The sequence below is a fragment of the Salvelinus namaycush genome, chromosome 6, assembly GCF_016432855.1.
Source record: "Salvelinus namaycush isolate Seneca chromosome 6, SaNama_1.0, whole genome shotgun sequence".
Classification (NCBI taxonomy): Eukaryota; Metazoa; Chordata; class Actinopteri; order Salmoniformes; family Salmonidae; genus Salvelinus; species Salvelinus namaycush.
In genome coordinates, this window is record NC_052312.1 from 18,860,069 (window position 1) to 18,979,557 (window position 119,489).

General features: G+C 42.1%; 7 protein-coding genes and 1 long non-coding RNA gene across 10 annotated transcripts; 2 read left to right on the forward strand and 6 right to left on the reverse strand.

The window, feature by feature from the left end:
• Window positions 1-9,242: 9,242 nt before the first annotated feature.
• Window positions 9,243-11,307, reverse strand: LOC120049712 (ubiquitin carboxyl-terminal hydrolase 47-like). The gene is made up of 8 exons (XM_038996065.1): window positions 11,208-11,307; window positions 10,933-11,003; window positions 10,722-10,847; window positions 10,246-10,341; window positions 9,983-10,111; window positions 9,624-9,752; window positions 9,479-9,516; window positions 9,243-9,367 (listed from the first exon to the last, which is right to left on the reverse strand). Exons 3-8 carry the CDS (start codon window positions 10,746-10,748, stop codon window positions 9,250-9,252), a joined length of 537 nt encoding a protein of 178 aa, XP_038851993.1. The 5' UTR covers window positions 10,749-10,847; window positions 10,933-11,003; window positions 11,208-11,307; the 3' UTR covers window positions 9,243-9,249.
• Window positions 11,308-11,607: 300 nt separating this feature from the next.
• On the reverse strand, window positions 11,608-19,533 carry LOC120049527. Its single transcript, XR_005477112.1, has 3 exons — window positions 19,451-19,533; window positions 19,091-19,182; window positions 11,608-11,715 (listed from the first exon to the last, which is right to left on the reverse strand). It is a non-coding gene; the product is annotated as an uncharacterized LOC120049527 (long non-coding RNA).
• Window positions 19,534-27,844: 8,311 nt separating this feature from the next.
• si:ch211-212k18.15 (probable E3 ubiquitin-protein ligase RNF144A-A) lies at window positions 27,845-38,509 on the reverse strand. Of its 2 annotated transcripts, none has more exons than XM_038995504.1 (4): window positions 38,345-38,509; window positions 37,319-37,419; window positions 32,750-32,923; window positions 27,845-28,617 (listed from the first exon to the last, which is right to left on the reverse strand). In XM_038995504.1, exons 2-4 carry the CDS (start codon window positions 37,382-37,384, stop codon window positions 28,162-28,164), a joined length of 696 nt encoding a protein of 231 aa, XP_038851432.1. In that variant the 5' UTR covers window positions 37,385-37,419; window positions 38,345-38,509; the 3' UTR covers window positions 27,845-28,161. The 2 variants fall into 2 exon arrangements, with proteins under 2 accessions (XP_038851432.1, XP_038851431.1); XM_038995503.1 differs by having other exon boundaries at window positions 38,201-38,505.
• A 1,617-nt stretch (window positions 38,510-40,126) lies between these two features.
• Window positions 40,127-47,657, forward strand: LOC120049259 (ubiquitin carboxyl-terminal hydrolase 13-like). The gene is made up of 11 exons (XM_038995505.1): window positions 40,127-40,219; window positions 40,479-40,600; window positions 40,693-40,789; window positions 41,005-41,123; window positions 41,274-41,344; window positions 41,901-41,996; window positions 42,448-42,576; window positions 42,794-42,922; window positions 46,151-46,176; window positions 46,314-46,348; window positions 46,446-47,657. Exons 2-11 carry the CDS (start codon window positions 40,498-40,500, stop codon window positions 47,246-47,248), a joined length of 1,608 nt encoding a protein of 535 aa, XP_038851433.1. The 5' UTR covers window positions 40,127-40,219; window positions 40,479-40,497; the 3' UTR covers window positions 47,249-47,657.
• Window positions 47,658-69,342: 21,685 nt separating this feature from the next.
• On the reverse strand, window positions 69,343-79,451 carry LOC120049260 (ubiquitin carboxyl-terminal hydrolase 13-like). Its single transcript, XM_038995507.1, has 11 exons — window positions 79,359-79,451; window positions 78,978-79,099; window positions 78,789-78,885; window positions 78,455-78,573; window positions 78,235-78,305; window positions 77,581-77,676; window positions 77,001-77,129; window positions 76,655-76,783; window positions 70,795-70,820; window positions 70,623-70,657; window positions 69,343-70,525 (listed from the first exon to the last, which is right to left on the reverse strand). The coding sequence occupies exons 2-11, from the start codon at window positions 79,078-79,080 to the stop codon at window positions 69,723-69,725; spliced, it is 1,608 nt and encodes a 535-aa protein (XP_038851435.1). The 5' UTR covers window positions 79,081-79,099; window positions 79,359-79,451; the 3' UTR covers window positions 69,343-69,722.
• A 1,138-nt stretch (window positions 79,452-80,589) lies between these two features.
• On the reverse strand, window positions 80,590-81,243 carry zgc:194655 (uncharacterized protein LOC794380 homolog). The gene is made up of 2 exons (XM_038995508.1): window positions 81,056-81,243; window positions 80,590-80,871 (listed from the first exon to the last, which is right to left on the reverse strand). Exons 1-2 carry the CDS (start codon window positions 81,198-81,200, stop codon window positions 80,735-80,737), a joined length of 282 nt encoding a protein of 93 aa, XP_038851436.1. The 5' UTR covers window positions 81,201-81,243; the 3' UTR covers window positions 80,590-80,734.
• A 361-nt stretch (window positions 81,244-81,604) lies between these two features.
• LOC120049262 (probable E3 ubiquitin-protein ligase ARI8) lies at window positions 81,605-92,158 on the forward strand. 2 transcript variants are annotated; one of them, XM_038995509.1, is made up of 4 exons: window positions 81,605-81,885; window positions 82,667-82,767; window positions 87,743-87,916; window positions 91,382-92,158. In XM_038995509.1, the coding sequence occupies exons 1-4, from the start codon at window positions 81,798-81,800 to the stop codon at window positions 91,835-91,837; spliced, it is 819 nt and encodes a 272-aa protein (XP_038851437.1). In that variant the 5' UTR covers window positions 81,605-81,797; the 3' UTR covers window positions 91,838-92,158. The 2 variants fall into 2 exon arrangements, with proteins under 2 accessions (XP_038851437.1, XP_038851438.1); XM_038995510.1 differs by having other exon boundaries at window positions 81,605-81,741.
• Window positions 92,159-109,766: 17,608 nt separating this feature from the next.
• Window positions 109,767-113,494, reverse strand: LOC120048992 (leishmanolysin-like peptidase 2). The gene is made up of 10 exons (XM_038995252.1): window positions 113,330-113,494; window positions 113,172-113,253; window positions 112,201-112,400; window positions 111,724-111,907; window positions 111,469-111,538; window positions 111,243-111,333; window positions 110,978-111,082; window positions 110,734-110,865; window positions 110,511-110,644; window positions 109,767-110,338 (listed from the first exon to the last, which is right to left on the reverse strand). Exons 1-10 carry the CDS (start codon window positions 113,492-113,494, stop codon window positions 110,080-110,082), a joined length of 1,422 nt encoding a protein of 473 aa, XP_038851180.1. The 3' UTR covers window positions 109,767-110,079.
• Between the last annotated feature and the right edge of the window lie 5,995 nt (window positions 113,495-119,489).

Here is a 119,489-nt window from a genome sequence, read left to right on the forward strand (position 1 = left end):
TGTTGTTTGTTTCTATGTTTTAGCCGGGTATGGTTCTCAATCAGGGACAGCTGTCTATCGTTGTCTCTGATTGGGAATCATACTTAGGCAGCCTTTTTTCCTTTTGGTAGTTGTGGGTAGTTGTCTTCGTTTGTGCATGTATAGCCTTATGGAGCTTCACGTTCGTTTTTGTTGTATTATTGCTTTGTTGGCGACATTTGCAAATAAAGGAAAATGTACGCTTACCACGCTGCACCTTGGTCCATTCCATACGACGATCGTGACAATTCCCCACCCCCATGAACCCCACAATGCACCAACAACCAAGAGAATGAACTAAAGAGAAAAAAGGAAAAGACAGAAGAAAACGGCAAACAACAATGCAAAAAAATAAAACAAAATAATGCATTTAAAACAAAGGACATCAAGGACAACTGAAATCATAACAGCAGTGCCAGCTTTATATGTTTGTGTGCATGTCTGGCACTATTACATGTATGTGTGTGTTCTTGTATGTGTTTATTTGAATGAGAGTGTGTGTATATGCATGTGTACAAACACCTGCACGGCATCAGCCTCAGGCAAACCGGCATTAGTTGTAAAAACACTGCCACTTAGTGTCATTCAAATGTACTTTTATTATGTTATATTTTGACTTTTTTTCCCCTTTATCTTTTGACCATCATTCTCTCTCTCACACAGCAACTCCACTCCCACTTGTCTCCAATTCCACATACCAACCCTCAGTTTCCCTCAGCCCATCCCATCTATCTCTGCTGGCCACCCACTTCGTGTTTCTACGCAACACATATCTTGCAACTATGCTATGATGTTTAACATACAATTTCAATCTATCTAATCGAATAGAATCTACAGACTGCGTGTTGAAGATAAATACTTTTACTGAGAGTATTAGTATATTAGTAATTGACTGACCCGGTCTCTCCATATCTCCTAACCGTACTATTTCTAGGGTCAATTTTAGATCAATGCTATGCATTTTCAGCGATTTTTTTCCAATTTAATTTTATTTATTTATTTCACCTTTATTTAACCAGGTAGGCAAGTTGAGAACAAGTTCTCATTTACAATTGCGACCTGGCCAAGATAAAGCAAAGCAGTTCGACACATACAACAACACAGAGTTACACATGGAGTAAAACAAACATACAGTCAATAATACAGTAGAAAAATAAGTCTATATACAATGTAAGCAAGTGAGGTGAGATAAGGGAGGTGAAGGCAAATAAAAAATAAAAAAAAGGCCAAGGTGGCGAAGTAAATACAATATAGCAAGTAAAACACTGGAATTGTTGAATTGCAGTGGACGAATGTGCAAAGTAGAGATAGAAATAATGGGGTGCAAAGGAGCAAAATAAATAAATACAGTAGGGAAAGAAGTAGTTGTTTGGGCTAAATTATTATAGATGGGCTATATACAGGTGCAGTAATCTGTGAGCTGCTCTGACAGCTGGTGCTTAAAGCTAGTGAGGGAGATAAGTGTTTCCAGTTTCAGGGATTTTTGTAGTTCGTTCCAGTCATTGGCAGCAGAGAACTGGAAGGAGAGGCGGCCAAAGGAAGAATTGGTTTTGGGGGTGACCAGAGAGATATACCTGCTGGAGCGCGTGCTACAGGTGGATGCTGCTATGGTCACCATCGAGCTGAGATAAGGGGGGACTTTACCTAGCAGGGTCTTGTAGATGACCTGGAGCCAGTGGGTTTGGCGACGAGTATGAAGCGAGGGCCAGCCAACGAGAGTGTACAGGTCGCAGTGGTGGGTAGTATATGGGGCTTTGGTGACAAAACGGATGGCACTGGGATAGACTGCATCCAATTTATTGAGTAGGGTATTGGAGGCTATTTTGTAAATTACATCACCGAAGTCGAGGATTGGTAGGATGGTCAGTTTTACAAGGGTATGTTTGGCAGCATGAGTGAAGGATGCTTTGTTGCGGAATAGGAAGCCAATTCTAGATTTAACTTTGGATTGGAGATGTTTGATGTGAGTCTGGAAGGAGAGTTTACAGTCTAACCAGACACCTAGGTATTTGTAGTTGTCCACATATTCTAAGTCAGAGCCGTCCAGAGTAGTGATGTTGGACAGGCGGGCAGGTGCAGGCAGCGATTGGTTGAAGAGCATGCATTTAGTTTTACTTGTATTTAAGAGCAATTGGAGGCCACGGAAGGAGAGTTGTATGGCATTGAAGCTCGCCTGGAGGGTTGTTAACACAGTGTCCAAAGAAGGGCCAGAAGTATACAGAATGGTGTCGTCTGCGTAGAGGTGGATCAGAGACTCACCAGCAGCAAGAGCGACATCATTGATGTATACAGAGAAGAGAGTCGGTCCAAGAATTGAACCCTGTGGCACCCCCATAGAGACTGCCAGAGGCCCGGACAACAGACCCTCCGATTTGACACACTGAACTCTATCAGAGAAGTAGTTGGTGAACCAGGCAAGGCAATCATTTGAGAAACCAAGGCTGTCGAGTCTGCCGATAAGGATGTGGTGATTGACAGAGTCGAAAGCCTTGGCCAGGTCAATGAATACGGCTGCACAGTAATGTTTCTTATCGATGGCGATTAAGATATCGTTTAGGACCTTGAGCGCGGCTGAGGTGCACCCATGACCAGCTCTGAAACCAGATTGCATAGCGGAGAAGGTATGGTGGGATTCGAAATGGTTGGTAATCTGTTTGTTGACTTGGCTTTCAAAGACCTTAGAAAGGCAGGGTAGGATAGATATAGGTCTGTAGCACTTTGGGTCAAGAGTGTCCCCTCCTTTGAAGAGTGGAATGACAGCAGCTGCTTTCCAATCTTTGGGAATCTCAGACGACACGAAAGAGAGGTTGAACAGGCTAGTAATAGGGGTGGCAACAATTTCGGCAGATAATTTTAGAAAGAAAGGGTCCAGATTATCTAGCCCGGCTGATTTGTAGGGGTCCAGATTTTGCAGCTCTTTCCGAACATCAGCTGACTGGATTTGGGAGAAGGAGAAATGAGGAAGGCTTGGGCGAGTAGCTGTGGGGGGTGCAGTGCTGTTGACCGGGGTAGGGGTAGCCAGGTGGAAAGCATGGCCAGCCGTAGAAAAATGCTTATTGAAATTCTCAATTATTGTGGATTTATCAGTGGTGACAGTGTTTCCTATCTCCAGTGCAGTGGGCAGCTGGGAGGAGATGTTCTTATTCTCCATGGACTTTACAATGTCCCAGAACATTTTTGAGTTTGTGTTGCAGGAAGCAAATTTCTGCTTGAAAAAGCTAGCCTTGGCTTTTCTAACTGCCTGTGTATATTGGTTTCTAGCTTCCCTGAAAAGTTGCATATCACGGGGGCTGTTCGATGCTAATGCAGAACGCCATAGGATGTTTTTGTGTTGGTTAAGGGCAGTCAGGTCTGGAGAGAACCATGGGCTATATCTGTTCCTGGTTCTAAATTTCTTGAATGGGGCATGCTTATTTAAGATGGTAAGGAAGGCATTAAAAAAAATAACCAGGCATCCTCTACTGACGGGATGAGATCAATATCCTTCCAGGATACCCTGGCCAGGTCGATTAGAAAGGCCTGCTCGCTGAAGTGTTTCAGGGAGCGTTTGACAGTGATGAGTGGAGGTTGTTTGACCGCTGACCCATTACGGATGCAGGCAATGAGGCAGTGATCGCTGAGATCTTGGTTGAAAACAGCAGAGGTGTATTTAGAGGGCAAGTTGGTTAGGATGATATCTATGAGGGTGCCAGTGTTTATGGCTTTGGGTGGTACCTGGTAGGTTCATTGATAATTTGTGTGAGATTGAGGGCATCAAGCTTAGATTGTAGGATGGCTGGGGTGTTAAGCATGTTCCAGTTTAGGTCGCCTAGCAGCATGAGCTCTGAAGATAGATGGGGGGCAATCAGTTCACATATGGTGTCCAGAGCACAGCTGGGGGCAGAGGGTGGTCTATAGCAGGCGGCAACGGTGAGAGACTTGTTTTTAGAGAGGTGGATTTTTAAAAGTAGAAGTTCAAATTGTTTGGGTACAAACCTGGATAGTAGGACAGAACTCTGCAGGCTATCTTTGCAGTAGATTGCAACACCGCCCCCTTTGGCCGTTCTATCTTGTCTGAAAATCTTGTAGTTAGGGATGAAAATGTCCGAATTTTTGGTGGTCTTCCTAATTCAGACACGGCTAGAACATCCGGGTTGGCAGAGTGTGCTAAAGCAGTGAATAAAACAAACTTAGGGACGAGGCTTCTAATGTTAACATGCATGAAACCAAGGCTATTACGGTTACAGAAGTCATCAAAAGAGAGTGCCTGGGGAATAGGAGTGGAGCTAGGCACTGCAGGGCCTGGATTCACCTCTACATCACCAGAGGAACAGAGGAGGAGTAGGATAAGGGTAAAAAATAAAAAAAGCTATGAGAATTGGTCGTCTAGAACGTCTAGAACAGAGAGTAAAAGGAAGTTTCTCGGGGCGATAAAATAGCTTCAAGGAATAATTTACAGACAAAGGTATGGTAGGATGTGAATACAGTGGAGGTAAACCTAGGTATTGAGTGATGATGAGAGAGATATTGTCACTAGAAACATCATTGAAACCAGGTGATGTCATAGCATGTGTGGGTGGTGGAACTGAAAGGTTGGATGTGGTATAGTGAGCAGGGCTAGAGGCTCTACAGTGAAATAAGCCAATAAACACTAACCAGAACAGCAATGGACAAGGCATATTGACATTAAGGAGTGGCATGCTTAATCGAGTGATCATAAGGGTCCAGTGAGTAGAGGTTGGTTGGGGTCACGGCGATTCAGACAGCTACCCGGGCCATCGGTAGCAAGCTAGCATAGGATGGAGGTCTGTTTTTAGCCACCTCGTGCGTTTCCGACGGTAGATTAGTGGGGTTCCGTGTGGTAGAGGGGATCAATCCAATTGGCAAAATAGATATAGTTATAGTGACCCAAGAAAAATTGTCCGATAGACTTATTCAGATAGCAGCCGATAAGACAGCTAACGATTAGCGGGCCGCAGATGGGCGTTCAGGTAACATCGCGACGGAGGTGCCAGTTGGATAACTCCCTCGGGCAGATAACGTCGGTAGTCCAGTCGTGAAGGCCCGGTGGGGCTCCGCATTGGCAGTAAAACGGGTCCGGATAGGTGATTGTAGCCCAGGAGTGGCTGATGGAACTCTTCAGCTGGCTAGCTCCGGAATAATTTATGTTTGCTCCGGGATCGACGTAAGCCAATAGTCACACGGGTAGCAGCTAGCTAGCTGCAAAATCCAGGTGTAAATGTCCAGAGCTTGCGGTTGAAATCCGGGGATATGGAGAAAAATATGTCTGGTATGTTCTGGTCTGAGTCGCCTTGTACAAAAGTGGCGATAGATTTTCGAGCTAAAGGAATAGCTGAAGACCACAAACCGTGGTTAGCTGAAATACTAACGTTAGCCAGTAAACTGGCTAGCTTCTGGGTAGCTTCTGGTTAGCTTCTGGGTAGCTTCTGGTTAGCTTCTGGGTAGCTTCTGGCTAGCTTCTGGTTAGCTTCTGGCTAGCTTCTGGTTAGCTTCTATTGTGGATTTTCAGATTTGAGGTAAATTATACTTTTTTTTTAATTGGTGAGGCGGGTTGCAGGAAAGTGATTTGAAGTTGAGTTTTTGGAAAAGAAAATATATAAAAGATATGCGAAGAAAGGTGTAAATATATACATATATACGGGACACGACAAGACGAGGACAAAGGACGTCTGACTACTATGCCATCTTGGATACTGTGATTGCTGAACCTGAGACCAGAAACAGGCTACCTGAGGGCAATACCAAAATAAATGGTCTATTGATTCTTTATCCTCACAACAAAATCTGCAGAGCTTCGATGATTTTATGTCCCAAATATTCAACATTTTGTTGGTAGCAAGAATTCTATATAATAATTTTAGCTGAAAAGCACGAAGTCTTGAATCTTGCGTTGTTTTATAAATCAGCTCATACACCCTGTACCATGGAATCGGTACATCAAAAATCTCTTCCCAACTATTTTGCAATCTGTATGGCACAGTAAATAGTATTGTTTGTTATTGGTGTGGCAACTTGGAGACCAGATAATGAGCACTACTTCTCTTTGATGTATTTTAATGTGTGTGTCTGTGTGTGTGTGTGTGTTTGTACCATATTATAAATGAGAGGACAAAAGAGGTAGGATGGAAAGTTAAAATAGGTCAACTCATAGGGAAGAGAACATGCGCCAACCAGGGACATTCCAGTTACACCTGTATATGGCAGGATTCAGGTGTAGTTAATGTCATGAGAATTATGTTATCGATGTTCATAAACCAATTAAGTTAAACTACTCAGTCTGCTAATCAGAATTTGTAAGATGCTGATTGAAATGAAACAGACGGAGGCCCAGCTAAAATAGTCAATAAGGTTTATTCACGGGCGCGCTGGTTAGTTGTACAAAACCATTAATTTTATACTAGCTCCTTACGCACATACTCTTGCACACAAAAATAATTCATATGCACATACATTTGCACACAAACAGTAGGTATCTTACGCCCACACTGTCCTGCTACCCAGCCGACAAAGATTAGGGACCGTGAGAACACCGTGAGAATCACTCCCTGTCCTTTCCCCAATCTCTCAGTGGCCCCTAGCCAAGGTCGGCACCGAATCTTGCTCAGACAGTCTGTGTTCAAGATACTATAATAGACATATTGTTTTACTCACTAAAACTACACACATCATTAATTATAACTTTATGATTCTAGTCAATTTCTACAATTATATGGTTTCAGAGTGGAGTATTCTAATCATTCATTTAAAACTATAAATTCCATCAACAGTTAATCACATGATCAGAAATGACCTGTCTCTGTTTTTATATGTTCCCGTTTTGTGACCTATTGCCATGGTGATAGTCAAAGGAATGAGGTCCCAGGTCAGTGTACCTTGGTCTGTGCACTCTGGGATTATAAACATATAGTCAGCCTGAGAGAATGTGATAAAGGGGCATAAAATAATCCACCACTTCAATAAAAGTATAATGTTTTTGAGTTCCAATCATATCTTTGCAGGCAACAGTGATTGTGATGAATCTGTATCAGAGATGTTCAAGGATCAATGGCATGAACAGAATTGGTGAACTGAACCGTGACATCAAGCATATGTTATGGAAAGATGGAAAGTGAAAGGTTCTAGGATGTGGGTTGAATTTGAGCAGGTAGTGTGAAGCAGGGGGAGACAAAAAGGGTCATTTGAATCCAGTTTTAATTCTATTAAATGTATGAATTACAAAAATGATTCCTTACATTATTCAGATCCGAAGTTAATGCCATTACCATTATTTCATTATCAAAACCGGTGCACACTATAGCTCTGTTTGAATCTATATACACAAGCACAATGCCAAGTCATGTCAGTTTGGCAAAATTAGAAGAGCAATTTATCACAGCTGTCTCACTAATGTTGTTGTTTGGTTCAATTGAGAATATCATCAAAGTTCATTACTTAGTTTTAGATGGAACCATTCTCATGATTTTCATTTAATTCTATTTCTATTTCTATTTCTATTCTATTATTAGTATCAATTTAAACTTCAAGGTAACCTTTTCTCTTTCCCACTGGGTTCTTCTTTACCTCCTTTATTCTCTCTATGAGCTTTTCTTTATTTCCTCATCTCTTTTCAATTGTTTCTTTCTATTTGCCTTTTCCTTCTTTTTCTCTTTTCTACTCTGTCCTCCTAACATACTCTTCTTTTCACCTTCTCTGCTCATCTCCAATTCCATTTTCTTCCTTTTGTCATGTTCACTGATCTTTTCCCCTCCCTTTCTTTTTCTCTTGAAGCAAAAACATGTTGTTGTTTCCTCTGGGGTGGCTGTCAGTCTGTTCTGAAATGTACTAACGGAACTGGGATATTTACTGTGGTTAGTTTGACTCATCGTTGTCACATCACAATCCTCTCCTAACTTTGCCACTTCAACCTGTATTGTCTTTAGCTCACCACCATTTATTTCTGCTGTTCTATCATCCCCAGTGTCATCTATTATTCTACCTGGCTTTGTCTTTGCTGAACCATCTCTATTCCTCTTTCTCTCATTATTATCTCCATCTCTGTCCGTCACAACCACATCCTTTCTATTCATCACATCACCCTCTGTTCCATTTTCCAAGACGTTATCTACATCCACAACAATATCCTCCCGTTTCCTTGCCTTATCTCTTTGATTCTGTCCACCTTCATCCACAACATCCACAACAATATCCTCCCTTTTCTTTGCCTTATCTCTTTGATTTTGTCCAGCTTCATCCACAACATCCACAACAATATCCTCCCTTTTCTTTGCCTTATCTCTTTGATTCTGTCCAGCTTCATCCACAACATCCACAACAATATCCTCCCTTTTCTTTGCCTTATCTCTTTGATTCTGTCCAGCTTCATCCACAACATGCACAACAATATCCTCCCTTTTCCTTGCCTTATCTCTTTGATTCTGTCCAGCTTCATCCACAACATCCACAACAATATCCTCCCTTTTCTTTGCCTTATCTCTTTGATTCTGTCCAGCTTCATCCACAACATGCACAACAATATCCTCCCTTTTCCTTGCCTTATCTCTTTGATTCTGTCCAGCTTCATCCACAACATGCAAAACAATATCCTCTCTTTTCCTTGCCTTATCTCTTTGATTCTGTCCAGCTTCATCCACAACAATATCCTCCCTTTTCCTTGCCTTATCTCTTTGATTCTGTCCAGCTTCATCCACAACATCCTCTTCCAGTTCTCCTTTTACACCATGATACTTTCCTGTCATACCATGACCCTCTTCCCTGCTCCGTTCATCATTCATTTGCACCTCAACATTGGCCACTTCCCCTTCATGTTCTTTTTGTCCAACAACATCATCCCCTACTTTCTGTTCTTTCTCTCCATTCAAATAATTCTCTTTATCATCAGCAGCAGCAACGTTATCCTCTCCACTCCTATCTTTTATGTTCATCTGTCTTATCATATCAACAACCTTTCCATCATCTTTCTGTCTTTCCTCTGGGACAACTTCTGTTCTCCCTACCAAGTCAACTGGATTGATAGATTGATTTGATTGAACTTTTCTCTCTTCTTCTTCGCTTGTTCCGCTGGCTCCCGTCTCAAAGGAACAGGAAGGAGTAGATTGTTGAGAGTCACTGAGTGAACATTTGTGATCGGTTTCATGGTTCATCTGACGATCTGGAGAATCCACTTAGAAACGGAGGGAAATTAACAGTGACAGAAGTAACACTGTGATTTATCAAATAGAGGAATGTTTGACCTTATGGAGAAGTAGAATCACATGAATGACATGGATAAAATATACCACATAGATAAAAAAGACAATTCACATTTGTTAACTTACATTTCCTGTACATAAGCAGGTACGCACTCTGGGACCTACAGTAATGGAATAATAATTAGTTACTTCAAGGCTTTTCTAATTTGACAATTACACTTAATTAAATGGACACAAGTTTGCAAATAAAGCGCACCCACATCTATATTTACCTAAAACTCTCATCTTGTTCAAATGGTTTTGAATTGAGCTGTAAGAGAGGAGCAGCAGTGTTCAACTATAACTAGGGATGGGATGCATGTTGAGGAAATAGCAGGGTGATTTATACTTGATTTAAAAAAGGTAAGTATCCCTTACCTGTGTGACGTAGCTGTCATCGAACACATACCAGTTGTGATTCTGATAGGACTTGATTCTAGCAGTGTAATGTCCACCTCTTAGACCTCCCACATGGTCCACAACTGCATAGAGTTCATAGTCACAGTCCTGTTCAGAGACATGGAGTAAATCAAAAGGTCTGAGCTTTTTCAGATCGGTCCAAAAGTAGGGAAAGGTACAGAGAGGAGGAGGGCTATAAAGTAACACACTGAAAACACATATTTACAATCCTACTCTATTTTTAAAGGCAATTAACATTACTACCTAAGTTATACAACCTAATAAAAAAGTGTTTTATAACACAATAACCTGTTCAAGGAAAAACGTTTTATAGTTACCTTTGTCTGTAACGTGTGAGGCACCTCCACACAGCTCTCAATTTTGACATATGACATTCTGTGGTAGTCAAACTGAAACCTCTTGAGGAGCAGAGTCAGAATCTCTGGGGGATGTTCCATCTCACATGCCTGGAGACACAAAACATACTATTATCACACCTCTAGAAGAAGACCCAGTAACATAGCATTTTTCACAGTGTTACCTTTGATACAAGTATCGATGTAGCATATTGATTGAGTATTGATTGTATACCATTACTCACAAGGATTGCGTCTGTTTTCCCATCGCAGTAGTCACAGTACATCTGATTGTCACCACTGACAGTTGAAGACTTGAAAAAATCCTCAAAACCATCTCTCTGAAAAAACAAACAAAATTGTATCTTGCACCTCCAACTTCAGCAGCCCAACGGTACAGTGTTATTTGCCTCAACCAATTTGTCACAAAATATCAAATGTTGGCATTATTATCATACAATAAGCCTAAATGTAATTCATTTGCTTTTTCCCTCAAATTCCAACATACAGTAAAATACATTCTCACTGAACGAATATGCTGTTAATTAAAAACATTTAACTAGATGTATATATTTTTTTACAATACAAAATTTGCACATACCAACTACAATTAAAAATCATTAAGACACATTCCATACCACATGGCATTTGAAGTATCAGGTAGCCCTGTATGTAGAACATGTTAGAGTTGCTATAATAGGTGAATTAGGCGTTTCCCTACCACACTGTAGTAGTTGTTATCTTCCATTGAGAGTGGCACAGTCCAAAATGGACCAACTTCATCACTGTTCACATGACGGTCAGATATAGAACAGGTGGCAGTGTGCTTCAAATGTCCTTGAAATATCTAAAAAAAAAAAAAAATGTCAGTCTTGTAATTTCATAACTTCTATACATTGAATTGCACCTACATTTGTTGAGCGAAGCAGTACCTTAGACACATCGGGATTGACCTTGTTTAAAATCTTCTCAAAATATTCAGCAGCATCACCTTGCTCGAACACTGCATTGGAAGCAATAGAAACAATTAATGGTACACCCAATGATTTAATGAATGGTAGGCCTACACTCATTCAGGCAATAGGTTATAGAGTCAAATAATACTCTTTTCAATTGTATCATCAAATGCTATTAAAGTGCCTGTACACCTATGCTGATACAAAAAATGCAGATTACTTCTCAGCTCTGATACTTTTGCTTGACTTACCCTTTTCAATGCCCAGTTTTGATGTGACATCTTTAGTGTGAGCTTGTTTTTTCTTTAAAGTCTCAAACAAACATTTCAGCTGAAGATCAAACGTGTTCTGTTCAACATTAACCTGCTCTTGGCTGTAAGGAGACATTTAAGAACTATAAATTGTCATATTTATTAGCAACATCTCTTAATAACTTATTGACAGTTAAGATTCATATTATTATTGTCAATAGTCAATAAATGTACTCTTACAGCCACTAGGGATAGAGGCTACTTGGTTACTGTATATCTCCAAAAGTGCATAGCTTGTTATCAATTTTGAAAAGCTTTTGACAATTGACAGTAAATAGCCTGGCTTTTTTTGTATTCCCAACAGAAAATGTGACAGAAGAGTAGGAGTACCCAAACCTTTCCACAGCCTCTCTGAAGCCCTTAGTCATGAAGAGGACCTGCAGCACACTGTTCAAATAACAGGTTGCCCCTTGATTGTGCAAACCATAATAGAGTATGGTTTTATTGTCTAAAATAAGGACAGAATATTAATAATTAGTGGCATGATGACTGACAGAGAGGCAGCTCATACAGTAGCTATATTGTGTTGTGTCGTCTAGGCTAAGCTAAATACTGTATATGTCGTTATGCAATGTTTTGTGTGTGTTGGCCAGTGGTGGGAAAAGTATCCAATTGTCATACTTGAGTAAAAGTAAAGATACCTTAATATAAAATACCTTAAGTAAAAGTGAAAGTCACCCAGTAAAATACTACTTGAGAAAAAGTCAAAAAGTATTTGGTTTTAAATATACTTAAGTACCAAAAGTAAATGTAATTGCTAAAATATACTTAAGTATAAATTAGACGAGGTACGATCACAAATATCCTACCAAAGGGACATCAAAAACTGTAATATCCTATGTTTCACGGAATCGTGGCTGAAGGACGACATGGATATTCAGCTAGCGGGATATACGCTGCACCGGCAGGATAGAACAGCACAATCCGGTAAAATGAGGGGGGGCGGTCTGTGCATATTTGTAAACAACAGCTGGTGCACGAAATCTAAGGAAGTCTCTAGATTTTGCTCACCTGAAGTAGAGTATATTGTGAGAAATTGCAGGCCACTACTTGCCTAGAGAGTTCTCAGCTATACTTTTCGTGGCTGTTTATTTACCACCACAAACAGATGCTGGCACAAAGACCGCACTCAGTCAGCTGTATAAGAAAAATAAGCAAACAGGAAACCACTCACCCAGAGGAGGCGCTCCTAGTGGCCGGAGACTTTAATGTAGGGAAACTTAAATCAGTTCTACCAAATCTCTATCAACATGTTAAATGTGCAACCAGAGGGAAAAAAATTCTAGATCACCTGTACTCTACACACAGAGACGCATACAAAGCTCTCCCTCGCCATTTGGTAAATCCGACCACAACTCTATCCTCCTGATTCCTGCTTACAAGCAAAAATTAAAGCAGGAAGCACCAGTGACTCGGTCTATAAAAAAGTGGTCAGATGAAGCAGATGCTCAACTACAGGACTGTTTTGCTATCACAGACTGGAACATGTTCCAGGATTCTTCCGATGACATTGAGGAATACACCAAATCAGTCACTGGCTTTATCAATAAGTGCATTGAGGACGTCGTCCCCACAGTGACTGTACGTACATACCCCAATCAGAAGCCATGGATTACAGGCAACATCTGCACTGAGCTAAAGGCTAGAGCTGCCGCTTTCAAGGTGCGGGACTCTAACCTGGAAGCTTACAAGAAATCCCGCTATGCCCTGCGATGAACCATCAAACAGACAAAGCGTCAATACAGGGCTAAGATTGAATCATACTACACCGGCTCCGACGCTCGTCGGATGTGGCAGGGCTTTTACAAACTATTACAGACTACAAAGGGAAGCACAGCCGCGAGCTGCCCAGTGACACGAGCCTACCAGATGAGCTAAATTACTTCTATGCTCGCTTCGAGACAAACAACGCTGAGGCATGCATGAGAGCATCAGCTGTTCCGGACGACTGTGTGATCACGCTCTCCGTAGCCGACATGAGTAAGTCCTTAAAACAGGTCAACATGGGCCTCCCGGGTGGTGCAGTGGTCTAGGGCACTGCATCGCAGAGCTAGCTGTGCCACCAGAGACTCTGGGTTCGCGCCCAGGCTCTGTCGCAGCCGGCCGCGACCGGGAGGTCCGTGGGGCGACGCACAATTGGCCTAGCGTCGTCCGGGTTAGGGAGGGTTTGGCCGGTAGGGATATCCTTGTCTCATCGCATCCATGGCGACTCCTGTGGCGGGCCGAGCGCAGTGCACGCTAACCAAGGTCGCCAGGTGCACGGTGTTTTGGTGCGCACATTGGTGGGGCTGGCTTCCGGGTTGGATGCGCGCTGTGTTAAGAAGCAGTGCGGCTTGGTTGGGTTGTGTTTCGGAGGACGCATGGCTTTCGACATTCGTACGGGAGTTGTAGCGATGAGACAAGATAGTAACTACTAACAATTGGATACCACAAAATTGGGGAGAAAAAGTTTTTTTTTTTTTTTTTTTTACACAAAAAAACCAGGTCAACATACACAAGGCTGCAGGGCCAGACGGATTACCAGGACGTGTGCTCCGGGCATGTGCTGACCAACTGGCAGGTGTCTTCACTGACATTTTCAACATGTACCTGATTGAGTCTGTAATACCAACATGTTTCAAGCAGACCACCATAGTCCCTGTGCCCAAGAACACAAAGGCAACCTGCCTAAATGACTACAGACCCGTAGCACTCACGTCCGTAGCCATGAAGTGCTTTGAAAGGCTGGTAATGGCTCACATCAACACCATTATCCCAGAAACCCTAGACCCACTCCAATTTGCATACCGCCCAAACAGATCCACAGATGATCTCTATTGCACTCCACACTGCCCTTTCCCACATGGACAAAAGGAACACCTATGTCAGAGTGCTGTTCATTGACTACAGCTCAGCGTTCAACACCATAGTACCCTAAAAGCTCATCACTAAGCTAAGGAACCTGGGACTAAACACCTCCCTCTGCAACTGGATCCTGGACTTCCTGACGGGCCGCCCCCAGGTGGTGAGGGTAGGTAGCAACACATCTGCCACGCTGATCCTCAACATTGGAGCTCCCCAGGGGTGCATGCTCAGTCCCCTCCTGTACTCTATGTTCACCCACGACTGCATGGCCAGGCACGACTCCAACACCATCATTAAGTTTGCAGACGACACAACAGTGGTAGGCCTGATCACCGACAACAACGAGACAGCCTATAGGGAGGAGGTCAGAGACCTGGCCGGGTGGTGCCAGAATAACAACCTATCCCTCAACGTAACCAAGACAAAGGAGATGATTGTGGACTACAGGAAAAGGAGCACCGAGCACGCCCCCATTCTCATCGACCGGGCTGCAGTGGAGCAGGTTGAGAGCTTCAAGTTCCTTGGTGTCCACATCACCAACAAACTAACATGGTCCAAACACACCAAGACAGTCGTGAAGAGGGCACGACAAAGCCTATTCCCCCTCAGGAAACTAAAAAGATTTGGCATGGGTCCTGAGATCCTCAAAAGGTTCTACAGCTGCAACATCAAGAGCATCCTGACCGGTTGCATCACTGCCTGGTACGGCAATTGCTCGGCCTCCGACCACAAGACACTTCAGAGGGTAGTGCGTACGGCCCAGTACATCACGGGGGCAAAGCTGTCTGTCATCCAGGACCTCTATACCAAGCGGTGTCAGAGGAAGGCCCTAAAAATTGCCAAAGACCCCAGCCACCCCAGTCATAGACTGTTCTCTCTACTACCGCATGGCAAGCGGTACCGGAGTGCCATGTCTAGGACAAAAAGGCTTCTCAACAGTTTTTACACCCAAGCCATAAGACTCCTGAACAGGTAACCAAATGGTTACCCGGACTATTTGCATTGTGTGCCCCCCCCCCCAACCCCTCTTTTACACTGCTGATACTCTCTGTTTATCTTATATGCATAGTCACTTTAACTATACATTCATGTACATACTACCTCAATTGGCCCGACCAACCAGTGCTCCCGCACATTGGCTAACCGGGCTATCTGCATTGTGTCCCACTACCCGCCAACCCCTCTTTTTATGCTACTGCTACCCTCTGTTCATCATATATGCATAAAAAACTGGCCAGCCTCCCCAGCCTGGTAGGTCCTGTGGCAGCGCCACGCACCAGGCTGTCTCTCCGTCTCCTCCCTCCAGGTTCTCTCTCCGTCCTGAGCTGCCAGAGCCGCCCGTCTGTCCTGAGCTGCCAGAGCCGCCCGTCTGTTCTGAGCTACCGGAGCCGCCCGTCAGTCAGGAGCTGCCGGAGCCGCCCGTCAGTCAGGAGCTGCCGGAGCCGCCCGTCAGTCAGGAGCTGCCGGAGCCGCCCGTCAGTCAGGAGCTGTCGGAGCCGTCCGTCATTCAGGAGCTGCCGGAGCCGTCCGTCAGTCAGGAGCTGCCGGAGCAGTCCGTCACGCCGGCGCTGCCGGAGCCGCCCTTCACGCCGGCGCTGCCGGAGCCGCCCTTCACGCCGGCGCTGCCAGAGCCGCCCTTCACGCCGGCGCTGCCAGAGCCGCCCTTCACTCTGGCACTGCCGGAGTCTCCCGCCTGTCCGGCGCTGCCGGAGTCTCCCGTCTATTCGGGGCCCGCTGCAAGGGTTCCCAGTCCGAGGTCAGCGGCAAGGGTCGCCGCTCCAAAGGCGCCACTTAAGCGGGCAAAGACTATGGTGGAGTGGGGTCCACGTCCCGCGCCAGAGCCGCCACCGCGGACAGACGCCCACCCAGACCCTCCCCTATAGGTTCAGGTTTTGCGGCCGGAGTCCGCACCTTTGGGGAAGGGGGGGGAGGGGTACTGTCACGTTCTGACCTTAGTTTATTTGTATGTCTTTGTGTTAGGTTGGTCAGGGCGTGAGTTGGGGTGGGTAGTCTATGTTCTGTTTTCTATGTTGTTGTATTTCTATGTCTGGCCTGATATGGTTCTCAATCAGAGGCAGCTGTCGTTCGTTGTCTCTGATTGAGAATTATATTTAGGTAGCCTGTTTTCCCCATTTTGGTTGTGGGTGTTTGTTTTCTGTTTAGTGTATGTTCACCTGGCAGAACTGTTTCATTTTCGTTTTTCCTCGTTGTTGTTTTGTGTAGTGTTCAGTTTTAATTAAATATGACGAAAACTTACCACGCTGCATTTTGGTCCTCCTCTCCTTCCACCAACGAGAATCGTTACAGTGTGCAAAATGCATGAGGAGGTAAGGCAATAAATAGGCCATAGTAGCAAAGTAATTACAATTTAGCAGATTAAGACTGAGTGATAGATGAGCAGATGATGATGAGCAGATGATGGTGTGTAAGTAGTGATACCGGTGTGCAAAAGAGCAGCAAAGTAAATAAAAACAATATGGGGATGAGGTAGGTAGATTGGGTGGGCTATTTACAGATGGACTATGTACAGTGAGGGAAATGTAAGTCTCCAGCTTCATCGATTTTTGCAATTCGTTCCAGTCACTGGCAGCAGAGAACTGGAAGGAAAGGCGGCCAAAGGAGGTGTTGGCTTTGGGGATGACCAGTGAAATATACCTGCTGGAGCGCGTGCTACGGGTGGGTGTTGTTATCGTGACCAGTGAGCTGAGATAAGGCGGAGCTTTACCTAGCATAGACTTATAGATGACCTGGAGCCAGTGGGTCTGGCAACGAATATGTAGCGAGGGCCAGCCGACTAGAGCATACGGGTCGCAGTGGTGGGTGGTATAAGGCGCTTTGGTAACAAAACGGATGGCACTGTGATAGACTACATCCAATTTACTGTGTAGAGTATTGGAAGCTATTTTGTAGATGACATCGCCAAAGTCGAGGATTAGTAGGATAGTCAGTTTTACTAGGGTAAGTTTGGCGGCGTGAGTGAAGGAGGCTTTGTTGCAAAATAGAAAGACGATTCTAGATTTGATTTTGGATTGGAGATGTTTGATATGAGTCTGGAAGGAGAGTTTACAGTCTAGCAGACACCTAGGTATTTGTAGTTGTCCACGTATTTTAGGTCAGAACCGTCCAGAGTATTGATGCGGGGAGGGTGCGGGCAGCGAACGGTTGATAAGCAAACATTTGGTTTTGCTAGCATTTAAGAGCAGTTGGAGGCCACGGAAGGAATGTTGAATGGCATTGAAGCTCGTTTGAAGGTTAGTTAACACAGTGTTCAAAGAAGGGCCAGATGTATACAGAATGGTGTCGTCTGCATAGAGGTGGATCAGGGAATCGCCCGCAGCAAGAGTGACATCGTTGACATATACGGAGAAAAGAGTCGGCACGAGAATTGAACCCTGTGGTACCCCCATAGAGACTGCCAGAGGTCCGGACAACAGGCCCTCCGATTTGACACACTGAACTCTGTCTGCGAAGTAGTTGGTGAACCAGGCGAGGCAGTCATTTGAGAAATCAAAGCTATTGAGTCTGCCGATAAGAATACGGTGATTGACAGAGTCGAAAGCCTTGGGCAGGTCGATGAAGACGGCTGCACAGTACTGTCTTTCATTGATGGCGGTTATGATATCGTTTAGTACCTTGAGCGTGGATGAGGTGCACCCATGACCAGCTCGGAAACCGGATTGCACAGCGGAGAAGGTACGGTGGGATTCGAAATGGTCAGTGATCTGTTTATTAATAGAAAGACATGGCAGGATGAATATAGGTCTATAACAGTTTGGGTCTAGAGTGTCACCCCCTTTGAAGAGGGGGATGACCGCGGCAGCTTTCCAATCTTTAGGGATCTCGGACAATATGAAAGAGAGGTTGAACAGACTGGTAATAGGGGTTGCAACAGTGGCGGAAGATAATTTTAGAAAGAGAGGTTCCAGATTGTCTAGACCAGCTGATTTGTATGGGTCCAGGTTTTGCAGCTCTTTCAGAACATCTGCGATCTGGATTTGGGTGAAGGAGAAGCTGGGGAGGCTCGGGCAAGTAGCTGCGGGGGGTGCGGAGCTGTTGGCCGGGGTTGGGGTAGCCAGGAGGAAAGCATGGCCAGCCGTAGAGAAATGCTTATTGAAATGTTATATTATCATGGATTTATCAGTGGTGACCGTGTTGCCTAGCCTCAGTGCAGTGGGCAGCTGGGAGGAGGTGCTCTTGTTCTCCATGGACTTTAAAGTGTCACAAAACTTTTGGGAGTTAGAGCTATAGGCAGTGGTGTAAAGTACTTAGGGTAAAATACTTTAAAGTACTACTTAAGTCGTTTTTTGGAGTATCTGTACATTACCTTATTATTTATATTTTTAAAAACTTTCACTTTTACTTCACTACATTCCCAACGAAAATAATTAACTTTTCCTCCATACATTTTCCCTGACACCCAAAAGTACTCTTTACATTGTGAGTGTTTAGCAGGGCAGGAAAATGGTCCAATTCACACACTTATCAAGAGAACACGTGGTCATCCCTGCTTCCTCTGATCTGGCAGAGTCACTAAACACAAATTCATCATTTGTAAATTATGTGTTGGAGTGTTGGTGTGCCCCATTTATAAAACAAGAAAATGGCGCCACCTGCTTTGCTTAAAATATTATTATTATTATTTATACTTTAACTTTTGATACTTAAGTATATTTTAGCAATTACATTTACTTTTGATACTTAAGTATATTTAGAACCAAATACTTTTAGATTTTTAATCAAGTAAGATTTTACAGGGTGACTTTCACTTTTACTTGAGTAACTTTCTATTGAGGTATTTATACTTTTACGCAAGTATGACAATTGGGTACTCTTTCCACCACTGGATAAAGGTAGCCTACATGTCTCTCAAACCTCAATATTTGTATGTGTATGTAAATGTATATTATTTCAGTTGTATGACTGCGATTTGGAACTAATAAAGTAGTTCTATGTCGAGTTCAACTGTATAACAGGCCTACCTGTGTTCACTTTCTCATTTGGATAATAGTGTTGGGGGATCCAAAAGGGATCCATCATGTCTAAATAATCCATACCCTCATCCACGTATGATCTGTTGAACGGAAAACATGGGACTTTGTTAAATTGTTTGATTACATTCGTACTTCGAATTCACATCTTGAAGGTTTACACCGACGATAGGAGAAACGAGTCTACTACTATTTGATCAATAAATAAACGGACTCAAGTTAAACAGCTGTCATTGGAAAGAAGGAACATTTTGATTTGAGATTGATCTGTTCCGCGTTCTGAGTGTTTCTTTGACCATTTTTACATTGCAAGGTAGCGGAATAGTTTAGTGAAATTGACTTAAAACTTACCAGTATCCTTGAATAGAAACAGCGGCTTTGAATAGATGTTGTTGGTGCGCTTGGTCTATGGTTATTTGTTGTCAGCTTCGAAGAAAACGAAAGCTATTATAGTGCAACTGTCATCTCTCCGAGTCCTAAAACATCAGTTTCAATTTCAGCTACTCCTTCCTGTCAATCAACTGAACGATATAATCTGAAGGTGTAGCCTATTCTGCAATATTTACCGCTGTTCATTGGCCATTTCAATTAATTATATCGGCCTATCCATTGATATAACTGATAAATGCGTCATTATGTTCAAGCTACAACTGTATTATCCATCATCACATGAATAGGCATCAGTTTGTTTGTCTATTTATTTGATTTAACCTTTATTTAACTAGGTACGTCAGTTAAGAACAAATTCTTGTTTACAATGACAACTGCTGTGCAAATGCTGAAGAGATAGTCGGTCAATCTAGCTGTTTTATCATTGTTTCGATACTTAGTCATAGTTTGAACTTGGCAATCATTCATATCGCACCATGCAAGTCCCTGTTTTGAAAACAGAATGTATTTTCTGTTGCTATAGCCTACTACTTAATTTAAAATGAAAACAGTGGTGAAAGGTATGAAAGTTCAAGTTTCATAAACTGTATATGTTTGCTCAGATGTGCTGGCCTAGTTTTTTGGTATGCCCCAGTCATTTTGCATATAATGGAATGTTTGTCAATTATCAATTGATATCTACACAGGATAGGGACTGTTGGGGGCTCATACAGTAAACATTATGTCACTGGGACTTTTTTCTGGTACCAAGATTTATCAGAAAAAAAAAAAAAAAAAAATTTTTTTTCAAAAATATTGTACTCAGACAATAAGAGATTTATTGGACTAAAAAGGTTGGCATACAATGTTCCATTATTATGGACTACAAAAGAACAAACACGTTGAAGTCAAATCAAATCAAATCAAATTGTATTATTCACATGCGCCAAATACAACAGGTGTAGACTTTATAGTGAAATGCTTACTTATGAGCCCCTAGCCAACAATGCAGTTTAAAAAAATACGGACAAGAATAAGAAATAAAAGTAACAAGTAATTAAAGGGCAGCAGTAAAATACCAATAGCGAGACTATATACAGGGGGGTACCGTACAGAGTCTATGTGCGGGGGCACCGGTAAGTTGAGGTAATATGTACATGTAGGTAGAGTTATTCAAGTGACTATGCATAGATGATAACAACAGAGAGTAGCAGCGGTGTAAAAGAGGGGGGGGTGGGCAATGCAAATAGTCTGGGTAGCCATTTGATTAGCTGTTCAGGAGTCTTATGACTTGGGGGTAGAAGCTGTTTAGAAGCCTCTTTGAATTAGACTTGGCGCTCCGGTACCGCTTGCCATGCTATAGCAAAGAGAACAGTCTATGGCTAGGGTGGCTGGAGTCTTTGACAATTTTTAAGGCCTTCCTCTGACACCGCCTGGTATGGAGGTCCTGGATGGCAGGTAGCTTGGCCCCAGTGATGTACTGGGCCGTTCGCACTACCCTCTGTTGTGCCTTGCGGTCGGAGGCCAAGCAGTGATACAACCAGTCAGGATGCTCTCGATGGTGCAGCTGTAGAACCTTTTGAGGATCTGAGGACCCATGCCAAATCTTTTCAGTCTCCTGAGGGGGAATAGGTTTTGTTGTGCCCTCTTCACGACTGTCTTGGTGTGCTTGGACCATGCTAGTTTGTTGGTGATGTGGACACCAAGGAACTTGAAGCTCTCAACCTGCTTCACTGCAGCCCGGAGAATGGGGGCGTGCTCGGTCCTCTTTTTACTGTAGTCCACAATCATCTCCTTTGTCTTCATCACGTTGAGGGGGAGGTTGTTGTCCGGTCCTGTCCTGGCACCACATGGCCAGGTCTCTGACCTCCTCCCTATAGGCTGTCTCGTTGTTGTCAGTGATCAGGCCTACCACTGTTGTGTCATCTGTAAACTTAATGATGGTGTTGGAGTTGTGCCTGGCAGTGCAGTCATGAGTGAACAGGGGGTACAGGAGGGGACTGAGTACGCACCACTGAGGGGTTCCTGTGTTGAGGATCAGCGTGGCAGATGTGTTGCTACCTACCCTCACCAACTGGGGGCGGCCCATCAGGAAGTCCAGGATCCAGTTGCAGAGGGAGGTGTTTAGTCCCAGTGTCCTTAGCTTATTGATGAGCTTTGAGGGCACTAGGGTGTTGAACGCTGAGCTGTAGTCAGTGAATAGCATTCTCACATAAGTGTTCCTTCTATCCATGTGGGAAAGGGCAGTGTCGAGTGCAATAGAGATGGCATCCTCTGTGGATCTGTTGGGGCGGTATGCAAATTGGAGTGGGTTTAGGGTTTCTGGGATAATGATGTTGATGTGAGCCATTACCAGCCTTTCGAAGCACTTCATGGCTACAGACGTGAGTGCTACGGATCGGTAGTCGTTTAGGCAGGTTACCTTCATATTCTTGGGCAAAAGCACTATGGTGGTCTGCTTAAAACATGCAGACTCGGACAGAGAGAGGTTGAAAATGTCAGTGAAGACACTTGCCAGTTGGTCAGCGCATGCTCGCAGTACACATCGTGGTAATCCGTCTGGCCCAGCTGCCTTGTGAATGTTGACCTGTTTAAAGGTCTTACTCGCATCGGCTGCGGAGAACGTGATCACACAGTCTTCTAGAACAGCTGGTGCTCTCATGCATGTTTCAGTGTTATTTGCCTCGAAGCGAGCATAGAAGTAGTTAAGCTCATCTGGTACGCTCGCGTCACTGGGCAGCTCTCGGCTGTGTTTCCCTTTGTAGTCTGTAATGGTTTGCAAGCCCCGCCACATCCGACGAGCATCGGAGCCGTTGTAGTACGATTCGATCTTAGTCCTGTATTGACGCTTTGCCTGTTTGATGGTTCGTCAGAGGGCATAGTGGGATTTCTTATAAGCTTTCTGGTTAGAGTCCCACTTCATGAAAGTGGCAGCTCTAGCATTTAGCTCAGTGCGGATGTTGCCTGTAATCCATGGCTTCTGGTTGGTGTATGTACATACCCCAAGTGTTAGTATAGTTTTGTGAGTATAGTTTATTAATGAAGAAGCACAGAAACAACACAATATTATTGAGATTACAAACATATATTTGATTAATTATTGATATTGATGACATACAGTACAATAATATTGATATGCAAAGGGGTGAAGGTTTGGTTGTTCACAAATTCATGAGCACAACGATTGCTATAGAATCACATCATTCTCCATTTTGGCTCAATATGATCAGAGCAAGGGTGATTTGTAGAGTGTTCGTAAATAGTATTGTTTGTTATTGGTGTGGCAACTTGCAACACATGATAAATGAGAGGACAAAAGAGGTAGGGTGGAAAGTTAAACTAGGTCAACTCATAGGGAAGAGAACATGAGCCAACCAGGGACATTCCAGTTACACCTGTATATGGCAGGTATCAGGTGTAGTCAATCACATGATCAGAAATTACCTGTTTCAGAGACTGTTGTACAATCAGTAATTGTTTTCTCTGTAGATTGCCCTTCAGGTTTGATCATGTATTTATATATTTTCCACAAAACAGTTATTAATTTAGTTGTAATGTTTGTTTGTGTTCCTATTTTGTGATATATTGCCAAAGTGATAGTCAAAGGAATGAGATCCCAGGTCAGTGTTATTTGCATAGAATTAGAAATTAGAAAAGTAGGCTAGTTTAATAGGATCTCTATGGTTATTTGTTGTCAGCTTCGAATAAAACATCAATAAAACAATTTACTGTAAAGGTGTAGCCTAATCTGCAATATTTTCTGCTGTTCATTGATCATTTCAATTGACGATATAGGCTCACCTACTGTATTGATTCTTGAGGAATAGAATTTAAGAACTTATACATTTATCATTATAATCAAGCTAACTGTATTATCCATCATCATATGAATAGCTTACCTGTGCAACTGCTGAAGAGAGTCAGTCCTGTGATATTGAAGGTAGCAGTTTTGTCACTGTTTTGACATGTGGCCAATGTTCCCGCATTAGCGGAGACCGCATTCACGGTAAACGCTGCATATGTCGGCTCAGTCGGAAATTACCTATACATTTCTGAAGCACAATCTGTAATGCTTCAGCGATAAAGATTTAATAGAGCCCTTACAGAGGCGTCATGCCCATAGGGGGCACAGATGCACGTGCCCTCTCAGATTTGTCCTGTTGTTGTTTCTCTGTAATACTACTAGCCACCTAGCAATTTTATTAAGTTGGCTTTAGCTATCCCAGATAGGTTCCTATTCTTCCGACCTCATAACACGCTACCAAGAAGCCATTTCAGGCTATCAATCGAGTTAGAAGTTGTATTTTACTTAGAATAAGCATAATGATTATGGCTCGAGATCAGTGGTTCCCAATCTTTTTTTTTGTCCCGTACCCCTTCAAACATTCAACCTCCAGCTGCGTACCCCCTCTAGCACCAGGGTCAGCGCACTCTCAAATGTTGTTTTTTGCCATCTTTGTAAGCCTGCCACACACACACAATACGATACATTTATTAAACATAACAATGAGTGTGAGTTTTTGTTACAACCCGGCTCGTGTGTCACGACTTCCGCCGAAGTCGGCCCTTCTCCTTGTTCGGGTGGTGTTCGGCGGTCGACGTCACCGGCTTTCTAGTCACCACCGATCCATGTTTCAGTTTTGTTTTGTCTGTATTACACACACCTGGTTTCAATTCCCCTATCATGTTCCCTATTTAACCCTCTCTATTGCGCTCTATTACAGCTCCCTGCATTGGCCGGGCTAGAGTGGGCATCCAGCCAGGACGGATGGTGCCGGCTCAGCGCTCCTGGCCTCCAGTACGCCTCCTTGGACCAGGATATCCTGCGCCGGCTCTGCGCACTGTGTCTCCGGTGCGTCTGAACAGCCCAGTGCGTCCTGTGCCAGCGCCCCGCATTTGCAGGGCGAAAATAAACATCCAGCCAGGATGGGTTGTGCCAGCTCTACGCTCCAGACCTCCAGTGCGCCTCCACAGTCCAGTACGTCCTGTGCCTCCTCCTCGCACTCGCCCTGAGGTGCGTGTCTTCAGCCTGGTGCCACCTGTGCCGGTCCCACGCATCAGGCATCCAGTGCACCTCCACAGTCCACTACATCCTGTGCCTCCTCCCCGCACTCGCCCTGAGGTGCGTGTCTTCAGCCCGGTGCCACCTGTGCCGGTTCCATGCATCAGGCCTCCAGTGCGCCTCCACAGTCCAGTACGTCCTGTGCCTCCTCCCCGCACTAGCCCTGAGGGGCGTGTCTTCAGCCCGGTGCCACCTGTACCGGTCCCACGCATCAGGCCTCCAGTGCGCCTCCACAGGCCAGAGCTTCCGGCGACGGTTCCCAGTCCGGAGCTTCCGGCGACGGTACCCAGTCCGGAGCTTCCGGCGACGGTACCCAGTCCGGAGCTTCCGGCGACGGTTCCCAGTCCGGAGCTTCCGGCGACGGTTCCCAGTCCGGAGCTTCCGGCGACGGTTCCCAGTCCGGAGCTTCCGGCGACGGTACCCAGTCCGGAGCTTCCGGCGACGGTACCCAGTCCGGAGCTTCCGGCGACGGTTCCCAGTCCGGAGCTTCCGGCGACGGTTCCCAGTCCGGAGCTTCCGGCGACGGTTCCCAGTCCGGAGCTTCCGGGATGGTTCCCAGTCCGGAACCTCCAACGACGGGCCACAGTCCGGAACCTCCAACGACGGGCCACACTCCGGAGGCTCCAACGACGGGCCACACTCCGGAGGCTCCAGCGACGGTCCCCAGTCCGGAGGCTCCAGCGACGGTCCCCAGTCCGGAGCCGGTCCCCAGTCCGGAGCCTCCGGCGACGGTCCCCAGTCCGGAGCCTCCGGCGACGTTCCCCAGTCCGGAGCCTCCGGCGATGATCAGTGGTCTGGTTCCTCCGGCAATGATCTGCGTCCCGGTTCCTCCAGTGAAGGTCCATGCACCAGGGCCGCCACCAAAGCGGAGGGATCTGCGGGCAGAGGGGCATCTACGTCCCACACCAGAGCCGCCGCCGTGAAGGGATGCCCACCTCGTACCCTCCCCTTTAGAGTCATGCGGCCGGAGTCCGCACCTTTGGGGGGAGGTACTTGGGGTCATTATGACCAAAGAGATCTATTTTAGTTTCATCAGACCAAAGGACATTTCTCCAAAAAGTACAATCTTTGTCCCCATGTGCAGTTGCAAACCGTAGTCTGGCATTTTTATGGCGGTTTTGGAGCAGTGGCTTCTTCCTTGCTGCGCGGCCTTTCAGGTTATGTCTATATAGGACTTGTTTTACTGTGGATATAGATACTTTTGTACCTGTTTCCTCCAGCATCTTCACAAGGTCCTTTGCTGTTGTTCTGGGATTGATTTGCACTGTTCACACCAAAGTAGGTTCATCTCTAGGAGACAGAACGCTTCTCCTTCCTGAGCGATATGACGGCTGCGTGGTCCCATGGTGTTTATACTTGCGTACTATTGTTTGTACAGATGAACGTGGTACCTTCAGGTGTTTGGAAATTTCTTCCAAGGATGAACCAGACTTGTGGAGGTCTACAATTTTCTGAGGTCTTGTCTGATTTCTTTTGATTTTCCCATGATGTCAAGCAAAGAGGCACTGAGTTTGAAGGTAGGCCTTGAAATACATCCACAGGTACACCTCCAGTTGACTCAAATGATGTCAATTAGCCTATCAGAAGCTTCTAAAACCATGACATCATTTTCTGGAGTTTTACAAGCAGGTTTAAAGGCACAGTCAACTTAGTGTATGTAAACTTCTGACCCACTGGAATTGTGCTGCAATGAATTATAAGTGAAATAATCTGTCTGTAAACAATTGTTTCAAAAATGTACTTGTGTCATGCACAAAGTAGATGTCCTAACCGACTTGCCCAAACAATAGTTTGTTATTAAGAAATTTGTGGAGTTGTTGAAAAACAAGTTTTAATAACTCCAACCTAAGTGTATGTAAACTTCCGACTTCAACTGTACATCATAACCCAAGGGGGGTCTAAATTGTTGTTCATTTGTTGCATATACATTTTTTTAGTACCTAGATATTGTGTTATATGTTAAAATGTCTAATAAACAACTATATTGTATACATTAATAATATTGTTTTGTCAGAAATATATAAATATAATAATAGTGAAGTTTTACCTGTACCTATATGCAGACGATACAGTTGTGTACTCTATCTGAACAACAGTATGCTTTCATTATTTTGCAGAAAAAATGTATTGACCTTAAATTATGTGTACAAAAAGTGTACAAAAATATTCTAATGATTGAAGTGTATTTACGTACCTAGTATGGTGTATCAGTATAGCCGTTAAGTTGTCTTTTTAAAACATCGTACACCTGCCTACCGTCTCAGCGTGCATTGCGCCGGTCTGCCACAGGAGTCGCTAGAGCGTGATGGGACAAGAACATCCCTGCAGGCCAAACCCTCCCCTAAACCGAACAACGCTGGGCCAATTGTGGATAACTTCAAGGCACGCTTTGATGACTTCACTGTTGGAAGAGAACTGCTGCTGCTCATCCAGAACCCCTTCTTGGTCACAAATGTGAGAAAGTTGTCAGGAGAAGCAAAACAGATCTTCAGATGGGTAGATGTTGCGTCACGGAAATTTAGTATAACATGTTTCCTAAGTCGTAGACGACTATGTTTGTTACTATGCTGTACCACAGCGCAGATAAAGGATGATATCCATCCGGACCTTTGCCTCCTAGGAAATTTGTGTCACTGGACCTTCTCAATTAGTAGTTGAGTACCCCTGCACTACACTGTCTGTCCCTGCATGTCTGATAACCTATCCAGTGTATAGCCTACAGATCTCACTGTCAGACTGTTCTTGATATTTGTCTCAGAAGAGTATACATCTTTTAAATATTCGTCCATGCACATTTATGTCCATGAATTTGCCCTTTGATATTACAATGTCCTTGAATTTGTTCGTATTCTAATATTTTATTAATGTTGTTGCATTTTTGTTGCATTGTCAAGGATTGTTTAGTGGCACATAATGAACACAGTTATTACTGTCACTGTTTTAAAACAAAGCATTTCTCCACTTCTATACCACTTAGATTTACTGTATATTGAAAGATACGTGTTACTGATGCTTAAAAGCTCATCTTTCATGCATTATGTGTTAGCCTAGCCCTTTTACATATAATGGAATGTTTGATAAGATATCAGTTAAGATCTGCACAGGCTCGGTATAAAGGGACTTTTGAGTTTAAGGGTTTTGTTTTACGAGTAAAATACTGTATTATTGTGTAGATGTTTGCTACTGGTATAAGCAATTTCTTTTATTATTCTGATCTCATAAATCTGTGTCCCGAAATGAAGACGTCAGTTTGATTTCCATTGTTGTTATGGAGTACAAAAACATCAATAACAAACAGATGAAGTTTGTTACTTTTGTCAGTAGTTTATTAGATTACATGATGATGCACATAAGCAACATGATAATAATGATAAGATGATATAGAAATCATAATTAACATAAATGACTGAGTCTACACACTATGAAACTTGCTTTGTATAATATCTAAGATTTTAATATAAGATGGTAAAAGAAAACATTATGCTTCACATGAAGCACTGCACACAAACTCTCATTGTACAATATATGGAGAAGAAATGTTTATGTGGAGCAACATTTCTACCTACGTGTTCTGTTGGAGACAATGTAAGCAGAGTTTACAGTATGCAGTGAATAAGAGGTATCTTATTTTTCAGTTTCTATTCCAGGTGGGTATAGAGGTCTGCCGAGGAGCCACTCCAGCAGAGCAGGCTGTGAAATATGAGCTGGTCTGCAAGCACTCCTCCGTGAGCTTAAGACACACAAAGCAGAACTCTTTATTGCACCTTGGACAGAGAATATTCTTACAACCAGTCTTGTCGTGTTCCACCCGTTGGCCACAGGTGGGACAGGCGCGAATGGAGGGGCAGTTGGTGACTCCTGCCACCTGAGGGAGAGACGTGGTTTCGCAGTTCTTCAGCAGTTCCAGGTCCTGGTTGACACAGCCATCGTTGTCACAGCGGTCAGAGCGTGGCGCGGGACCTTTCCACTGCTTCAGGCACTGCCAGCAGAACTCATACCTCTGACCTTTGTCTGCAGTGCACACTGTGCAGAGGACACTGAGGTTGGTGAGGTCCCCTCTCTCTACGAAGGTTTCGCAGACAGGGCACTGTTATAAAAGAGGGTAGGGTAAGCGGGGGAGATTAGTAAATCCCTATTATTGTCTGCATGCAGAGATTCATAATGATATAACTGAATAAAACATGTGCAATTACTCGTTTTGGATAACACAGTAAAGAATGTCTGACCAAAGCTATGTACTGTAGTTAAGAGGTGATCTGTCCCCACCCACCTGTTCATAGCGCTGTAGTTTTATGTATATTATGCCTTATTATTACTGACACTTCATTAAAGCCGTTAGATGCAGTTTATCACAGCGCACTGCGCTTTATTACAGGCAACAATTTTAGTACTCATCACTGCGTTCTCTACCAGAAAGTTTGTTGGCCCTCTGATGTCACCTAGGTTGATACATTGCTATGTTTTCATTTATAAAGCCTTTTTACAAAAAGTTCCAATGTACCTAACATCTTTACTAAACTTTAGACAAACGAGTTACCACACCCGGTCTCAGGGATGGTTAATGCTGTAAATTCCTTTGGTCTCAACTGAATTAGGTCAATCAGCCTTTAGTTTTCTTCCACCATATTTGTGGAACAATTTTCTAAATGTCCTTACATTTTATGTTTTGGTGACTCTAGGGCAGGCCTGAGCAAAGGTCGGCCCGGGGGCCGTATGGGGCCCACGACCTGATTCAATACGGCCCGCGGAATCATGTTCAGATCACATAAAGAATTTGCGATAGTAAAGTTTTGAAAAATGTATTTGCTATTCAAATTAAAAGCCCAATGAATACTATCCTTTGTGTAATGATTTAACTCCCACCGCTTGTGGGACATTTATTTTGAAGGCACGTATAAATAACAACTGCACGAGGACAGACAGTGACTGACAGGCTGCCACACGTCACAGTTACAAATAGTAGCTAGCTAGAAATTGCGCAAAAATGAGTTTTTCAAAGATTTCAAAGAAAAGGAAGGTATACAATGAATGTAGGGTGTTCCAGCAAGAGTGGACATCGAAATATTTCTTTATTGAGGTATCAGTGAAAGCTGTGTGCTTATTGTGCAAAGAGAGCATCGCTGTCTTGAAAGACTACAACTTATCCCGACACTTCCAGACGAAGAATGCAGAGAAATACAGTAATATGTAGTGCATCAAAAGTGCATCAAAAGAGTTGCTTTCTCAGTTGCAAAAGCAGCAAGGACTTTTCACAGAACTGCATTCAGCAAACAACAGAATTGCGAGAGCTAGCTATGTTCTGTCCCACAAAATTGCTAAACATAGCAAGCCATTCGCTGTGGGCGAATTCATTAAAACCTTTTCTCAATAGGGGGGCGCTATTTTCACTTTGTAAAAAATCGTTCCCAAATTAAACTGCCTCGTACTCAATTCTTGCTCGTACAATATGCATATTATTATTACTATTGGATAGAAAACACTCTCTAGTTTCTAAAACCGTTTGAATTATATCTGTGAGTAAAACAAAACTCATTTTGCAGCAAACTTCCTGTCAGGAACTGAAAAATGTGAAATCGGTGGCTCTGTTCCAGGGCCATCCTATTAATTTGCATGAAATCTATGGGTCTACATGCACTGCATACGCCTTCCACTAGATGTCAATAGGCAGTGAGAGGTGGAATGGGGTGTATAGCTTTATCTGAGGCCGAACGACGCGACCACTCTTTCCTTTATTCAGCATGGCGCGAAAGGGACCCCTGGATTGCGTTCTGAAAAGCTTTCGTTATAGACGTTAGATATCTCCGGCTCTGATTTTATTTGATATATGTGTTAAAAACATCATAAAGTAGTTATTTTAAACCGAGTTATATCAGTTTATATCAGTTTATTGCGATTTTCTGCATTTTCTTTGTTTTGCGTTATGGTGATTTTGGACACTCCTGCGCCACATGGCTAGCTTTGGCTGCTAATTCGTCAGATGAAGAGGGCATTCTACAACCAAACAACGATTATTCTGGACAAAGGACCCCTTGTACAAGATTCTGATGGAAGATCATCAAAAGTAGGAACCATTTATGATGTTATTTCGTATTTCTGTCGAAAATGTGTCGTCGTATTTTCCCCCCTGATTTTGGGCGCTGTCTCGCTATAACGTAAGCTGTATGTCGTACTAAAGTTATTTTTAAAAATCTAACACAGCGGTTGCATTAAGGAATGTTTAATTGACTCTGCAGCAATACTTTTCCCCGACAAGAAAGACAGGTTTGAAAATGTTTCCGTGTCAAGACGAACAGTGACACGGCGTGTTAAGGACATTGCAGATAATATGGAACAACAGTTGAAAGACAAGGTTAAGGATTTCACCAATTTCTCCTTAGCCTTGGATGAGAGCAGTGATGCACGTGACACGGCATAGTTGTTGATATTCTTACGAGGCATAACCCCAGACTTTGAAATTACAGAGGAGCTTGCTTCGGTGCAGTCAACGAAGAGCACAAACACAGTGAAATGTTTATTGGAGGAGGTTAATAAGTGTGTGGCAAAGCTGGGACTGAGTTTTGAAAAGTTATCCAGTGTGACCACTGATGGGTGCCCAAACTTGAGGAAAAAACGTTGACTTTTTGAAAAGGATACAAGATTAAGTAGCTGTGCTGAACCAAGATCAGCAAATTATTTTCCTGCATTGCATTAGTCATCAGGAGGTGCTCTGTAAATGTGTTCTGAAAATGAGCCATGTTGTGGATACAGTCACTAAAGTGGTCAACTTCATAAGAGTAAAATCTTTAAACCACAGGCAGTTTGTCTCACTGTTGGAAGAGACAGAGTCGGGTCATGCAGATCTCCCCTACCACACAAACGTGAGATGGCTGAGTTTGGGGAAGGTGCTTTCAAATGGTGTGGAACCTGAAGTCAGAGATTGCTGAGTTTTGAAAAATGAAAGGAAAATATGTGGATTTCCCTCAACTGCAAGATAAAGAATGGTTGGCTGATTTTGCCTTCACCGTGGACATCATGACCCTCACGAATGAACTGAATTCCAAATTACAAGGGAAGGGCCTTTTTGCACATCAGATGTACAGCCTTGTCAAATCCTTCAAGGGAAAATTACTCCTCCTGACCCGTCAAGTAGAAGCCAACAATCTCACAGACTTTCCGACCCTACTAGTCTGTTCCTAATCAGATGACAACGGGAGAAGGTATACATCGCTGCTGCGTGCTTTGAACGGTGAGTTATCTCGTCATTTTGAGGATTTCAAAAGTGTTGGAAAATGACATGCTGTTGGTTTCATCTCCTTTCACCTTCAATGTGGATAACGCTCCCACTGACCTGCAACTAGAGCTTATCGATCTTCAATCTGGTGCAGTGATTGGAGAAATATTCAAAAGAATGTCACTGACGAGGTTCTATGCATCTCTCGATGAAGAAAACTTTCCAAAGATTAGGAGTCATGCTCAGATGATGTTTGTTCAGTGATGAATATAACAAGTCAAGGCACAGATCGTCTCTTACTGACTCTCATCTCTCAGCAATCCTGCACATAGCGACGTCAGAAACTATACCTGACTTCACTGCTCTAGTCAATGCCCATCAGAGATGTCACTCCTCACACTTGAGTTGTTTAAATGTCATGTTGAGCTCTCTCTCTTTCTAGTGTTTCTGTGCATACCCGTTAACAAGAGTTCTGTCCGTGGTGCTGAATGCACAGTGTACTTTTCCCTCCGTGTAGTTCATTGCATGTTTAATAATGAAAATATCTACCAAAAGGAGAACATGGAGGTGGTTTATTTCTGTGCATGTTAAAATTGTAAAATAAGTAGCATATCTGGATGTGGTTTACCGTAGATATATCTGTCAACACAGTCATACACATGATGTATAATCCTGTAATATGATTCTGGCCCGCAATGGCAAAAATATATTCTAATGTGGCCCTCCATGGAAAAGAATTGCCCAGGCCTGCTCTAGGTTAATTCAGAAAGCTGATTGAGGACCTTATTACTGATGAATGTGTTTCTTTCTTTCTGCTTGCATTTTGTATTTATATTGTTGTGTGTATTTTCTGTAATTTATGTAATTCAGGGCTTATCTGCAAAGGAGACCTTGGTCTCAGTATGACTCCCTGATAAAATATAGGTTTAATAAATAAAATATTAATAATATTCTATACAGTAGTAAAAACAACCTTGCAAAGAATTTGAACAATGAGACATGCACTCACTGATTTGTATTCACAGTATGTGGCAGCAGCCAAAGCTGCCATGGTCTTCTCAAAGTGCTCCATCTCCTCAGTGGTCAGAACAGCCAGCCTACGTACCTCCTGGTAAGACCACTCAGCACCACACTTCACAAAGGTGCCATCCTCATGTGCAGGGCACAAAAACTTGAACTGATTCTGGGAGGACAAAGAAGAAAAGTTTTCAAGGACAATGGATGGACATTGGATATCAAAATAGTGCAATATATTTAATATGCATGATGTAATTCATATTAAAATATATCATTTGTTCGATTAATATGGTATAGTTTGGCTCTATGTCAACCTATTTAATATTAATTTATGATAAATGATAGGCCCTATATACCCACTGATTCTTAAAGGGGCAGTGCATGTATTTTTTATTATTATATTTCCATACTATGAGGTCATAAGGACACTTATGCTACTTATCTTAAGTAGCTACTTATCTAAACAATGGAAGGTGCACAATTCATGGCTACAAAGCTAGCTGGCTAGTTAGCTGTAGCTACTTTGTAAGCTAGCTTGACGTACTAGAAAGTAATATGAACAAGTTAAGGCAAAAGGTAACTACATGAAACATGGTTTATTATGTTCTGAAGCAATTTGGCTATCTTGTCTTGATTATAGAAAATTAAGATGTTTTATGCAACGGGGCCCTGACATGGAAAGTTTGAAGAGGGGGAGAGAGACAGCTATAGTATTACTAGAGACGTTGGTTACGTAGTTATTTTCCAAACATGTGCCTTATTCCAGAGGAAGATTTGCATGGGATTCATTTTTCCAGACTGCCCCCTGTAATTCTTTTTTTTTTATTCAATTGAGTCTATGATGGAAACCTGGTGGTTTTTATTCTAGGCGTGAAGATATTTTAACATCATGTCTAGACGATAAAAGGCTACCATGATCACTCATGCTTGGCTGCCAAATGTATAGGTGTCTCCATAGGTCTAATATTTAAATTGAGGAAATGTGATCATAATCATTATTTTACCTATCCATGTCAGACGTCCCACCTATTGAAAAGGCCCCACATCTTGCTGATGTGAACTGCTGGGCAGCGCACTTGCACTTGGTATGCGTTTATGAGTGAGAAAGTGAACTTCCATTTCCAAAAATGAGAATGTTCAACTTCAATTAATTAGCACAAAACGTGCGTCAGACAAGAGTATTTATGCATTGCACAGGTGGTGGTCGCCTAAATTCACTGTAGTAGGTTTGGCCTAATATATACTGAGTATCCAAAACATTAAGGACACATGCTATTTCCATGACATAGAGTACGTTTACATGCACAGAAGTGGCGGTCGGTGCCGTTTAAGATGAGGGGGGATGATAAAATGTTTTATGAGCATGGAATTATTTATATTACAGCATATTGGATGACTGTCATTTATATTCCATTCACCCAGCTCAATGTTACATCGACAGGTTAAGGCTACTACCTGATACTCAGAATGTTCCCTATACCCAGCATGAGGTTGCTACAACCTAGCCAATTGAATGAAAGTTTACAACATAGGTGTCAGGTCGAGAGAAATTTGACATTAGCCCTATTCGGACGGGATAACTTTTACTGGGGGAGCTCAGGTAATGTAATTATGTGCACGAGCACAAATTACCACATTTGTAATTTTAGTCCCATCTGAATCTGCCATGTCAGTCATCCCTGTGTTTTGAGGGATATTACAGAGTTTAACAGGTGCTGCACCCAGTTGGGGTAGGAACATGGGACCAAATTGATGCTTAAAACAAAGTGCTATGCACGTAGCCTACAGATGAATGATCTGTTTTGCTACATATCAACTTTCCTAGTGCCGTACTTCTCTTTAAAAAAATGAAGTGGACGATATTGTGCCAATGAACTGATAAATTGCGAAATATGTCAGTTAAATAAATGTCTGCATAGATTACAATTCATGATTCTTATTGATATGCAATTTTATTTTGACTTTCTCAAATGAATGCCATTAGGCCAATATTAGGCTATCCCTAGACACTTGAAATACCTTCACGCCTAGAAGAGCCTCCAGGCTTCCTTTTGCCTGCATCTAGCTGATCTAGGGTGTAATCATTAGTCCAAAAGTTGCAAATTAGAGTTTCTATTGGACAAATTCAGGTATGTTTATCCCTGTTTCGTTCCGTTTGCTTCCATTTAAGAAATGTTTTTCAACAGAATCGGCAGAGTGAATACATCCCTGATCACAAGCAAACACAGTTCACTTTCATAGTAACCATATACAAACAGCATGATCATTTTGCTCGTTGTATAATTCCTTCTTGCACCTACGCACTCCTCCTCTCACCTTTCCCTTCACTTGTGGACTTCAGTGCACAACACATGGTCTGTGACCAGGCAAAAAAAACTTTCCAAGCTAAACCTTCATATCATAACCGCTAACCGCTACACACAGCCTACATTGTTGTCACCATATTAGCTAACGTCAAGTCACCATAGCTACTAGAACTAACGCGTTAGTAAACATGCTGCAATCATGTAGTACAGTGTACAGTTAGCAAGCAGTTTAGCAGTTACACCGGCGGGCCCCAGTGGCAATAAATTAATGAAACGAAAAGCTTTCGAATGATTAGGACACTCGAACACCTTAATTGGCATACCAGCGGTGTATTTGATCTGCGCATGTGGTAGTGCCAGCCGAGCAAGCCTCCCACTTTAGTGCGAGTAAAGGGAATTCAGAACAACTGAATGTATGTGTGTCTTAGAAGTAGTTTTCACATACAAACTTTATATGTTCGAACTCAGAATCAAATTTGCTTCCCAAAAATAACATGGTAGCTGTGGTAGAATGTTTATTTGATTGCTGATTTTCTGCGTTTATTAGTGCCATCAGGCAGCTCGATTTATGATGTGTCTTTGTAAACAGGATTATTAGGGAAACCGTTCTTCTTGCAAAGCATGTAAACGTTGTAATCTAACTATTATATCAATCTGACTATCCATAATAATCGCATTATTGTGTGTATTTACATTTTAGTCATTTAGCAGACGCTCTTATCCAGAGCGACTTACAGTAGAGTGCATACATTTACATACTGAGACAAGGATATCCCTACCGGCCAAACCCTCCCTAACCCGGACGACACTATGTCAATTGTGCGTCGCCCCACGGACCTCCCGGTTGCGGCCGGCTGCGACAGAGCCTGGGCGTGAACCCAGAGACTCTGGTGGCGCAGCTAGCACTGCGATGCAGTGCCCTAGACCACTGCGCCACCCGGGAGGTGTATGTAACCATACTCATAGACTGACCAGATGAATCCAGGTGAAAGCTATGATCCCTTATTGAAGTCACTTATTAAATCCTCTTTAATCAGTGTAGATGAAGGGGAGGTGACAGGTTAAATACAGATTTTTAAGCCTTGAGATTGTGTATGTGTGCCAAGACAAAACATTTAAGTGGCTTTGAACAGGGTATGGTAGTAGGTGCCAGGCACACCGGTTTGTGTCAAGAACTGCAATGCTGCTGGGTTTTTCATGCTTAATCGTTTCCCGTATGTATCAAGAATGGTCCACCACCCAAAGGACATCCAGCCAACTTTACACAACCATGGGAAGCATTGGAGCCAGCATCCCTGTGGAACACTTTTGACACCTTGTAGAGTCCATGTCTCAAAGAATTGAGGCTGCTCTGAGGGAAAAGGGGGTACAACTCAATATTAGGAAGGTGTTCCTAATGTTTTGTACACTCAGTATATGAGCTTAGTTCAACTGTCATACCCAATGCTGATGCTATGCTTGGGCCATTGAGAGGCTTTGAAGCCACCGGTTGGGCATATTGCCACTCCCAAGTAGGAGCAGTCCTCAATAGGAATTAATGGAATATTATGTGAGCTTAACAAAAAAAAGAAAAAATATATAAGAACATTTTGCTTAAAGTATATATTTGTGGTACTAATGTTACTGGAAAAAAATACGTATATACATGTAATTTGTCCTACAGTATTTCAATGAAATGCTGTAGGACAAATTACATGTATATAAGTATTTACATGTATACCCCCTTTTCCCTCAGAGCAGCCTCAATTCTTTGAGGCATGGACTCTACAAGGTGTAGAGCTCACATAATATAATTTAACAGTATGCATTAAGGTGTCTGTAATAAAATAAATGTGTCAAAAACAAATGTAAACAATAATAAATGCATTTCTATAGGTTCCTAAATATTTTTTTACAATTGAGGAGGAGTACCAAGATGGCTGCAAGGTGGCTTCAACACAGTGCCCCCTGTCAGTCATCCAGGGTTTATACACATCATTGGTCATACCCCATCAGAACCCCAAATTTACGCTTGTTTTACTCTGTTTGTAAACAAAGTAAATGTAAATAAACACTGTACAGCCTCAGAACATGGTTAAAACTATAATTCTGATATCATGGTCAGTCCTTGCATCCATAGCTCTGTTTATGAATTGGAGAGAGGTTACATTTCTCCAGCCCAAACCCTCAGCTTTTTACCAAAACAGTGCAGGGTGCCTGCTTTGTTATTATTTCAAATGCAGATTGCACCTTTAAGGAATAGCGAGTAGGCCTACCTGGTCCAGTAGGCTGCGACACCATCCGGTCAGCGACTCTGGGGTTACCGCATGACCACAAGACATCTCTGCCTTCAGAGTCTCAGTGTCATCATCTAGGGCTGAGAACAAAACGAGGAAATGTAATAATTGAAAACTCTGGAAAACATGTTCAGTGGTAGAAAAAGTACCCAATTGTCATACTTGAGTAAAAGTAAAGATACCTTAATAGAAAATGACTTGAGTAAAAGTGAGTCACCCAGTAAAATACAATTTGAGTAAAAGTCAAAAAGTATTTGGTTTTAAATATACTTAAGTATCAAAAGTAAATGTAATTGCTCAAATATACTTAAGTATCAAACGTTAAAGTATAAATCATTTCAAATTCCTTATATTAAGCAAACCAGATGGCACGATTTACTTGTGGCACACGCCAACACTCAGACATAATTTACAAACGAAACATTTGTGTTTAGTGAGTCCGCCAGATCAGAGGCTAGTGAGTCCGCCAGATCAGAGGCAGTGGGGATGACCAGGGATGTTATCTTCATAGGTGCGTGAATTGGACCATTATCCTGTCCTGCTAAGCATTCAAAATGCAAAGAGTAGCTACTTCTGGGTGTCAGGGAAAACGTATGGAGTAAAAAGTACATTATCTTTAAGAATGTAGTGGAGTAAAAGTAAAAGATGTAAAAAAATATAGTCAAGTAAAGTACAGATACCACAAACTACTTAAGTAGTACTTTAAAGTATTTTTACCTACGCACATTACACCACTGACTATGTTCCTCCAGGAACGAAGAGGACATTGACTAGTTGGGGCTAAGTAATAATGAATACCACATTTTTCTTATTTTATTTTACCTGGATAATGTTGGTTTATTGATTAAATGGATTGCTTACGATCTAAATCGTCCTGTCGGTTGACGAACTTGAGCGTGGTGTCTCCGGGGTCATATCGCTTTTCTTCCTCCTGCTGTTGGGTTGTCATCGTGTTGCTCTCTATCTTCACTGTCTTGTACAGTAATCCTACTTCTTCACACTCACCTGTGGGACGATGATATGACCACCGGAGGCAGGTGTGCTCTCCCTTGAATGCTGTGCCGGGACCGCGTTCGCGGGATAAAATGTTCCGCTGTGAGTCCCGCTAAGCCCTTGTATATCCCTTGGACTTGTTATTCAACATCAGAAGCTTTCACTTTCAAGTTTCAAGAAGACACGTGATATACGGTAAATTATGTTGACTGCATTCACTTGAGGATGTTCTCATAACATTTTCAATTGCAGCGTTGTAATGCAGATAAACCTGTATCAGCTGGCGGATCTCAGTCACCAAATGTATTGAGTCAAACTTGTTTATTGTTCATTTATTTGAGTGTGATGGTATTCCCCTGAGATCCCAAGTCACTGTACCTACTTTCAGTTTAATTTCTGTACTCAAAAGTTAGGTCTGTTTATTATATGTCATGTGATAAGGTAGACAAATTGTTATTGCTTCTGAGAAGGAGGAGCGTTTTGCTTTCCTCATTCTCTCACATACATACTGTTACATCAATTGACAGAATAACTCGGACACCTGAGCAGCTCACGCACATATTCGGAACCATGGGAAAGATCTACCAGGTCACAGTGATTGGATTCAGAGGGGAGAAAATGGTAATAGACGTGAGCAATACGGAAGAACAAATGAACAGTACGACAGTACTGCAACTGAAAAATAAAATTTCTGAAAGACTCCCGGGGAACTCAGGTAGAGAGATATTCATTCCACAGTGGAATCATTAATCATCACTCATTATGAGAGTTTCATTAAATGTAATTCGATGATTAACTAAATTAAGTATTTTATTTAATTGCGGGGCAATGGTTGAGCAGTGATTAAGGAAATTCTATTAGTTGTCAACTGTATTGACTAAAACATCTGACCTTTTTAGGGGACAATCTGGAGACCCTGCGACTGATCTTCACAAACAAGCAGCTGGAGGACTCATCCGTGCTCTCCTCATATGGGATCCAGAACCAGTCTGTCATTCAGCTAGTGATGAGGGTGCCTGGGGGATGGAGACATTGACGAATGGACAGAAGAGAGAATCTTTGTCTGCATTTTGGTGTCTTTTTAATACTGTAGTCTTGTGATATTAATCTCACTGCCAATCTCATTGCCAAAGCACACGAAGGAACTGATGTTGATAAATGTATGGGCTCTTTTTTTAAACAAAATATAAACAAAATGTGGCCAGAAAGCATTTGGTTTATTCTCTGAACCTGTACCAGAACTTCTCAATTCTGTGACTTTATCTTTTATCTGTGACTTTACTGTATGGAAGTCTTCAACAACAACAATATTCAACAATAAATTAATGTTCTCCCAATTCTGAACTCTCTCTCTGACTCATTCATTTGGAAAAATAACAGTTACAGTATCCATATTTAAATATTTTGGTTGACTATTTATTCATTTATTTTCGTCCATGCAGAGAATTAATGCAGAAACATAAAGGTGTCAGTGTGTCCAAGTGTGATTAGAAATACTAGGGGGCCGCCTGAAACCTTACTATAATAATTCAATATAGGATTAAAACATTGTATTATCTGATCAACTCATGCATTTAAAGTTATATTCTTCAAGAATCATAGAGCCAAGCCTATATATCTTAAATTAAGTCCAAAAATGTAGAGTTTCGTTTGATGTGATTGGAAAACAATTCAACGTTTAATTATTTTCTGAGTGTGCCTTCACAAAGACAACTTTGCTAAAAAGGAACATTTAAAAAAGGCGTTCATATTTGTTCTATTGGAGCGGTGTGATACTGACAGGAATAGCCGAAATCGAAAGTGAAGCTGGTTCATCGTCGTTGTTTTTCCTTAGAGGTGACAACTCGAAGGGACGCTTTTCGGCTACAAGAATACACGAATAAATCAGTAAATTTGGATTGAATAATATGTATAGTCTAGCCTACATTCGATTTTCTTGTATTGCTCTATTGACTAAACAAACTAGAAACACTTTTGGATAACTCAACTGACAAATAGAAATATTGCATTTGATTTGATAATCCCATTGTATTCTTTCATTAGCCTATCAATGCAAGTGGAAACATTCTGATGTTGGAAATCTTGAGTATGTGAATTCCATATAACCTGAAGAGCAATTCATTTTGATCAAATCTTACATTTCCAGGTCATTAAGTGGGTGTTCTATGGCGTTTATTTGGACTGTGAAAACTACTGTAAACAATGGAGCTGAACATTTCAACAAGACACTACCGAGGCTCAAAAGCATACTTCCCACTCCAGGACCAGGTATGTGATGTACTGTATGTACAGTACAACACAATGCAGCTATATCTGTATCTTATCATTTATCCACTAATTGATAAATCTATTCCTTTTAGAACACCATGGCCTGTATAATCAAGGGGCAACGTGTTATTTGAACAGTGTGCTGCAGGTCCTCTTCATGACTAAGGACTTCAGAGAGGCCGTGGAAAGGTTTTTCATTCTTACACTGTGTGCCAATGATACTGTATCTCCGTGAAAGTATTAGAAATGGATTGAGTCATACCAGAGCCATGTATCTAACTAAATACATGTCTCATGTCTCTACTATTGAAACATTATCATTACACAGTACACTGAGAATAGTACTAAACATCTCGTATACTGTATATCTTAACAAAATCAGTCATCTTTTTTTTTTTTTACAGTGATAGGCCTCCTCAAGAAGAAGACACTGTTGATCTACAGCTGAGAAAGTTGTTTACAACTTTACGTGAAATTGAAACTAACACAAAGGGCATCTCATCAATACTAGGCATTGATGATGGTGAGTTGAGCTTTCATAGCTGCTAAATAATACATTTAAAAATTCAGCAACTTTGTTAGATGTACAGCTTGAGATGTTATGTAGCATGAAGTATAGTATTTCTGGTTATTTGTAGGAGAAGACCCTTCATTGTTTTTTTTGCTCCCCCAGTATACAAGCAATGTGATGCGGCTGAGTATTTTGAGAAGATTTTAGGCATGGTCAATCCTGAAGTGTCAAAGGTAGGCTACTGCATTACTTACCTCATCTTGGACAAAACCTGTTAGCTAACCATGCAATGTTTATAAGTTATGATATGACAAGACTGACAAGAGTTTGTCTCCAGATCTTCAAAGGACAATTGAGGCACATCACTACCTGTTTAGGAAAACATGTGATGAGTGATGGATTTGGTCCATTTTGGACACTGCCCCTCTCAATAGCAGATCCATCTGACTCTTACAAAACCTACAGTGTGGTAGGAAAAATATAACTTAACCTGAAGCAAAAAACATTGTTTTATGATGGCAAATATCATATGATCATGACAAGGCTAACCAACACTTAAAATACCATAGCCTATATTATTGTTATTCAATACTAGCATAATCGTCCAGTGGGAATGTATTATGTCGTAATTTGGCATGTGTGTAGGCTTACTCTACTATTTGTCTCAGTTTTCATGATCATGGTATTGTAGTTAATATTATACTTGATATAATATGACAATAAAACAAATTCAGGAAAATATATCAGTATGTTGGAGGAAGATAACATTTTGTGTTTCTGTGTTTTCAGAAAGATGGCTTTAAGGAGTTCTTCAAGTCTTCAACTGTCAATGGGGAAAACCAAATGTACTGTGATGAATGTGAAAAGAAATCAGATGCAACCATTGTGAGTAGTGATATTTAGAATTCTCATTTAGTATACCAAATGAAAGAGAATTATATATATATATGTCATTCTCATTGAAAGCATATCTAAGAAGCGGTAGTTCTGTGGGCTATTAATATGCTTCCCGTTCTTAAGTTTAGTTTTCGTGTTTTTTACTTTCAGTTGTGTACACCAGCTTCAAACAGCTGAAAATACAATATTTTTGGTTATGGAAAAGATACAGTATTTCACAGCAGTTTAGATGGTACAATTATTCTCTACGCTATACGTGCTTATTTTGACACATAAACTGAAATTAGGCGAACTATAACCATTTCAGCAACCAGGAAATGGCAGAGCATTTCTGCTTAGTGCAGCTGTAGTTATTGTACCAGAAGCCTCTCAAAAATGGATATCAAGCTTTTCACTGTAGAAGGTATTGTATTACAATGCCTCCCTCTGTCACCTATAGGAATGCAAGATGGAATATCACCCAGAAATTCTTACTCTGCTCCTCAAGCGGTTTGAATTTGACTACTACAGCATGTCATATGTCAAAATCAACTGCTGCGTGGATGTGCCTCACACACTACAGACAGAGGTAGACTACTTACAAAACCTTTATTCAACAGGTTTTGTTCTCATACAAGTCTACATTTAGGGCTTCGCAATGTAGCTATACTAAATTAAACAGATCATTATGTCGTACTGTATATCGCCTTCACTTTATTGCCCATCAGAAAAATAACATATTTAGTGATGTCTGTTTTTACATCTGTAGTTCAGTTAATGGCATGTCTTCTGATTTATCTGAACAGAAATGTGAATATGAACTCTATGCGATTGTGGACCATTTCGGAAGTCTTAGAGGTGGACATTACACTGCTAAGATCAAATCCTTTGAAGATCACAACTGGTATGAGTTCAATGACTCACATGTCACAAAGGTATGCAAGATTATTTTATTTATTTAATTCAATACAGCCTATACCATCATTTTTCTAATATCATACATTTTATTTGCCATTTTATTTGGGTCTGTGAGTGAATCAGTGGCGACTCGTGTTCAGGGCAGGTGGCATTAATACGTGTCAGATGTCAGTTTGCAAAAAATGTAAAAACAAAAAATCCTTGAGTTAATAAAACCACATACAAACATGGTCTATTTTTTTCTTTCTTGAGGAAGGCAGCTCCAAAATGCAGGTGTTTCAGCCTAGCTAAGTGATTTCTATGGTGGTGGGGCAGCCAGCGGAAAATACGGAGTGTAGGGGTTGGTAATGTTCTCTAGTTGTGCCGTGATTGGCTCAGTGTTCTGTCACTCAAGGGGACAATATGTCAAATCAAGTTTCAAATCAAGTTTATTTTATATAGCCCTTCGTACATCAGCTAATATCTCGAAGTGCTGTACAAAAACCCAGCCTAAAACCCCAAACAGGTGTAGAAGCACGGTGGCTAGGAAAAACTCCCTAGAAAGGCCAGAACCTAGGAAGAAACCTAGAGAGGAACCAGGCTATGAGGGGTGGCCAGTCCTCTTCTGGCTGTGCCGGGTGGAGATTATAACAGAACATGGCCAAGATGTTCAAATGTTCATAAATGACCAGCATGGTCAAATAATAATCAGGAGTAAATGTCAGTTGGCTTTTCATAGCCGATCATTAAGAGTATCTCTACTGCTCCTGCGGTCTCTAGAGAGTTGAAAACAGCAGGTCTGGGACAGGTAGCACGTCCGGTGGACAGGTCAGGGTTCCATAGCCGCAGGCAGAACAGTTGAAACTGGAACAGTAGCAAGGCCAGGTGGACTGGGGACAGCAAGGAGTCATCATGCCCGGTAGTCCTGACGCATGGTCCTAGGGCTCAGGTCCTCCGAGAGAGAGAAAGAAAGAGAGAAGGAGAGAATTAGAGAGAGCATACTTAAATTCACACAGGACACCGGATAAGACAGGAGAAGTACTCCAGATATAACCAACTGACCCTAGCCCCCCGACACATAAACTACTGCAGCATAAATACTGGAGGCTGAGACAGGATGTGTCACTGCAAATTCTACAGGGACAGCTAGAAAAGTCAAGCCCCTTGGGTGCTGCCATAGAGTTACATAAGAACTGCCCATCCAAGAAGGCTCAAGGTCATTGGCCACTGATAAAAGGACGTCAAATCATGTTTTATCTACCGTAGCTTTGATTAGACTGATTATGTCAACATCATATTTTCAAAATCTTAGCTCGCAAGATTGACAAGCAGTCATCATTATGAATCACGTTGACAATCTACTGGCACATCCTTTTCAATCCTTGTCATTTGAAGAGAAATTAAGGATAAAACGTCTTTGGACATAAACATTTCACAACAAGTCGGAAATCGTAAATTCAACAATGAATGGTTTGGCATCTCAAAGCAATCCCTATTTTACCTCCCCTGCCTGCTATTCAGTGGGGAGGGTATGTGGTCCAAGTCTGGGTTCAAGGATTTAAAACATCTGTCTCTCTCAAAACATGAGAATTGTGCATCACATATAGACAATGCTGTTAAACTCGGGTTGCTGGGGAAATCAAACGTTGTGGCTCAGCTAGACACCGCATATAGATGAGCTATCAACCTTCACAACCAACAACAGGAGAATAGGTATGTGCTTGCCAGAATTATAGCATGCATTAAATTGTGTGGCAATTGTGAGGCAGCACTGCAGGGCCTGTTTGTACAACTGTTCTGCCTTAGTGGTGCACATGTAGCCTATGGCCTGTTTTAGAGAAATGTCATCATCGGATATTGTAACAGCTTTCATTGTCTGCTTACGTGCCCCCATTGTAAGAGTTTTAATTGTCTTCTTATGTGCCCCCGTTAATTTAGCCTACTGTTGGGACTTGGTGTACAGGGAGAATACTGTAAGAACGGCCCATGTTCTGAATTATGTCGCAGTCCATTTCAAAAGTGCTGAACGAATAGGCGGCATATAGACTACATCCATCTCAGCTCGCTCATGACTTAATCGAAATTACAGCTTGCCTCTTAATAACCACTTATCGTTCTATACGCCATAGTTTGTACATCTGCATTGTTATATTGGTTACATTAGGTCTATCTCAGTATCTTATTCATAATTTTAGGCAATGTTAGAATTATGCATTTAATTGTTTTGCTTACTTTGTGTGTTATAATTAGCTCAGGTGCTTTTCTCCACGAGGAGGGGATAGTATATAATGTTGTTGGGTCTGTAAGTTACAGACGTAACCATGTTTGCCAGTGACAGTCTCTTCCCATTCAAATACTTTTGTTCAACAAAAAGTTCAGTAATAGACCCATGTAACTCCAGTTGATATTGTGAGGGTTGTTTTGTTTGCGCAATGCACTGTTTAGTGCGTCTGTATATTGTCTATAAAAGTGGATCCTTGTAATTGAATTGTCCTTCCTTTTTAGACCACGTAGGCCTAATAAAATACTTCAAATGGTAGGCTAACCGTTGAGTCTGTGTTTCTCTCTCTCTTTCTTTTTCCGTTGTGACTTAAAGAAGAGTAAAGTTAAGGCCTCAACATCTCACTGAATTTATCTGAACTAACATCTATCTGAACTTCTGTCGCTGTCCATTTTGAAAGTGCTGAATGAATAGGCCTACCTTGTTGCAGCTCGTTTGCTTGCACTTGCTTATACTTAGAGCTAAGTGTTGATTATAAAAGACCAAACATCATGAATTTACTGAACGTAAATGTAATAATGTTGGCGTATGGTTCAAAAGTCTAAACTCATGTTGACATTCATTATTATTGAAGGAGAATGCGGTTCTTATCCAGTTACACAAATCCACAAGGAGTCAGAAGAAACCATATTGCAAGTCAGCCATAAGCTCCACTGTTGGGACAGCTTGATGTAGACCCTAACAGTTTGTGGTCACCGTTATAGTGCATTTTATGTATTTTTTAGAGTTGTGTAGTGGCTTCGCTGGCATGCATCTAAACAAATTGGTTGTTTTGCCTACCAAGATTGACATGATAAAATCGCCGCTGGAGTGAGTCAGACAAGGGTTATCACTTCAAGAACAGATATGATTATAGTTAATTTTTGCATTGATTTAGTGGGGAATCATCACAAATACCATGCTACTCCGTCAGAATCTTATCTAAGGCCATTGGCAATGTATTCTATTTATTTAATGTTGACGCATTGCTGCTCCTCCCTTACAGCTCCAACCAGCTCCACTGATTGAAAGGTACGTTTTTCTTTTCACGTGTGTTTGTGTTTCCAGTTATGTATCCAAAGTTTATTGCCAAATGTATGAACCAGAACATTAACAGGCATTCCAATTAGTAATTAAATACGTAAGATAACAAATTATTCTCTCTCTAGTTCTTGGAGTGCTTATCTACTGGTGTACAGGAAATGTAAGTTCATTTATGAAGTATTTACGAACTGTGCTCTTTTTATCAATTGCCTTGAAACTGTATCACTGATGTCTTTCATTTTCCTTCCCTCGCAAAGCACATGCATCAGATCGTGAGAACCATGGAACCAACCGAGTTCACGGTTCACTCCGAGAGGATGGGGTTACAGAGGTTGGAGAGCATGTTCAAATAAAGACAAGTGGAGATGATGATCACGGTGTTGATGGAAATAAAGGACATGGACAACATGTTGCAGTCAGAAGAAAGGAAAATGTAGGAAAGGCAGATACAGGAAGAGATGATGATGATTTGATAGAGAGAAGAAAGGAGGATGCTGCACACAGGAGAGAGGATGTGGATGAAACAAGACGATATGATGTGGTTTTGATAACAGAGAAACAGCAGACTCCAGAGATATGTCGGAAATTAGGCAGAATCCGTGTGTTTCATCATGACTATATTTTGCCCATCAGGTATTCATCATTGAAAGAAGAGGATAATGTTGTGGAGAGAATAGAACAGGATGATGTAGTGAGAAGGGTAGATAAGGACAGAGAGGGTGTCGTGGTAAAGGGAGAAACGCATCTCGGTGAGACAAAGACAAGTCTGACCAAGTACGGAGAGTCTTCCAGCTTTACAAACAGGTGTGAGACCATCTCATCACATTCTTCTCACATCCACCAAGAGTTAAATGAACTCTTGATGGAAAAGGACGAAAAGGATGCCAATTACAGCCAGGTACTTGCTAAAGTTCAGGACAACAAGCTGAGAGAGGTTCGTGAGAGGCAGAAGAAGAACAAGGCTCACTGTGGTTTCAGGCGCTTCTGGGGTGTCCGTGGCAAGCACACCAAGACCATCGGTCGCGGTGGTCGCACCGTTGGTATGTCTAAGAAGAAGTAAACTATGTCCCGACTCCCCGTGTGTCTATAAATGCCACAGTTCACACACACACACACACACACACACATAAAAAATAACGATGCAAGAAGAATGAAAAGAGAAGTGTAGAAGAGATGGAGCTTTTGGGTAAAGACAAGAAAAGAAGAAAGAGGAACTTCAGGGAAGGAGAGGAGGGAATGGAAAAGAAGTGAGATGGATACATATGAAGTTTCTGTTTTGTCCAATTTGAAAACTGAAAGAAGAATGTATGGAATATGGAATATATTCTGATTTTGGGAACAATTCTGTCTTTAACCCTGTCTTATCTTTTTATATACTGTATGTTTAACAACTAACTTTAACTGAAGTCCTGTTATTAGCCTCTTTTATGTTCAACATCGTTCATCACTTTACTCAGATTACTTTCTTGTCCAAGTGTTTACAAAGTACTGTATATTAAAGATGCTTTTTATGTCGAAAATAACTTAGTCCTCATTTTAATTCTTGAAATACTTCACTAGAGGTTTAGAGATCATCCTCGGTCTGACATTTTAAAACACAAAATATTATTCTTACATTTTAGTAGACACTTAATTTCTTCACCCCCTTTTTTGCTCCCAATTTCAATTAAGAACTTGTCTCATCGCTGCAACGCCCCAACGGGCTCGGGAAAGGCGAAGGTGAAGTCATGCATCCTCCGAAATATGACCCGCCTAACCGCACTTTTTAACACCAGTCAGCTTAACCTGGAGCCAGCCGCACCAATGTGTGGGAGGAAACACCGTTCAACTTGCGACCGGGGATAAGTAAAGCCCCCCCGGCCAAACCCACCTCTAACCCGGACGACGCTGGGCCAATTGTGCGCTGTCCTATGGAACTCCCGTCCACAGCCGGTTGTGTCACATGAACCCGAGTCTGTAATAACGTCTCTAGTACTGCGAAGCAGTGCCTTAGACCGCTGCGACACTCAGGAGGCCCTTTTAGTAGACACTTTGATCCGGTGCAATTAGGGTTAAGTGCTTGCGACCTTTCGGTAACTGACCCAACACTAGTCTAACTGACACCATACATCTTTAAATATGCATATAGAAACTGTACTTTTGCATGTTGTCAAATCACAGCCTCACAGCTCAGGTTTAAAGACAGATAATTTTTAGGTATCATTAATAGTCTCCCTCGGCAGACGGGTTGCGTCCCACATTAACAATGTTGCGTCATAAACTAGTGCTGTTGCCTAGGTCTGTTTTTTTAGAGACTATATCATTGATAACAACTTTAATACTTTAGTACTGGGTGGAGTACTAAGTACAGAGCCAAAGTAGACTGACCTGGGATATCAGGTGAATTCCAGTAAATATCGCTATGGCAATGGATCACAAAATGGCAATACAAACAAACAAATTAATCAAAAATATAGTTGTCATTTTGTCTGGCTGTAAAGGTAAAATCTCAAAAGGAAAAGCCATAGAGAAACATAAAATGTATTAAAGTATCATAAATGGAAATTGCTGACAAGTACCACCTTAAAAGGGGCAATCTGCAGTTCCTACATGCATTTTTGGAGATATAAATAAATGATATGTACCCATTGATTCTTGAAGAATATAACTCATAAATGTCTCATGAACTTAGTTCAACTGTCATACCCCATCAGCACCATAAAACATATGCTTGTTTTACTCCAATGTTTGTGAACAGTGTAAATGTAAACAAAAATTGCATAGCCTCAAAACATGGTTAAAGCTATCGTTTTGATATCATGGTTGATCAGACCTTGCATCCATAGCTCTATCTATGAATTTGAGAGTGGTTACATTTCTCCAGCCCCATAACTCAGCTTTTTACCGAAACAGTGGCGGGGACAACACTTTGTTATTGTTTCAACTGCGGATTGACCCTTTAACTACACATGATACTGATGAGACTGATACTGTACTTGCCGGTGAAAATACAATTCATTATATCTCTAATGAGAAATAATGAATACAGAATGAAAATGTGTTCTCTTTAGTCGGTATGGCTATCTAGGCTACAGCAGCTGCCTGATTCATAATTTTATGCTTTTGCTTTCTTGTCATCAACATTCACGATTGGAATTTATCCAGTAACCCCAGGCAGAGATAGCAAGAGTGGATGATGTTGCCGTTCCTGTTGTTCATGGTCGGGGTGCTGGTCATTCTCTTAAAACAAGACCTGACATTTTTTTTAATGAGGGAGGATTTCTTCTTCTAAATAGACTGTTCCAAAGTTAAAATGTGTATGCTAAAAATATTGTCTCATCTCCAAGCTTATCAAACTAACTTCAATGGTGCCTCCTACTGGAGATTCCTCAGAAAAGTTATTTTGGTCAACTGCCGGATACATAAAAAACAAAGAAATAAAACCTATTTCCACAAAAACTATGATGCTAACACAGTAGTATTTTAGGTGACTCAAATTGGGGTCTGATCTGCTGATAATCTGTTTAATCTTGCATTTCCGTCTTGCGCCTCCATCAACAGTTTGTTGACACCTGGGAGATTAACTCTATAAAACTGTCTAAGAGACTGGGTGAAGGTTCATTTGGAACGGTCTATCAAGTGCATTGGAATGGTCTATCAAGGCAAGTGCATTCACCCAATTGCTTAGACCTATCAGGTTGTTTCATCTACGTAAGTGCCTAGGGAGGAGGGGTTATGGTTTTGTTTGGACAGGGACTAACTATACTGAACCAATAAGTACATGCACTTGCAAGACAGTGGTTAGTGTGTTTATCCTTGGCGTTTATGGGTTGGGTTCGAGAACCACTATGGGAGTCACCCTATGCTCATGTTCTTAGCAATATAAGGTAATGCAATTATTTGGCAACAGTTACAACACACCTATCTGATTATTTCAAATGAGTTTGTCAATGACACGTTTGTTCGGTCTAGATTTTGATAGAGTTCTCTTTCAGATGCTCAGCTATATGGAATGAATAAATACTGATAATGTTTGAGGTAGTGGAAATGTGGTCATAATTCATGCTCAAGGGGAAGTCCTACAGACTCCCATCTACAGTTGAAGTCGGAAGTTTACATTCACCTTAGTTAAAAACATTTAAACTCAGTTTTTCACAATACCTGACATTTAATGCTAGTAGAAATTCCCTGTCTTAGGTCAGGTAGGATCACCACTTTATTTTAAGAATGTGAAATGTCAGAATAATAGTAGAGAGAATTATTTATTTCAGCTTTTGTTTCTATCATAACATTCCCAGTGGGTCAGAAGTTTACATACACTCAATTAGTATTTGGTAGCATTGCCTTTAAATTGTTTAACTTGGGTCAATCGTTTCGGGTAGCCTTCCACAAGCTTCCCACAATAAGTTGGGTGAATTTTGGCCCATTCCTCCTGACAGAGCTGGTGTAACTGAGTCAGGTTTGTAGGCCTCCTTGCTCGCACATGCTTTTTCAGTTCTGCCCACAAATTTTCTATAGGATTGAGTTCAGGGCTTTGTGATGGCCACTCCGATACCTTGACTTTGTTGCCCTTAAGCCATTTGCCACAACTTTGGAAGTATGCTTGGGGTCATTGTCCATTTTTATGGCGGTTTTGGAGCAGTGGCTTCTTCCTTGCTGAGCGGCCTTTCAGGTTATGTCAATGTAGGACTTTTTACTGTGGATATAGATACTTTTGTACCTGTTTCCTCCAATATCTTCACAAGGTCCTTTGCTGTTGTTCTGGGATTGATTAGCACTTTTCGCACCAAAGTACATTCATCTCTAGGAGACAGAGCGCGTCTCCTTCCTGAACGGTATGACGGCTGCGTGGTCCCATGGTGTTTATCAGAGATGTGGACTCTAGTCACATGACTTGAACTTGAGTCAGACTCGAGTCACAAATATGATGACTTGCAACTCGACTTTGACTTTAACACCAATGACTCGTGACTTAACTTGGACTTGAGCCTTTTGACTCGAACTGACTTGATACCCTCCCCAAGCCCAAATATAAAAAATGATGCCATTAAAAAAAGTGTGCAGCGCGTCAACTCTTCATTTAACGGATTACAGTTTGATTCGGACAGCAGCCAATCAAATTGTGCCAGTGGAGAAAGCAGCTGCCTTGGATCCGGCTTTTTGTCTGATGTGGGTGGAGCAAATCAAAATCAAATCAAATCAAATGTATTTATAAAGCCCTTCTTACATCAGCTGATGTCACAAAGTGCTGTACAGAAACCCAGCCTAAAACCCCAAAACAGCAAGCAATGCAGGTGTAGAAGCACAGTGGCTAGGAAAAACTCCCTAGAAAGGCCAGAACCTAGGAAGAAACCTAGAGAGGAACCAGGCTATGAGGGGTGGCAAGTCCTCTTCTGGCTGTGCCGGGTGGAGATTATAACAGAACATGGCCAAGATGTTCAAATGTTCACAGATGACCAACAGGGTCAAATAATAATAATCGAGGGATCACGTGACCCCTGAACGAGATGGCCGCATGAACTAGGAGCTCCGCACAAGTAGTTTCCAATTCCTAATCTTACCTCCACTTCAAGTTTAAACTCATTTAGCTTTAGTCAAAAAGTCATGGCGGCTACAAAAGGCGACACTACAGGTGACATTTTTACCCGGACTCGAGCACTAGCGACGGAAAAAGCCTCCAAGAAGCAGCTAGCTTCAGAAAAAGCTAGAGCCATTAGCCAGGAGCAAGAGGACCCGTTCCCCCCCGAGGCTCAACGAATGCCAACCTCGCACTCTGTCGAAGACATCTTTTCTGAGCTGAGATCCCAACGTACAGAACTCAACACTAAACTAGATGCCATTAACGCTCAGCTCAGTGCGATAGGGGGCAAGGTGACAATCCTGGAAAATGCTTTGCCTGACATAAACAACAAGATAACCATAGTCGCGGGGCGCCTGGACGAGGCAGAGGGGCGAATCCTATCCACGGAAAACTTATTGACAGACGCCATGGAAACAATAGCATATGCAAAAAAATAAATAGAGCAGCTGGAAGAGAAAACAGGACCTGGAAAACAGGGGGCGAAGGAATAATTGTGTTCTATTAAATCTGGGCGAAAAAGAAGAGGGAAACATGCCACTGATCCGCTACCTGCAAGACAAACTTCCCGAGTGGCTCCACCTGTCCACCGACAGGCCCATAGAACTCGAGAGAGCTCACCGAGCACTGAGGCCCCCACCAGCAGCCAGACAACCACCGCGCCCAATCACCATACGTTTCCTGAGATTCACCGACAAGGAACGAGTCCTACAGGCGGCGAAAACCAACACCATTACAGTGGGAAACGCCAAACTCACCTTACTCCAGGACCTGTCAGCTGGAATACGCCGAGAGTTTGACGAGGTGAAGAAATGCTCCATTGACCGAGGCATCTTTAGGGGATTCAAATACCCAAATGAGCTCAGGATTCTTCACCAAGGAGCCCTGCGACACTTCAAAACTCCCGAAGAGGCAAAACGTTTTTTGAAAGACAACCCCGGGTCAATGAGAAATGGACCATTGACTAAATGCGATTACTGTTATTACTAAAGGAGGTAAGACAACATATAGCCGATATCCAAAGACCCACCCGCCCTGCTAAATGTCATTATTGCCGTCTAATCTATATTTATGTTCCTTTAGCTGAGAGGGATAGGCCCCATATTATAACCTAGGCCTACTATATGTAGGCTGGGCTATTGATTTTATTTTCTCCCTTTTTTAATGTGGTCTGGACGGGGGCTACGTTGTCATTTACTCAATGCGGGGCGGAGAGGATGAGGCATTTCTTTGGTGGGGAGGGGGAGACGTTGTGCATTGCTAACTGTTCCCGTTTTTTTTTTGTTAGAACACAGAATTGTGACTGAGCGGGGGGGTAATAGATCCAACGGGATATGTCGAGTTGTTTGGGAACTCGGCTGGGGTGTTCAGAGATTGTTATTTTATGTAAACCATTTATTTTCCTTTTATGTGAACACAGCTGTAACTACTATCCACCTTTACCCAGAGATGACTTGCACTAAAGTTCGATTACTGTTCGATGACGATGACTAGTACCTTAAATCTATTGACATGGAACTGCCATGGTCTAGGCCATGCAATAAAACGGAAAAAGATACCATGTGCTCTAAAAAAGGAGACATCGCGCTATTGCAAGAGACACACCTCTGTGATGCTGAACATGCCAAACTCCGCAGAGCTTGGGTGGGACAGGTGTATTTCTCATCTTTCAAATCCAACAGTAGAGGTACAGCAATACTTATCCATAAGAATGTTCCATTCATAATTGACAAAAACATATCTGATCCGGAGGGGAGATTTATTTTGATAACTGGGTCACTGTATGGGCAACCAATTACTATCTTAAACATATACGCCCCTAACACAGATACTCCTGCTTTTATGTCGAAAATGATAACCCTGTTCAATGAGCATTGTGTTTCCTTTGGAGTGTTGGCCGGAGATTTTAATTGTACCCTGAACCCAACCCTAGACAAATCATCTCAAGTCCCCACCACAAATCCTAGATCTGCAAAGATGTTGAACTCTCTTACTAAAGAGATGGTACTGATAGATATCTGGAGAGAGACTAATAGCTCATCTATGGACTATACATACTACTCTAATGTCCATAACACCTACTCCCGTATAGATTACATTTTTATCCCAAAGAGTTTCATAAATTCAGTCACGTGTACAATCGGACCCATAGCGCTTTCGGATCACGCCTTTGTCCACCTCCGCTTTGACCTCTGCAAAAACATCCCGAGGTCAAAGAGCTGGAAATTCAACACCTCCATGCTATCAAACGAAGCATTCCATACATTGGTAACTACATGGATAGACAACTACACACAAGACAACAAAGATTCTCCTGTTTCTCCGGCCACAATGTGGGACGCTGCTAAAGCCACACTAAGAGGTCATCTAATTGCATATGCTTCCTCTAAGAAAAAAGCAATGGAAGCACACAGGCTAGATCTGGAGAGGGAGATGGAACGCTGTGAAAAAGTACATAAACAATCCCCAGACAGCACCTCCTGGAGTCAACTTAAAGCAGCCAAAGCCAAACTGAATTTGGACTATACTCGGGAGATTTAAAAAAAAGTTTTCTTTACTAAACAGAAATACCATGAGTATAGCAATAGGCCTAGTAGATTGCTTGCTTATCAATTAAAAAAAGAGCAGTCAGAGTGTACAATTATGGCTATCCGAACAGCAGAGGATGAGGTCACATATGACCCAAAAAAGATCAATTTAACTTTTCATGATTTTTACTGCAAACTATATACCTCTGAGAGAAAACACACGGAGGCAGAACTCCACTCCTTCCTAGAGGGAATCTCGCTACCTAAACTATCAGAGACCGACCAAGAAGATCTCAACTCCCCCTTCACTCCTGAGGAGATCCTGGAGGCAATTACCTCCATGCCACCTAACAAGTCCCCAGGCCCAGATGGATTCCCCTCTACAAAGCTTTTTGGCCCCAGCTTAGCCCTATTTCCATGCCAATGCTGGAGGATTTTTGCAAAAACTGAGTTCTCCCAGACTCAATGCACACAGCTCGCATTACAGTGTTGCTCAAAAAAGACAAGGACCCCCTATCCTGCTCCTCCTTCCGGCCCATAAGCTTGTTGGATTTCGACTACAAAATAATTACCAAATTGCTCGCCAAAAGACTAAACACTCTTCTTCCCAAAATAATAAAAGCGGACCAAACTGGATTTATTAGAGACAGATACTCTTCTGATAACATTCGCCGTCTTTTTGATATTATTGATCAAGTAAACGCACAGAAGACCCCTATCCTGCTGGCTTCACTGGATGCTGAGAAGGCATTCGACAGGATGGAGTGGAGCTTTCTGTTCTCAGTCTTAGAAAAGTTCAATATGGGCCCAAACTTTATTAAATGGATCAAATCACTATACTCTCATCCAAATGCCATGGTGACTACTAACGGACTGAACTCTGACAGATTCCCTTTGGGACGGGGCACAAGACAAGGGTGCTCGCTGTCCCCCCTGCTCTACTTGTTGGGGGCGGAGCCTCTGGCAGAGTTGATAAGGAGCAATCCAAGTATTATAGGTGTTCCTGCAGGCTGCCTGCAGCACAAGATTTCGCTTTACGCGGATGATGTCTTGCTCTACATATCCAACCCTGAGAAATCCCTTCCTCCCATTTTAGACACAATTGCTCAGTATGGCACGTTTTCAGGTTATAAGATTAATTTTAACAAATCCACTCTCTGCCCTCTCAATATTACACTCACCAGTTCTATGAAGACACTATGCCCATTCCAATGGAAGACACAGGGGTTTCAATACCTTGGGATATTCATAACACCAGATCTGAATAGGCTTTTCAAGGAGAATTATCTTCCACTCCTGGATCGAATCAAGAAAAACCTCCAAACCTGGATCTCCCTCCCAATTAGTTTAGTAGGAAGAATTATTGTAATCCGTATGAACATCCTCCCTAGACTGAACTATTTATTTCAGATGCTCCCATGCTATCTCCCAGCTTCCTTTTTCAAAACAATTAACCAAAGCATCACCAAATTTATATGGGGCAATAAAAAACCTAGGATCAAGCTCTCCACTCTATCGAAACCTGAATCTAAGGGTGGTCTTGCCCTTCCCTCCCTTCAATTGTACTACTGGTCTGCCCAAATCCGCAACATGCTAACATGGATCACAAACAGACAAGAGTCAACGTGGATCCAGATAGAAGCCCAATCCTGTGGTTCATTGCCACTAAGCTCAACTATATTCATTAATAACTTTAGTGAAGTGGGCAACATAGCCAAAACATTTGTGATTTACAGCACCCTACTAGCGTGGAGGGACTGTAAGAAATACCTGGGCATCTCCTCCCAAATATGTTCTCACTCGCCTATAGTAGGCAACCCAGACTTGTCAAAAGCCCTGAGGGATGCCAACTTTAATCTTTGGCATACTCTAGGAATCAGGACCTTTTCAGACCTATTTCATCAGAAGACCACTACACTGAAATCCTTTCAAGAGCTCTGCAGTGAATTCATTGTGCCAAGATCCCATTTTTTTTAAATATCTTCAAATTAGACATGTCATCTCCTCATTTACTTCCAAGAGGAGGTTTAGAACTCAGTTGAATGAAGTTGAAACCCTTCTTGTCACAGCACAATCCATTAAAGGCAAAATATCCTATATCTATAGACTCCTTTCTGAGAAAGGAGGATCCTCCTTTACTCCTTTGAAAATAATATGGGAAAAGGACCTTGGTCTGACTATCAGTGATGAGTTATGGGCGGAGGTTTGCGACAGGGTATACTGCTCCTCTACTAATGTAAAAATGAAAGAATCTAATTACAAATTTTTGTACAAATTTTATTACACTCCCTTGAGACTCCATAAAATGAAAACAGACATTTCTCCTAACTGTAAAAGATGTACCTCTGAAAGTGGAACCTATATGCATGTATTTTGGAGCTGTAGAGAGATTGCCAGATTTTGGCAATCTATACATACTGCTGCACAGAAAATACTAGATGTACAGTTTGATATGACCCCGTGTCTCTATCTTCTTAATGCCCAGCAGGACTTTGTTCTTGATCCTGACAGAGAAAATTTGCTCATGACCATTACATACTTTGCTAAGAAATGTATTCTTCTATTGTGGGCCTCTAATACTTCTCCTACATTTAAAATGTGGATTGACCAGATTGTTGACTTTCTCCCTCTTGAAAAGCTCACTTATGACCTCCACAAGAGACAGCCCAAGTTTGATAGACTCTGGTCTCCACTACTCAACTATATTTCAAATTGGACAGAGTGAATGGGGGGATCAGGGAGATGAGCAGATGCGTGTTGTGTAAGGTGCTGTAAAATCTAAAAAACTAATTATTGGCTCGTCATCTCAGCTAAGGCTGGAAATAGCTAATAAGAACCTTGATAGTGCTGCTGCAAGTTCTATATTTTAAATTTTGTTATAATTATTATTTGTGTGTATGTGTGTGTATGTATGTGTATATATATATATGTATGTATGTATGTATGTATGTATGTATGTATGTATGTATGTATGTGTATATATATATATATATAAAACAATTTTTTATTATTATTATTATTTTTTTTTTTAAGTCTGTCACATCTGTGAATGTGGAATGTGTTTGGTTGGTTGATTGAAAACTTAATAAAACTTTAAATTGAAAAAAATAAATAAAAATAATAATAATAATCACAGTGGTTGTCGAGGGTACAACAGGTCAGCACCTCAGGAGTAAATGCAAGTTGGCTTTTCAGAGCCGATCATTCAGAGTATCTCTACCGTTTCTGCTGTCTCTAGAGAGTTGAAAACAGCAGGTCTGGGACAGGTAGCACGTCCGGTGAACAGGTCAGGGTTCCATAGCCGCAGGCAGAACAGTTGAAACTGGAGCAGCAGGATGACCAGGTGGACTGGGGACAGCAAGCAGTCATCAGGCCAGGTAGTCCTGAGGCATGGTCCTAGGGCTCAGGTCCTCCGAGAGAGAGAAAGAAAGAAAGCGAGAAAGAGAGAAAAAGAGAGAGAGAATTAGAGAGAGCATACTTAAATGTACACAGGACACTGGATAAGACAGGAGAAATACTCCAGATATAACAGACTGACCCTAGCCCCCCGACACATAAACTACTGCAGCATAAATACTGGAGGCTGAGACAGGAGGGGTTGGGAGACACTGTGGCTCCGTCCGACGATACCTCCGGACAGGGCCAAACAGGCAGGATATAACCCCACCCACTTTGCCAAAGCACAGCCCCCACACCACTAGAGGGATATCTTCAACCACCAACTTACCATCCTGAGACAAGGCCGAGTATAGCCCACAAAGATCTCCCCCACGGCACAACCTAAGGGGGGGCGCCAACCCGGACAGGAAGATCATGTCAGTGACTCAACCCACTCAAGTGACGCACCCCTCCTAGGGACGGCATGGAAGAGCACCAGTAAGCCAGTTACTCAGCCCCTGTAATAGGGTTGGAGGCAGAGAATCCCAGTGGAGAGAGGAGAACCGGCCAGGCAGAGACAGCAAGGGTGGTTCGTTGCTCCAGTGCCTTTCCGTTCACCTTCACACTTCTGGGCCAGACTACACTCAATCATAGGACCTACTGAAGAGATGAGTCTTCAATAAAGACTTAAAGGTCGAGACCGAGTCTGCGTCTCTCACATGGATAGGCAGACCATTCCATAAAAAATGGAGCTCTATAGGAGAAAGCCCTGCCTCCAGCTGTTTGCTTATAAATTCTAGGGACAATTAGGAGGCCTGCGTCTTGTGACTGTATGTAACAGTTTAACTTTAGTCCGTCCCCTCGCCCCGACCCAGGGACCCTCTGCACACATCAACAACAGTCACCCACGAAGCATCGTTACCCATCGCTCCACAAAGGCCGCGGCCCTTGCAGAGCAAGGGGAACCACTACTTCAAGGTCTCAAAGCGAGTGACGTCACCAATTGAAACACTATTAGCGCGCACCACCGCTAACTAGCTAGCCATTTCACATCGGTTACACTCACCCCCCTTTCGACCTCCTCCTTTTCCGCAGCAACCAGTGATCCGGGTCACTGCACCAATGTAACAGTTTAACTTTAGTCCGTCCCCTCGCCCCGACCCGGGCGCAAACCAGGGACCCTCTGCACACATCAACAACAGTCACCCACGAAGCATCGTTACCCATCGCTCCACAAAAGCTGCGGGGAACCACTACTTCAAGGTAGTAAGGTAGCAAGGTAGCAAGGGGAACCACTACTTCAAGGTCTCAAAGCGAGTGACGTCACTGATTGAAACGCTATTAGCGCGCACCACCGCTAACTAGCTAGCCATTTCACATCGGTTACACGTAGCATACGTGTAGGTACGTACGGCAGGACCGAATCGGAAAGATAGGTAGGAGCAAGCCCATGTAATGCTTTGTAGGTTAGCAGTAAAACCTTGAAATCAGCCCTTACCTTAACAGGAAGCCAGTGTAGGGAGGCTAGCACTGGAGTAATATGATCTAGCAGCCGTGTTTAGCACTAACTGAAGTTTATTTAGTGCCGGAAAGTAGAGCATTGCAGTAGTCTAACCTAGAAGTGACAAAAGCATGGATAAACTTTCTGCATCATTTTTGGACAGAAAGTTTAGATTTTTGCAATGTTACGTAGATGGAAAAAAGCTGTCCTTGAAACAGTCTTGATATGTACGTCAAAAGAGAGATCAGGTTCCAGAGTAACGCTGATTTCCTTCACAGTTTTATTTGAGACGATTGTACAACCATCAAGATTAATGGTCAGATTCAACAGAAGATTTCTTTGTTTCTTGGGACCTAGAACAAGCATCCCTTTTTTGTCCGAGTTTAAAAGTAGAACATTTGCCGCCATCCACTTCCTTATGTCTGAAACACAGGCTTCCAGGGAGGGCAATTTTGGGGCTTCAGCATGTTTCATTGAAATGTACAGCTGTGTGTCATCCGCATAGCAGTGAAAGTTAACATTATGTTTCCGAATGACATCACCAAGAGGTCAAATATATAGTGAAAACAATAGTGGTCCTAAAATGGAGCCTTGAGGAACACCAACATTTACAGTTGATTTGTCAGAGGACAAACCATCCACAAAGACAAACTGATGTCTTTCCGACAGATAAGATCTAAACCAGGCCAGAACTTGTTCGTGTAGACCAATTTGGTTTTCCAATCTCTCCAAAAGAATGTGGTGATCGATGGTATCAAAAGCAGCACTAAGGTCTAGGTGCACGGGGACAGATGCAGAGCCTCGGTCTGATGCCATTAAAAGGTAATTTACCTTCACAAGTGCATTCTCAGTGCTATGATGGGGTCTAAAACCAGACTGAAGCGTTTTGTATACATTGTTTGTCCTCAGGAAGGCAGTGAGTTGCTTTGCAACAGCTTTTTCAACATTTTCTGAGAGGAATGGGAGATTCGATATTGGCCGATAGTTTCTTATATTTTCTGGGTCAAGGTTTGGCTTTTTCAAGAGAGGCTTTATTACTGCCACTTTTAGTGAGTTTGGTACACATCCGGTGGATAGAGAGCTGTTTATTATGTTCAACATAGGAGGGCCAAGCACAGGAAGCAGCTCTTTCAGTAGTTTAGTTGGAATAGGGTCCAGTATGCAGCTTGAAGGTTTAGAGGCCATGATTATTTTCATCAATGTGTCAAGAGACGTAGTACTAAAAAACTTGAGTGTCTCCATTGATCCTAGGTCCTGGCAGAGTTGTGCAGACTCAGGACAACTGAGCATTGGAGGAATACGCAGATTTAAAGAGGAGTCCGTAATTTGCTTTCTAATGATCATAATCTTTTCCTCAAAGAAGTTCATGAATTTATCACTGCTGAAGTGAAAGCCATCCTCTCTTGGGGAATGCTGATTTTTTGTTAGCTTTGCGACAGTATTAAAAATACATTTTGGATTGTACTTATTTTCCTCAATTAAGTTGGAAAAATAGGATGATCGAGCAGCAGTGAGGGCTCTTCGATACTGTACGGTACTGTCTTTCCAAGCTAGTCGGAAGACTTCCAGTTTGGTGTAGCACCATTTCTGTTCCAATTTTCTGGAAGATTCTAGATGATTCTGTGCTAGTTTGGGGAAGGCCCTTTCCTGTTTCAGCATGACAATGCCCCCATGCACAAAGAGAGGTCCATACAGAAATGGTTTGTCGAGATCGGCGTGGAAGAACTTGACTGGCCTGCTCAGAGCCCTGACCTCAACCCCATCGAACACCTTTGGGATGAACTGAACACCGACTGAGAGCCAGGCCTAATCATCCAACATGAGTGCCCTACCTCACTAATGCTCTTGTGGCTGAATGGAATCAAGTCACCACAGCAATGTTCCAACATCTAGTGGGGGGGACTTCATATTAATGCCCATGATTTTGGAATGAGATGTTTGACGAGCAGGTGTCCACATACTTTTGGTTTTTTTAAAGCTTGAATAACAAAAAACACAACCTGCCAGAAAACAACATGTACAGGAGAAACATGTAGGCCGATAACAACAACATTTGAGCAGTAGCCTAGGCTGGCTACTCAGCTATAATACATTGAGTGTACCATACAACAAGGCTGCATTCAACTGCACCGGTGATCCATGCAGTGCAAAAAATGTAAATGTTACAATAAACCTATAGCTATGATTTTGTTATTTGGAGTTATTAAATACTTTTTGATTAGGTTTGCAGTGTATTATGCACATCTGCAAGCACAGCAGCAAAGAATTGACAAATACTATTTCTCTCTTTTGTTTTAATGTGTTAAAATTGTAATTACAGCATCCTATGTAAATAAGTGGACATTATAAAGGGCCATATTTTTTCACAGGTGCATGTTTTTTTGTAAAAACAAAAAATATGGTATGTCTAGCCCACGATTTCGTTGTGTTTTTTTTCAATATGTGCACTAATTGAGTTCGACACCCCTGGGCTATCGTATCTATTTATGTAACTATCTATTTAACATTAATTGGCATGATAAAAAAACTGAGCCTAACATTAGCTAGCTAGCTTCTGGGAGGATGTCATTGGGGGCTCCCAACTGGCGCAGTGGTCTAAGGCACTGCATCTCAGTGCAAGGGGCAACACTACAGTCCCTAGTTAAAATCCAGGCTGAATCACATCCGGCTGTGATTGGGAATCCCATAGGGTGGCGCACAATTTGCCCAGCGTCATCCGGGGTAGGCCGTCATTGTAAATAAGAATTGATTCTTAACTGACTTGCCTGGTTAAATAAAAATAAAAAATTGGATGAGTTAACTGACTTTTTCCCCTCATTGTTTTTCGGTGGCTACAGCTACACTGTTATCCACAGTTAGCGTATCTCTTAGTTGTCAATGAAATGTATTTTGGCCTCGATCAAATGTGCTGGCAGGCAGGCAAGTTCTCATTCAGTTGTCAAAAGCATGCCTGCAGAAGGATGAGCAGGGTACTCCCCATGGGCAACCTCCTTGTACTTTACTTGTTTTTGTTTTTGGAACAGATTCCTTTTGGAACGGTCCACAAATTACAGCACCCCTCTCCATCATTTCAGTGCAATTTTGACGGCCAACTAACTACCTTACGTTTGAGAGGATTAGATTTTAGCCTATCTTGCTCTGGCTTGCAGTTGTTAGTTGTTAGTTGTTGATCGAGTTGATGTGCATAGGCAACTGAGAGAGATCCTACCTTTTCATGGTTGTTTGGTCAATAGGACTGTGAAGTTCCCAAATGTAAGAGGACGCCCATGGTATTCAGGTGTAGCTTTTGGCGAATGCGTTGTAATGATCTAAAGTTGCGATGTTGCTACTGCTTGTGAACACACAGTCCAGTTCAAATTGAACGATGGCAGGCCCATGTGGCAAGTGGTTTATTTGCATATATTCCTACAGTAGCTCTGATTGGCTTACCAGTCTGAGTAGATTTCTTCTTCTTCTTCTTCTTCATCTTCTTCTACGATATTATGGCGGTCCGCAAACAAACGTTCAAGGTGCGCTAACTGTGGAAAACAGTCTACTGTGCTGGAGTGTGTGATCAATCATAGTCTGCCTAATTCTGTACTGCTGTGAGGATGTTGTTCATTGGCAGGGACTGGGAAACTGGTCAGAATTGAAGGAATGATGGATGGCGCAAAATACAGGGAAATTCTTGAGGGAAACCTGTTTCAGTCTTCCAGAGATTTGAGACTGGGACGGAGATTCACCTTCCAGCAGGACAATGACACTAAGCATACTGCTAAAGCAACACTTGAGTGGTTTAAGGGAACATTTAAATATCTTGGAATGGCCTAGTCAAAGCCCAGACCTCAATTCAATTGAGAATCTCTGTACACCAGTGGAACCCATCTAACTTGAAGGAGCTGTAGCAGTTTTGCCTTGAAGAATGGGCAGTGGCAATCCTAGTGGCTAGATGTGCCAAGCTTATAGAGACATACCCCAAGAGACTTGCAGCTGTAATTGCTGCAAAAGGTGGCTCTACAAAGTATTGACTTTGGGGGGGGTGAATAGTTATGCACACTCAAGTATTCCGTTTTTTTGTCTGATTTGTTTGTTTCACAATAGAAAATATTTTGCATCTTCAAAGTGGTAGGCACATTATGTAAATCAAATGATACAAACCCCCCAAAAATCTATTTTAATTCCAGGTTGTAAGGCAACAAAATAGGAAAATTGCCAAGGGGGGTAAATCATTTCGCAAACTACTGTACGTTTTCAGACCCTTTGCTATGAGACTTGAAATTGAGCTCAGGTGCATCCTGTTTCCATTGATCATCCTTGAGATGTTTCTACAACTTGAGTGGCCAGACGGAAGCCTCATAAGAAGACACATCACAGCTCGCTTGGAGTTTGCCAAAGGGTACCTCAAGACTCTCAGACCATGAGAAACCAGATTATCTGGTGTGATGAAACACCAAGCGTCAATTCTGGAGGAAACCTGGCACCATCCCTATGGGGAAGCATGGTGATGGCAGCATCATGATGTGGGGATGTTTTTCAGCAGTAGGGACTGGGAGACTAGTCAGGATCCAGGCAAAGAGGAACAGAGCAAAGTACAGAGAGATCCTTGATGAAAGCCTGCTCCAGAGCGCTCAGGACATCAGACTGGGCCGAAGGTTCACCTTCCAACAGGACAACAACCCTAAGCACATAGCCAAGACAACGCAGGAGTGGCTTCGAGACAAGTCTCTCAATGTCCTTGAGTGGTCCAGCCAGAGCCTGAACATGAACCATAGGCGGAAATCCCAGGGGGGACGGGGGGGACACGACCCCCCCCATCCTGGGAAAAATATGATTTGTCCCCCCCAATATATCACTGTAAACATAACTATGTAATTTCAATAATACTAATAATACGCAGTGAAAGCACGTATGCTGATTATAGACACTTAATAGCGCGTTTTTAAGTTTCAAAAGATTGCGACCCCGCCCTTTTCCTCACAATGGTTTGATCCACTGCCAGTTCCTTAGCTGGCAAGGTAAAAGAGGGTTCGTATCTACTGTGTGAAAGGCACTCAATGCACGTAACTGACGTGAGGTTTATCTAGTCAATCGGCCATAGCAATGTTTTTTTTATGTTGGCAGGGTTCACACACACACACACACTAGCTGAATTTGCAGTGCTAGCACGTAACTAAAGCAAACGTTAACCATCAAGCTAGCTAGTACCTATTCCATTTATGTGGCGTCGTCAAAGATGGAATCTTTGCTATCGTCAGTTTATTCCAAGATCAGCATGCAGCTGTAGTGCTTCAAAGTCCCTGTGATAAGGTTAGCGATAAACTGAAGTCCAAACTGAACAGAACAGAACTACACTCTCTTCTACCATTGTCTTAAATATATTTAATGGTCTTGTTGCAAAAGCTAAATTGTCGCTAGTGAACTTTTTTATTTTTATTTTATTTCACCTTTATTTAACCAGGTAGCAAAGATTATAGCAAACACCACAGAAACGGAATTGGTGCTCGCTAACTTTGCAAATTCAGCTATTGTTGGAAGCCAGCCAATATAAAACAAACTATATTAAAATTACGAAAGGTTGCAGCATATGTTGTGTAAATGGTGAACTCATACAGCTGTCAACTCTTGTCACTGCAATCCGTTTCACATTTGCTAGCTACCTTTTAGATCGAAGCACATATAGAATGATAGAAGCGCGTCTCCTACTGTAAATAACCTGTGTGTGTGTGTAGCCAGCCAGGCAGGTAGAAAAATGGCAGAAAAAAGACGGACATCAGAGTATTTTTCAGTACACCAAAACGCAAAGTAAGAACCCTAGTAGCCTAATATCTCAAAGACTAGTTGATAAAATGTTCATAAGAAAGAAGTGAAATGCTAATGGAAATGTTTCATAATGATGTCATTAGGCAGAGCAGGCAACAGATGGCACACAGACAGCAGAGTTGGGGACAGATATGCAGGGACAGACTGGCAGAGACAGGGAGTCTCAGGTAAGTTTGTTGAGTCTTTGTTTGGCAACATTATGAAAGGTTCTCCATTTTTTTGTTGTAAATAGGGACATAATTGGAAATTGCCATGGATACCCCCCCTCTCAACTTAAACTGGTGACTGAACTAAGATTTGTTTAAGGCAATGGTATTGCTGTTGTGATTGTGTTTTGGGTACCGCTAGTTATGAGTACGGCAAACACCTTATTTCTTTTCTAGGAGACAGACTGTGAGTCATTGAGGGTGGTGAAAGGGAAAGAGCCAGGGAGAGAGACTTCAGAGAACAATGTCACAGCCACGGCAGGACCAGGTGTCACCATTGTTGCCAGCAGCACCAGTATAGGGGACAGTGGCACAGCATTGTCCAGTTACCTCACTGATGGCACAAAACTATATCAGCCACACCCACAATTTATAGAACCGCAAACTCTTGCCAACAGAGTGTTGACGTTTCAAGAGAGATAGTTTCGCGATTTCCCCTGGCTACATTATAATCCATCAATAAAAGGAGTGTTGTGTTTTCACTGTAGCCAAGGGTTTTCAAGCCAGCCATCTTTTGGCCAAAGAGCAGATGCTGCCTTCATTAGTGCAGGATTTAGGAACTGAAGAAAAGCCATTGAAAAATTCACAGCACATCAAAACTGCCAAACCCACCGCCACTTTGTAACTGTAACAGCACACCAGCTAAATCCAATCAGTGTCCAGTTATCCAGCGCGTGGGGTAAACAGCAGGAGGACGCAAGGCATTGCTTGATGAAAATTGTTAGTTCGGTGCGGCATGTAGTAAGACAGGGACAAGCCTTTAGAGGCCACACGGATGACAGTGGGAATTTATACCAGCTTTTGAAACTTAGGGCAGAAGAGGATGATCCCATTTTACTGAAGTGGTTAACAGAGCATACCACAATGTACAAAGGCCCCAAAGCACGGATTGAAATTCTGAACATCATGGCCAATACAGTCATTCGAGCCATTGCAGCTGAGATTAGGTCTCTTCCGATTGTACAATTTTCAGTAATTGTTGATGGTACTCAAGATGTCTCTGGTGCTGAACAGGAGAGTGTCTGTCTGCGTTATGTTGACCATGACCTTGTCCCTCACAAGGAGTTTATTGGGCTATACAGGGTGTTGGAGACAACAGGCGAGGGCATTGCGGAAGTGGCAACTGATGTGTTGTTGAGGCTCAATTTGCCCATGTCTGGCTTACGTGGGCAGAGTTACGATGGTGCCTCAAACATGGCAGGAAAATACACAGGTGCACAGGCAATTGTGAGGAGGCAGCAGCCATTAGCCCTCTATGTACATTGTGGAGCACACAGTAAATCTGATTACACAGGCTGGCTGCTCAGCCTCCCCACTGATCCGGGATTCCCTTTCTTGGGACCATCAGTTAGGTGTCCTCTATGGCCAGTCAGAAAAGTTTAAGAGCATGTTTGAATCAATTGTCACGTCCAAAGATACAAATCTGACCACCCTGAAACCCCTATGTCCAACAAGGTGGACTGTGCGGAATACTGCTATTAGAGCTGTGCTAGGGCAGTATGAGCGGGTACTAAGCAGCCTAGAGGAGATGGCAAAAACTGCATCCAAGACAGCTTCAACTGCCAGTGGCTTGTTCGAGCACTTCAGCAAAGGCAAGACTGTGTTGGGCCTCACACTTGCCTCTACTGTTCTTGGAGAGCTTGAATGTCTAAACATTTCACTGCAGAAGAAAACTCAGACTGTCTCTGGTATGCAGGCTGCAGTCGAGTGTGTGCGGTCATCTCTTAGGGGCACGAGAAATGACGAAAGCTACCTTGCACTGTATGAGAAAGCAACAACATTGATTGACTCTATTGAATCCATTGAGACGCACTCAAGACGATTTGCTGGCAAAACAGTGGATCACTATAGGGCAGAAATTTTTAAAGTGTTGGATGGTGTGGAGGTTCAGTTTGGCGACCGTTTTGACCAGGACAGTCTAAACGTCCTGCAAAAGTTGGAAAGAGCGCTTCTCACGGGGGAGTTGGATGAGTCTCTAGATCAGTACCCAGAGCTGAACATAGATTCTCTTTCAGTGCAGATCCCTCTCTTTCACAACAAATACCCCTGTAGCAGCAGTGGAGAGGCAGCAGAGGTCCTCAGGAGGCTCCCAGTGGAGGTGCGGGGGTTGTTTGACCAAGTTGAGGTGCTGATCAGAATTTTGTTTGTGGTGCCAGTGTCTTCATGTGAGGCTGAGAGGAGTTTCAGTGCACTCCGCAGGTTAAAGACTTGGCTACGGGCTAGCATGGGCCAAGAGAGACTGAACGGCGTAGTTGTCTGTAATGTACATAAAGACAGGCTGGACAGTCTCAAGAGGGAAAATATCTGCCAGCAATTTGTTGGATCCATTGAAACCCACAAACATATGTTCAGTTCTTTTGTTCAGTAGTGTGTATAGCAGTGGTTCTCAACCTTTTTTGGGGTACTGGAACCCCTGCATATTTTGAGGCAAGGCAGGCAAGGTTTTGAGTGGTCCTCAGGGACCTCCACCCCCTCTATATTATATGTAAAGTTACTGGAAACCTTGTGGTACTGAATACGTTCATTACACTTTTTTATTTCACGGACCCCTTTCAATTACACCAGGGACCCCTAGGGGTCCATGGACCCCTGTTTGAGAACCCCCGGTGTATAGTATGATATTTGTTCTTTTGTTTAGTCGTTTTCAGTTTTTAGTACATGACAGTACTCTTACTAATTATTTATTTAATGTTATTTTATTTAAAATTGCATACTTTGTGTGACAGACTTGTCCATAGCTGCTGTTTGAAGAGTTGAGACACTGACTGAAGGATATTTTGGTTGATTTATTTGGGTTATTCATTGAAGTAGTTATTTTACTTTTAGAACTGTACTTATTTGTATCTTTTTGTTCTTGTAAAACTATTGTAGTAGACTCAGGCCAGTGGAGACCAACTTTGTGATGGTTCTCAATGGAGATTATTTTAGACGAGATCACACCATGTTCATTGTATTTACGAAAACTGCACCCATACAGTGTACAGTACCATTGCCACCTACTGGCCTTTCTTGGTATTGCTGGTTGTAAGTACAAATACCTGCATACATACTGGACTGATAAGGAACACTGCTATAACTATTATTATTATTAGTATTATAATGATTTAAACATTTGAACAATTTGGGACAACCCTTCAGTTAACTACTGTACCTATCAATTATCCAGTAGTAGTGATTATGGTTCCTCAATATACATTTAACATATTACAACGTAGGCTATGTTACAGCACTACTTTTGGTGTCCCCCTCAGGAATTGCTCTTGAGAAAATGTCATGTAATTGTCCCCTCCAAAGTTGATATCAGATTTTCGCCCCTGACATGAACCCGATCGAACATCTCTGGAGAGACCTGAAAATAGCTGTGCAGCAACTCTCCCCATCCAACCTGACAGATCTTGAGAGGATCTGCAGAGAAGAATGGGAGAATTTCCCCAAATACATGTGTGCCAAGCTTGTTACATCATACCCAGGAAGACTCGAGGCTGTAATCGCTGCCAAATATGCTTCAACAACAAAACAAAATAAATAGATAAGGTTCTGAAAACGTGCGTAAATATGATATTTACGGTTTTTGTTTTTTTACATGTCGGTGCGCTGTGCGTGTTTTGTTTGTGTTCTTTTATTTATTAAATCACTCCCTGAACTTGCTTCCCGACTCTCAGCGTACATCGTTACAGGAGTAGTGCCTTTCCTCAGCCACAGTGTGTTACATGTGACACAACCGGCTGTGGACGGGAGTTCCATAGGACAGCGCACAATTGGCCTAGCGTCGTCCGGGTTAGAGGTGGGTTTGGCCGGGGGGGCTTTACTTATCCCCGGTCGCAAGTTGAACGGTGTTTCCTCCCACACATTGGTGCGGCTGGCTCCAGGTTAAGCTGACTGGTGTTAAAAAGTGCGGTTAGGCGGGTCATATTTCGGAGGATGCATGACTCCACCTTCGCCTTTCCCGAGCCCGTTGGGGCGTTGCAGCGATGAGACAAGTTCGTAATTGAAATTGGGAGCAAAAAAGGGGGTGAAGAAATTAAGTGTCTACTAAAATGTAAGAATAATATTTTGTGTTTTAAAATGTCAGACCGAGGATGATCTCTAAACCTCTAGTGAAGTATTTCAAGAATTAAAATGAGGACTAAGTTATTTTCGACATAAAAAGCATCTTTAATATACAGTACTTTGTAAACACTTGCACAAGAAAGTAATCTGAGTAAAGTGATGAACGATGTTGAACATAAAAGAGGCTAATAACAGGACTTCAGTTAAAGTTAGTTGTTAAACATACAGTATATAAAAAGATAAGACAGGGTTAAAGACAGAATTGTTCCCAAAATCAGAATATATTCCATATTCCATACATTCCTCTTTCAGTTTTCAAATTGGACCAAACAGAAACTTTCATTCCCTCCTCTCCTTCCCTGAAGATCCTCTTTCTTCTTTTCTTGTCTTTACCCAAAAGCTCCATCTCTTCTACACTTCTCTTTTCATTCTTCTTGCATCGTTATTTTTTATGTGTGTGTGTGTGTGTGTGTGAACTGTGGTATTTATTGACACATGGGGAGTCGGGACATAGTTTACTTCTTCTTAGACATACCAACGGTGCGACCACCGCGACCGATGGTCTTGGTGTGCTTGCCACGGACACCCCAGAAGCGCCTGAAACGACAGTGAGCCTTGTTCTTCTTCTGCCTCTCACGAACCTCTCTCAGCTTGTTGTCCTGAACGTTAGCAAGTACCTGGCTGTAATTGGCATCCTTTTCGTCCTTTTCCATCAAGAGTTCATTTAACTCTTGATGGATGTGAGAAGAATGTGATGAGATGGTCTCACACCTGTTTGTAGAGCTGGAAGACTCTCCGTACTTGGTCAGACTTGTCTTTGTCTCACCGAGATGCGTTTCTCCCTTTACCACGACACCCTCTCTGTCCTTATCTACCCTTCTCACTACAGTATCCTGTTCTATTCTCTCCACAACATTATCCTCTTCTTTCAATGATGAATACCTGATGGGCAAAATATAGTCATGATGAAACACACGGATTCTGCCTAATTTCCGACATATCTCTGGAGTCTGCTGTTTCTCTGTTATCAAAACCACATCATATCGTCTTGTTTCATCCACATCCTCTCTCCTGTGTGCAGCATCCTCCTTTCTTCTCTCTATCAAATCATCATCATCTCTTCCTGTATCTGCCTTTCCTACATTTTCCTTTCTTCTGACTGCAACATGTTGTCCATGTCCTTTATTTCCATCAACACCGTGATCATCATCTCCACTTGTCTTTATTTGAACATGCTCTCCAACCTCTGTAACCCCATCCTCTCGGAGTGAACCGTGAACTCGGTTGGTTCCATGGTTCTCACGATCTGAAGCATGTGCTTTGCGAGGGAAGGAAAATGAAAGACATCAGTGATACAGTTTCAAGGCAATTGATAAAAAGAGCACAGTTCGTAAATACTTCATAAATGAACTTACATTTCCTGTACACCAGTAGATAAGCACTCCAAGAACTAGAGAGAGAATAATTTGTTATCTTACGTATTTAATTACTAATTGGAATGCCTGTTAATGTTCTGGTTCATACATTTGGCGATAAACTTTGGATACATAACTGGAAACACAAACACACGTGAAAAGAAAAACGTACCTTTCAATCAGTGGAGCTGGTTGGAGCTGTAAGGGAGGAGGAGCAATGCGTCAACATTAAATAAATAGAATACATTTCCAATGGCCTTAGATAAGATTCTGACGGAGTAGCATGGTATTTGTGATGATTCCCCACCAAATATATGCAAAAATTAACTATAATCATATCTGTTCTTGAAGTGATAACCCTTGTCTGATTCACTCCAGCGGCGATTTTATCATGTCAATCTTGGTGGGCAAAACAACCAATTTGTTTAGATGCATGCCAGCGAAGCCACTACACAACTCTAAAAAATACATAAAATGCACTATAACGGTGACCACAAACTGTTAGGGTCTACATCAAGCTGTCCCAATAGTGGAGCTTATGGCTGACTTGCTTAAATAAATATGGTTTCTTCTGACTCCTTGTGGATTTGTGTAACTGGATAAGAACCGCATTCTCCTTCAATAATAATGAATGTCAACATGAGTTTAGACTTTTGAACCATGCACCAACATGCACATTTGTGGCCTGCTGGAGGTCATTTTGCAGGGCTCTGGCAGTGCACCTCCTTGCACAAAGGCGGAGGTAGCGGTCCTGCTGCTGGGTTGTTGCCCTCCTACGGCCTCCTCCACGTCTCCTGATGTACTGGCCTGTCTCCTGGTAGCGCCTCCATGCTCTGGACACTACGCTGACAGACACAGCAAACCTTTTTGCCACAGCTCGCATTGATGTGCCATCCTGGATGAACTGCACTACCTGAGCCACTTGTGTGGGTTGTAGACTCCGTCTCATGCTACCACTAGAGTGAAAGCACCGCCAGCATTCAAAAGTGACCAAAACATCAGCCAGGAAGCATAGGAACTGAGAAGTGGTCTGTGGTCACCACCTGCAGAACCATTCCTTTATTGGGGGTGTCTTGCTAATTGCCTATAATTTCCACCTTTTGTCTATTCCATTTGCACAACAGCATGTGAAATTTATTGTCAATCAGTGTTGCTTCCTAAGTGGACAGTTTGATTTCACAGAAGTGTGATTGACTTGGAGTTACATTGTAACGTTCGTCTTGTGGTGATTGAACGGACCAAGGCGCAGCGGGTGATGAATACATACTGAATTTATTTAACAGACGAAACACTGACAAAACACTAGAACAAACTACAAAACAATAAACGAAGGCAACAGACCTGAAACAAACGAACTTACATATAGACGAAGAACGCACAAACAGGAACAGACTACCTAAAATGAACGAACAAACGAAACAGTCCCATGTGGTATACACAGACACAGGAACAATCACCCACAAACAAACAGTGAGAACAACCTACCTTAATATGGCTCTCAATCAGAGGAAACGACACACACCTGCCTCTAATTGAGAACCATACCAGGCAAACCATTAACCCAACATAGAAAACACATAACATAGACTACCCACCCCAACTCACGCCCTGACCAATTAAACACATACAAAACAACAGAAAACAGGTCAGGAACGTGACAGAACCCCCCCCCTCAAGGTGCGAACTCCGGGCGCACCCCTAAAACTCAAGGGGAGGGTCTGGGTGGGCATCTGTCCGCGGTGGCGGCTCCGGCGGTGGACGAGGACACCACTCCACTACTGTCTTTGTCCCCCTCCTTAGCGTCCTTTGAGTGGCGACCCTCGCCCCCGACCATGGTCCAGGAACCTTCACCAACGCCCCTCTAAAATAGAGGAGACAACTCAGGACAGAGAGGTAGCTCAGGACAAAGAGGTAGCTCAGGACAAAGAGGTAGCTCAGGACAGAGGGACAACTCAGGACGAATGGCAGCTCCGGACTGAATGGCAGCTCCGGACTGAATGGCAGCTCCGGACTGAATGGCAGCTCCGGACTGAATGGCAGCTCCGGACTGAATGGCCGCTCCGGACTGAATGGCCGCTCCGGACTGAATGGCCGCTCCGGACTGAATGGCAGCTCATGACTGTAGGGCAGCTCATGACTGTAGGGCAGCTCATGACTGGAGGGCAGCTCATGACTGGAGGGCAGCTCATGACTGGAGGGCAGCTCATGACTGGAGGGCAGCTCATGACTATAGGGCAGCTCATGACTGTAGGGCAGCTCATGACTGTAGGGCAGCTCTGGCAGCTCCTGACTGGCTGGCGGCTCTGGCAGCTCCTGACTGGCTGGCGGCTCTGGCAGCTCCTGACTGGCTGGCGGCTCTGGCAGCTCCTGACTGGCTGGCGGCTCTGGCAGCTCCTGACTGGCTGGCGGCTCTGGCAGCTCCTGACTGGCTGGCGGCTCTGGCAGCTCCTGACTGACGGACGGCTCTAGCGGCTCCTGACTGACGGACGGCTCTAATGGCTCGGGACAGACGGGCGGCTCTAATGGCTCGTGGCAGACGGATGGCTCAGATGGCGCTAGGCAGACAGATGGCTCAGACGGCGCTGGGCAGACGGATGGCTCAGATGGCGCTGGGCAGACGGATGGCTCAGACGGCGCTGAGCAGACGGATGGCTCAGACGGCGCTGGGCAGACAGGCAGCTCAGACGGCGCTGGACAGACGAGCAGTGCAGGCGGCGTTGAGCAGACGAGCAGTGCAGGCAGTTCAGACGGCACTGGGCAGGCAGGCAGCTCAGACGGCGCTGGACAGACGAGCAGTGCAGGCGGCGTTGGGCAGACGGACGACTCTGACCCGCTGAGGCGCACAGTAGGCCTGGTGCGTGGTGCCGGAACTGGTGGTACCGGACTGGAGACACGCACCTCAAGGCTAGTGCGGGGAGCAGGAACAGGGCACACTGGACTCTCGATGCGCACTATAGGCCTGGTGCGTGGTACCGGCACTGGTGGTACCGGGCTGAGGGCACGCACCTCAGGGCGAGTGCGGGGAGAAGGAACAGTGCGTACAGGGCTCTGAGGACGCACAGGAGGCTTGGTGCGTGGTGCCGGAACTGGAGGCACTGGGCTGGAGACACGCACCACAGGGAGAGTGCGTGGAGGAGGAACAGGGCTCTGGAGACGCACTGGAAGCCTGGTGCGTGGTGTAGGCACTGGTGGTACTGGGCTGGGGCCACGCACCATAAGGCGAGTGCGGGGTGCTGGAACTGGAGGTACTGGGCTGGGGCGGGAAGGTGGCGCCGGATATACCGGACCATGCAGGCGTACTGGCTCCCTTGAGCACTGAGCGTGCCCAACCTTACCTGGTTGAATGCTCCCCGTAGCCCGTCCAATGCGGGGAGGTGGAATAACCCGCACTGGGCTGTGTAGGCGAACCGGGGACACCATGCGTAAGGCTGGTGCCATGTACACCGGCCCGAGGAGACGTACTGGAGGCCAGATATGTAGAGCCGGCTTCATGGCACTTGGCTCAATGCTCAATCTAGCCTGGCTAGTGCGGGGAGGTGGAATAACCCGCACCGGGCTATGAACACGTACAGGAGACACCATGCGCTCTACTGCGTAACACGGTGTCTGCCCGTACTCTCGCTCTCCACGGTAAGCATGGGAAGTGGGCGCAGGTTTCCTACCTGCCCTCGCCACACTACCCTTTAGCCCCCCCCCAAGAAATTTTTGGGTGAGCCTCTCGGGCTTCCAGCCGCTCTGCCTTGCTAGCGCCTCATAATGCCGCCTCTCCGCTTTAGATGCCTCCAGCTCCGCTTTTGGGCGGCGACACTCCTCTGGCTCTGCCCAGGGTCCTTCTCCGTCCAGAATCTCCTCCCATGTCCATTCCTCCTTGAACCACTGCTGCTGTCGCTGTTGCCCGTTAACCCGCTGCTTGATCCGGGTTTGGTGGGTGATTCTGTAACGTTCGTCTTGTGGTGATTGAACGGACCAAGGCGCAGCGGGTGATGAATACATACTGAATTTATTTAACAGACGAAACACTGACAAAACACTAGAACAAACTACAAAACAATAAACGAAGGCAACAGACCTGAAACAAACGAACTTACATATAGACGAAGAACGCACAAACAGGAACAGACTACCTAAAATGAACGAACAAACGAAACAGTCCCATGTGGTATACACAGACACAGGAACAATCACCCACAAACAAACAGTGAGAACAACCTACCTTAATATGGCTCTCAATCAGAGGAAACGACACACACCTGCCTCTAATTGAGAACCATACCAGGCAAACCATTAACCCAACATAGAAAACACATAACATAGACTACCCACCCCAACTCACGCCCTGACCAATTAAACACATACAAAACAACAGAAAACAGGTCAGGAACGTGACATACATTGTGTTGTTTAAGTGTTCCATTTATTTTTTTGAGCAGTGTATAATATACTGTTGTTGGGTCTGTAACTTACAGACCCAACAACATTATATACTATCCCCTCCTCGTGGAGAAAAGCACCTGAGCTAATTATAACACACAAAGTAAGCAAAACAATTAAATGCATAATTCTAACATTGCCTAAAATTATGAATAAGATACTGAGATAGACCTAATGTAACCAATATAACAATGCAGATGTACAAACTATGGCGTATAGAACGATAAGTGGTTATTAAGAGGCAAGCCGTAATTTCGATTAAGTCATGAGCGAGCTGAGATGGATGTAGTTTATATGCCGCCTATTCGTTCAGCACTTTTGAAATGGACTGCGACATAATTCAGAACATGGGCCGTTCTTACAGTATTCTCCCTGTACACCAAGTCCCAACAGTAGGCTAAATTAACGGGGGCACATAAGAAGACAATTAAAACTCTTACAATGGGGGCACGTAAGCAGACAATGAAAGCTGTTACAATATCCGATGATGACATTTCTCTAAAACAGGCCATAGGCTACATGTGCACCACTAAGGCAGAACAGTTGTACAAACAGGCCCTGCAGTGCTGCCTCACAATTGCCACACAATTTAATGCATGCTATAATTCTGGCAAGCACATACCTATTCTCCTGTTGTTGGTTGTGAAGGTTGATAGCTCATCTATATGCGGTGTCAAGCTGAGCCACAACGTTTGATTTCCCCAGCAACCCGAGTTTAACAGCATTGTCTATATGTGATGCACAATTCTCATGTTTTGAGAGAGACAGATGTTTTAAATCCTTGAACCCAGACTTGGACCACATACCCTCCCCACTGAATAGCAGGCAGGGGAGGTAAAATAGGGATTGCTTTGAGATGCCAAACCATTCATTGTTGAATTCACGATTTCCGACTTGTTGTGAAATGTTTATGTCCAAAGACGTTTTATCCTTAATTTCTCTTCAAATGACAAGGATTGAAAAGGATGTGCCAGTAGATTGTCAACGTGATTCATAATGATGACTGCTTGTCAATCTTGCGAGCTAAGATTTTGAAAATATGATGTTGACATATTCAGTCTAATCAAAGCTACGGAAGATAAAACATGATTTGACGTCCTTTTATCAGTGGCCAATGACCTTGAGCCTTCTTGGATGGGCAGTTCTTATGTAACTCTATGGCAGCACCCAAGGGGCTTGACTTTTCTAGCTCTCCCTGTAGAATTTGCAGTGACATAGTGTCCCCTTGAGTGACAGAACACTGAGCCAATCACGGCACAACTAGAGAACATTACCAACCCCTACACTCCGTATTTTCCGCTGGCTGCCCCACCACCACAGAAATCACTGAGCTAGGCAGAAACACCTGCATTTTGGAGCTGCCTTCCTCAAGAAAGAAAAAAATAGACCATGTTTGTATGCGGCTTTATTAACTCAACGATTTTTTGTTTTTACATTGTTTGCAAACTGACATCTGACACGTATTAATGCCACCTGCCCTGAACACGAGTCGCCACTGATTCACTCACAGACCCAAATAAAATGGCAAATACAATTTATGATATTAGAAAAATGATGGTATAGGCTGTATTGAATTAAATAAATAAAATAATCTTGCATACCTTTGTGACATGTGAGTCATTGAACTCATACCAGTTGTGATCTTCAAAGGATTTGATCTTAGCAGTGTAGTGTCCACCTCTAAGACTTCCGAAATGGTCCACAATCGCATAGAGTTCATATTCACATTTCTGTTCAGATAAATCAGAAGACATGCCATTAACTGAACTACAGATGTAAAAACAGACATCACTAAATATGTTATTTTTCTGATGGGCAATAAAGTGAAGGCGATATACAGTACGACATAATGATCTGTTTAATTTAGTATAGCTACATTGCGAAGCCCTAAATGTAGACTTGCATGAGAACAAAACCTGTTGAATAAAGGTTTTGTAAGTAGTCTACCTCTGTCTGTAGTGTGTGAGGCACATCCACGCAGCAGTTGATTTTGACATATGACATGCTGTAGTAGTCAAATTCAAACCGCTTGAGGAGCAGAGTAAGAATTTCTGGGTGATATTCCATCTTGCATTCCTATAGGTGACAGAGGGAGGCATTGTAATACAATACCTTCTACAGTGAAAAGCTTGATATCCATTTTTGAGAGGCTTCTGGTACAATAACTACAGCTGCACTAAGCAGAAATGCTCTGCCATTTCCTGGTTGCTGAAATGTTTATAGTTCGCCTAATTTCAGTTTATGTGTCAAAATAAGCACGTATAGCGTAGAGAATAATTGTACCATCTAAACTGCTGTGAAATACTGTATCTTTTCCATAACCAAAAATATTGTATTTTCAGCTGTTTGAAGCTGGTGTACACAACTGAAAGTAAAAGACACGAAAACTAAACTTAAGAACGGGAAGCATATTAATAGCGCACAGAACTACCGCTTCTTAGATATGCTTTCAATGAGAATGACATATATATATATAATTCTCTTTCATTTGCTATACTAAATGAGAATTCTAAATATCACTACTCACAATGGTTGCATCTGATTTCTTTTCACATTCATCGCAGTACATTTGGTTTTCCCCATTGACAGTTGAAGACTTGAAGAACTCCTTAAAGCCATCTTTCTGAAAACACAGAAACACAAAATGTTATCTTCCTCCAACATACTGATATATTTGCCTGAATTAGTTTTTATTGTCATATTATATCAACTTATAATATTAACTACAATACCATGATCATGAAAACTGAGACAAATAGTAGAGTAAGCCTACACACATGCCAAATTACGACATAATACATTCCCACTGGACGATTATGCTAGTATTGAAAAACAATAATATAGGCTATGGCATTTAAAGTGTTAGTTAGCCCTGTCATGATCATATGATATTTGCCATCATAAAACAATGTTTTTTGCTTCAGGTTAAGATATATTTTTCCTACCACACTGTAGGTGTTGTAAGAGCCAGAGGGATCTTCTATTGAGAGGGGCAGTGTCCAAAATGGACCAAATCCATCACTCATCACATGTTTTCCTAAACAGGTAGTAATGTGCCTCAATTGTCCTTTGAAGATCTGGAGACAAACTCTTGTCAGTCTTGTCATATCATAACTTATAAACATTGCATGGTTAGCTATCAGGTTTTGTCCAAGATGAGGTAAGTAATGCAGTAGCCTACCTTTGACACTTCAGGATTGACCATGCCTAAAATCTTCTCAAAATACTCAGCCGCATCACATTGCTTGTATACTGGGGGGGTGGGGGAACAATGAAGGGTCTTCTACTACAAATAACTACAAATACAATACTTAATACTACATAACATCACAAGCTGTACATCTAACAAAGTTGCTGAATTTTTAAATGTATTATTTAGCAGCTATGAAAGCTCAACTCACCATCATCAATGCCTAGTATTGATGAGATGCCCTTTGTGTTAGTTTCAATTTCACGTAAAGTTGTAAACAACTTTCTCAGCTGAAGATCAACAGTGTCTTCTTCTTGAGGAGGCCTATCACTGTAAAAAAAAAAAAAGATGACTGATTTTGTTAAGATATACAGTATACGAGATGTTTAGTACTATTCTCAGTGTACTGTGTAATGATAATGTTTCAATAGTAGAGACATGAGACATGTATTTAGTTAGATACATGGCTCTGGTATGACTCAATCCATTTCTAATACTTTCACGGAGATACAGTATCATTGGCACACAGAGTAAGAATGAAAAACCTTTCCACAGCCTCTCTGAAGTCCTTAGTCATGAAGAGGACCTGCAGCACACTGTTCAAATAACACGTTGCCCCTTGATTATACAGGCCATGGTGTTCTAAAAGGAATAGATTTATCAATTAGTGCATAAATCATAAGATACAGATACAGCTGCATTGTGTTGTACTGTACAAGCAGTAAATCACATACCTGGTCCTGGAGTGGGAAGTATGCTTTTGAGCCTCGGTAGTGTCTTGTTGAAATGTTCAGCTCCATTGTTTACAGTAGTTTTCACAGTCCAAATAAACGCCATAGAACACCCACTTAATGACCTGGAAATGTAAGATTTGATCAAAATGAATTGCTCTTCAGGTTATATGGAATTCACATACTCAAGATTTCCAACATCAGAATGGTTCCACTTGCATTGATAGGCTAATGAAAGAATACAATGGGATTATCAAATCAAATGCAATATTTCTATTTGTCAGTTGAGTTATCCAAAAGTGTTTCTAGTTTGTTTAGTCAATAGAGCAATACAAGAAAATCGAATGTAGGCTAGACTATACATATTATTCAATCCAAATTTACTGATTTATTCGTGTATTCTTGTAGCCGAAAAGCGTCCCTTCGAGTTGTCACCTCTAAGGAAAAACAACGACGATGAACCAGCTTCACTTTCGATTTCGGCTATTCCTGTCAGTATCACACCGCTCCAATAGAACAAATATGAACGCCTTTTTTAAATGTTCCTTTTTAGCAAAGTTGTCTTTGTGAAGGCACACTCAGAAAATAATTAAACGTTGAATTGTTTTCCAATCACATCAAACGAAACTCTACATTTTTGGACTTAATTTAAGATATATAGGCTTGGCTCTATGATTCTTGAAGAATATAACTTTAAATGCATGAGTTGATCAGATAATACAATGTTTTAATCCTATATTGAATTATTATAGTAAGGTTTCAGGCGGCCCCCTAGTATTTCTAATCACACTTGGACACACTGACACCTTTATGTTTCTGCATTAATTCTCTGCATGGACGAAAATAAATGAATAAATAGTCAACCAAAATATTTAAATATGGATACTGTAACTGTTATTTTTCCAAATGAATGAGTCAGAGAGAGAGTTCAGAATTGGGAGAACATTAATTTATTGTTGAATATTGTTGTTGTTGAAGACTTCCATACAGTAAAGTCACAGATAAAAGATAAAGTCACAGAATTGAGAAGTTCTGGTACAGGTTCAGAGAATAAACCAAATGCTTTCTGGCCACATTTTGTTTATATTTTGTTTAACTCTTAAGGACAGGGGGTGCTGTTTTCACTTTTGGGGAAAATCGTATCCAATTTAAACGGCCTCGTACTCAATTCTTGCTCGTACAATATGCATATTATTATTAATATTGGATAGAAAACACTCTCTAGTTTCTGAAACCGTTCTAATTATTTCTCTAAGTGAAACAGAACTCTTTTTACAGCCCATTTCCTATCCGGAAGTGAGATTTCCAAAAGCGAGGTCTCTCTTCAAGAGCTTGTCTATAAAAGGGCATGTCACTTATGACTGTAGAAACACGTCATACACCTTCCCCTGGGTGTCATGCGGAAGTGAGAGCAGAAATGACTTGATTATCTCGTTCAGGGATTGAATACAACCTCTTGGAGTGAGAGGTCCGCCATTTATTTATTTTCGAGGGCGCGAAGTTGGACCTGGAATCGCCTCCTGGAAAACCGTCGTTATAGGTGAATATGATCTCCGGCTTCGATTTTATTTGATACATGTCACAATATCATCCTAAAGTATGTTTTTTCAATATAGTTTAAAAAAAGAGCCCATACATTTATCAACATCAGTTCCTTCGTGTGCTTTGGCAATGAGATTGGCAGTGAGATTAATATCACAAGACTACAGTATTAAAAAGACACCAAAATGCAGACAAAGATTCTCTCTTCTGTCCATTCGTCAATGTCTCCATCCCCCAGGCACCCTCATCACTAGCTGAATGACAGACTGGTTCTGGATCCCATATGAGGAGAGCACGGATGAGTCCTCCAGCTGCTTGTTTGTGAAGATCAGTCGCAGGGTCTCCAGATTGTCCCCTAAAAAGGTCCGATGTTTTAGTCAATACAGTTGACAACTAATAGAATTTCCTTAATCACTGCTCAACCATTGCCCCGCAATTAAATAAAATACTTAATTTAGTTAATCATCGAATTACATTTAATGAAACTCTCATAATGAGTGATGATTAATGATTCCACTGTGGAATGAATATCTCTCTACCTGAGTTCCCCGGGAGTCTTTCAGAAATTTTATTTTTCAGTTGCAGTACTATCGTACTGTTCATTTGTTCTTCCGTATTGCTCACGTCTATTACCATTTTCTCCCCTCTGAATCCAATCACTGTGACCTGGTAGATCTTTCCCATGGTTCCGAATATGTGCGTGAGCTGCTCAGGTGTCCGAGTTATTCTGTCAATTGGTGTAACTGTTTGTATGTGAGAGAATGAGGAAGGCAAAACGCTCCTCCTCAGAAGCAATAACAATTTGTCTACCTTATCACATGACATATAATAAACAGACCTAACTTTTGAGTACAGAAATTAAACTGAAAGTAGGTACAATGACTTGGGATCTCAGGGGAATACCATCACACTCAAATAAATGAACAATAAACAAGTTTGACTCAATACATTTGGTGACTGAGATCCTCCAGCTGATACAGGTTTATCTGCATTACAACGCTGCAATTGAAAATGTTATGAGAACATCCTCAAGTGAATGCAGTCAACATAATTTGCCGTATATCACGTGTCTTCTTGAAACTTGAAAGTGAAAGCTTCTGATGTTGAATAACAAGTCCAAGGGATATACAAGGGTTTAGGAACATTTTATCCCGCGAACGCGGTCCCAGCACAACATTCAAGGGAGAGCACACCTGCCTCTGGTGGTCATATCATCGTCCCACAGGTGAGTGTGAAGAAGTAGGATTACTGTACAAGACAGTGAAGATAGAGAGCAACACGATGACAACCCAACAGCAGGAGGAAGAAAAGCGATATGACCCCGAAGACACCACGCTCAAGTTCGTCAACAGACAGGACGATTTAGATCGTAAGCAATCCATTTAATCAATAAACCAACATTATCCAGGTAAAATAAAATGAGAAAAATGTGGTATTCATTATTACTTAGCCCCAACTAGTCAATGTCCTCTTCGTTCCTGGAGGAACATAGTCAGTGGTGTAATGTGCGTAGGTAAAAATACTTTAAAGTACTACTTAAGTAGTTTGTGGTATCTGTACTTTACTTGACTATATTTTTTTACATATTTTACTTTTACTCCACTACATTCTTAAAGATAATGTACTTTTTACTCCATACGTTTTCCCTGACACCCAGAAGTAGCTACTCTTTGCATTTTGAATGCTTAGCAGGACAGGATAATGGTCCAATTCACGCACTTATGAAGATAACATCCCTGGTCATCCCCACTGCCTCTGATCTGGCGGACTCACTAGCTTCTGATCTGGCGGACTCACTAAACACAAATGTTTCGTTTGTAAATTATGTCTGAGTGTTGGCGTGTGCCACAAGTAAATCGTGCCATCTGGTTTGCTTAATATAAGTAATTTGAAATTATTTATACTTTAACGTTTGATACTTAAGTATATTTGAGCAATTACATTTACTTTTGATACTTAAGTATATTTAAAACCAAATACTTTTTGACTTTTACTCAAGTTGTATTTTACTGGGTGACTCACTTTTACTCAAGTCATTTTCTATTAAGGTATCTTTACTTTTACTCAAGTATGACAATTGGGTACTTTTTCTACCACTGAACATGTTTTCCAGAGTTTTCAATTATTACATTTCCTCGTTTTGTTCTCAGCCTTAGATGATGACACTGAGACTCTGAAGGCAGAGATGTCTTGTGGTCATGCGGTAACCCCGGAGTCGCTGACCGGATGGTGTCGCAGCCTACTGGACCAGGTAGGCCTACTCGCTATTCCTTAAAGGGGCAATCTGCATTTGAAATAATAACAAAGCAGGCACCCTGCACTGTTTTGGTAAAAAGCTGAGGGTTTGGGCTGGAGAAATGTAACCTCTCTCAAATTCATAAACAGAGCTATGGATGCAAGGACTGACCATGATATCAGAATTATAGTTTTAACCATGTTCTGAGGCTGTACAGTGTTTATTTACATTTACTTTGTTTACAAACAGAGTAAAACAAGCGTAAATTTGGGGTTCTGATGGAGTATGGCTAATGATGTGTATAAACCCTGGATGGCTGACAGGGGGGACTGTGTTGAAGCCACCTTGCAGCCATCTTGGTACTCCTCCTCAATTGTAAAAAAAAATATTTAGGAAACTATAGAAATGCATTTATTATTGTTTACATTTGTTTTTGACACATTTATTTTATTACAGACACCTTAATGCATACTGTTAAATTATATTATGTGAGCTTAACAAAAAAAAAGAACAAATATATAAGAACATTTTGCTTAAAGTATATATTTTTGGTACTAATGTTACTGAAAAAAAATACTTATATACATGTAATTTGTCCTACGGTATTTAAATGAAATGCTGTAGGATTCCATTAATTCCTATGGAGGACTGCTCCTACTTGGGAGTGGCAATATGCCCAACCGGTGGCTTCAAAGCCTCTCAATGGCCCAAGCATAGCATCAGCATTGGGTATGACAGTTGAACTAAGCTCATATACTGAGTGTACAAAACATTAGGAACACCTTCCTAATATTGAGTTGTACCCCCTTTTCCCTCAGAGCAGCCTCAATTATTTGAGGCATGGACTCTACAAGGTGTCAAAAGTGTTCCACAGGGATGCTGGCCCATGTTGACTCCAATGCTTCCCATGGTTGTGTAAAGTTGGTTGGATGTCCTTTGGGTGGTGGACTATTCTTGATACATACGGGAAACGATTAAGCATGAAAAACCCAGCAGCATTGCAGTTCTTGACACAAACCAGGATGCCTGGCACCTACTACCATACCTTGTTCAAAGGCACTTAAATCTTTTGTCTTGGCACACATACACAATCTCAAGGCTTAAAAATCTGTATTTAACCTGTCACCTCCCCTTCATCTACACTGATTAAAGAGGATTTAATAAGTGACTTCAATAAGGGATCATAGCTTTCACCTGGATTCATCTGGTCAGTCTATGAGTATGGTTACATACACACAATAATGTGATTATTATGGATAGTCAGATTGATATAATAGTTAGATTACAACGTTTACATGCTTTGCAAGAAGAACGGTTTCCCTAATAATCCTGTTTACAAAGACACATCATAAATCGAGCTGCCTGATGGCACTTTTACATGCTGACCAGACCGGACACGTCGCGTGCGCGAGCGTCGCAAAATAAATTTAGAAACCCATGTTATTCAATTATTGCACCCACACTGCTTGCGCGCGCCAACGAGCGTCTGCGACACCAAGGGCTAAAATAGATGTCGTTCCTATTTCTGACGCAGATCGCGCTGCAAGTCCTGCCTCTCCCATCTCCTCATTGGTTTATAGAAGCAGGTATCCACGTGCCATCTCCTTATTGGTTTATAGAAGCAGGTACCCACGTGCCATCTCCTCATTGGTTATACCTACGTGGGTGATAGAAAGACGAAAACTGTTTTGCCGGTAGTCGTGGTAATACAATGAAAGTTTAGATGCGATCACCATATCATTTAAACAATGAAAAAGCCTGGAAGGAGGAGAGATGACTAGAAACGATTCGGTTGGCCGTTTTATATGTGGATTAATTGTCGGAGTAGAGATCCTTGTCCATTTCAGGTAAAATAACAACTCAATGTTTATATCCCAGGACAAATTAGCTAGCAACAGCAAGCTAGCTAAACAGGACAAATTAACGTTAGCTAGCAAGTGCAAGCTAATTAGCTAAAATACCATACATGTTTAATGCTTTTCGACCTGTCCCCAAATTAATGTCATTGGTTCAGAGTTTGTTTTGATATTTTAACCTGCGTGTCGTGATTGCGTTTGGTGTGGGGGGGCAAAATTAATTTATGCACGATAACGCACAATAGTGCACGCGTGTAGCCGGTTTGGGCAAGGTGTAATAAACGCAGAAAATCAGCAATCACATAAACATTCTATCACAGCTACCATGTTATTTTTGGGAAGCATATTTGATTCTGAGTTCGAACATATAAAGTTTGTATGTGAAAACTACTTCTAAGACACACATACATTCAGTTGTTCTGAATTCCCTTTACTCGCACTAAAGTGGGAGGCTTGCTCGGCTGGCACTACCACATGCGCAGATCAAATACACCGCTGGTATGCCAATTAAGGTGTTCGAGTGTCCTAATCATTCGAGAGCTTTTGGTTTCATTCATTTATTGCCACTTGAGCCCACCGGTGTAACTGCTAAACTGCTTGCTAACTGTACACTGTACTACATGATTGTAGCATGTTTACTAACGCGTTAGTTCTAGTAGCTATGTTGACTTGACGTTAGCTAATATGGTGACAACAATGTAGGCTGTGTGTAGCGGTTAGCGGTTATGATATGAAGGTTTAGCTTGGAAAGTTTTTTTTGCCTGGTCACAGACCATGTGTTGTGCACTGAAGTCCACAAGTGAAGGGAAAGGTGAGAGGTGGAGAGTGCGTAGGTGCAAGAAGGAATTATACAACGAGCAAAATGATCATGCTGTTTGTATATGGTTACTATGAAAGTGAACTGTGTTTGCTTGTGATCAGGGATGTATTCACTCTGCCGATTCTGTTGAAAAACATTTCTTAAATGGAAGCAAACGGAACGAAACAGGGATAAACATACCTGAATTTGTCCAATAGAAACTCTAATTTGCAACTTTTGGACTAATGATTACACCCTAGATCAGCTAGATGCAGGCAAAATTGTGTATTGAATATGTCAATAGCCCAATTTGCACGGGACTAGTATTACTATAGAACTTAGGTTATGTAATTACCTCAGTATGTCCGTTTTACCAAGATTCGGATGGGATTAGTTTTACTAAACTGCCCCTGAAATAATTTTTTATTTTGACAAAATTGACCGTTATGACGGAAGCCTGGAGGCTCTTCTAGGCGTGAAGGTATTTCAAGTGTCTAGGGATAGCCTAATATTGGCCTAATGGCATTCATTTGAGAAAGTCAAAATAAAATTGCATATCAATAAGAATCATGAACTGTAATCTATGCAGACATTTATTTAACTGACATATTTCGCAATTTATCAATTCATTGGCACAATATTGTCCACTTCATTTTTTAAAAGAGAAGTACGGCACTAGGAAAGTTGATATGTAGCAAAACAGATCATTCATCTGTAGGCTACGTGCATAGCACTTTGTTTTAAGCATCAATTTGGTCCCATGTTCCTACCCCAACTGGGTGCAGCACCTGTTAAACTCTGTAATATCCCTCAAAACACAGGGATGACTGACATGGCAGATTCAGATGGGACTAAAATTACAAATGTGGTAATTTGTGCTCGTAAACATAATTACATTACCTGAGCTCCCCCAGTAAAAGTTATCCCGTCCGAAACTGGGCTAATGTCAAATTTCTCTCGACCTGACACCTATGTTGTAAACTTTCATTCAATTGGCTAGGTTGTAGCAACCTCATGCTGGGTATAGGGAACATTCTGAGTATCAGGTAGTAGCCTTAACCTGTCGATGTAACATTGAGCTGGGTGAATGGAATATAAATGACAGTCATCCAATATGCTGTAATATAAATAATTCCATGCTCATAAAACATTTTATCATCCCCCCTCATCTTAAACGGCACCGACCGCCACTTCTGTGCATGTAAACGTACTCTATGTCATGGAAATAGCATGTGTCCTTAATGTTTTGGATACTCAGTATATATTAGGCCAAACCTACTACAGTGAATTTAGGCGACCACCACCTGTGCAATGCATAAATACTTTTGTCTGATGCACGTTTTGTGCTAATTAATTGAAGTTGAACATTCTCATTTTTGGAAATGGAAGTTCACTTTCTCACTCATAAACGCATACCAAGTGCAAGTGCGCTGCCCAGCAGTTCACATCAGCAAGATGTGGGGCCTTTTCAATAGGTGGGACGTCTGACATGGATAGGTAAAATAATGATTATTATCACATTTCCTCAATTTAAATATTAGACCTATGGAGACACCTATACATTTGGCAACCAAGCATGAGTGATCATTGTAGCCTTTTATTGTCTAGACATGATGTTAAAATATCTTCACGCCTAGAATAAAAACCACCAGGTTTCCATCATAGACTCAATTGAATAAAAAAAAAAGAATTACAGGGGGCAGTTTGGAAAAATGAATCCCATGCAAATCTTCCTCTGGAATAAGGCACATGTTTGGAAAATAATTACATAACCAACGTCTTTAGTAATACTATAGCTGTCTCTCTCCCCCCCTTCAAACTTTCCATGTCAGGGCCCCGTTGCATAAAACATCTTAATTTTCTACAATCAAGACAAGATAGCCAAATTGCTTCAGAACATAATAAACCATGTTTCATGTAGTTACCTTTTGCCTCAACTTGTTCATATTACTTTCTAGTACGTCAAGCTAGCTTACAAAGTAGCTACAGCTAACTAGCCAGCTAGCTTTGTAGCCATGAATTGTGCACCTTCCATTGTTTAGATAAGTAGCTACTTAAGATAAGTAGCATAAGTGTCCTTATGACCTCATAGTGTGGAAATATAATAATAAAAAATACATGCACTGCCCCTTTAAGAATCAGTGGGTATATAGGGCCTATCATTTATCATAAATTAATATTAAATAGGTTGACATAGAGCCAAACTATACCATATTAATCGAAGAAATTATATATTTTAATATGAATTACATCATGCATATTAAATATATTGCACTATTTTGATATCCAATGTCCATCCATTGTCCTTGAAAACTTTTCTTCTTTGTCCTCCCAGAGTCAGTTCAAGTTTTTGTGCCCTGCACTTGAGGATGGCACCTTTGTGAAGTGTGGTGCTAAGTGGTCTTACCAGGAGGTACGTAGGCTGGCTGTTCTGACCACTGAGGAGATGGAGCACTTTGAGAAGACCATGGCAGCTTTGGCTGCTGCCAAATACTGTGAATACAAATCAGTGAGTGCATGTCTCATTGTTCAAATTCTTTGCAAGGTTGTTTTTTACTACTGTATAGAATATTATTATTATTTTATTTATTAAACCTATATTTTATCAGGGAGTCATACTGAGACCAAGGTCTCCTTTGCAGATGAGCCCTGAATTACATAAATTACAGAAAATACACACAACAATATAAATACAAAATGCAAGCAGAAAGAAAGAAACACATTCATCAGTAATAAGGTCCTCAATCAGCTTTCTGAATTAACCTAGAGCAGGCCTGGGCAATTCTTTTCCATGGAGGGCCACATTAGAATATATTTTTGCCATTGCAGGCCAGAATCATATTACAGGATTATACATCATGTGTATGACTGTGTTGACAGATATATCTACGGTAAACTACATCCAGATATGCTACTTATTTTACTTTTTTTAACATGCACAGAAATAAACCACCTCCATGTTCTCCTTTTGGTAGGTATTTTCATTATTAAACATGCAATGAATTACACTGAGTGAAAAGTACACTGTGCATTCAGCACCACGGACAGAACTTGTTAACGGGTATGCACAGAAACACTAGAAAGAGAGAAAGCTCAACATTACATTTAAACAACTCAAGTGTGAGGAGTGACATCTCTGATGGGCATTGACTAGAGCAGTGAAGTCAAGTATAGTTTCTGACATCGCTATGCGCAGGATTGCTGAGAGATGAGAGTCAGTAAGAGATGGTCTGTGCCTTGACTTGCTATATTTCATCACTGAAAATGTCTGTTCACATATATAGGTTGACCCAAACAGTACAAACATCATCTGAGCATGACTCCTAATCTTTGGAAAGTTTTGTTCATCGAGAGATGCATAGAACCTCATCAGTGACATTCTTTTGAATATTTCTCCAATCACTGCACCAGATTGAAGATCGATAAGCTCTAGTTACAGGTCAGTGGGAGCGTTATCCACATTGAAGGTGAAAGGAGATGAAACCAACAGCATGTCATTTTCCAACACTTTTGAAATCCTCTAAATGACGAGAAAACTCACCGTTCAAAGCACGCACCAGCGATGTATACCTTCTCCCGCTTGTCATCTGATTAGGAACAGACTAGTAGGGTCGGAAAGTCTGTGAGATTGTTGGCTTCTACTTGACGGGTCAGGAGGAGTAATTTTCCCTTGAAGGATTTGACAAGGCTGTACATCTGATGTGCAAAAAGGCCCTTCCCTTGTAATTTGGAATTCAGTTCATTCGTGAGGGTCATGATGTCCACGGTGAAGGCAAAATCAGCCAACCATTCTTTATCTTGCAGTTGAGGGAAATCCACATATTTTCCTTTCATTTTCCAAAACTCAGCAATCTCTGACTTCAGGTTCTACACCATTTTAAAGCACCTTCCTCAAACTCAGCCATCTCACGTTTGTGTGGTAGGGGAGATCTGCATGACCCGACTCTGTCTCTTCCAACAGTGAGACAAACAACCTGTGGTTTAAAAAAAATTCTCTAATTAAGTTTACCACTTTAGTGACTGTATCCACAACATGGCTCATTTTCAGAACACATTTACAGAGCACCTCCTGATGAATAATGCAATGCAGGAAAATAATTTTCTGATCTGGGTTCAGCTCAGCTACTTGATCTCGTATCCTTTTCAAAAAGCCAATGTTTTTTCCTGTCAAGTTTGGGCACCCATCAGTGGTCACACTGGATAACTTTTAAAAACTCAGTCCCAGCTTTGCCACACACTTATTAAAACCTCCTACTTCCCTGTGTTTGTGCTCTTCATTGACTGCACTGAAGCAAGCTCCTCTGTCATTTCAAAGTGTGGGGTTATGCCTCTTAAGAATATCAACAAATGCGCCGTGTCACGTGCATCACTGCTCTCATCCAAGGCCAAGGAGAAGTAGGTGAAATCCTTCACCTCGTCTTTCAACTGTTGCTCCATATTCTCTGCGATGTCCTCAACACGCCGTGTCACAGTTCGTCTTGACAGGGAAACATTTTTCAAACAGCTCTTTCTCGTCGAGTCAATTAAACATTCTTTAATGAATTCGCCCACAGCGAATGGCTTGATATGTTTAGCAATTTTGTGGGACAGTACATAGCTTGCTCTCGCAATTCCGTTGTTTTCTGAATGCAGTTTTGTGAAAAGTCCTTGCTGCTTTTGCAACTGAGAAAGCAACTCTTTCAATGCACTTGCATTCTTCTCAGAAGACATATTCTTGTATTTCTCTGCATGCTTCATCTGGAAGTGTCGGGACAAGTTGTAGTCTTTCAAGACAGCGATGCTCTCTTTGCACACTTAGCACACAGCTTTCCCTGATACCTAAATAAATAAATATTTCGCTGTCCACTCTTGCTGGAACACCCTACATTCATTGTCTACCTTCCTTTTCTTTGAAATCTTTGAGAAACACATTTTTGCACAATTTCTAGCTAGCTACTATTTGTAACTGTGACTGTCTGTCCTCGTGCAGTTGTTATTTATACGTGCCTTCAAAATAAATGTCCCACAAGCGGTGGAAGTTAAATCATTACACAAAGGATAGTATTCATTGGGCTTTTAATTTGAAAAACAAATACATTTTTCCAAACTTTACTATCGCAAATTCTTTATGTGATCTGAGCGTGATTCCACGGGCGGTATTGAAACAGGTCGCGGGCCGCATACGGCCCCCAGGCCGGCCTTTGTCCAGGCCTGCCCTGGAGGCACCAAAACATAAAATGTAAGAACATTTAGAAAATTGTTCCACTAATAAGGTGCAAGAAAACAACTAAAGGCTGATTGACCTAACTCAGTTGAGACCAAAGGAATTTACAACATTAACCATCCCTGAGACCGGGTGTGGTAACTGTATGTCTAAAGTTTAGTAAAGATGTTAGGTACATTGGGACTTTTTGTAAATCAACGTGACATCAGAGGGCCAACAAATTTTCTGGTAATGAATGCAGCCCGTGTAACGGATGTGAAATGGCTAGCTAGTTAGCGGGTACGCGCTAATAGCGTTTCAATCAGTTACGTCACTTGCTCTGAAACCTAGAAGTAGTGTTGCCCCTTGCTCTGCAAGGGCCGCGGCTTTTGTTGAGCGATGGGTAACGACGGTTCGTGGGTGTCAGTTGTTGATGTGTGCAGAGGGTCCCTGGTTCGCGCCCGTGTCGGGGCGAGGGGACGGTCTAAAGTAATACTGTTACACCCGTAATAAAGCGCAGTGCACTGTGATAAACTGCATCTAACGGCTTTAATGAAGTGTCAGTAATAATAAGGCATAATATACATACAACTACAGAGCTATAAACAGGTGGGTGGGGACAGATCACCTCTTAACTACAGTACATAGCTTTGGTCAGACATTCTTTACTGTGTTATCCAAAACGAGTAATTACACATGTTTTATTCAGTTATATCATTATGAATCTCTGCATGCAGACAATAATAGGGATTTACTAATCTCCCCCTCTTGCCCTACCCTCTTTTATAACAGTGCCCTGTCTGCGAAACCTTTGTAGAGAGAAAGGACCGCACCAACCTCAGTGTCCTCTGCACAGTGTGCACTGCAGACAAAGGTCAGAGGTATGAGTTCTGCTGGCAGTGTCTGAAGCAGTGGAAAGGTCCCGGGCCACGCTCTAACCGCTGTGACAACGATGGCTGTGTCAACCACGACCTGGAAGTCCTGAAGAACTGCGAAACCACGTCTCTCCCTCAGGTGGCAGGTGTCACCGACTGCCCCTCCATTCGCGCCTGTCCCACCTGTGGCCAACGGGTGGAACACGACAAGACTGGTTGTAAAAATATTCTCTGTCCAAGGTGCAATAAAGAGTTCTGCTTTGTGTGCCTTAAGCTCACACCTGAGTGCTTGGAGACCAGCTCATATTTCACAGCCTGCACTGAGGGCGTGGCTCCTCGGCAGACCTCTATACCCACCTGGAATAGAAACTGAAAAATAAGATACGTCTTATTCACTGCATATTGTAACCTCTGCTTACATTGTCTCCAACAGAACACGTAGGTAGAAATCTTGCTCCACATACACATTTCTTCTTCATATATTGTACAATGAGAGTTTGTGTGCAGTGCTTCATGTGAAGCATAATGTTTTCTTTTACCATCTTATATTAAAATCTTAGATATTATACAAAGCAAGTTTCATAGTGTGTAGACTCAGTGCTTTATGTTAATTATGATTTCTATATCATCTTATCATTATTATCATGTTGCTTATGTGCATCATCATGTAATCTAATAAACTACTGACAAAAGTAACAAACTTCATCTGTTTGTTATTGATGTTTTTGTACTCCATAACAACAATGGAAATCAAACTGACGTCTTCATTTCGGGACACAGATCTATGAGATCAGAATAATAAAAGAAATTGCTTATACCAGTAGCAAACATCTACCCAATAATACAGCATTTTACTGGTAAAACAAACCCTTCATCTCAAAAGTCCCTTTATACTGAGCCTGTGCAGATCTTAACTGATATCTTATCAAACATTCCATTATATGTAAAAGGACTAGGCTAACACATAATGCATGAAAGATGAGCTTTTAAGCATCAGTAACATGTAGCTTTCAATATACAGTAAATCTAAGTGGTATAGAAGTGGAGAAATGCTTTGTTTTAAAACAGTGACAGTAATAACTGTGTTCATTTTGTGCCACTAAACAATGCTTGACAATGCAACAAAAATGCAACAACATTAATAAAATATTAGAATACGAACAAATTCAAGGACATTGTAATATCAAAGGGTAAATTCATGGACATAAATGTGCATGGACGAATATTTAAAAGATGTATACTCTTCTGAGACAAATATCAAGAACAGTCTGACAGTGAGATCTGTAGGCTATACACTGGATAGGTTATCAGACATGCAGGGACAGACAGTGTAGTGCAGGGGTACTCAACTACTAATTGAGAAGGTCCAGTGACACAAATTTCCTAGGCGGCAAAGATATCATCCTTTATCTGCGCTGTGGTACAGCATAGTAACAAACATAGTCGTCTACGACTTAGGAAACATGTTATACTAAATTTCCGTGACGCAACATCTACCCATCTGAAGATCTGTTTTGCTTCTCCTGACAACTTTCTCACATTTGTGACCAAGAAGGGGTTCTGGATGAGCAGCAGCAGTTCTCTTCCAACAGTGAAGTCATCAAAGCGTGCCTTGAAGTTATCCACAATTGGCCCAGCGTTGTTCGGTTTAGGGGAGGGTTTGGCCTGCAGGGATGTTCTTGTCCCATCACGCTCTAGCGACTCCTGTGGCAGACCGGGCGCAATGCACGCTGACACGGTAGGCAGGTGTACGATGTTTTAAAAAGACAACTTAACGTCTATACTGATACACCATACTAGGTACGTAAATACACTTCAATCATTAGAATATTTTTGTACACTCTAGAAAACAACATATACTTAGTTTTACACATATTCAATAATAATTGAAGGTCAATACATTTTTTCTGCAAAATAATGAAAGCATACTGTTGTTCAGATAGAGCATGATCAGCGGGGCGGGCGATAGAGTCCACAACTGTATCGTCTGCATACAGGTACAGGTAAAACTTCACTATTATTATATTTATATATTTCTGACAAAACAATATTATTAATGTATACAATATAGTTGTTTATTAGACATTTTAACATATAACACAATATCTAGGTACTAAAAAAATGTATATGCAACAAATGAACAACAATTTAGACCCCCCTCGGGTTATGATGTACAGTTGAAGTCGGACGTTTACATACACTTAGGTTGGAGTTATTAAAACTTGTTTTTCAACAACTCCACAAATTTCTTAATAACAAACTATTGTTTGGGCAAGTCGGTTAGGACATCTACTTTGTGCATGACACAAGTATATTTTTGAAATAATTGTTTACAGACAGATTATTTCACTTATAATTCATTGTAGCACAATTCCAGTGGGTCAGAAGTTTACATACACTAAGTTGACTGTGCCTTTAAACCTGCTTGTAAAACTCCAGAAAATTATGTCATGGTTTTAGAAGCTTCTGATAGGCTAATTGACATAATTTGAGTCAACTGGAGGTATACCTGTGGATGTATTTCAAGGCCTAACTTCAAACTCAGTGCCTCTTTGCTTGACATCATGGGAAAATCAAAAGAAATCAGACAAGACCTCAGAAAATTGTAGACCTCCACAAGTCTGGTTCATCCTTGGAAGAAATTTCCAAACACCTGAAGGTACCACGTTCATCTGTACAAACAATAGTACGCAAGTATAAACACCATGGGACCACGCAGCCGTCATATCGCTCAGGAAGGAGACGCGTTCTGTCTCCTAGAGATGAACCTACTTTGGTGTGAAAAGTGCAAATCAATCCCAGAACAACAGCAAAGGACCTTGTGAAGATGCTGGAGGAAACAGGTACAAAAGTATCTATATCCACAGTAAAACAAGTCCTATATAGACATAACCTGAAAGGCCGCTCAGCAAGGAAGAAGCCACTGCTCCAAAACCGCCATAAAAATGCCAGACTACGGTTTGCAACTGCACATGGGGACAAAGATTGTACTTTTTGGAGAAATGTCCTCTGGTCTGATGAAACTAAAATAGAACTGTTTGGCCATAATGACCATCGTTATGTTTGGAGGACAAAGGGGGAGGCTTGCAAGCTGAAGAACACCATCCCATCCGTGAAGCACGGGGGTGGCAGCATCATGTTGTAGGGGTGCTTTGCTGCAGGAGGGACTGGTGCACTTCACCAGTAGATGGCATTCACCAAATAGATGGCATAATGAAGAGGGGAAATTATGTGGATATATTGAAGCAACATCTCAAAACATCAGTCAGGAAGTTAAAGCTTGATCGCAAATGGGTCTTCCAAATGGACAATGACCCCAAGCATACTTCCAAAGTTGTGGCAAAATGGCTTAAAGACAACAAAGTCAAGGTATTGGAGTGGCCATCACAAAGCCCTGACCTCAATCCTATAGAAAATGTTTGGTCAGGTCTGAAAAAGCGTGTGTGAGCAAGGAGGCCTATAAACCTGACTCAGTTACACCAGCTCTGTCAGGAGGAATGGGCCAAAATTCACCCAATTTATTGTGGGAAGCTTGTGGAAGGCTACCAGAAACGTTTGACCCAAGTTTAACAATTTAAAGGCAATGCTACCAAATACTAATTGAGTGTATGTAAACTTCTGACCCACTGGGAAAGTGATGAAAGAAATTAAATCTGAAATAATTCATTCTCTCTACTATTATTCTGACATTTCACATTCTTAAAATAAAGTGATGATCTTAACTGACCTAAAACAGGGAATTTTTACTAGGATTAAATGTCAGGAATTGTGAAAAACTGAGTTTAAACGTATTTGGCTAAGGTGTATGTAAACTTCCGACTTCAACTGTATATGACACGATGATACATTGGCTATTTTAGTATTCCTTTTTTATTTATTTATTTAAATGCTAATAATCCAAAAGTATATTTTGAGAGGGGAGGAAAATATTGTTTATGTTAAACTGTAGAGAACAAGAACCTTTGGTGAATCAAAGAGTCACTGATGTTTTATATACAGTACAACACAAATCCAGAAGGCTTGTTCTGACAATAAACAAGAAGCTTTATAGTTTCAAACGAGGCTGTCAAGACAGGTCCGTACTGTAGTACTACACTATTACACTGTTATGTACTACTCATGTACTAGTATCTAGGATGGTGGCTTGGGGCGCTATTTTCACGTCCGGATGAAAAGTGTGCCCAAAGTAAACTGCCTGCTACTTGGATAGGCATATAATTAGATTTGGATAGAAAACACTCTCAAGTTTCTAAAACTGTTTGAATAAAGTCTGTGAGTATAACAGAACTGATTTGGCAGGCGAAACCCCGAGCACAATCCATCCAGGGAATTTTATTTTTGAGGTCAATCTGTTTTCCATTTGTATTCTATGGCATGGCCGTTTTAATAGAAATATCCTTGCAGTTCCTATAGCTTCCACTAGATGTCAACAGTCTTTAGAAATTGGTTGATGTTCTTCTTTAGAGAAATGAAGAAGTAGCCCTGTTATTTTCCTGTGTCACTCCAGGTGCACTCTAATGATTTGCTGCGCACGACCTAGAACATGCTTTCTTTGTTTTCGTCCGGTATTGAACGCTGTTTATCCCGTCTTAAATTTTATCGATTATTTACGTTAAAAAATACCTAAAGTTGTATTACGAAAGTTGTTTGAAATGTTTGGACAAAGATTACAGGTAATTTATGAGAGATTTTGTAGTCATGTAGCGTGAGTTGGAACCGGTGTTTTTCTGGATCAAACGCGCCAAATAAATGGACATTTTGGATATATAACGACGGAATTAATCGAACAAAAGGACCATTTGTGATGTTTATTCAATAAATCTTTATTGTTCCTGAATTATCATATTATATTGCTTCTGTTTGAATAATCCACCACAGTTCTAAAAACTTTAGAAACCCTTTAATGGATTCTCTTTCGTGCCTAGCCTATGAATATGTTAACTGATGACATCCCACCAAACCATGTTGTTCTCAAAACAGTGACTTGTATGGAGAAATTACAGCATCCACAATGACAGACAGGTTTTCATGTTTTTTCATGTTTCATACTTCTAGTCAATTCAAGAATCTTAGCAATAAGAAGTCATCTGCTCAGACTAGCCTAACTTGATATATAATCAAATTGAACTCCGGGTGTGGATTGATCTTCTGGATTTATTACAGAGAAACCGAGATCTGACGTCAAATTTCATTCATTCGCAATCTATTTCCTTGCTTCAATGAAATAGGCTCCCGAGTGGCGCAGCGGTCTAAGGCACTGCATCTCAGTGCAAGAGGCGTCACTACAGTCCCTGGTTTGAATCCAGGCTGTATCACATCTGGCTGTGATTGAGAGTCCCATAGGGCAGCGCCCAATGTTGTCCGGGTTTGGCTGGGGCAGGCAGTCATTGTAAATAAGAATTTGTTCTTAACTGACCTGCCTAGTTAAATAAATCAAATAAAAATTAAGGAACACATTTGCAGACAGTATTGAAATAAACAAGTTCCCTAATCACTAGAAACAAATAATATATTTGGTGAAATAGTACATTGTCAAATGCACAGTCTACCTGTGCTCCATGTGTTGGACATTTTCAACAATTACTGAACATGTATCAAATTAATTTCTAACAATAAATGTGAGAAACCCATAATGGATTCCCAGTTTCCATCAGCAGTCCTTTGAATCACATTGGGGAAAGTGCAACTGCAGGTCACTGTGGGCCTGTGTTAGATTGTGTGACTTCTTGTAAACACTAGGTAACTGATTAGATAATTATTTAATGCTGCGTTCATGACAATTCGGAAAACTCAGAACCTCCAAATTAGCTTCCTACTGGTTGATTCTGATACTTTCCAAGTGGGCAACTCAGGTATTATTGCCACATTCAAGACAACTTGGAAACTCAGAACCTCTGAGTTCAAATTTGCCTAAGTTGTTTGCGTAGAGCTTCTAATTGGTTGATTTTGATATTTTCTAAGTGGGAAACTTAGACCTCATATTTCTACGAGTTTCCAAGTCCGAAATGTTAGAGTATTCGAGTTCCCGAGTTGTCTTGAATGCGACACATCTTCCTACAACGAGTTTTCAAGACAGAAATGTTTGAGTTTCCTAATTCCGACACGTCATGAATACAGCATAACACCAGTGCAAAGTTTTAAGGTCTTATCCAGAGTAAAGACATAATAAATATCAAGAGAAGGATATTAATAAGGTTGAATATTACAAAAGGCATGTCAGATCATAATGGCAGAGAAAGTGAAATCTCATGAAAAACAAATCAAGGGAACGATCATAGAAAACCTGAGCTTTGCTAAGCTTTGCTATTTGCTCAGTTCAACTTAATGAATAGTTGATTTCCTGCTGTATTAAATCATCAAAGCCTGTGCTATTATGGTCACCTAGTTTCCATAAGTATTATTTTGAATCACATAGGGTTGAGTGCAACTGCAGAAACCCGGGGGCCTCAGGGGCAGCATGCACCCTGAGTCTGGATGAGCGGTACCTCATTGGCCCAGGTTTTTAAATCCAGATCAAAATTACCCTGTGTTGTGTTAAATGAGTCCCTCATTTTTGGATGTAGTTTAAAGACAAAATGGAAACAAATCTCTCAAATTCTATTTTAGTGGTCAACAATGTAGTTTTTAAAATCTGTATTTTGTATAGTCAATTATTGTATCATTGCAGAGTGACACTTAAATATTTTATAACTTTCTAACGCTATGCTACAAAGTTCATGTTATACAGTATGATCCCATGACATTTGGTCAGAATATTTTCTGTCTTAGATTGAGGAACAAATTTGAATGGAGAAACAGGATTGAGACAACACAGGATCATTTTGATCTGTATAAAAATGTCACCCTGTAGGTGACCATCAGGGCAGCCAGGAGACACACATCAGCAGAGACCCCCAGGACAGCAGCCACAGTCGGTCTGTACTGAGGAGAGAAAGTGTCTCTGAAGGTGAATGTCCCCCTCTGTTTAATCATGGGACTTCTTTGAAACAGTAGGTACCTGAATCACAAGCATTTACATCAGTATAAAGGTTTGACACACTCCACAGGGATAAACATGAAGAGCAGACCATAGTAAAGACCAAGTGAAGGATATATAAAATATTACTAAAGACGAGGGAAGGCAGGTGTGCGTAAATGATGGCTCGAGAGGTTTGAGTGAGTGCTTAATGCAGGGGGGAAGAGCCGGAGCAGGCATGAAATGAGACATGGGCACTGGGCAAGCCGGCTGAGGTAAACTCCCCACGAACCAGCAGGGACGTGGGAGCCTGACAATCCGGCTGAGGCATGAACGCCTGTCGTTCCCGCTGCGGCGTGGAAGCCCGAAGATCCGGCGGAGCATGACGTGGGATGGGAACCTGCCAAGCCAACCGAGGCAAGAAAACCTCTCGAGCCAGCTAGGACGTGGAACCGGTCGAGCTGGCTTAGGCACCCCCGGTTCCATCGGTGGCGGAATCCAAGCCCGACGTCACCAACAAAACAAGAAAACTCCTAGGCCGGCTGGGCGAACAAGACCTGGCGATCCGGCTGAGGCCCGACGTGGGATGGGCACCTTCCGAGCCAACCGGGGCAAGGAAACCTCTCGAGCCAGCTAGGGCGTGGAAGCCCGACGAGCTGGCTAAGCACCCCCGGTTCCATCGGCGGCGACCCAGGACCGACGTCACCACCAACCGGAACGCCAGTACTCCCCGATGCTTCGTGTGATGGCTGCTGCATTCTGTAAGGAATGACGCTGGAGAATAGAAGCAGGTACGGGGAGTTGACATTTAATTAGGAACGGACATGCAACAGGACAGGAACAGCGTCAGAACTGGGAAACACAAAGACAGACGACAAACAATGCAGCAGCGGGGAACAGAGCTGGGGAACTGACAAAAATAGGCTAGGTAATAAACAGGAGATTGAGTGAGTCCAATATCGCTGATGCGCGTGACGAGGGAAGGCAGGTGTGCGTAAATGATGGTGGCAGGAGTGCGTAATGCAGGGCAGCCTGGCACCCTCGAGCGCCAAGGGGGAAGAGCCGGCGCAGGCGTGACATATGTATTGATTTGAATATCTGTTTGACTCATGGAATTACAGGCAGTAATTGGGATACTGTATTTCTGTTTTCCATTCTAAATAAATGTGCAAACATTTCTAAAAACATGTTTTCACTTTGTCATTATGGGTTATTGTGTGTAGTTGGGTGAGATATTATATTATACATTTTGAATTTAGGCTGTAACACAACAAACTATGGAATAAGTCAAGCCACTGTAAATATAAAGCAGACTTTTCTTAAACAACAGGGCCTATTTTCAACAGTCTCTTTGACAGGTTAATCAAATACATTCTTACCCTGACCATATACACCAGAGTGAGGCAAGGTTGTGCAGTGTTTCTCAAAGTGATTTTTCTTCCTTGTGAGACGGCCTACATTAAACTAGCACTGTAAAACTGACTAAATGATTGTCCATTAACCATCTCAGGGACCAGCTAGCAACATCCTACGGACCAGAGTTTGAGAACCACTAAACCAAAAAATTGGTGTTAAAAACAACACAATTTGGGTTATTTGGTAACCCAGCGCTGGGTAAAAATTAAGGACAAATCACACCCAGTTGAGTTGTGTGGCTAATCCAACAAATTGGGTATCTTGGATTACCCAAACAAGGGTTAATTTAACCATCAGTTGGGTATTTTTAACTCTCATGCTGAGTTGACAAAGCAGCTGGGTCATTTTGAATGTAAGGTTATTTTCAAAAGGTGTCACTTTTTAGAGGTGTGGCATTCAGCTAGATCGTATTGGCCACACTGTGAGAGTAAATGTCCTCCCATTTGATCATGTTAAGCTTACATACCACAAATTCAAATTGTCCTTTATTTTATTTGCATTTTACACATTGGATGAATTATTACATATTATAATTAGGTATAGCACCTTATTGTAACCAAACAATGGGACTTACATATGGTTTAAGGGAACTCATACACCAATACACCCAGCATCAATAATCCAGCACCCAGCATCAATAATCCAGCACCCAGCATCAATAACCCAGCAGTTTTTAAAGAAAACAACCCATCTAAGTGACCCAACGCCTGCAACCCAGGGTCAACCAAACAACCCAGCATTTTTTGAAGTGTAGTGTAGTGGGATGATGTGACTGGTGAAGATGCTCTATTCTCTATATTTATCAAGCACTAGATTAATGAGAGACTTGTCCTGGATTCCGTAACAGGAGAGCAAGCGTGAGTCTTCCAGAGTCTTGCATGTGTATCTCATCGTCAGGGTTTCTGCGTAAAGAGGTGAGAGTTCAGCGTACAGTTGTCATTAATAAGGTGGTACACACATTACTATAAATGTTATTATGAACTGTTTATCACAATGTTACTCAATATGTTGGGAGTTCCCTTGTTCCCCTAGTGATAAACCATCAAATTCCATTAATATCATTACGTACATTGTCCAGTATGTTTGTTCTAAATTTGTATTGTAGAGTTCAACCTGCCTACCTATGTCCCAGCCTGGTAGTCTCTGGGCAATTTTCTGTTTCAGCTGCAGCACTGTGGTATTGTTCATCTCCTCCTCTGAATGGCCCACGTCGATTTCCATTATCTCCCCTCTCAGTCCGTTCACTCTAACGTGGAATGTTTCTGAACGGGATCAAAACAAACTTTATTAATTCACGAATCAAGGTTTAGACTAAATTACATTCAAGGGCATTTATGTATAATTTGCAAGTCATGGTCATAAACATGTTGAATTCGTGTAGATTTTTTTTCTTTGAGACTAATCATCAGCGGTCTCTGAGGCCCTGCCTGACTACATTAGTGAAGCATTCCAGATTTTACAACGCCTGGATAGGTTTTTAACATATCAGCTAACCACATCATATGATATATCCATCTGATGCCCGACTACACAGTCGATGACGTGGTATGCAATGCAATACAACGTCTGCAATGTAGTCGGACAGGAACTCTGTGTTTGCTTTGACAGAGACTCATTACTTGAAAGGGCAATCTTGTTAGACACAGAGTATCAATGACAAAAGACAGAAATAGTGCTGAGATGTTTTTATGAACATAACATTAGGTCAGGATCGAAATATTTTCTGTTGTTCCACAATGCTAAGTAGCTAACCCGCCATGTTAAGTCTATGGGAATGCTAACAGGCTTATGTTGACTTTGTACTGTTTATACTACTTGAAAATGCACGTTATTTGTCACCTTTCATTTTTTCATACATTGATATCTTGATATTGCCCAGTGTATTGTACTCTGCATTCTACAGTTCCACCTGCCTACCTGAACTCCTCAGGTATTTCGCTGTTGTTTTTATATTGCTACGCAATTTTATGTTTCATTTCTAATTGTAGTTTTAATATAGTCTATCATCATTGATTTCTTGACATTGTATGTGTGTTCAATTCTGCATATAGTTCTACCTGCTTACCTGACTTCCTTGATAGTTTCTCTGGTACTCGCTCGACAACATTCTGTTTCAGCTGCAGCACTCTGGTATTGTTCATCTCCTCCTCTGTATGGCCCATGCTGATTGCCATTCTCTCCTGTCTCAGTCCTTCCACTATAAAAATATACAAATATAAATGCAGGAGCAGACTTAGCAATTTGGGTGGTCGTTTTAAAATGCTGTTTACGTGCCCCCCCTGGCCGCTACCCCCCAAAATAAACATTTTCTTACAGACATTACCTGCTACGATTATTATTATTATCCCACAATTTAAATGTCTTTCATAAAAATATATATATTTCAGGAAATAATTATATATATACACTGCTCAAATAAAGGGAACACTTAAACAACACAATGTAACTCCAAGTCAATCACACTTCTGTGAAATCAAACTGTCCACTTAGGAAGCAACACTGATTGACAATAAATTTCACATGCTGTTGTGCAAATGGAATAGACAAAAGGTGGAAATTATAGGCAATTAGCAAGACACCCCCAATAAAGGAGTGGTTCTGCAGGTGGTGACCACAGACCACTTCTCAGTTCCTATGCTTCCTGGCTGATGTTTTGGTCACTTTTGAATGCTGGCGGTGCTCTCACTCTAGTGGTAGCATGAGACGGAGTCTACAACCCACACAAGTGGCTCAGGTAGTGCAGCTAATCCAGGATGGCACATCAATGCGAGCTGTGGCAAGAAGGTTTGCTGTGTATGTCAGCGTAGTGTCCAGAGCATGGAGGCGCTACCAGGAGACAGGCCAGTACATCAGGAGACGTGGAGGAGGCCGTAGGAGGGCAACAACCCAGCAGCAGGACCGCTACCTCCGCCTTTGAGCAGGAGGAGCACTGCCAGAGCCCTGCAAAATGACCTCCAGCAGGCCACAAATGTGCATGTGTCTGCTCAAACGGTCAGAAACATTTTCTACACATTATCGAATTGGCTCCTTTTGTATAGCTCAACTGATTCGTACATTGTCAAGCAGACCTGAGATAACTATAGTTGTATATATGCGTGGAAAGTAACTATTTTGGGAAAGTAACAAATAGTTACTTTGGAGGTGACAACTATTTGAATGCAGATCCCAAAAATTATAATTTTAAAACTATTTAAATACAGATCTTAGAAAGTGACTACATTTTTAAGTATTTTAATTCCAATCCATCTGGCAGTGGATCATATTAGATCTACACAATACATGTAGGTTTGAACATTCTGTAAATTTCCATTCTCCTAAACAGGACCCAGGTTCCTAAAGTCCTATGTAACAACAACGTTGCTATTGTAGTAATCACAAAGTAATGTGCTAATGATCATATATTTAGACTAATTCAACTAATTGTTGTAGTTTTTCGTTCTTCATCAAATACAGCATTTGGCAGCCACCAAATAAATATTATTTTTGTTTTCAAATCACTTAAATACCTTAAAATATGATTTGTTTTTTTCTGAGGTATTCAATATACTTTCAAATATTATTAGATTTTCTGAGACCTGTATTTGATTATCAAAGGAAATAATAGCCTTTTAGTTGATTCTCTATATTCGACAACTTTGACTATTTGAAAGGTTGGTATTTTCAAATAAACGACAAAATGCAACTGTTTTCTAACCAGGTCTGGTGTGCATACTGTATGCAGAGAGATAACGGTACCTTATGGCCTAGTGGTAGCTGGCAGAGCCGATAGAGCTTGTGATACTTACGGATGTCCTGAGTGACCCAAGAATAGTCCTTCACCAGGATGCTGTAGAGTGCCTCCTTCTGGGGTTGAGTGGACATGGCTTCGTATAGCGCCCTCATTTTGTCCTGGCTGGTTCTGGCAGCCAGAATGTTAGAATAAACCTCTGAATGGATCAGTCTCTGTGAGAGCATGACATCTGCAATGGGCTCTACCGGACTGACCCTCTGAATAAGCTCTGCCCTATGATCATCTATAAACTGGGCTCCTGGTAAAATCATAGAGGTTGTGTCAATATGGAAGAATGCTAATAAAAAAACGTAATAAATACTTATGTGTGTGTATATATATATATATATATACAAGCTATATATATATATATATATATATATATATATATATATACACAGAAGTGGTTCAAATTGGCATTTGGAATAAAATTCTAATTTGTATCTTATTTTTCCCAAAACTTTTAGCACATCTTACAACATACAGGTAGTTAACTGCCAGAATAAACCAAGCACTTGAGTAAATGAGGAATACAATGTATATTGAAAGCAGGTGCTTCCATAAAGGTGTAGTTCCTGAGTTTTAAGCAATTAACATCCAATCATGTTTAGGGTCATGTATAAAAAAGAGAGGTCTCAAAGGAGCATACAATAGGTGGTTTAAAGTAAGTGTGTGTGTGTGTGTGTGTGTGTGTGTGTGTGTGTGTGTGTGTGTGTGTGTGTGTGTGCGCGCAGTCACCAGATAATTGAACACTTATGGGAGATTTTGGAGCGGGCTCCTGAGAGTGTTTTCCACCACCATCAACAAAACACCAAATTATGGAATTTCTCGTGGAAACATGGTGTTGCATCCAATTCTACTTTTGTTTAGGGCACGGAGCAAATTTTAGGTCTTGTGAGCGGAAATGTCAAAGGTTCGGGAATTTGTACCCTTAATGTTTTAGCCAATAAGCTATTGTGGCTATTTGAGCATAATGTAGGCCTACCAACAATACCAATGTGGCAAATCCCAAAACATTGGAAATAGCTTTGAATTACTTTGATATAGCCTACAGTAGCCTATATGGGGTGTTCAATGTAGGCCTACATTGCATGAGACTTTTTTTTAAAAGAGCTTGACATTAACTAATGATATTTTACTTGGTCTAACACCATCGGTCAAATAGGCAGTGGCGACCAGTCATTCAGGGCAGGTGGCAGAACCCAACCTGTTTTGAGCCCCACATTTTTTGCAAAAACAAACATGTTATTTTGAGTGTTATTTTGGCATTAATATGTGTTCACATATCAGTTTGCAAACAATATAAAAAAATATATATCATTGAGTTAATAAAGATGCATACAAACAAGGCAGAGTTTCTCTGTCCAGTGTCTGTGTTCTTTTTCCCATCTTAATCTTTTATTTTTATTGGCCAGTCTGAGATATGGCTTTTTCTTTGCAACTCTGCCTAGAAGGCCGCATCCCGGAGTCGCCTCTTCACTGTTAACGTTGAGACTGGTGTTTTGAGGGTACTATTTAATGAAGCTGCCAGTTGAGGACTTGTGAGGCGTCTGTTTCTCAAACTAGACACTCCAATGTACTTGTCCTCTTGCTCAGTTGTGCACCGGGGCCTCCCACTACTCTTTCTATTCTGGTTAGGGCCAGTTTGTGCTGTTCTGTGAAAGGAGTAGTACACAGAGTTGAACGAGATCTTCAGTTTCTTGGCAATGGCTTTCATTTCTCAGAACAAGAATAGATTGACGAGTTTCAGAAGAAAGGTCTTTGTTTCTGGCCATTTTGAGCCTGTAATCGAACCTACAAATGCTGATGCTCCAGATACTCAACTCGCCTAAAGAAGGCCAGTTTTATTGCTTCTTTAATCAGAACAGCAGTTAACAGCTGTGCTAACATAATTGCAAAAGGGTTTTATAATGATCAATTAGCCTTTTAAAATGATAAACTTGGATTAGCTAACACAACATGCCATTGGAACACAGGAGTGATGGTTGCTGATAATGGGCCTCTGTACGCCTATGTAGATATTCCATTAAAAAACAGCCGTTTCCATCAACAATAGTCATTTACAACATTAACAATGTCTACACTGTATTTCTGATCAATTTGATGTTATTTTAATGGACAAAAAATGTGCTTTTCTTTCAAAAACAAAGACATTTCTAAGTGACCCCAAACTTTTGAACGGTAGTGTATGTTGTGTAGTAAGATGTCAGTAGCCCATGTACCTCCCCCTAATAATTTGGTCTATTTAACCCTCTTATTTTCGGCCTACTGTTCTGACTTGGTGGTGCACATGTAGCCTATAACCTGTTTTAGAGAAATGTAATCATTGAATATTGTAAGAGCTTTCATTGTCTGCTTATATGCCCCTTTATTTATCCTACGGTTCTGACTTGGTGTACAGGGAGAACACTGTAAGAATGGTCCATGTTCTGAATTCTGTCGCTGTACATTTCAAAAGTGCTGAATAAATAGTTATATTGACTACGTCCATCCTAGCTCGCTCATTAATGTCTTAATCAAAATTACGGATTGCCTCTTATCCGCTTGTCGTCCCCTTATGCCATAGTTTGTACATCTCAATTGTCATTAGAAACCACATTTGTTTAAGCAAGTCAGCCATATCAGCTGTGTTTTTTTAAAGGCAGTAAATGAGGCTGAATGAACTGTTTCGCTGCCAGACAAGGCTGCGCTGATAGCCAGGTGTAGCAGTGGTAAGATGTTGGGCCTGCTTTGGGACAACTTTATGTAGGCCCTAACACTGTTTCTTGACACAATGCCCGCTTAACCTTGAAGGCAGCCGCACCAATGTGTCAGAGGAAACACTGTACACCGGGCGACTGTATCAGCGTGCATGCGCCCGGCCCACTACAGGAGTCGCTAGAGCGCGATGGAACAAGGACATCCCTGCCAGCCAAACCCTCCGCTAACCCGGACAACGCTGGGCCAATTGTGCTCTGCCCCATGGGTCTCCCGGTCACGGCTGGCTGCTACAGAGCCTGGACTCAAACCAGGATCTCTAGCAAATGCTGGCAAATGCGATGCAGTGCCTTAGACCACTGCGCCACTCGGGAGGCCTCAATTAATGTATTGTTTAGTGTTGTGTAGTGACTTTGCTGACATGTATCCCACTTTTGATTTTTTTTGCCCCAACAAGATTTACATGCTCAAATCACCACTCCAAATATGTGAATATAAATTGCATTGTATTGTGTTTTATGATGAAGAAACCACTTTTCAAACTACAATTCATTATTATTACCATACAGAGAATTGACAATGTAGGCTACCCCTCTGCCTATTGGCTTATTTGTATATTCAAGCCTGTCTCAAAATACAACACTGCCCCTTTAATTAAGACATATGCTTTTGACCTGCCTGGCTTTTCAAAAACAGCTTGAAATGTAGCCTACATGTTTTGTGTTCTTGTAGGAAGCAATAACTCCTCCTTGCTGACCTATATTTATCTACACTTGGGCTAATAACTTGCTTACTAGAAAAGAATATCAACAAATGGGGACACCCACGGCACTGCGCTCTGATCTGAAAATTGCATTCATTCGCGGGTGATTGAACGACCGCTCGTGTACTACCCCCGCCAATAGAATTCTACTCCGTTGCGCTCTGGCTTTGCCCACAACAAAATCAAAGACTCAATCTTGCAAAGTTAGGTTTCTTTTGGTTTGTTGCATTGAAAAGGGGCTGATATAATGTTGATTCGATCACAGGAAAAAAACTTGATCTAAATAGAGCAAACTAATGGGGCGAACTCAGTGAAGTTCAATCTCTTGCGTCTCTACGCGGCATGACATTTCTTCTGCGCCGGCAGTCCTGGCAGGAGCTGCGCGGCTGCGCACGCGCGCAGTTTATAGGAGACATAGGTCGCAACCCTCCAATAGAGTTCGACACTTGCATAATCGATGCCAAAGCGTATTAAAGCTGTTCTTGAGGCTCCTGGTGGCCCAACGCCCTATTAAGACACTTTGTTGGTGTTTCCATTATTTTGGCAGTTACCTGTATATTTCATTTACTGTATATTCAAGCTACAATCAAATAAATACTGTCAAATCTGCATACAAAATGCCATTACCTATTAAGCAATTCCTATTTTACTTGAAATCATAAACTAAGGTTGAGCAAGAGAGGCTTAGATACATTTGACTAATATCGTGTCTCGTGACGAACTTGAGCGTGGTGTCTTTGGGGTCAAAGCGCTTCTCACCCTCCTGCTGCTGGGTTGTCATCGTGTTGCTCTCTGTCTCCACTGTCTCTCAGTCGTTGCCTCATACACACAGGACGGACTGTGGGATATGAATAAGAGAAGCCGATTTGCTCCTCGACTATCCCTTGTACGTGTTTTTCCAACGTAACTAGATTTCACTTTCTTTTTCACCTGCCATTTACAAGAAGTCATACCATGCGCTTTGACCCCAAAGACACCATGCTCAAGTTCGTCACTAGACACGATATTAGTCAAATGTATCAAAGCCTCTCTTGCTCAACCTTAGTTTATGATTTCAAGTAAAATAGGAATTGCTTAATAGGTAATGGCATTTTGTATGCATGCTGTTGATGCTCAACTATTTTACTCCTAGCTAGTGTTTGAAAAGTGTGTTGTTATACTCTGTGCTGCTGAACTGATTCCTAGAGGCGAGCATGTTGTCAAATTTCATGACTGTCCAACATTTGTATTATCTTGATCTTTGAGCATGACCGATCACAGTCACTGCAGATTAACTTCTATCAACTGACATTCTCTGACTCAGGGCCCGTTTTAGTCTTTTGGGGGCCCTAAGCAAGCAAAACATTTTAGTGCGCAAAACATTTTAGTGACCCCCCCTCTTTTATGAGATTAAATGTTTGTTTTAAAGTGAATTTCCTGCAACTCTACACATTTTGTCATGGGGCGGATAATTGTCTTTACAATTTTATTACAAATTTCATGAAATAATAAAAAAAATTGCCATGGGGCAAGACACTGCTTTTTCTCAGTTTTACAGCTAATTTCCTGCAATTCTACCCATTTCTCCATGGGGAGAGACATTTTTTTCAGTTTTAAAGCAAATTTCCTGCAATTCTACACATGTGCCATGACTTATGCCGTGTTAATGATATGACTAGAGTGACTAACAAAGTCAATAGTGGCCCCTGGGCTTTTGCCCTGCGTGTCTGGTCAGTATTTGGCCATTATTACAAGTTTAGATAGGTGGCTAGACTAACTTACCAACCAAAAAATTGTTAGCTGGTTAATTGAGTGACTGTCAGTGACTGACAAAACAAGAGAAAATTTGCTGAAGCACAACCAATTTTTTGTCTTCACATTGTATATTCTGCTATTCTATTCAGTTGAGACCCGGACTGAGTACCCCCCTGCCCCCCCCCCCCCCCCCCACCCCGCCTGAAAATAAATATATACACTACCGTTCAAAAGTTTGGGGTCACTTAGAAATGTCCTTGTTTTTGAAAGAAAAGCACATTTTTTGTCCATTAAAATAACATCAAATTGATCAGAAATACAGTGTAGACATTGTTAATGTTGTAGACTGACGAGTTTCAGAATAAAGGTATTTTTTTCTGGCCATTTTGAGCCTGTAATCAAACCCACAAGCGCTGATGCTCCAGATACTCAACTAGTCTAAAGAAGGCCAGTTTTATTGCTTCTTTAATCAGAACAACAGCTTTCAGCTGTGCTAACATAATTGCAAAAGGGTTTTCTAATGATAAATTAGCTAATCCAAGTTTATCATTTTAAAAGGCTAACACAATGTGCCATTGGAACACTGGAGTGATGGCTTCTGATAATGGGCCTCTGTAAGCCTATGTAGATATTCCATAAAAAATCTGCCGTTTCCAGCTACAATAGTCATTTACAACATTAACAATGTCTACACCGTATTTCTGATCAATTTGATGTTACTTTAATGGACAACAAAAGTAGCTTTTCTTTCAAAAACAAGGACATTTCTAAGTGACCCCAAACTTTTGAACGGTAGTGTGTATATATATATATATTTATTTTTAAATTTTGGGGGGGTGGGGTTGGAGGCCTACGTGACCGCTTATGTCTCTTATGCCTGGAACCTTCCCTGCTCTGACTTATCTACGGGGGATTCCAGAAAACATCACCTTGGCAACAGATCCCGTCAATAAAATAAATAGTGCAGATTTACATTTTATATGTCAAATTGTATGAGTAAAATGTATACCACAGGGATAAGACACAGAAATCGCTCACATAATTCATTGTTATTACAAGTTAACATAGTGTTAAAGCTAAATACATGTTGAACATCAAATTAAGGGGACAATTAGAACACCTCAGCATTGCTCATTGCTTTAGTGTACTTTTTTCATTTGTACAGTTCAACACTTAGTCGATTTCCCCCTCTGATAAATAATGTACAAACACCACCTACTTGATTAAGTAACCATTTACACCAGTGTACAAGACTGTGCAATAATGGACACCCAGTTTCCATCAGCAGTTATTTGAATCACTTTGGGTCGAGTGCAACTGCAGAACACTGGGGGCCTCAGGGGCAGCATTAACCCTGACTCTGGAGGAGCGGTACCTCCTGTGGGCCACCATCAGGGCAGCCAGGAGACAGACAGAAGCACTGACCCCCAGGACTGGAGCCAACGTGGGGTCTGTACTGACCCCTGGTTCTGCACAAGTAGGGTCAGGGTCAAAGGTCAGGCTCGGGTCAGGGATTGTGTTCTGATGTAACAGGGGATCGCTGAGGGAGAGAAGACAAGAAAATAAACACTTGATTTATACTGATAAATAAATTATGTATTGCTCTCTGAGAAAGTGAAAGACCACTTAAAACTTGGTAAAATAACAAAATTACAAGTTCATGTTGTGCCATTCCAAAGATACTGAAATACTTCCTACTCTGCCATACTCACTTCTCAGTAGTCACTGTGCCTTTAGTAGAGTCAGCTGGAGAGTGGGGGTCCTGGTTGTCGATGGAGAGACCAATGTCAGGGTAATAACACAACCTCTTGTCAGGACATGCAACTAACCCCCTGTATCCTGTCACCTGGATGAATGAATGAATGAGAAATAATGTCAAATCATGGTAGAATCTAATGGCCAAAATGGCAAAATCGGTGTATGCTCAAAAGTTACCTCAATGGTGCTTCCTACTGGGCAGTCCAACCAGTCAGAGCCAGACACCTGTATCTGATACCGGTTCAGCCCAGTACACCTGTGTCTATAACAACGCCCCACCACAGAGTCACTGACAGACAGGGAGACATTCTGACAGAAAGAGGAGATGGAGAGAAAATAAAATAAAATGGGTAGGTGTCACCTTCATAAACTTTTTCACAAATATATGCGGTGTAAGTCCACATAAAACACACACACTGACCTCTCTGCTCAGGTTAGAGAAGAAGCATCGGCTGTCTATACGGTACAACTCTCCACTCCACTCTGTTTCAGTCTCTCTCTCGTTCTCCTCTTTCCAGCACGCACTCTTAGGAAAACACAGAGAGAGGAGTAAAGGAAGAGGAGGGAGAAGTTTAAATAGAGAGAGAAGGTGAAGCTGAGGAAGAGTGTTTGAAATACTGTTTTGTCATGGAGAACAGAGTTCAGGGAGACGGTAAAACGGAAGTAAATAAGAGCAGAAGACCCACCATTAGAGGTTTGTAAATGCGGCACCCATCCAGGTGAGGGTCAGTCTGGCACTCCCCCTTGTGGCGGTGAAGATAATGACACCCTAAACCACTGAGCGATGTAGAACACAAGTCAAACAGAGAATGAGGTAGAGGAACTGGACAGCTTTTGACAACGTTGGAGAATGGGATTCATTTGTTATTGTATGGTTAAGTGTGGGATATTCAAATAAAATAATAACACTACCTGCCCGTGCAGAAAAATGAGGAGGAGTTGTCATGGCAGGTGGACAGTGATCCAAACATTGCTCCCTCACCTACGAAAGATACACAAACAATAAATCACTTTGGCCATTAATCAGGTACACACAGAATCACTCATTCCACACGATATTCCTCTCTTACACTCTTTATCTTTGACAGATATTCTTTCTAACCACCTTATCTGTTTGGTTCATTTATGAAAAGTTACATCCGTCTCAATGGACAGACGGTCCCTCACCCTTTCCCCACACCAGGCTCTGTGCTCGGCTGTGGTTGACAGAGTACCAGCCCGTGTCCTGTAGGGCGGCCAGGGTGACCGGGTCGACACGCACCACAGCTGGATCCCCCAGGGCTGCAGCCATGATGGAACCCTGTAGCACCCTGGACTCCCAGTGAGAGGACAGACCCCTATAACCTACATCCTGAGAGATGGGGAGAGGAGGGAGGAGTGGAGAAAGAGAGAGAGAGGGAGGGGGAGAGTGTGTGTTAAAGAGCAGGGGAGAGAAAGAGAGAGATTGAGAGAGATAAGTGTGAGAAAGGAGTTATGGGTAACGAGGTAGTGAGAGAAAGGTAAAGTACAATATAAGACCTCACAAACATATTGGGAACGACTCTGATATGAATAAAGTCCGGTATTTCATGACTGTGACTACAGTGCCTATATTTCTGCACTACGAATATATTGTGTGTTAACGGCTCATGTCAGGGTCCGTACCAGGTTCTCCAGTGGTCCTCCCAGCTCAGGGTCAGTAGATAACAGGTGGTCCTGCAGGGCTCTGATCACTGATTGGGTGTAGATCCTGACCTGACCCGTCTCATCTGTGTTAGTCACCTGAACCCGGGGGGAGCAGCCCATCCCAGCTTCACAACACAATAACACAGAATCACATAACCACACAACACAACCGAGTATAACTCAACCACACAACAACCACACAACACAACCGAGTATAACTCAACCACACAACAACCACACAACACAACCGAGTATAACTCAACCACACAACAACCACACAACACAACCGAGTATAACTCAACCACACAACACAACCGAGTATAACTCAACCACACAACACAACCGAGTATAACTCAACCACACAACAACCACACAACACAACCGAGTATAACTCAACCACACAACAACCACACAACACAACCGAGTATAACTCAACCACACAACACAACCGAGTATAACTCAACCACACAACAACCACACAACACAACCGAGTATAACTCAACCACACAACAACCACACAACACAACCGAGTATAACTCAACCACACAACACAACCGAGTATAACTCAACCACACAACACAACCGAGTATAACTCAACCACACAACACAACCGAGTATAACTCAACCACACAACACAACCGAGTATAACTCAACCACACAACACAACCGAGTATAACTCAACCACACAACACAACCGAGTATAACTCAACCACACAACACAACCGAGTATAACTCAACCACACAACACAACCGAGTATAACTCAACCACACAACAACAAATCCACAGCAAAACCAAAACAGATACCTTTACAACAGAGAGAGAAAAATCTAACAGGTTTAGCCCTGACCAAAAGATTGGACAAAAACACACCATAAAGTAACACAATGAAATATAGCCTTTATAATACAAATGTAATATACCAAATGATAACACGGGCAAGGTTACTGACGTTGTGAGTAGGAGCAGTCTCTCCAGGTGCTGAAGAGTTCTTTGGAGAAACCCAATGCATGGAACAACTCGTGGATCACTGTCTGGAGAGAAGAAGGAAAGGAGATGCCAATTATCTCACTCACTCACTCACACTCACACACAAAACAAATATTTTACCTGCACAGTGCCTTGGTGGCTGTATCCCTCCCCAGTCAGTCTGTCCCTACAGATGACCACCACTCCAGCCAGAGGTCGACCCTGGGAGTCAGTCTGGCAGTGCACTGCATAGGCCAACAGACCGGGCTGGGATATATGAATAGTGAAGAGGAAAGAGTGATACATTGACAGTCAACATATTTTATGACCTGAGTTCATTACTGATCGTATTGCTTTTCATTGGTGAGAGTATGCTGGTAAGGATATCTGCTGATCTTAGATCTGTACCTAAGGTCAACCAGAGCTATATTGACAGTCACAAACTAAGTTGATTTACATTGAACATAACATTGTCTCTGCTGTGACCCCTCACCTCCGCTCGACACTTGTCGGTGCTCTGTGCGTGGAGGTAAAGTAGGAAGTCAGTGTCAGGAAGTCCCGCCCCCTCAGGCCTTATCACAGTCATGGTTGGTGCATCAGGCTCTGAGTACACGGAACAACCACTCAGGTGATCATCTGGGATCTGTCAATCAATGGTGGTGCATCCTCACTGGCAGGTCATGATTTCCATCAAAGGACTAATAATAACACAGCATCTCCCTGTCTGTGTGATATGAGAGAGGGTTCAGATGCTGCTACTCACAATGACATCCAGACAGGTCTCCGTCCTGTAGTTCTCATTGGCTCGGCCACACCTGTGGAAATGGAAATCTTTGATTGGTTGAAATGATTCACCGACCAATAACAGTAGAAAATCCGATATAGTGTATCCGAACGTCTTAGACAAGAGAAACATACTGTATAAACAGAGATAGTATTTTACTATGTAAAGAAATGGACAAATACACACATATAGCTAGGTATACAGTTGTAACACACAGACTTGTTATAGTTGGCAGAGCTGGCGTTCCTCCATATGAACTTGCAGTACTTGTTGATGTCTCTGCTGAGCAGCAGATGACCAGGGACTCTGTTTACTGTCGGGACAGCAAGTATTAAATTATCAGTGAAACACTTAGTTATCCCCACATGATTACATCATTACATTGTTATTACACACAAATGTGACACAAAAGTCACAAAGACTCAGTCAAAGACACACACAATAAATGTTCCTACTGACAAACATCCACACACAATAATGTTCCTACTGAGAAACATCCACACACAGTAGATACACTGAACAAAAGTATAAACGCAACATGCAAAGTGTTGGTCCCATGTTTCATGAGCTGAAATAAAATATCCCAGACATTTTCCGTACAGACAAAAAGCTTATTTCTCTCAAATTTTGCACACAAATGTGTACATTCTTGTTTGTGAGCATTTCTCCTTTGCCAAGATAATCCATGCACCTGACAGGTGTGGCATATCAAGAAGCTGTTTAAACAGCATGATCATTGCACAGGTACAACTTGTGCAGGGGACAATAAAAGGCCACTCTAAAATGTGCAGTTTTGTCACACAACCCAATGCCACAGATGTCTCAAGTTTTGAGGGAGCGTGCAATTTGCATGCTGACTGCAGGAATGTCCACCAGAGCTGTTGAATGTTCATTCCTCTACCATGAGCCACCTCCAATGTCGTTTTAGAGAATTTGGCAGTACGTCCAACCGGCCTCACAACCACAGACCACGTGTATGGCATCGTGTGGGCAAGTGGTTTGCTGATGTCAACATTGTGAACAGAATGCCCCATGGTGGCAGTTGGGTTATGGGGTCAGGCACGAGCTACGTACAATGAACACAATTGCATTTTATCTATGGCAATTTCAATGCACAGAGATACCGTGAAGAGATCCTGAGGCCCATTGTCGTTCCATTCATCCGCCGCCATCACCTCATGTTTCAGCATGATAATGCACAGCCCCATGTCACAAGGATCTGTACACAATTCCTGGAAGCTGAAAATGTCCCAGTTCTTCCATGGCCTGCATACTCACCAGACATGTCACCCATTGAGCATGTTCGGGATCGATGTGTTCCAGTTCCCGCCAATATCCAGCAACTTCGCAAAGCCATTGAAGACAAGTGGGACAACATTCCACAGTCCACAATCAACAGCCTGATCAATCAATCAATCAAATGTATTTATAAAGCCCTTCTTACATCAGCCGATGTCACAACGTGCTGTACAGAAACCCAGCCTAAAACCCCAAACAGCAAGCAATACAGATGTAGAAGCACGGTGGCTAGGAAAAACTCCCTAGAAAGGCCAGAACCTAGGAAGAAACCTAGAGAGGAACCAGGCTCTGAGGGGTGGCCAGTCCTCTTCTGGCTGTGCTGGGTGGAGATTATAACAGTACATGGCCAAGATGTTCAAACGTTCATAGATGACCAGCAGGGTCATATAATAATAATCACAGTGGTTGTAGAGGGTGCAACAGGTCAGCACCTCAGGAGTAAATGTCAGTTGGCTTTTCATAGCCGATCATTCAGAGTTAGAGGTGCGGTAGAGAGAGAGTCGAAAACAGCAGGTCCGGGACAAGGTAGCACGTCCAGTGAACAGGTCAGGGTTCCATAGCCGCAGGCAGAACAGTTGAAACTGGAGCAGCAGCATGACCAGGTGGACTGGGGACAGCAAGGAGTCATCAGGCCAGGTAGTCCTGAGACATGGTCCTAGGGCTCAGGTCCTCCGAGAGAAGAGAGAAAGAGAGCGAGAAAGAGGGAGGGAGCATACTTAAATTCACACAGGACACTGGATAAGACAGGAGAAATACTCCAGATATAACAGACTGACCCTAGCCCCCCGACACAAACTATTGCAGCATAAATACTGGAGGCTGAGACAGGAGCGGTCGGGAGACACTGTGGTCCTGTCCGGACAGGGCCAGACAGGCCCTGTCAACTCTATGTGAAGGAGATGTGTCACGCTGCATGAGGCAAATGGTGGTAACACCAGATACTGAATGGTTTTCTGCTCCACGCCCCTACCTTTTTGTTGTTGTTGGTATCTGTGAGCAACAGATGCATATCTGTATTCCCAGTCATGTGAAATCCATAGATTAGGGCCTAATTTAATTATTTCAATTGACTGATTTCCTTATGTGAACTGTAAATCTTAGAAATTGTTTCATGTTGCGTTTATATTTTTGTTCAGTACAGATCCACTCAAACACACAGAGACAGACACTCTCCTCTCCTACCTGACAGCAAGCTGGACACGATGCCCGCAGCCTCCCTGACTGCTGGCTCCAGTCTCTTGCTTTCCACCTGAGACAGGGCGGGGCTATCCCTTGGAACCCAGGTACGGATCCTGATTGGCTGTGGATGGCTTGTGGGTGGAGCCAGCTTTCTCATGTGCTTCCTGTGGTGTCTCTGGGATGAAGAACGTTGAAGCGCAAATGAACGAATTTGAAAAGGATTAGCTGTGTCCTCTGAAGCAGTAAGTGGAGTCTGTTGCCCAACATTGCTACTGGCCGTCGTCTTAGGGTGAGGTCCGTCTGGATCAGTGGGTGTGGTGACCACTGTGACCGACTGCTGAACCTCATCAAAGATACACTTCTCCAGAGCACCAGGGAGCCATATGACCACCACCACCATCCAAACCCATGGCCTGCCGAGGGAGGGGGGTGAAGGCATAATCATAGCCTTTCCACAGGAGCCGCCCTTCCACAGAAGCCTCATCTCGGGGAAGAGATCACAGAGATGGATCTGTTGGACTGACATGACATCAGCAGTAGATCTAACAGCTACTAGCTTCATCCCGCAACTAGCCATTTAAATGACCATTTATATGAACAACTTTGACTTTTAATGTTACAGATTTCTATTTGTAACAAAATTACAAGTCTAAATTGTTAATATAAATGGTCATTTGAATGGCTAGTTGCAGGACAAAGCTAACATGCTACAAGATAATCCTAAATTAGTTGTTTAAAAAACGTGTGGGATTAGAGGTGATTTTACAGGGAAATCCAAATATATATATTCGGGAAAACTACTGCATTTCAGCAGTCCACTTGGACACTATTGCGTAATAATGCTGTAGTTGCCTTAGTAACATTTACTGTATTCACTCAAACATGTATACATGGTGAGCCAATATAGAACTGAAGTATCGACTGATGTAGATAATGACACTTGAATTAATCAGAGTCCGACCTGTTTTTCACTAGAGGAGCCCGTTTCAGACTGCGTAATTAGTCTCCATAATTTTTCTACACAACTTCATGAAGAAGGGTAAGCCTAAATCATAGTTTTCCAATTCCCCTTTGCTATTAGTCAAAAAGTGCTGTATAGTGGACCACTTTCGCTTCTGCTCTAGTCGTCACTATCTAGCCAATTTGAATTCCCCACTGAATCGGTTGTTTCATGAATCGGTTATAATTACCTGGGAACGCAACGTCCAGTCTCGCGCCGACGCCATCAAAAATCAGGTGCAGAATTTTCTAAATTAAATGACATTCATCAACATACTCATCAGTATTCTTTGAATGGCTTTTCCTCCCGACTCACCTTCACTCTTCTCCTAACGGTGCAAGTTGCAAGCGACCAAACCGCTCTGCACCATTGACACCCAGGTATTTAAATGTGCTTTGTCGTCATGGCGCCCTTCTCGGGAGACTGATGTGACATGTCTTTGATACATTCCCAGAAGACAGAGGACAATGGCTTATAGACCACCTCCTTATCTAAAAACTTACCACTTCTTTACCTCCTTATCTAAAAACGTACCACTTCTTTACTTTTCCTAACATTGCACTTCACTTCTTCCACCCACACCTCTCTCTCTCACACACATATCAAAGAGTTAAGAGTCCAAATAAAAGTGCAAATTGTTTAATCTCTGTGGATTTGTCCATATCTTTGCCTATGTACAGTGAAAGACCCTATTAAAAAATATATTTTTAAAAATCACTCTACAATCTTATTAGATTGCAATCATCCAACCACTCCATGTATAATTGAATACATTCAGTACAACCAGGTAAACAGAACAATAAGAAAATAAAATTGAAAGAACATTTCTGGAGGACAAAAGCGAAAAAACTAAAGAATATGATATACAAATGGCACACTGAAAAGTCGCTTCATTTGCTATTTGTTCATTGTGTCAAAGTGTGGTAGAGGGGGTTCGATTCACAAAGGGGTGAGACTTCAAGTCAAGGTTGTTGTGCCTGTTGCCCCTGGGGGTCTCGTCGTTCTGCGTGCACTGCACAAGTCTAACTCAACCTCAGGCACAGAGAGATTGTCTTGTGAGTCTAGACACAATGTGTACTAGAGAATTACATTATAAACATTCATACATCACATTTAAGTGCATACATTACACACACAAGTTATGCCATACATACACTAACCAGGAGGGTCCCCAAAATTATTGCCAGTTTGCAGAACTCGCATGGAATTGATCAATTATAAAAGCAATATAAAAACAGTCTGTCTGTGAGAAGGTAGGTGTGCCTTTTTGTGTATATACACACACACTACATGACCAAAAGTATGTGGACACCTGATCGTCGAACATCTCATTCCAAAATGATGGGTATTAACATGGAGTTGGTCCCCCCTTTGCTGCTACAACATCCTCCACTCTTCTGGGACAGCTTTCCACTAGATGTTGGAACTTGCTTCCACTAGATGCGGGGACTTGCTTCCATTCAGCCACGAGAGCGTTAGTGAGGTCGGGCCCTGATGTTGGGCGATTAGGCCTGGCTTGCAGTCTGCGTTCCAATTCATCCCAAAGGTGTTCGATGGGGTTGAGGTCAGGACTGTGCAAGCCAGTCAAGTTCTTCCACACCGATCTCGACAAACAATTTCAGTACGGACCTCCCTTTGTGCACGGTGGCATTGTCATGCTGAAATTGGAAAGGGCCTTCCCCAAACTGTTGCCACAAAGTTGGGAGAACAGAATTGTCTACAATGTCATTGTATGCTGTAGCGTTAAGATTTCCCTTCACTGGAACTAAGGGTCCTAGCCCGAACCATGAAAAGCAACCCCAGACCATTATTCCTCCTCCACCAAACTTTACAGTTGACACTATGCATTGGGGCAGGTAGCATTCTCCTGGCATCTGCCATCGGACTGCCTGATGGTGAAGCGTGATTCATCACTCCAGAGAACGCGTTTCCACTGCTCCAGAGTCCAATGGTGGCGAGCTTTACACCAGTCCAGCCAACTCTTGGCTGCTCTGCCATGGAAACCAATTTCATGAAGCTCCCAAAGAATAGTTATTGTG

Coding starts and splice junctions, on each gene's coding strand:
- LOC120049712 (XM_038996065.1), bottom strand. CDS start 10,748: ATGGAAGATAACAACTACTACAGTGTG. Junction 9,753..9,982: donor CTCACACGTTACAGACAAAG/GTAACTATAAAA, acceptor GTCTCTGAACAG/GACTGTGACTATGAACTCTA. Junction 9,368..9,478: donor GAACAAGATGAGAGTTTTAG/GTAAATATAGAT, acceptor CCATTACTGTAG/GTCCCAGAGTGCGTACCTGC.
- si:ch211-212k18.15 (XM_038995503.1), bottom strand. CDS start 38,288: ATGACAACCCAACAGCAGGAGGAAGAAAAGCGATATGACCCCGGAGAC. Junction 37,420..38,200: donor CCGACAGGACGATTTAGATC/GTAAGCAATCCA, acceptor TTTTGTTCTCAG/CCCTAGATGATGACACTGAG. Junction 32,924..37,318: donor GTCGCAGCCTACTGGACCAG/GTAGGCCTACTC, acceptor TTGTCCTCCCAG/AATCAGTTCAAGTTTTTGTG.
- LOC120049259 (XM_038995505.1), top strand. CDS start 40,498: ATGGCGTTTATTTGGACTGTGAAAACTACTGTAAACAATGGAGCTGAA. Junction 42,923..46,150: donor ATGACTCACATGTCACAAAG/GTATGCAAGATT, acceptor CCTCCCTTACAG/CTCCAACCAGCTCCACTGAT. Junction 46,177..46,313: donor CCAGCTCCACTGATTGAAAG/GTACGTTTTTCT, acceptor TTCTCTCTCTAG/TTCTTGGAGTGCTTATCTAC.
- LOC120049260 (XM_038995507.1), bottom strand. CDS start 79,080: ATGGCGTTTATTTGGACTGTGAAAACTACTGTAAACAATGGAGCTGAA. Junction 77,677..78,234: donor TCAATCCTGAAGTGTCAAAG/GTAGGCTACTGC, acceptor CTGTGTTTTCAG/AAAGATGGCTTTAAGGAGTT. Junction 70,658..70,794: donor CCAGCTCCACTGATTGAAAG/GTACGTTTTTCT, acceptor TTCTCTCTCTAG/TTCTTGGAGTGCTTATCTAC.
- zgc:194655 (XM_038995508.1), bottom strand. CDS start 81,200: ATGGGAAAGATCTACCAGGTCACAGTGATTGGATTCAGAGGGGAGAAA. Junction 80,872..81,055: donor AAGACTCCCGGGGAACTCAG/GTAGAGAGATAT, acceptor GGACCTTTTTAG/GGGACAATCTGGAGACCCTG.
- LOC120049262 (XM_038995509.1), top strand. CDS start 81,798: ATGACAACCCAACAGCAGGAGGAAGAAAAGCGATATGACCCCGAAGAC. Junction 81,886..82,666: donor CAGACAGGACGATTTAGATC/GTAAGCAATCCA, acceptor TTTTGTTCTCAG/CCTTAGATGATGACACTGAG. Junction 87,917..91,381: donor AATACTGTGAATACAAATCA/GTGAGTGCATGT, acceptor CTTTTATAACAG/TGCCCTGTCTGCGAAACCTT.
- LOC120048992 (XM_038995252.1), bottom strand. CDS start 113,494: ATGTATCACTCTTTCCTCTTCACTATTCATATATCCCAGCCCGGTCTG. Junction 113,254..113,329: donor GCCACCAAGGCACTGTGCAG/GTAAAATATTTG, acceptor TCTTCTCTCCAG/ACAGTGATCCACGAGTTGTT. Junction 110,339..110,510: donor GGCACAGTGACTACTGAGAA/GTGAGTATGGCA, acceptor TCTCTCCCTCAG/CGATCCCCTGTTACATCAGA.